The 137,894-nt window shown below is 39.7% G+C and overlaps 1 protein-coding gene, 1 long non-coding RNA gene and 1 other non-coding gene across 10 annotated transcripts; 2 read left to right on the forward strand and 1 right to left on the reverse strand.

Moving 5' to 3' along the window:
* Positions 1–983: 983 nt before the first annotated feature.
* Positions 984–1,056, forward strand: TRNAS-AGA (transfer RNA serine (anticodon AGA)). The gene has a single exon. It is a non-coding gene; the product is annotated as a tRNA-Ser (tRNA).
* Positions 1,057–11,805: 10,749 nt separating this feature from the next.
* Positions 11,806–34,605, reverse strand: LOC129635181 (uncharacterized). The gene is made up of 4 exons (XR_008706140.1): positions 33,938–34,605; positions 32,924–33,095; positions 24,879–24,970; positions 11,806–13,639 (listed from the first exon to the last, which is right to left on the reverse strand). It is a non-coding gene; the product is annotated as an uncharacterized LOC129635181 (long non-coding RNA).
* Positions 24,364–100,114, forward strand: FBXO38 (F-box protein 38). Of its 8 annotated transcripts, none has more exons than XM_055557855.1 (23): positions 24,364–24,380; positions 34,634–34,718; positions 43,065–43,255; positions 47,327–47,460; positions 49,988–50,151; positions 50,354–50,519; positions 53,088–53,225; positions 54,405–54,542; positions 57,416–57,509; positions 58,451–58,581; positions 65,333–65,503; positions 67,161–67,303; positions 68,199–68,409; positions 83,367–83,486; positions 85,014–85,193; positions 86,739–87,509; positions 92,584–92,684; positions 92,904–93,006; positions 94,774–94,940; positions 96,294–96,439; positions 97,557–97,660; positions 98,469–98,582; positions 99,263–100,114. In XM_055557855.1, exons 3-23 carry the CDS (start codon positions 43,128–43,130, stop codon positions 99,439–99,441), a joined length of 3,603 nt encoding a protein of 1,200 aa, XP_055413830.1. In that variant the 5' UTR covers positions 24,364–24,380; positions 34,634–34,718; positions 43,065–43,127; the 3' UTR covers positions 99,442–100,114. The 8 variants fall into 8 exon arrangements, with proteins under 8 accessions (XP_055413830.1, XP_055413845.1, XP_055413867.1 ...); XM_055557870.1 differs by having other exon boundaries at positions 86,739–87,476; XM_055557892.1 differs by having other exon boundaries at positions 86,739–87,251.
* The last annotated feature ends 37,780 nt before the right edge of the window (positions 100,115–137,894 follow it).

Consider the following 137,894-nt stretch of genomic DNA (forward strand, 5'->3'; position numbering starts at 1 on the left):
CCACCTTTCTGAGACAATCATTAATGGGCAACTCTTACTATCAAAACTTCTTATTTTTATCATGCTTAGATTTACTGTATATTATTTACCTTCTCACTTGTCCCTTGGAGCCACAAATAAAAAGTCTAACTGGGAAACTTTCTAGTATTTTAAAGATAGCTCTTTTGTACTTCCTGAGTTTAATATTATTACTTGAAGAAAACCTTCAAATAGGTCTTATGCTAAGACCTGTACATAGTGACCTCCTTTAATTCACAAAACAACTCTGATAATAAATTTATATAAATAAAAGTTTATAATATTTATCATGGTAAGTCTAGCTTCTAATCTAGTTCTGAAGCATGATAGGAGCTAAAAAGAACAATAAGTTAATGAATAAATCTGCTTTTTATTTCACTTAAGAAAAGTAAGGTTTACAGATGACAGATACACTGTCCAACATAAATGGGAAATGGTAGGGTTATGATCGACAAGAGTTCTGCTTGACCCCAGAGCTCAAGCTCTTAAACACTGCTGCACCATGTTCTCTAGTCAACATCATAATCCCCATTCCTATAGCAGCTCGTATCACCAGATTCTGGAATCGTTATTCATTTCTGGGAAGACAAACTTGAGTTCTATTTGGCACAGCCCTTCTAGGCCAAAGAAACCATGTCCATTAATGTTATGGAGAATATCTTCTAGTTCCTGAACTTAAAAGGCAAGAGCAGCTACCAGTCCTTGCCACTTACCAGTGGTCTTGTCATAGAGCCATGCAACAGCTCTTTGAAATCATCATTTTCCACTGTCAAGAGTTTTCTTGTAGCACTTAGCAAACATCATAAACGAAGAATGTTTTGTTGAAATATTGGTCAAGATAAGTAAGTTACTTCCTAATATTTGGCATAGTGAGAAGTGCAAATGCTTCTCTTCCTTTGGAAAATGTCAGTGCAGTTGATGATATTACTAGCTAAGTAAGACTAAGACTAAGTAAGACTAAGACTTCCCTGGTGGCTCAGATGGTAAAAGCGTCTGCCTAGAAAGTGGGAGACCCAGGTTCAATCCCTGGGTTGGGAAGATCCTCTGGAGAAGGAAATGGCAACCCACTCCAGTATTCTTGCCTGGAAAATCCCGTGGACAGAGGAGCCTGGCAGGCTACAGTCCATAGGGTTGCAAAGAGTCGGACATGACTGAGCAACTTCACAACAACAACAAGTTAAGTAAACCCCTTGATACTGGGTGTGAAGAGTTCTTGATACATTAAACTATACTTGATTTCTTCAGGTCAGCCCTATTTGGAGACAAAGTAGTCATGGTCAAAACATGAGGGAGAGCCCAGCTTACGCACCACGGGATTCTTAAAGACATCCACATTGACCCTTATACTGGTGCTTGAAGATGCCAGTGATCTTCTCCTTTAGAAACTTGAATAAATAACTTCCAAAAAAGAGTAACTATATCCCCAATAGTTATTCAGCTAGTTCCATCATTAGCACCACTTCCACCACAAAATATGGGGCTCTCGAGAAAGCCATTTTCTACTGCAGGGCATGCATCACTACTTTAGCCTAATCAACAAAGACAATGACTGAATTTCTTTGCTTTGCGTCCAGTATGGAATAGACCTGCAGGCTTCCAGTTGATGAGGACTCTGTGTAAAGGGCCAAGACGGCTGGTCTCAATAGCTACACTAATCACTTAATCAAGGAACGAAAATGGCACTGTTGCAGAAAATGAGGAACTCAGGAAGCTGTCTTTAAGACTTATTTCAGACATTTACTAGTTCTAATATCTTAAGCCAGTTAACTTATTTAAAACCCAATTTCCTCTTCTATAAAGTGGAGATGACAGTAATAGCCAACTCGGTCTTACACGTGAATCAAATAAAATATATGTGAAAGCACTAAAGAATTGTTTATACACCATCCAATTGCATAAGCCAATTGTTTATGCACCAAATGTAAAGTAGAATCTGGGTCATATTATGTAATCATATTTTACAAGGAAATATTTCCCATGATTCATTAAGTCTTTTGAACCTGTTCTAGGGTCCTGTTCTGGGAAGCAGCTATTTCTTAATAGAGATGACACATCTGGCTAGGATATAATGCAAACCTCAAATGGGCTAGGCTGATAATAGCAGTTCACTCCTCTTGACTCCACCTTACTGCCCTATGGCACTTTCAGCATCGTGAGAGCAACAGTCCCTCTTGGTACTAGAACATTCATTTATTATCAGAATCTCAACTAAGAACCTGTGTCCAGGAAATTCTGAGATTCTTTCATCTCAAAAGAGAGTAAGTTTTTTTTTTTGTTTGTTTGTTTTTTCTTTTCATTTTTCTTTTAAAGCATTTCTCTCTCTCCATCAGGAAATCACTGACTGAATCATATAATCTCAGCTTGGGAGTAGACCATAAAATTCATATAAACCAACTTCCTGACTATATAAGAAATACCAGGAGATTCCTGAGAAGTGAAAATCATCTATCGGGCTTCTGATTTGATAAAAAAAAAATCTCTATTCAAAAGGGGAAAAAAAACAGCCCAAACCAGCCCATTCATGGCCTGAGTCAATATTCTCACCTTATTCAGTAGAATTCAGTTGACTCAGTCATCCATGACTGATATAAAATTTTAAGAATTGAAATATATATCACTTATTTATCTACTTCATATTTATTGAATACCGAATACGACCTGGCATCACTTACTAGAAAAACCACTCGTGAGTCTCTGTTCAGGGTCCTTTTCCTCATACTCCGTTCCTAATCCAAAAGAGCAATCGTAGTATTCAAACCTTTGCTGAGTAATGGAACCTGAGTATTATTCTGATTCAAAGCCTTGATGAGAACTTCATGTCACCTGGCACACACTAAAAACTGAAGTAAAACTCATATTTTTCCAAAAATAATCGATTTTCATTATAGAAAGTGGTCACTTCACAACATGTGCTATAGAACTACTACTTTTATGTTATCTCAAAATTGGGATGAATTTTTCTATCTCAAAATCAAAAGGTCTTCCATGTATCTTGACATGTTTTAGCATAATTTTTCTAGAATCAGAGATAAATCTGACATAATATAGTTTTGCTATGAAGCTGAGTATTTACCCCTTCAAGTGTCAAACCTGATTCTATTAAAAGAACTTTAAATTCAAACCATTATTAAGTGGAGTCACTAGAGAATAGTGGTCAAGTGTACTGGCTTTAGAGTCAGACAGAATTCTGTTGGTTCCCAGCCTTGTCACTATATGACTAGGACAGATCACTTTAATTTTCTGGACCTCAGCTTTCTCATTTATACTGTAAGAAGTGTTATAGTACCTACCTATTTGAATTTCTATGTGCTTAAATGCTATAATTTTTGTAAAGGGCTAAACATAGCCCTTCCTATATAATAAGAATTCTAGGATGTTTAGCAAGTATTATTATAAAATGTCATGTTTCTCTACTTACTCATCAGAGGATGAAGAATGTGATTTAAATTTTCATTTTGAGTGAAATTTCATTCAGAGTGAAAATTATTAATATGTTTTAGAGTATACATGTATGTGGTAATAAAAAGTGTTTTCCTTAACTCTCTTTGAGGTTAAGCCTTATAAGTAAAAGAGAATAATACATTAGGATAGAAGTTCTTTGAAGTCACAAACTTTGGTTCAAGTAATATATTCATCAATTACTAGCTGTATGGTCTTAGAAATTTTATTTAACTTTCTCTGTCTGGGTCTCCCTTTCTGACGGACATATTGATGATTACTTCTCAGCCACAGTCTTCTATAAAACCAGGTGCAAAATTGGTTGTTCTCAGCATACCTCAACTCTTTGAACTTAATGTTATATTTTTCAAGAAATACTGTAATTCTTGTCTCTAGTAGAGTCTGTAGCTCTCCTTGGCCAGCATAATGTCTTACTTAACTCCAGCATCCATCCTAAGACCTAAAAAACTATAGAGACACAACATGTGGCAGCAGAATAAATAAATGCTAGAAGCAGATCAACAGGAAGAAGATGAGTTTAATTTTGGATACGTGATAGGTTGAAGGTACTGCAGAATATTCAGGTAGAGGTGTTCAAAAATTAATTAGAAATTCAGAATGGAAACCCTGGGATAGTAGGAGATACTGATGAATATTTTATGTCATCTGGATATATAACTGAAGTCACAGCTAAACATAATCCCTAAAATTATCCCCAAACTATTTGTAATACATTATGAAAAGGGAAAGTGAAAGTTGGTCAGTCGTGTCCAACTCTTTGCAACCCCATGGACTATACAGTCCATGGAATTCTCCAGGCCAGAATACTGGAGTGGATAGCTGTTCCCTTCTCCAGGGGATCTTCCCAACCCCAGGGATCAAACCCAGGACTCCCACATTGCAGGCAGATTCTTTACCAGCTGAGCCACAAGGGAAGCCCAAGAATACTGGAATGGGTAGCCTATCCCTTCTCGAGCGGATTTTCCCAACCCAGGAATTGAACCAGGGTCTCCTGCATTGCAGATGGATTCTTTACCAACTGAGCTATCAGGGAAAGCCCATAATACAGTATATTATAAACTAAACATGGATGATTGCTTTCATCTTTCATCACTGCAAATGCAGAGTTTGTGTGATTGTCTCCCGTTTACAGGCAAAGAACAGAGCTATGTGCAATTCCATAATTCAGAGATCCATTTCCTTCTTATATTTCACAGAAAGCAGACACGGACCAGGTTTTTGTATTTAGAGTCTATCAGACTTAATTGAAAAAGCCAAAGGCATGAAATCAGGAATAGCTCACAAAAGTTAATATTAATATATTATAATATTAATAACACTAATATATTATTTAAAATATAAAAATATCTTTCTTATAAGAAACAGCCACCAGGAGTAATTATATTTCAAAGTGATGAACCTGTAGGCAAAATCTGTTCCAAAAATTAACATTTTAATTCCAAATTTAAATATATAAACAGCTTTTCTTTATAACTGAAAGGTGTTTCAGGGGATTTAAAGTGTTACACATTTGCTCTAAAGAACAGTATTCTGCTGATGTATAGGATTTTCAGATCTATTATGTTCTTTTTCTCACAGTGTAAGCTGTGTCAGAGAATCATAAAATATCCCATCCACACAGCCACTGCTTAAATTCTCTCACCAGGAAGCCCACCAGCTGACTCTCACCAGGAGGCCCACCAGCTGACCCACCCAGCCATGCTGAATACTTCTGTTGGCAGGAAACTCACTCCCTGTTAGTTTGCACAACACATTCTAGGACAATGCTAACAGCTAAAAAGAGGTTGTGCTTTTTGTTCTATACATTTAAAACCGGCAAATGGCGCAAATGTTTTGCTAAACCTAAAACAGTTCTGTTGTTCTATAAACCTCAAAGGAGATTTGAAGAATAAATTATATGGACTAAAACAGTCTAATAATTTCAAAGTGATCATCTTACAGAACCTATTAGTACTGCTGAAAGAAACATAGAACAGAATTACAATTGACCTTAAGATATACATATGTTTCATTTTAATTATTTCCAAAATGTATTATTTATGAAGGAGAGAAGCATAAAATGTTTCTGGATGTTTATTTAGGTTTCCTCATCCTCTGCCACTTTTTTAAAGTAATAAATCCAGAATGAAATAACATTTACAAGCTATTTGACACTTTTGAAAACAAAAATTAATAATAACTTGAAATGGTGATTTTCTTCACTGCATTACATCAGTCACTAAGGTATCCTTGGACTGCAGCCTTCCCTTTAAAATTGTTGACAAACAGGAATAAGTTTCTTCAATCATAATGGTGAAGTCTGATGCTAAGAAAATACTTAGACGTTTAATATGAATCATTTGTCTTTATAACCTCTCCATGAAGTAAGTAATAATAAATTTGAATTTTTACAGTTGGGAAAGTTCTAAAATAGTTTATAGTGCATTCTAAGCACAGAGGTCATTTATTTGCCAGGAAAAGGATGCCATGCCTTGGGCACCACAATAAATTTAATTGCTTTTAAGTAAAATAGACCTACAGTAAATTCTTTCCAAAACGTCTGGTATAGAATTTAAATCTTAAGGGTTTACTTAAGTCACAATTAATAGCTAATAGATCATTACAGAGTCTCTTTGACTAGAATTTTTTTCCTTGCCAACAATGGAAATTAACAGCTCAAAGAACTTAAGACACATGCTTTTTTCTAACCCACGCCAAGTAAATAAACCCTAGGTTTTGCTTGATTCATGTGGTTTCTTCACTAAAACCTGAAAACATGAAAGAATTCATGGGAAGACTACAGCCTTGACTTCTGATACCTGTAAAGTGTACTTTTACCAGGACCTGTAGGTATCCCCTCAAATATAACATGGAGAACTGCCCTGGATTAGGATTCTCTCTCAGTGTTCCCTTCATCCCTAGTAGACTGGGATGAAGCATCTAGGAAATGAATCCATATAAAGTTATGCATATTCTAGTGGGTCAGCTTCTGTCCTTCCACTACTGTATTTGATCCCTAAGATCCTATCTGAAGTATCTTATACCCTTATTTGATCTTATACCCTTATTTGGTCTTTGGAGATTTTTTTCTGGACAATCTGGATTGTTAATGTTGAAGTGAAATAGTCATCACCAAATGAAAGGCTAACTTTTACTTCTCGTAATTATGACCACGGCCATCAGTGTCCTCTGTGAGCAATGCATTGGTCCAACTGTTTCTGGCTAGCTTAGTAACCACAGGAGGATGCCTTGTTCATCTTTGAAACTCTTTCATCTATCATTAATCAACCAATCAACCACTGAATTCCTAAATGCATGGTATTGTGCTAGGCTCTGGGGCAACAGAGGATAAGATGGTTGGATGGCTTCACCGGCTCAACTGACATGAATTTGAGCAAACTCCAGGAGATAGTGGAGGACAGAGGAGCCTGGCATGCTGCAGTTCACAGGGTTGCAAAGAGTCAGACACGACTTAGTGATTAAACAACAAAAACTGGGAAAATAATCATAAATGGAATTGACTTTGTTATTGACTTTGTCCCTGCTCTTACAGGTGGAACTTATTATTATTATTATTATTTGAAGTTGGGGAGATATGATATACTTAATGCAGTACTTTAAATGTAAGAGCCACTCAATAAATAACTTTTGATTAAACAGTAACTGGGTTTAGGCAGCATCAGCATTTTCATTGTGCTAGTTACCACTTAAAAATTTCCAACGGAATTACATAAGATTTTTATCATTCCATACTATTGGTTATATTAATTGCCAATTAAATAAAAGATTATCAACTTCAAAAAAAATTACCTCCATGAAAAAGAGAAAAAAAAAATTTCTAACGGATACTCTGAGCATTTAAAGAAATGAGAAACGGTTCCTAACTTTATGGAGCTTGCATCTGGACTTGGGAGACAAGTATATAGAGGGTACTTGCTAAAACAAATAGATACTGCAAGAATCCACAGGATAAATACAAAAGAACAGACACTAGGTACCAAAGGTGATCAGAATATGAAATGATTACTAGGCTAGACCACTGTGAGAATGCTTTTGAAGGACCTGGGCCTTATCCTATAAATCTGACTAAAGACTTCCTAGTCAGCTTTCATCTAGAGTCTCTTCTTTGATGATTTCTTGGGTGACTCTCCTCCAGCGATATCTATTGTCTCCATTTTTGATGCTACTGTTTACATATTACATATATTTCTATGTTATTTGCCACATTGAACTCAGCTATGCATTCGATATCTTGATAAAATGATTTCTACCTCTACCCATAATGGGTTCTTAAATGTTGGATTGGGTTAAAGGAATAAGCATTAGTTGCTAAAAATGACTGAGAGTTTGATGTTTTTATTTGATTTCCCCACAGTCAAGAAACTGATACTAGAGTCTGTGATAAGGTAAGGTATCCAGAACTACAGTAGGACTAATAAAAAATAGCTAATATTATTTAATTCTTAACATGTTTTAGGTACTATGCATATAAACACTTCTCACACATTAAATTATTTAATTTGTACAGCAATTCCAGGAGATATTATCCCTATTTTTAGATGAGGAAAATGAGTTTCAGAGAAGAGATTTACCCGTAGTTAAAACACCAGCAAGTGATCCAGTCATGGTTTTACTTAAGGGAGTCAGACTCCAGAACCCACATTCTTAACCAGCTAAGTCTGTGCATAAACTTGAGAATGGGCAATATTTACCATAGCTGCATCTGGTATATAAGGGGGAAACATTTCTGAAGTGTCAAATATATACATTTACCTATAGCAACTGCCAGCTTTCTGGTGGTCTGTTTCCTCCTTCTTCAATACCCTGGAGGGTTTTGGCCCTCCTTTTTAGGAGGGTCCTATATATTGACACACAGGTTCTGTGGTTGTTCTATATTGACAACAGCCAAGATTTCCCCTTAGCAAAAAGCAGTCACCTCAGGCTTACTGAATCATATGGGGTCAAGCAGGAAAGAACACATTCAAATTGCTCACTTTGATTAGGGGACAGTTTACTAAATTATGGGAATAGTGTACAGAAATCACTGGGAGTGCTCCAGTGGCTTGTAGCCAGGGACAGCAGAAGTACACCACTACCATTCCTAGGCCTGCAGGGGAAACAGGAAGAAACCTAGAAAGAAGAAGGCCATGTTCTGTGGAGAAAATGGCCTGAGACACTGAATGAAAAGTAGTCTGTGGAGACCCTACAGGGAGGGCATCTCCTTCCTCCGTCTCCTGCTTGCACTGCTCATTAGATGAATTCACCAGTAGCTACAGGGCAAAGAGCCCTGTGATGAAGTTCACAGCAGTTCGCATCCTAGGGCACAGAGCAGGGTGAGGAAGGGAGAGGTGAACGGAAGATACCAGGTACAAGCCCTCAGGCTTCTTGGATTTTTCCACCTATCCTGGAGGTGGTTTTCAACTGAAGACCATTTGACTATGGAATCAGAGTATTGGAATTTGGAATCTCTAGAAAGGACTTCAGAGAACATCAGAAGCATCCAGATAACGAATACAGAAATCCTACTTACAACATCCCTGACAGCTTCTGCTTAGACACCTCTAGCAATGGAGAGTTCATCAACTTAACATGGACACAACTGAAAGATTCTAATGGTTGCAAAGTTCTTCCTTATGTTGAACCCCTATATTTTCCTTTAGTTTCTATCCATGGGTTTTAGTTCTGTCTCGTAGTGCCCACACAGACCAAGTTTGTTTCTTTTCAGAGACAGACTATCATAGGTTTTAAATGACTTTCATGGATCATGCTCAGTCTTCTCTTTTCCAAGTTAGACATTCTTGGAAAATATTCTCATCATTTAATACTTACCAATGATACTTACCAATTTGAGTCAAAAGATGGGTTAAGGACTGGTTGTATCATGGGACCCTGGATCAGTCATTTTTGCTGAGTCAGAGTCCACATCAGCTGACAAAAATGGAGACAGAAGTAACCCCACTTCATACAGTTAAAGTGAGGACTGTCAGAATATATGTGAGAGGAAACATGGTGGAAATGGCACAGGCATTCATATCAAAGAGTGCTGGTCTCAAATCTAGTCTCACTTCATGATCATAAGCCAGTCACTTGTCTTCTCAGAGTTGTTAACACATTTTTTAAATGGGAGTAATATCTAGGCCCATGCATTACATATGGGAGCTGAAGGCAAAAATTAAAATGGAAGCCCATATACTGTTATGTATATAATGTGACCCCATGGACTGTAACCCCCCAGGCTCCTGTGACCATGGGATTCTCCAGGCAAGAATACTGGAGTGGATTGCCATTTCCTTCAGTGATCTTCCCGACCCAGAGATCAAACCCAGGTCTCCTGTATTGTTGACGGATTCTTTATCATCTGAGCCACTAGGGAAGCCATAATTTACTTAGCCCAGCTATTTAAAACTTATAGCTAAGACACATTTAAATAAAATTATATCCTCCTACCTTGGCAAATAATAGCATTACTGCAATATGAAAACCCAGGTTGAAATGTAAAATTCTCAGACTCCTTAGAATTCTTTCCTGGAATATGGTGGCATGGGACAAATTGGTCATTGGTCCCTCTCCTGACCTGCAGTAGTTCTCTTCTCTCCACTCCCAATCCTGTCATGTCTCATGAAGAGACCTGTGCACACACACTTGCACACCAAAGCCTGTATGTCCAAACTTCACTCAAACCCTGGCAAACAGTCACACCTAGGTGACATTTTAAGGTGAAGGGTTTGTATCCCAAAAACACAAGCTGCCTTGGAGAGTGGTGTTGAAGAAGACATCTACATAGTTCCTGTTAGCAGGATAAAGTCCTCTTGGGATGGGAATTCAGGAGATTACAAGTGTTTCCAGGGCATGCCTTTGATCTACAAGCTCCTATCCCTGTTGGGAGAGGCAAAGAAGTCCTTTTTGCAAAGGTTTGGGGCTTCCCTGGTGGCTCAGATGGGAAAGAATCTGCCTGTCATGCAGGAAACCCAGGTTCCATCCCTGGATGGGGAAGATCCCCTAGAGAAGGGAATGGCTACCCACTCCATCATTCTTGCCTGGAGAATTCCATGGACAGAGGAGTCTGGCAGGCTATAGTCCATGGGGTTGCAAAGAGTCGGACATGACAAGTGACTTTCACACACACTAAGATGGTACCAATGATACTTAATTTTCAAAACTATCATAAGGATTAGCAGTTAATGCACAGAAGGGAAGTACTTAGAACATAAAAGTGCTATCAATGCTAAAACATATAAACATTGTTGTAGCTGTGATTCCTATTGTTATTAGAATATGCTTGAAAAACCATTAGGTGCTACAAGAACACAGGGAACATAATGGTAATGCTGACTCTTTGGACTCTATAAGACCTCATCATTAATTAAAATATCAAGGAGAATCTACACTTGTCATAGTTTGAACTATGAACTATGTTGAACTAACAATCTACACTTGTTATTCTGAAGAAACTCTTCTGCTCTGAAGTACTTTAAAGTCCAGACCAGTAGTACAGGTAGTATCCCTGAGAAGTTTGAGTCTTGTATCCCATTTCTACTTTCTGGCTCTAAGCTTTCTTTTCCTAAGTGAGAAGAAAACTTCTCCCAGCTCAGCAAAAACTTCTAGCATGCTTTTACCATCTCAAATCACTAAGAGATGATTTAATAATCAAGATGAGCTATCCTGCTGAAAATATTACAAGTACAGAAGGCTTGACTGGCACTGCAAGCCCATCTGTCTTGCTGCTCCCTCACTGCCCTTGGTCACCTCAGCAAATGAGAATAGAACTTGTTTCCAGGCCTTTTGCTTTCCATCCGTCTTCAGTGTGTATTTCCCTTTCAGCACCGCCCTATGCGTGACGGAGACGAAAGCAGCCCCATGACTATCTTCTGCCCAAAGAATTCTCAGACACTGTCACCTCACAGCAGAAAACTGTCCGCTTGTAATCTTTTAACTACTCATATCGATGTATCATATCCAGGCACTGGGCTAGGGGCCCAAGATGCAATGGTGAGTAAGATCGTCCTTGTCGTTAATGAACTCTTTTATGTTGAACCAAAACGCTAAATAATACAGTGGTTAAGTTGATGAGCTCTAGAGTCAAATTTCCCAATGGGGTGTCCTAGGGAAATCTGAGAACTGATGGCATTTTTAAAATAAGACTTCTTTCCTTAAGAAATAGGCCTGATTTTTCTCATATGTTTGTTCTGGTTACAGTATGAATTAAGCCCCATTGCGCCTGGCCATAACACAACCTTCAGCACAGAATTACTGCTTCTTCATGAACTCCAGGACGCTGCCTTGTTCCGCAAGCTACATATTATAATAGAAATCACACATAATGGACCTGAGTTTTCATGTGTGCACTCTGGTTATTTATTTAATATGTCTTATGTCAAATACGAGATAGTACATGGTATGAGTAGTGAAGTAGGAATGGGTCTGGTAATAATAAAGGGTAAAGAGATCACTCTAGGAAAGGATCAAGATGGCGGAGGAGGAGGATGTGGAGCTCATCTTCCCCCAACAAACACATCAAAAATAAATCTACATATACAACAACTCTCACAGAAAACTAGAGGCAGAAGATCTCTTATATAACCAAACCTGCAAGGAAGATCCCTATTTAACAGGGTATAATGGAGGGGAAAAGGGCATCAGGATAGGACCAGTGTCTCTGGGAGGAATCTATAAAGGGTGGAAGGTCTTTACAAGTGACCCCTCAGCCTGGGAGGCCCCCTTGCTTGCTGGGAGGTCCACCAAGACAGAAAGAGAGGGTGGAGGGGTCTGGCCTCCACTCATTAGGAGTGTGCATGTTGGCTTGCTAACAATCAAGGTGGGGAGAAAACAGCACTTATGGCTGCCTCCTCACTATACTTCCCTGTCCAAAATATGCACTAGACGAGGCTGCTGGTATGAATTGCACATAGGCCCTGATTCTTTGAGAGATGGGCCCTGGGAGAAAATTCAGTCCAGCTGTGCAAGACTGCCAAGGGGGCACCCAAAAGGGCTGTGACAGGCACAGGGCCAAAAGGACGCCCCACTGAACATCCAGTGCAGCTTTTGGACACCACAACATCATTACACTCCCTGTTAAGGGGGTAACAGACAGCACACTCTGAGGAAAGACATGACTTGCATCCGTTCCAAAAATAGCCCAGGCACCAAAAATATTGGACTTACACAGTCTACGCAGGAACACTCCCATGAAAATCACCCCTTCAAGGGCACAGTAAATAACATTTTCTCATAAACTCCTCGAATCAGAAAAAGCTAAATAAAATAAAAAAGCAGAGAAACTATTCCCAATTAAGAGTATAAGAGAAATCACCTGAAAGAACAAATAATGAAACAGACCTAGGTAATAAAAATTCTAAAGGAATTAAGAAAGATTATCACTGTAACAAAGAACTAGAAACTATGAAGAGGAATCAATCAAAATTGGACAACTCATTTACCAAGCTAAATACAATGAATAGCAGATTAAATAATGCAGAATAATGAATAAGTGACCTAGGAGAGAGAATAATGGAAATCATCCAATCAGAACAGCATATAGACAAAAAAGAAGCAAACTATGAGAGCTATGGGGTAATATAAAGTGTGTTAACCTATGCATAATAGGGGGCCCAGAAGGAAAATAAAAAAGGAATTGAAAATGTATTTGAAGAAATTATGGCTGAAAACTTCATAAATCTAAAAAGAAACAGATATCCATGTACAAGAAGCATAGAGGGTCCCAAACCAGACCCACACAAAGATATAATTAAAAACAACAAGAGTTAAAAACAGAATTTTAAATGCTGCAAGAGAAAAAACAGAGTCAATAGCAAGGGAACCCCCCTATCAGTTTATCTCTCTACATAAACTTTATAGGCCAGAAGGGAAAGATACAATATATCCCAAATCTTGAAAGGAAAAACCTGTAACCTAGAATACTCTATCCAGGCAAGATTATCATTTTACAATGCGTGTGTGTGTGTGTGTGTGTGTATATGTGTGTGCACGCATGCTCTGTTGTGTCCAGCTCTCTGCAACCTCATGGACTATAGCCCACCAGGATCCTCTGTTCATGGGATTTCCCAGGGAATAATATCAGAGTGGGTTGCCATTTCCCACTCCAGGGGATCTTCCTGACCCAGGAATGGAACCCACGTCTTCTGCATCTTCTGCTTGGCAGGTGAATTCTTTACCACTGCACCACCTAGGAAGGCCAGAGAAAAGGGAACCCTCCTACATTATTAGTGAGAATGTAAACTGGCACAGCCACTAAGTAAAACATTAGGGAATTTCCTTAAAAAACTAAAAATAAAGCAACCATATGATGCAGCAATCCCACTTTTGGGCATATACCAGAAAATATGTAATTAATTCAAAAACAAACATGTACCTCAATACTAATAACAGCACCACTTACAGTAAAATAGCCAAGACATGTAACTCAAGTGCCCATCAAATAATAACACATATATATATATATACACACACATATATACACACACACTTTCTTAAACCAACCATCTGTGTATATACGTATCACATGTGTGTGTGTATATATACACAATGGAATATTCCTCAATCATAAAAGAGAATAAAATATTGCCATTTGTAGCAACAAGGATGGATCTAGAGAATATAGGACCTAGACCTAGAGAATATAGTTAGAAAAATATATGTTAGAAAAATATTTCTAACTGAAGTCAGAAAGACATATATGATATCAATTATATATGGAATCTAAAAAAAATAATACAAATGAATGTATCTACAAAAAAGAAACCGATTCACAGACATAGAAAATAAATTTATGGTTACCAAAGGGAAAGTGAGGTGAAGAGGGATAAATTAGGAGTATGGGATTAACAGATACAAACTAGAATACATAAAATAGATAAGCAAAGAGGATTTACTGTATAACACAGGGAAACATATCCAATATTTTGTATTAACCTATAATGGAAAATAATCTGAAATATATATATATATATTCCATTGTGTATATATACACATTGTGAATATTCCATTGTGTACATATACACACACACGTGATACGTATATACACAGATGATTGGTTTAAGAAAGTGTGTGTATATACGTGTGTGTGTGTATATATATATATACATGTTATTATTTGATGTATATATATATAAATATATTTCAGATTATTTTCCATTATAGGTTAATACAAAATATTGGATATGTTTCCCTGTGTTATACAGTAAATCCTCTTTGCTTATCTATTTTCTGTATTATATATATATAAAACTGATTAACTTTGATGCATACCTAAAAATAACAAAATAGTATTATAAGTCAATGATATTTCAATTTTTTTTTTAAAGGAGATTGTTCTAACAAAACAGACAACTGCCTTTAGGAAGTAAGAGAGGAAAGCTCCCCCAAAAATCAACCCTTAGTAGAATATTCTAGTCTCCTAATCCATTGGTTCCTCAAAGAGACTAATCAGATTCTACTATGCAATTCAAATGTATGTGTATTATATGTCTGAGTCACACTCTATACCTACTGAATTAGAATCTTTGAGTTGAGGGGAGCAAGTGTTGAATGTAAATTTTTTAAAAGTTTCTCCAAATTACTCATTCCAAGTTCATCTTTTTTCACATCTGTTTCTTCTTGCTAGTTAAAAAAAGAATATACTTCTATAGAACTGAATAATTTAACAATCACAATAATGTTAAGTCATGCTGTCAGAACCTTAGCTCCACAGACTGTTAGAAGAAACATTTTCCCTGGAAGTCTTGTTCTTTAGTAACCTGATGACTTTATCCTTGATGTCACACGTAAACAGGTTATTTGCAAAGTGACTTCATAATGGGAATCTAAGGTTCTCATAATGGGGCCACTGCTCTCAAATCATCAAGGGAGCTGAGGCTTTGAGGATTTGCTATGAAACTTTCAACAGAAGGAACTCCCGTGGATGAATTACATTGTTCTTTATGGAAAAGATGAAAACTTTCTTTGTGGCTCTCATGGTTATTGGCTATTTCTCATGTAAGGATTTATCAAAGAACCTCAGGGAGGGAGTAAACAATTGATCTTCTAAGGGGAGTAACAAGCCAATGATAATCGTTTTCTAGATGAAGGAATTTCTGAAATTTTGACATTTCTCTTGGAGTTAAAAAATTCACTACCTTGACTAAAATAATTAATGGTGGTTGAATCCATTTTTTAGTATCCCAAGAATTCAGCCATAGACAGGTTTAGACTCAAGATATTTTAAGGGATGATCCTAAGAAGTATAATCAACATTTGACAAGTAATTGGTCTTCGACTTTATAAACAATTTCATCTCTCCTCCCTCTTCTTCCTAATACTTGCACACCAGCCAGAAACCTCCACAAACTTGTACTTTTTGTGTGCACACACACAAATGCCTTCTGCACAAAGCTGTGTCAGTTTCTGATGTGGCTTACTCTTAGAGCACAAGCCAATGATACCAATGTCACCAATAAGGGAAGTCCATGATGGGAAAGTGAATCTGCTGGCAGGATGGCTCAGATAGAGGGGGAGGCAAGGAGGAGCTTCCGTCTCAGCAGCTGAAAGAAGTCAAGGCTGTGAAGTAGACATGAAGGATGAAGGTAACAGGAACCATTAAAAGTTTGGGTAAGCAGTTGCTGACACAGAGGCCAAACAAAGGAAGATGTTTCCTTGGAAGCAGAGTTTGGAAAGAGTATATTCAGAAGGACAGGAAATGATTTTTTTTTAAATGGAGGCAGGTATGTAAGAGTTCTGTCAGCAGGTAGCCAGGATGACTATCAAGAATTAGACTTTTCTCTGAAATGGATCTAGCAATGTGTGAACTGCCCAGTAGTGGAGGATATGCTGAGTGCAGGATTCAAATCTCTCCTGCTTAAGGTCAGCATTAAAGCTAGGTATGGGCTAAGACTGAATTCTCAGGTGGCACATTGTGTCTCAGGCATGAGGAGAGGAAGGGAGCAGTGTTCAGGAATCAGGCCTGACCAGACAAACCTTGCGTGAAGAAGCCACATATTTTTCTGTGAGTTTCATGGCTATGAATTTCCATGGGATTACTTAATGGGTGAATTAGCTGTTTACATCTCAACATTACATTTCTTGATCCATTTTCTGAATATTTTTGTTTCAGATATTTTTGCTAACATCGGAGATAAGGTAAGTTTGCTACTTCCTGCATAAGAATGATTTTTACAATCTTAAGCTTGTAGCATTTCCATTAGATTGAACCATATTAACCCATATGAAACTGCTAATATTTGATCATTGTTTATCTATAGAATTGCAGATCAGTGGTTCAAGCTAAACATCTCTGTCAAAATAAATGCTGAGGAAAACCAGGGCTCATCCCTGTCTCTTACTGCTTCTTCACCTTTTTATCGACCACTAGATATTAAAGCTCCTCATTTTAATTTTTAAAATATCTTTCTTCCTTCTAAGTGCTTCCCTGACAGCTCAGTTGGTAAAGAATCTGCCTGCAATGCAGGAGACCATGGTTCGACTCCTAGGTCGGGAAGATCCTCTGGAGAAGGGATAGGCTACCCACTCCACTATTCTTGGTCTTCCCTTGTGGCTCAGCTGATAAAGAATCTGCCTGCAATGTGGGAGACCTGGATTCGACCCCTGGGTTGGGAAGATCCCCTGGAGAAGGGAAAGGCTACCCACTCCAGTACTGTGGCCTGGAGAATTTCATGGACTGTATAGAGTTGCAAAGTTCCATGGACTGTATATGGGTTGCAAAGAGTCAGACACAACTGAGCGACTTTCACTTTTTCCTTCTAAAGTCATTGCTGATGCTTTCATTCAAGCCCTTCTCACTTTTTGCCCACATTATTGCAAGAGCCGTCTAATGATCTCCTTGCACTTAGTTTGATTCAAGGGTTTTGGAAAATAGAGTTTTATTGGAACACAGGCATACTCATTTGTTTACATCTTGTCTCTAGCTGCTTTCAACAACAAAGCAAGGAAGATGAAGTATGGCTTTTAATAGGAAAATATTTACCACCTCGATCTTAATAGGAAGTTTGCCAATCCGTGCACTAATCTCCACAACCATAAGAATGGGCCTTCTAAAATGCAAATCTGATTAAGATGCCACCTTCCTTAAAGAAAGGCTCCTACTACCCTTAGAGTAAACTTTTTGCATATCCTCCTTATCCTAGCCTTTCTCCCTAAAAGGAGAACTTCCCTTCTCTCACTTTAGATTCTAGCTAACTTTAACTATTTGGGGGTCCTTGCTATTTCAGTGTGTGTTTGTATTATAATTCTCTCTAATTAAATTATCCTTCTTTCTATACTTATATTCAACTTCAGAAATCCCTTTCATTCTTCAGTTCAGTTCAGTTCAGTCACTCAGTTGTGTCCGACTCTTTGCCACCCCATGAATCGCAGCACACCAGGCCTCCCTGTCCATCACCAAATCCCGGAGTTCACCTAGACTCACGTCCATTGAGTCAGTGATGCCATCCAGCCATCTCATCCTCTGTCATCCCCTTCTCCTCCTGCCCCCAATCCCTTCCAGCGTCAGAGTCTTTTCCAATGAGTCAACTCTTCGCATGAGGTGGCCAAAGTACTGGAGTTTCAGCTTTAGCATCATTCCTTCCAAAGAAATCCCAGGGCTGATCTCCTTCAGAATGGACTGGTTGGATCTCCTTGCAGTCCAAGGGACTCTCAAGAGTCTTCTCCAACACCACAGTTCAAAAGCATCAATTCTTCATCGCTCAGCCTTCTTCACAGTCCAACTCTCACATCCATACATGACCACAGGAAAAACCATAGCCTTGACTAGACGAACCTTTGTTGGCAAAGTAATGTCTCTGCTTTTGAATATGCTATCTAGGTTGGTCATAACTTTCCTTCCAAGGAGTAAGCGTCTTTTAATTTCATGGCTGCAGTCACCATCTGCAGTGATTTTGGAGCCCCAAAAAATAAAGTCTGACAGGAACCCACTAAAGAATCAATTCTTTGGTAAATTTTTCCCAAACATACTATATGGGCTTAATCATTAAAAGAAGAGCTAAAAGACATAAACATTGTTTCCCACAGTGATTTGAGTAATAGTGATGATTTTAGTTAATATCTAATGAATATCATGTATTACAATAATTATAGCTTTTTTTATGTGTTAGAATATAATAACAACTTCAAATTCAAGACAGCACGGATATTCAAACTTAGGACAAATCTAAGGTGAATAGTCAAGTTTAAAAAGGCAGCCAATTCAAGGAAACTTAAAAAAATGGCACCTGAATTCGGAAGGAGTCATGAACCAAATGACTGAAATCTGGGAAACATTACTGTAATTAATGGGAGTGACGGAAGTTTTGTACACAGAGCAGTAGCCGGAAAAACTGGATGTATGGATAGACTGTGATCTGAACCTATGGAGTAGGGAATTGGGACAGCTCATTCCTAATCTGCTCATTACAGAATTCTCATGAACTTTACAAGTCTCCCTGTTGCCTGCAGACAAATTGTTCTGTCACTCAAGTTCCTCTATGACTAGCTTACTTCAACTCTGGTAATATTGAAGAAATCAAAATAAAATGGGGGAGATACTGGTAAAATTTGAACCTGGTAACTTCTTCCCTCACTATTCTAGCTTCCAAATCTCCAAAAGATTGAACTATAGCCAGTGCCAGAGTGGGACCACTCAGGGTGTCCCAATCTAGGCACAAGAGTTAATGGAGGGTGGGTTTGGATGAACTAAAATAACTCCGGAGTCACGTGAACAGTGGTTGTAGTCAGTTATTCCCAGACAGTGGGTACAGTCATTATTGCTACTCCTCAGAATAATCTACTTCTCCAAGAAGTTACAGATATAAGACAGTCAAGGACCAGGGCTGCATAGCCTCAACTGCCTTTCAGAGTGAAAATTGCAGACTCTGACTGCTAAATTTAAGATAAGAAAGTTTTCATGTTTGAATTTTAAAAGAAGACATATTTTATCATTATCTCCTCTGTGCACAAAGTTAAACACCCAAGTACTTATAGTAGAAGCCATTAAGAGAACTTGTTGGGTAGAGAGTTTGACCTGTGAGTTTTGTTTTAGGACATTTCGTGCACTTATTATCAAAAGAAGACTGTACAACAGAAACACATATGTTCCATAAGAGTCAGCCCAATATGTGCCTCTAATAATGTTACATATTCTAACTCCTGCGTGTACTGCTTTGCTAAAATGTAAGTGAAAACGCCAACCCCCAAACAGAACCCTCTTTTGAAAATCTATTGTGTAGCTGACTGATAACACTTCTACATATTTTGGAAAATGTGTGTGAACTCCTTAAGATGTGATTCTCTAAACTAAAAACAATGTTACTGGAATTTCTGTTGTACTTATTGAACCCAAGGTGTGTGGGGTAACAGATTAACTGAGATTTTTGAGTCCCACCTCCAACTCTAGCAGAGAAACTTCCCTTTATCAGCGTTGAACATTAGGTTTCAATATGATTTTATGGAGAAAAGGTTTTGTTCCTAAAATGTTTAAAAACCATAGTTGTAAGACAAATCACTCTTTTCAAGATAACAAATCAACAAGTCTGAGGACCTTAGATGGAGTCCTGCCCCTGTGGTTAAGTGATACTGAGAAATCTCATAACTACTCCAAACCTTGAGCTCTTGTTTAAAATCTGAGATTGTATTTATGATATTTACTGCTTCACTTGCTAAATATTGTTTGACTACAGTGACCTTCTTTCCTGATATTTTCAAACGTACAAAGCTCTTTCCTGCTTCAAGACCCTAGGACAAACTATCCTCTCCTATAAGAATGTTTGCCCCTTGATTTTCATAGAACTAGTTCTCCCTCATGATTTAAGCTTCAGCTTAAGTATTTCTTTCTTACAGATGCCTTCCCTGACCATCCTACCTAACATAGATTTATCTCTGACATTTTCCATATTAATATGCTTCTGTCTATAATTCTTGTAACACCCAGATTTTCTATTTATTTCCTAATTTTAAGTTCCATGAAGTCAGAAGGCAGGCTTTTTTATTTCTTCATAATACTTACCACAGTGTCTAGCACCACATAAGCACTGTAAGTATATACTTATTGAATGAATGAGTTCTTGAGGAGAATGAACATAATGGGTATAAAAAGCATTTTTAAACTTAACCCTTTACAGGCTATGTTTTTTTTTTTAAGTTTTATCACTTGTTGTATTGGCTCAATCTTTCAGACTTGAGCATGTGGTTAACAGTAAAGACTGATACTTATAGCCTTGAATTGGAATTTCACCTCTTCTATTTAAACTATGATCTAGGACAGATAATTAACCTCAGTAATTACCTGAGAGGCTGGTCATGAGAATTAAAAGGCATAATGCATAAAGGGAGCCTAGCATAATGCCTGTCATACAGTAGGCCATTAGTGTTCTTGTTATGTCATTTCTAACTAGAGGATCAACCATCTCAGTTTGCCTGAGAATGATGGTTTTCCTGGGATGGAAAACTTTGAGTGCTAAAACAGGACAGTCTTGACCAAAACAGTCGTCTTACCATCAACATGCTTTCATACCAACCCCTCGTTCTCCTTCTACATTTCCCAACTCTTTTCTTCACTCAGACCATAAAAACTATATCACAGTCATCTTCGGCTAGTACAACAATATCTTTCAGACAATCTCAACCCTCATCTTACAGGCCTCCAAGGTATTGGTCACAATAATTCCATGGAACACACTGAGACGCCTTAGAGGGAAGAGAAACTGTATAGATGATTGCTATCTCTTCTCTCAAATTTATTAATAGCTCTTCACTTCCATCTTTTCTTCAAATTTACTATCTACCCACTTTCCTAGGATCTCAAGGTTTCAGGGAATTGAAAAATAACTTCTCAGTGCTAAGAATTTACCCTTAGGGTTTTATTTTAAAAGCAGGGTAAATATTAAATTTACTTTGTTAAAGTATACAATCATCTTTAGTATAGTCACAGAGTTATGAAACCATCATAGCTATCTAAAGGTCAGAATAGTTTTCATCAAATATAAACCTGTATCCATTCTACCATTCCCCTCAGTATCTGGCAATCACTACTTTACTTTCTACCTTGATGTATTTGCCTATTCTAGACTATCAGTAAAAATGGAAGGAATTTACGGACTCATTCAAAATATCACAGCTTGTGAAGGGAGAAGCCAAGAAACAATTCCAGGAATCTAACATCCAGAGCCCTCAAGCTTAACTTTGAATTACTTTGATTAGAATCTTATGTTTGACCAGAGTTTTAGAATATTTAAAAACAATCTTTCACACTTAACTGTTTCATGAATCTTTAATAAATGCTTAGTAAGTTCTACACACTGTGCTAGGTGCAAGGAAAGAGTGGGGAAGAATAAGATACTACTATTCTCAGGCTATTACCATATGTCACACAGATATATAACTAATAGCCTGCTATAGTTTAGAAAGTATTTTCCTAAACAGGGCACCCATGAAAGCCATACCAATACTGGATGGTAGGCAAGGATGAGATTATTCCCTTTTTATACATAATAAAAAAAGACTCCAAAGTTAATTCCTTTGCTCAAGTCAAATTGGAAGGATTTAGGGAAGATGAACAATGTTTTTTTGTTTCCTTTGTGGCTACTGTTACTTTTTTTAAATGGACCACTTTTTCATGAAAAATGCAATAACAAAAGTCCATTGACTATAATTTATTGCAAAATGTAGTAACTGGCTTGCTGTTGTTATTACATTTCTGCTAATGATGACAAATATTTTCACTTGTGTTTTCTGCACTGCTGTATTTATCTTTTTCTTGACAATTATGCTCTTTGCCCCCCACAATAATATGGTCACTGTTTTTCCCTCTCCCTACTTAAAATACAAGTTTATACATCTGTTAAAAGCCCTAATAATTCACCATGATTACAATGTACAGTGGTTTCCAGAGTGAAGGGAGTATTGAGAGGAGAGGCAAATCTTTGTAGCTATGAGTTATTTGTAAGTTAAGAGTTTACAAATCAAGACTTGTCTTAGCTTAAAATCCCTAAAACAGTAAAACTAGAGGAGGATAAATAAAGGTTGTATTTCATATGAATTGTCACTAAATACTTATATCAATTTCTCTTAGAGCTTTGGAATTCACTCTTTCAGTTCGACATTTTGGAAAATGTCAGAAGTTCAAAAAATCTTGACTGTGAAGTGACTTTCCTTTATTCGTCATAAGTGAACCAACCATCATCTTTCCCTCAAAAAGCAAAATTCATTATATTTTCTTATTAAAAAGTCAATAAATCTTATGCTATGGAAAGTTCCTCTTTAACTCAAGATATATTTAATGAGACACACCAGAATTGTGTTTGTTTCTAGAAGTACAGAGCTGAGTAGGAAGTGACCTCTGCCTTTGAGTAACTCAGTCTGATAAGCTAATTGGACAATTCATTTATTCAGTAAATATTCTTTAAGAACTTATGAACTGAGAGACTTGGCTATGTTTGGGTCCTTAATAGTAATCAAAATAAGTCTGTTCCTTGTGCAGTTTACAATCCAGGGAGGGAGCAAGAAAACAAGATTATAAAAGATATAATACAATGTGAAAAGAGAAAAACAACCCATGACATCCAGGAGCTAACCTTGGCATTGCCATAGCACTCATGGGTCCAAATGAAAAATAAAAAACAAGTGGCCTTGATTTTCTACTGTTGAGCAAACAACTTCGCAGAATATTAACATCCAACAAAGTTGGTCTGCAACCGTGATGAATAAGACAAAGACAATACTACTCTATAATTAAGCCTGAACTCAGGCAAAACAAACATCATGCAAACTACCAAACATCCCCTATTTTAGGTTAATATGAGTGACTGTTGCTTCTTTACCAATTACAACTTTAGCCTATTATTTCCTCCTTCTAAATAAGACTTCTCAAGATGCCAATCATAGAATTATCACATCCTGAGGGTATCCAATCCAGGGCAAAGCCATTAAAATTTCCCCAAATCAACCTAATAATCCCAAATCTGGACAATAAATCCTTCCTAATATCCTTTTACTGAGGTACCCTATGGCTTCCATTGTTTTCTCTCTCACAGAGATGAATAATATATCCAACCTGTCCAACTAAGGTGCTCCTCATGTGTGGTCTTGGGCAAATGCAAAACTTGAAAGTGGCAACAATACCATGCCTGTTGTTCAAACCCTCTTTCTTGCCTTTCTCTTCAGGGGCATAAGGAACATGAAAGAGGTACTATTGAACTCTTAAATTAAGGGGTAAGGAATATTTTATTCATCTATTTATTCACTCATTGGCTTATATGCTAACTTGTTCCAAAAAATAATTTAAGGAGGCTGATATTATTCAGTGGATTCAGAGGTATAGAGGGGGGCAGCTCCCTGATTACTGTTATATAAAGACAACACTCTGACCTAACAGGACACCTAGAGACAATGGAACCCTAAGGTGGGATGAAAGTACCCCAATGACCCTGATGTTTAATAGGATACCCCTTCCCCAAAAGCTGAAGCTCCCTCTATCCTTTCCTCAACCATATTAATCACCCGCTGCCAGTTGATAGCTGACTCCCTGTTCTTATAAGCATTTTCTTCCCTTTACTGGACACTCTTAATTCCCATCTCCATTGTCGATTCTTATTCACTACTGGTGGAAAGTTGGTTCTCAGGTTTTATAAGAAAAATCCTCATTCTTTTTTCCTGTTAGTCTTCAAAAACATAAGAAGCTCTAGAGCAATCTTCAAGTAAGTCTACGTCAAGTCACTCTCAGCCAAACATAATGATTTTCAAGTGACTGCTCTCATAAGACGCTTTTAAAAATATGTTGGGATTTTATTTTTGTCACAGTGACTGGAGTGGTACTATTGCTATTCAGTGGATAAATACTCTTCAATGCACTACACAATAAAGAAGTGACCCATCCAAAAAGCCAAGAGTTGACTTCCCTGATGGTCCAGTGGTTAAGAATCCACTTGCCAATGCAGAGTACATGGGTTCAATCCCTGCTCCAGGAGGATTCCACATTCTGCAGGGCAGTGGAGCCCATGCACCACAACTACTGAACCAGTGTGCCCTAGACCCCATATTCCACAACAAGAGAAGCCACTGCAAGAGAAGCCTGTGGACTGCAACTAGAGAGTAGGCACCATTTGCCACAACTGGTGAAAGCAGTGAAGACCCAGCACAGCCATAAATAAATAAATAGAATTTAAAAATTTTAAAAACATCTGCTTTAACAATGAACAAACAAAAAACCCAAAATGCCAATGCTACTCCTACTGAGAAACATCTCACCCACAGAGGCAAAGTATCTATTGCATCCAACCCTGCTGCTTCTTCCCATGCCTACCCCAGGTATTGGTAATCAATGAGAGTACACTCCACTGAGTTTGACATGGTTTCAAAATCTTTCTCAACATAGCAATCAAAACATGTTGTGTCCATCAGATTTGGCATGGAAGCCAAAACCCATTTGCCATTCTGGCCCTTACCTTTTTAAGACAAAGGAAGCCTCACTGTTCTTGAGATGAAGTCTCCATGTGGCACCTGGGTCCTCTTTCATTTCCTTGTCTTGATCATCTATCTGTAACACAGAAGAAAAAACCTGAAACATATGATAAGCCCATTCTCAAGGCTCTACCCCTCAAGTTTGACCTTTAAAGGTAGAACATTTTTCATTCATATAGAAATAAAAATTTGCAGAGTAGAGAGTAACAGCTGGCTTGTTAGAAGTTTACAGGAATGTCATGACCTAGAGCGTCATGACAGCTAGAAGCACAAATGATTCTGGCACCGAGAAGTTTGCAACAACTGATCACACTCCCTCCCCTTTTAATATAAAAGAAGCCTGAATTTTAACTCTGGATACACTAGCTCCACCATCTTCATGATTTGCTGGCTTTTCAAATAAAGTGGTTATTCCTTGTCTAAACACCTCATCTCTTGATTTATTATTCTGTCATGCAGTGAGCAGTATGAGCTTGGACTTGGCAATATGACCATTCTCCCAGGTCTTCTAAGGGCACCATCAGTGATGTGAACTCTGCGGCTGGGACTCTGCACCATCCCAACAGATCTGACTGAAGCATCTCCAGTTTTGCTCCTTATGCAGTGAGTGAGCTACACCCTCTAGTGGGGAAAACACATGTAGTATATTGAACTTCTTTGGAAGAATAACACCCAAAAGAAAACTCATCTCAGATACTGAATTAAAAAAAAAAAAAAATGGGGTGGGGGGAGGTGGGAGCAAAGTAGGGGAGGTGGGGAGGATTTCCATGGCACTTGTACTTGAAAAATCCAGAGGGATCTCTGAATTCAGGCATGGCTCAACCCAGTCTCAAAAATTGTTGCCAGGTGTTTTTTTTGGGTCTCCTTTTTTCGATCCATCCATGTTTTCCTTGACATTGTCTTCATTCTCAGGCTGTGACCACTTCACTCATCCCAGAGGTAAACCCTGGCAGCTCCAGAGTTACAATTTCAGTAGAAGAGAACTTTCCTTTCTTAAAACTTCTAGTAAAAGATTTGAAGCTTATACATTAGTCGGGATAAGATTGCTGAATCAGTCTTTAGGGCTACAAGTGTGCTTTAACTTTTATTGAAATAGACTAAATTACAAGGCACTGCAGGAGCCAGGGGGTGAAGCAGCCCTCCTGAATGGACGAGATGAGGATAAAGAACTGTTCCCCAAAGGAACATTAAAGCACTGCTGCTGCTGCTAAGTCGCTTCAGTCGTGTCCGACTTTATGCGACCCCATAGACGGCAGCCCACCAGGCTCCCCCGTCCCTGGGATTCTCCAGGCAAGAACACTGGAGTGGGTTGCCGTTTCCTTCTCCAATGCATGAAAGTGAAAAATCAAAGTGAAGTCGCTGAGTCGTGTCCGACTCTTCGCGACCCCATGGACTGCAGCCTACCAGGCTCCTCCATCCATGGGATTTTCCAGGCAAGAGTACTGGAGTGGGGTGCCATTGCCTTCTCCACATTAAGGCACTATTGCCAGGAAAATGAAAGAAGTAATTACTTCTGTAAAATTACTTCTGTAAAGAAGTGTACTTCTTTATACTTCTTTACAATTACATGTTGATACTACCCTTTTGGGATTCCACTTTTCCCTCCTCTGAATCAGAGGTTGTCCTCAGGCCTGCCCAAATTTCAATTCCCTGCTATTTTCCTGCCTTTACCACGCTTAACTATCTGTATCATAAGTTATGGTACTGCCAGGACCTGAAACACTTTACTATCTTAGTAGAAGGCAAGGAAATATCACCCAGAGAGCTAAACCTTCTGGAAAATACACTTTCATACCCATACAAAATCATTTGATGTGCTGGCCCACAAACCATGGGCAGTTTGGTGGTCTCTCAACTTCAGAGGACCCCAGGGCACTTCTGTTCTCACGGTTACTTCTTGCTCCATATCCCTAACTTTGCAGAGTTCTCCATCAGCCCCTCATTTGACCTTTTAATATTATCCACCACTTTGGTGCAGCACTTTGGTGCTTCATTCCTCAAGCATGTTCAAGGCTACTCAGAGTAACATGTTTTCTGAAGGTTTAGGATAATAGTCAAGGTTATGGGTTTTCCAGTGGTCATGTATGGATGTGAGAGTTGGAGTATAAAGAAAGCTGAGCACCAAAGAATTGATGCTTTTGAACTGTGGTGTTGGAGAAGATTCTTGAGAGTCCCTTGGACCGCAAGGAGATCCAACCAGTCCCTCCTAAAGGAGATCAGTCCTGGGTGTTCATTGGAAGGACTGACGTTGAAGCTGAAACTCCAGTACTTTGGCCACCTCATGAGAAGAGCTGACTCATTTGAAAAGATCCTGATGCTGGGAAAGGTTGAGGGCAGGAGGAGAAGGGGGCAACTGAGGATGAATTGGTTGGATGGCATCACCGACTCGATGGACATGGGTTTGGGTGAACTCCAGGAGTTGGTGATGGACAGGGAGGCCTGGCGTGCTGCGGTTCATGGGGTCGCAAAGAGTCACACACAACTGAGGAACTGAACTAAATTGAGGATAATAGAGGAGGTTAATGGCTAACACAGCATAGGAAATATTATCAAGAATATTTTTGGTAAAAGTGATGAAATCTAACTGAAACTTATTTTTCTGGGCTCCAAAATCACTGCAGATGGTGACTGCAGCCATGAAATTAAAAGACGCTTACTCCTTGGAAGGAAAGTTACGACCAACCTAGATAGCATATTCAAAAGCAGAGACATTACTTTGCCAACAAAGGTTCGTCTAGTCAAGGCCATGGTTTTTCCTGTGGTCATGTATGGATGTAAGAATTGGACTGTGAAGAAGGCTGAGTGCCGAAGAATTGATGCTTTTGAACTGTGGTGTTGGAGAAGACTCTTGAGAGTCCCTTGGACTGCAAGGAGATTCAACCAGTCCATTCTGAAGGAGATCAGCCCTGGGATTTCTTTGGAAGGAATGATGCTAAAGCTGAAACTCCAGTACTTTGGCCACCTCATGCGAAGAGTTGACTCATTGGAAAAGACTCTGATGCTGGGAGGGATTAGGGGTAGGAGGAGAAGGGGACAACAGAGGATGAGATGGCTGGATGGCATCACTGACTCAATGGACTTGAGTCTGAGTGAACTCCGGGAGTTGGTGATGGACAGGGAGGCCTGGCCTGCTGCGATCATGGGGTCGCAAAGAGTCGGGACACGGCTGAGCGACTGAACTGAACTGAGCCTAAGTCAAACAAGAAATGGGTGGGTTCATGCAATTAAGAGGACCCATGGTCTTAATTCAAGATCAGCATTATCCCCTGACTTAAGTAACGCAAGGAGTCTTACTGTCCACCTCTGACCTCTGCTAGTCTATGAATTGCACAGAATGCTGGTTTTGTCATCTCCCATACAGATTCCATCTACATGATGACTTAATGCTGTTACCACCCTAGTCATGTGTCCTCATAGCTTGAGAGCCAAAACAAAAAGGGTTGGGATGGGAAGAAGGGAAATCATGGGGCTTAGCTACTCCCCATCAATATACAACTACAATCTGCCAATATGGGGAGTTGAAATTTTTAAGTAATTATCTTATAACCACAAAAATATTAAATTTAAGCATAGAAATGAGGAATAAATCACATCTATATTGTAGTTTGGGTTAAGAAATAGTCTACAAATAATTATAATTTAAAATATAGATACTTTAAGAAAATATAACAGTAAAGAATATGATGGATGAATTGTGTGATTCCAATTTGAAATCTTTAACTATTGATTTAAATTTATAATTTTAAGAGAATAAAAATTTTATTAAGTCTGTATTATTTGGTGCTTTGAGAAGTTGTCATTTGCCACATTTATGTTTAACCGAATAGAGCTATAACGTTTGTAAAGAATTTTGTTATAACTGAAGTACTTAAAAGCAAAAATTGAGTACAATTATCCTTTCATTAATTCCTTCATCAACTAAGCTTAACTGTATACCCACCCCCCTATCTGTTTATGTTTGAGAAATTGATTCATCTGGATGTTTGCCTGACTCCCTTGACCAAACTGCAGGTAGAAATATATCCACTTATCATTATTTGTTTCTTTGCGATTAGTCCAGTGCCTCCCCTGAGAGCAAGCACTCAGAAAATATTTGTTGACTGAATTAATGAACAATGTCAGATTCAAAATACAACCAGCGTTCAAAAACTGCACCTGCTTTCTACCTGTTACTTTTGGAATGTAAGGACCATCAGTTTCCATCCCAGTATGAGGCTCATTTGGGTGGGCCCAGTCCTTCAGCACTTTTCATTTCTTTCCTTGTGACAGCTGAATGAGGTTAATTCACCTTCTACTAATCGGGGAGCAACTTGCTCATTTAGTCAAGGTCAGGAGAGTCATAGAGTATGTGAGGGGAAACTGATTCCTGTGTGTCCTATATGCAGCAAAAGGAGACTGAAATGCTAGACTGCAACCAAGGCATACTGGGCCTTGGAATTCCGATCAACAAGAAATAAATGTATGCTTTAAGGTTTAAAGTTTAATAAAAAATGAGTCATTGACACATTCCTTGTGTGCTTTAAGAAAATTAATCAGATTTGGAGGAAAAATTACAAGACTGCACAGGAGGAATATGGATTTTGAAGTAAGATAGCTAAAATGTCACAGTGATTCTCTTTATTTGCTAGCTGTGTGAACTTTAGCAAAATACTTAACCTCTTTGAACCTGAGTTACGTTACCTGTAAGATGGGGTAAGCAACACTTACCTCACAGAATTCATAGGGATTAAACATAATGATGTATTTAAAATGATTGGTAGAGAGACATTGTGATTAAACAATGAAAAAACAAAACATTAAGAATTTGCAAGTGAGATACTAGAGCCAGGATGATGAGACAGAGAGACATAATTAAGAAGTAGTGACACAAGCTCGTGGGGGAAGGAAAAGTGAGCTGAACTGGGTGTTTGTAATTACTATTTCATGCACAGAGCCTGGACTCTGTCCTCTGTACTGCTCGGGTACCCTGACATTCCACTGGGCCAGGGGTTCCCAAACTTCACTTAAGTGTTCTTTGTAAATGTCTCCCAGATTGCTTAGGAGCAGAAACTGCTACCTGTCATCTCTGCAGCCCTAACAGTCTAACATATTCTCAGGCCCCACACAGTCTTTTAGTAAATGCTGGCTAATGGTAAATAGTTACTGGCATTTCAAACATCTCTTTTTACAAAAAATATCTTCTTTACTCTCACATCTCTAGAGAGGTGGCTAAAAGATCAGCACTCAATGCAGTTGACAGGGAAAACACAGTAAGACTTATTACTTTAAGTAAACTTTTTGAGTTCCTGAAGTTTCTAAATCTATTCACTTTCTTGAGATGTAACCTTGAACAGTATGGTCCAAATTAAAAATGAAATAAATGGCCTTATTTATTTATGCTCACTTAGGCCTCATGTTGGGAGAAGGTAATGGCACCCCACTCCAGTTCTGTTGCCCGGAAAATCCCATGGATGGAGGAGCCTGATAGGCTGCAGTCCATGGGGTCGCTAAGAGTCAGACACGACTGAGCGACTTCACTTTCACTTTCCACTTTCATGCATTGGAGAAGGAAATGGCAACCCACTCCAGTGTTCTTGCCTGGAGAATCCCAGGGACGGAGAAGCCTGGTAGGCTGCAGTCCATAGGGTCGCACAGAGTCAGACATGACTGAGCGACTTAGCAGCAGTAGCAGGCCTCATGTTTATAAAAGCTACCCATGAAACATTTTGTTTTCTCCTTTTGTGTGTGTATATGTGTGTGTGCGCATGTGCACACGCCTAATCTACCACCTGGTGTTTGGTTTTGATAGTGCAATTCACTAAGCATATACCTACTTACAACATTCTTTCACAGCATTTCCTTATGTAACTTGGAAAAATTTAAGATGCTTTGAAAGTGAACTTCAGAAAAACCACATGCTAAGAATTCAGTCCTTGAAACTTCAAACACTGCTGAGAAAAAGGGAAAAAAAGAGCCTCTGAACAATCAAATAGTAACAGCTAACCTTTTCATAATATTTGCTATGTGCTTATTTAACTTATATGCAGAGTACATCATGAGAAATGCTGGGCTGGAAGAAGCACAAGCTGGAATCAAGATTGCCGGGAGAAATATCAATAACCTCAGATATGAAGATGACACCACCCTTATGGCAGAAAGTGAAGAGGAACTAAAAAGCCTCTTGATGAAAGTGAAAGAGGAGACTGAAAAAGTTGGCTTAAAGCTCAACATTCAGAAAACAAAGATCATGGCATCTGGTCCCATCACTTCATGGCAAATAGATGGGGAAACAGTGGAAACAGTGTCAGACTTTATCTTTCGGGGCTCCAAAATCACTACAGATGGTGATTGCAGCCATGAAATTAAAAGATGCTTACTCCTTGGAAGAAAAGTTATGACCAACCTACATAATATATTGAAAAGCAGAGACATTACTTTGCCAACAAAGGTCCGTTTAGTCAAGGCTATGGTTTTTCCAGTGGTCATGCATGGATGCGAGAGTTGGACTGTGAAGAAAGCTGAGTGCCAAAGAATTGATGCTTTTGAACTGTGGTGTTGGAGAAGACTCTTGAGAGTCCCTTGGATTGCAAGGAGATCCAACCAGTCCATTCTAAAGGAGATCGGTCCTGGGTGTTCTTTGGAAGGAATGATGCTAAAGCTGAAACTCCAGTACTTTGGCCACCTCATATGAAGAGTTGACTCACTGGAAAAGACTCTAATGCTGGGAGGGACTGGGGGCAGGAGGAAAAGGGGACGACAGAAGATGAGATGGCTGGATGGCATCACTGACTCGATGGACGTGAGTTTGAGTGAACTCCGGGAGATGGTGATGGATAGGGAGGCCTGGCATGCTGCGATTCATGGGGTTGCAAAGAGTTGGACATGACTGAGCGACTGAACTGAACTGAACTGAGGCACTCTTCTTAGTGGATTACGAACATATCTCACAAAAAAAAAAAAAAGAAAGAAAGGCCGTTGAGAAATTGGAACCCTTGTGCACTGTTGCTGAGAATGTAAAATGGTGTAACTACTATGGAAAAATTAAAAATGGAATTTCCATATGATATAACCATCCCACTTTGGGATATATATCAAAATAATGGAAAGAAAGAAAAGATACCTGCACACTAATATTCATTGAAGAATTATTCACAATGTCTATTTACAACAGACATGTGGGAAGCAATCCAAATGTCTAGTGATGGATGAATGAACAAGCAAAATATGATATATGCATACAATGTAATATAACTCAGTCTTAAAAAGGAAGAAAAATCTGACACACGCTGCAGCATAGCTGAACCTTGAAAATATTATGCTGTGAAAAAAAAAAACAAACAAAAAGGACATATTGTACGAGCCTACTTATATGAGTTCAGAGAGAGAGTAGAATGGTTGTTGTCAGGGGCTGGGCTGCAGCAGGTGGGAATTGTTTAGGGCATATGGAAGGGAAGATGAAAAAAATCTGGTGGTGGATGGTGATGTAGTCACATAACAACGTAAATAGTCTTAATGCCAATGAATTAATGCCACTGTACACTCAAAATTGGTTAAAAATACTAAATTTTTTTACATATATTTTGGTGGTGGTGATCTAGTCCCTGAGTCGTGTCTGAATGGACCCATGGACTGAATGGAGCCCACCAGGTTCTGAATGGGCCCATGGACTGAATGGAGCCCACCAGGTTCCTCTGTCCATGGGATTTCCCAGGCAAGAATATTAGAGTGGGTTGCCATTTCCTTCCCCAAGGGATCTTCCCGATCCAGGGGTGGAACCTGTGACTCCCGCATTGGCTGGTGCATTCTTTACCACTGAGCCACCAGGGAAGCCATGTATATTTTACAGATAAAAATAAATCATGTAAAGAATCACTAAGGTACACCCTCAAGACTGTACTGGTGGGGCTACCAGCCTTCCTTTTTGAAGCCTGTGCTAATAAAATCTATGCATCTCCCCCCCTCCACCAAAAAAACAAAAAAAGGAGGTACTGTAGTTAAAGATGGACCCTCAATTTTTTGCTACTCATTAAATTAAGAGGTGGAATCTTACCCTTGTCATTTTGAATCTGCGTGGCTTCCTTGACCAACAGAATGTGACAGAAGTGACTTCTGGGACTCCCAAGGCTGAATCATTTGAAGTCCTGTCCTTGAGTTTCCTCCTGTACTGCTTGGAACAGCTCACTTTCTACTCTGAGTGCTGACTATCATAACCCAGCGCTCTGCTGTGAGAAATCCAAACCAGAAGGATAAATCATGTGTAGGTACTCTGACAGATAGTTTTAGCTGAGGCCCTAGAGGGCTTGAAGACTAAATTGTCCATGATGCAACTTCCATTTGAATTTGCAGTGAAAAGTCTCAGCCGACATTTAACATCAAATGCATGTAACCCCCCAATTTACAACTGCCCAACTGAGCCCAGTCAACTCACAGAATCCTAACAAATTATGGTTAGCCACTAAATTCTGCAGTGGTTTTGTATGTACTTACCATAACGACATCCTTTTTTTCCTAACAAACCCAAAGCTTAGAGTTGACATCTCAAGGTCACAGAATGAGTACTCACTCTGTGGTTGCTTGAACCCACAGATGGGGACTGCAGTAGGGAAGGCCTATTGTAAACTTATACTCAAATTTTTGACCCCTAACCCCAGAGTTGATCAAGGGTCACCCATATTTAGGGGCAAGGCATTTGGAAAGTAAAAAAATTTGGTTTCAGTCTAGCTGTGTGACACTGCGCAATTATCTCTGCAGACATACAATGGTTCGTGTCATTTCGGTTAAAGACTGTTGTGGTCATGGAGCCATCAGTCACTGCAGCTGTGCCTGAAGGTGCATCCTAATGAGATTCAGTTCGGAGAAAAACAGGATTATAGACCCTAGAAACTTAAGGTACATATCAAGAGAATGATTTCATTAAGCCCAGAGTCTCTTATTACCTCATACATAAAAAAGAGCTAAATTCATTAATTTGACATTTTGTTTCTTTAACGAGAAGTAATATTTTCACGTTCAACTACCTGCTTTTCTTCTTTTTCAAACTCTCCTACACATCTGCACGCCTTACCTCTTCAGAACAGTCACTCGCAGACATCTGAGAGGCCATCTCCACAGCTTAAGTCCTCAGCCAGTGCGCTGAATAAAAGGTAATTCCCTATTTCTAGGCTGTGGAGATTTTTTTGTTTGTTTTCTTTTTTTTCAGTCCACACCCTCTCTGAAGATAATTTTTGTAAGGAAAAAAACGGGTCAAATTAACTCCTACCAATACGTCATGGTCGTGGCGAGTGTTATTAGACAATGATGAGGAAATCCTTTGGAAACTATAAAATACTGTCAAGTACGTACATACACAATGTCCCAAATGTAGAGAAAAGCAGACTTAACATTGACGTTTTTACCCCACCTCACCCTCACCAAAAAAAGTTTTTATGTTTTTCAGGTGAGTAAGTTTTGGAAAAAAGTCTCTACCGGAATTTAGCTACTTTGCAACCGAAAAACGCGAAACCCTGAAAAGTGCACCAAAGCCACCCAGAAGCAAACCGCAGAACCTGGACTATTTATCCGGCGGCAGACGCTACACACGCTGGGCGTGGTAACGCTGTCACGTGAATGAAGGACTTGCCGCGAGTTTACCCTAAAGCCACGCTTAACATGGCTGCCAGGCCTGGACGCCCGAGCCTCACACCCAACATGGGCACAGGGAATGGGCCAAGCCCCGGATGCCAACATTCCGGAAGTGCCCGAGGGGCGGCGGAAGCGGAAGTGTCCCGGCGGTGGGGTCCGCGGGAAGTGTTTGTCGCGTTTCTCCCTCCCCCTTCACCAGTACAACAAACGGAGGGCTGGCATAGGTGAGGCGGCGGCCGGGTGGGCGTGGGGCGGGTGGCGAACTACAGAGCCAGGGGTGCGTACAGCGGGTGGAGGCGGCCGGATCGGGCTCTAGGGCCCTCGACCGGTTGGGCTCTCGGTCTCCGGCCCTTTTCGGGCCTAGAGCTCCTCGAAAAGCCGGGATTGGGTTTGTAGTAGATTGGGTTTGTAGTGGTTGGTATTCGAGGCCCTGGTGGCGGCGTTTGCCACCTTGCCTGAACTTTGCCCAAGATCCCGGCATATAGCACTCTCTATGAATCTCGATTTCCTGAACAAAATGGGAGTTTTGGCCTGGCTAACTTCTGGGACACCGTCGTACTCTGGGCGTCACAAATTCCACGATTTTAATGTTAAGTCAGTGTTTTAACCTGTGAATTAAAGCCTGAAGTCAGCTTACTGAGGGGATTATCCGAGCAGGACGCGGTGAATACATCTGTGAGAGGCGGCCAACCGGGGGATAGGGAGCCCGGAGTTGTAGTGTTACCTCGTCCACCGACTCACTCTGACCTTGCCCATGTCCATTACCCTCTCTGTGGCACGGCTTACATATCTGTAAAATGAGGGTGTTGGGTGCGTTTGATGCCCCTCCGAACTCAAAAGTCAGAATCTCAACTCCCTTTTAAGGAGACTTTGCTTAGAAACATGCCTGAAAGCATCTCTGTTTTGCATTTTTGGGTAACCAGGAGATGACTTATCAGAGGCGTCTACCATATTTGTTTCCAGACACCAAGCCAACCAAGGGCACCTGGGCAGTTAGGAAGCTTGCTGTGTTTCCTGTGCTCTGAAAAGCTCTGTCCTGAAGACTGTTTTTTGAACCTATATCAGCAGTGTAAAACACACAAATGTGAAAAACAGACCTTTGTCTTAAAACTGCTCTTAAATTGCTGGTTTACTTACCTTGGGCAAATACCTTCCTTTCTCTGGACTGGAGATTTCTCATCAGACAAATGAATTAGTTAGATTAGGTCATAGGTTCTTAATCCCCTTTCTCATACTCTGCAGGCTGAGCGGTAAAGAACGCTCCTGCCAATGCAGGAAACGCAGGTTGGATCCCTTGGTCAGGAATATCCGTTGGAGAAGGAAATGGCAACCCACTCCAGTATTCTTTCTTGCCTGGGAAATCCCATGGACAGAGGAGCATTGCAGGCTACAGTCCATGGGGTCACAAAGAGTCTGGCAGGACTTAGTGACTAAACAACAAAACAACAACTGCACAAATGAATAAAATAATAACTATAGATCCATGATTTTCTGGGGGTTGGGAAAGGTGAGATATGGAGGGTACATATTATGTAACCATATAGATAGAAAAGTCTGTGTTTCTAATTTTTAAATCTCATTTTTGACAATTACTGGTCTAGGTTGTTATCACTAGGCTCTTTCTCTTTAAAATTTGTCGTGCTGTGATTCGTATGTCCTCTTTGCGTAAACTTTTGTGTGTGTTTGTTTAAATGACTGTGTCCCTGGAGGTATACTCTTTAGTTAAAAAAAAAAGATACTAAGATATAGAAAAGAAGAAAAAGGAAAAGCCAGATTATAGTAAAGTGACATAGGGAAATAAAACTGGACTTGAGTTAAAGATACAGACAGCACCGATACTGATACCTTGTTACAGCACTGATACTTTCTGGCAAGCCAGCTTACCTCTCTGGTTCTCACTTTCCTTATCTGGAAAATGAAAGATTCGACTGGATGATTCCTAGATATTTTCAGCACTGTAATTCTGTTTTTCTTATTTGTTTTTTATCTGAGCAGCTTGGTGGATGTGCTGCAGCATTTCTTTAGGCAGGAGAGGCTGTTCTAGGTGGTAGATGGAAGATCTATGAGAAATGGTGTCAGATTAAGTGACATACAATATTACTTTGATATGAGCAAACTGAAGCAAAACAACAACAACAACTAAAGAAAGGTGTTAGAAACCTAAGGGGCAGAGGAGCCCTTGACGGTGGAGCTTCATGGTAGGAAAGGCTTTGCCATCTATGGGGTCGAATAGAGTCGGACACGACTGAAGTGACTTAGCAGCAGCAACAGCAGCAGCAGCACCTAGTAGGCAATAAAAAAATAATCAAGTGAGGGGATGGTTGGATGGATGGACAGATTGATAATAGCAAGTTTTAAAAAAGGAGTTTCTCCAGAAAATTGTAATTAATTAGATACAGAATGGGAAATTGATTCAGTATTGTGAAAGTCTGATAAAAGCAGAGGTCCCTAAGTTTTCTAGTTAATTTTTAGATAAGTCAGTTTATCTCTTCCTTATAAAGTATGTTAGTAAGAGACAAAAATGTACCTTGGAGGGTCCAGTGTGATCTGAGGAAGAGAGTAATTAGAATAAGAGAGATGGAAGAGGATGTTGACAAGATGGAACAGGTATAAGAAGATTTCTAAGTTGGACATTTAGGGAGTAAAGGAGTGGATTTATGTAGGACTTTTTATAGGTATCAATGATAGAATTGTGTACAATAAGTGTTAAAACTTCTCTAATGGGGATAGAGAATAAAAAGGGAAATGATTTTTGCAAGCAAGGAGATGTTGGTGCTCCTCAGCAAGTGGTAGAAATAGCCTTGAGGGTTAAGGTTTAAAAGAGAGGGATAAATTTGGGAGCAACCAGAATGAATTGAATTAGTAGAGGATAGGTAGTCTAGTTTGGGATAGAGGGAAACTTGAACTGGCAGGTTGCAAGGAACGAAGCAGCCTAAGAAACTGTGTTAGTGAAAAGGACCTTCCTTCCCTTGTTGAGTTTCTCAAATTTAAAGAATACTCAGAAACAACTCAGACTTATCGTTAGTTAGAATGTACTTGGATCACTAGAACAAAAACGATGCTTCTTTGGCTAAAGTCTGCTACACAGCTTTTACAGGATGACTGTAGAGACCCAGGGCTTCTGTAGGCTATTGTGTGGGAATTAAATTAGATGGACCACGGGCTCTAATTTGTGAAGGAGGGTGTGGTCAGCAGTTTTATCACAGCATCAAGAAGTGCGTCTCCAAGCACTGGGGCATAGTTCTGGAATGTGGCAGGCAGCTGAGGTGCAGAGGACTGACTTGATGACAGGTTATACAGTGTAGGCTGAAAAATCTGAATCCCAGCATAAACTCTGACGCTTAATATATGTCCTTGGAAAGTGACTTATACCCTCTGGTTCTGTTTGTCCATCTAAAAATTGAGGAACCAGGTTTGGATAGCATCCTGTTAAAGAGCTTGCGTGTCTCTGTGAAGCCCCTGAAAGTATATGAGTCTTGAAGTGTGTTTTGTTTTTTTCTTTGGGGGATGTACAACTGTTGTCATAGTCCCAAATGGGTTTATGACCCACAAAAAATTAAGAACTGTGTGACTAATCTCTGAGGGACCCTTAACCTTTTAACTTTCCTTGAAAATGAGTTTTGTCATTCAGAATGACATTGCTTAGAGGTTTAGAGTCTTAGCCTCCAGAACTTGTGTGCGTGTGCTCAGTCGTGACTGACTCTTCCACCTAGGGGCTGCATGCGACCCCATGGACTGCAGCCTGCCAGACTCCTCTGTCCATGGGATTTTCCAGGCAAGAATACAAGAGCGGGTTGCCATTTCCTACTCCGGGGATCTTCCCGGCCCACAGATCAAACCTGCATCTCTTGTGTCTCCTGCATTAGCAGGTAGATTCCTTACCACTGTGCCACCTGGGAATCCTCCCCAAATAACACCTGTTGCTGAAAATAATAGTCTCTATATATTTGTACTCGTTATTTATACTCACCTCTTCTTACCCTCCTTAACTCCTCTGCTAAACTTGTTCCTATGTGTCATCTTTATCTACTGCTGATAACTGGAATTTCCCTCTTTTCCCCTTTCAGCCTATTGCTATTTTGGACCACTCCTACCTTGCTGAGTTTCTCAAGTGACAAGTGGTGATATTTTGGAGAGAAGGGTAGGAGGAAACCAAGACACAGAAGGCTAGTCATCGTAGTTTTCTGCTGTCACCTGCTTTTATCCTTCATTCCACTGAAAGGCAAGCAGCAGAGAGAGAGAGTGCACATATAAGAGACTTCATCATCACTAGGTCTCTATGTCTTGCATAGTGTTTTCTTCTCAAACAGGGATACCAGACCTATGTACTCAGTGCTTAGGATTAAATGCTCTCAGCATAGTCTAGTCATGTATTTCACTCAAGTGATGATGAAGCCAGCTTCAGTTGAAACAGTTGTGTGGGGTGTTTTGGTTGTTGTTGTTTGTTTTCAATAGAGTTTGAGTGGTGGTGAGGGAAAAGAATTGAGTCTTTGAAGAAGTCTTTAATGTCCTTAACACTGCCAGGAGCACTACTGGGACTGGAGAGGACTTGGCGATTTCCCCTAGGTATGGGTCCTGAGCTGTTAAAGCCCCTAGGTGGAAGATGGTAGTCTTATCCTTTACCCCAGTGTCCATCTCCACGAGTCCCTTCCCCACTGAAGGTTTGTAGCAGGGGCATCACTACTCCACTTGCTGACACATAAGTAGCTCTGTGACCAAGTTTTCAATTCTAGACTTGATATGGGAACTATATATACAATTTCACCTAAAGTTTTGTTACAGTCCTACTAACTTAGGCTCTTTGGTAGTTAGTGTTAATGCATATTAGGTTAAATGGATCTTTGTGGGCTTGCTGGAGACCTAACCTGACCTTTCTATAATGTTGTATAATGTCATATCTGTGAGTAAATATTTTTCTGAGTTCTAAACGAGGGAAATTATATAAACTCTGTGATATTTAAGGAGCAGTCTATTTGTTTAAAATTTCAAGTGTATGCTGTGCACTGGAGCTACTAAATCTGATTCACACAAAACCTCAGTATTGCAAAATAAGGAGCGATAAAAAGTGGAATCATAAGATGAGAGTAGCAGATCTACACCACTTAGTAAAAGGAGGATGAAGAGCCAAGAAAGATTTTTACTTAAAGGATGAAGTCAAGAACATGCATGATTACAGTTAGCAAAGGTGAAGGTGTAAAGGGTGATCAGATCAGATCAGTCGCTTAGTCGTGTCCGACTCGTGGTGACCCCATGAATCGCAGCATGCCAGGCCTCCCTGTCCATCACCAACTCCCGGAGTTCACTCAGACTCATGTCCATCGAGTCAGTGATGCCATCCAGCCATCTCATCCTCTGTTGTCCCCTTCTCCTCCTACCCCCAATCCCTCCCAGCATCAGAGTCTTTTCCAGTGAGTCAACTCTTTGCATGAGGTGGCCAAAGTACTGGAGTTTCAGCTTTAGCATCATTCCTTCCAAGGAAATCCCAGGGCTAATCTCCTTCAGAATGGACTGGTTGGATCTCCTTGCAGTCCAAGGGGCTCTCAAGAGTCTTCTCCAACACCACAGTTCAAAAGCATCAATTCTTCGGCGCTCAGCCTTCTTCACAGTCCAACTCTCACATCCATACGTGCAGGTGCTAAATAACATAACTGGAGAATTAATCCGTGGTTGGATTGGTCTGTACTGATTAATAGTCTTGTCACCGTGTTTGAATGCCTCAGGGTAGCTATTTTGTGTTCTTATTGGAGTGTGATTATATTTTTGCCAGGGTTACAGGCTTGTTGCTGAGATCATTGAGTGCTGTGGTGGCAAATAGAATGCTCATAGGAGCATGAAATGGTTCTTAGCAGCCTTGCTGCTGAACACATATGGAAGAATGGAAAGATGATGGATAGTTACACATCAGACGTATAATTTACTATGAACGAAGACTTGTCATCACCCAGTTGCAGGAGATTGAGATTCTTTTCCTTTTCCTGGCAGAGACATAATCAGTAAAATACTATCCAAGTTGCTATGGGAGAAGCATATGTTAGTGAAGTATTACAGGGACCTCAGAAGAGAAGTTTTAGTAGGAGACATTTTCTCAGGGAACCTAACGTTTAAACTAGATGTTGAAGGCAGAATAATGCCTTTCTAGCAAAAAGAAAAAGAAAGGGAAAGGAAGGACTTTCTAGCTGGAGTTAGTGCTTATTGGGAATAAAAGATGAATGTTAAATAAATGCATGAACTGAGATTGGTGTGGCTGGAATGAGCAAGTGGTAAAAATTGAAAGATGAGATTGGAAAGGTGCTTGATCGGATTGGAAAGACTTTATACTCTGGAAACTAGGATTTCTTGTAGGCTGATTTGGTTTCTGTTTGATCATGTGTATATATTTCTTTAAAAACAAATTCAGTGAACTGTAGCTCATGTACCTACTCTGTAGAATTCCTTCAAGCCATAGTACTAAGTTCATGTTAATATTAATCCACCCACAATTCTAAAAATTTATTTCTTTGGTTTTCCAGGCCATAGCTGATTAGAAGCAGCAAATTAAGAGGTTTGTGTGTGTGTTTAGGTGGAGTGCAGAGAGAAGCAAGCATGCTGACACCTGCCATAATTCACAGTGCATAGCCATTCAGTGAGAGAAGAAGGGACCAGAGCATACACACACATGCACACACAAAAATATAAGAATTCACTTAGCCTTGTAGCTTTCTCCCACTGCTGAAGCAAAGGAACCCCGGGAACTCCATATAGTTCACTAATCCCTGAGAATATATTGCAGAATATCATGTATATTGATGACTTCGGGTCATCAAGAAAAGGGGATGCTTTTATTGACTCATCTCTGTAAGAAAATGGAAGCCCATGGTCCACTTCAGAAACTTTTGGTAGTACCAATATAATTAAGAAAAAACACTGGTGTATAAAAGGGAGCAAACACTGTAAATGAGAGACTGACAGATTTGCAGCAGCAGTTCTTTGCATCACTGTAACATGATTAAGTTTAAGCTCTGAACTCTAGAGTTCTCTCACTTTGAGTGCAGCTAATTTTTCAGAATTTTACCAGAGATAATTCATAATACTATTTAAATGACACTGTTATTCTTGTCTGGGGGGTTCCATGGACAGAGCAGTCTGGTGGGCTGCAGTCCAGGGGGTCACAAGAGACCACATGGACATGACTGAGCACAGCACAGTCAATATTCAGTAATAGAAGAACAGTTCAGTAAATTTTGCTATATATTCACTTGCTATTCAAATTCAGTTACTAAAAAATAGGATTTTAATAGCACAGGAAATTTTTCTAATGTTGAGTGACTATTTTACATGAACAGGTAAGTGAAGTGAAGTTGCTCAGTCGTGTCTGACTCTTTGCAACTCCATGGACAGTAGCCTGCACCAGGCTCCTCCGTCCACGGGATTTTCTAGGCAAGAGTACTGGAGTGGGTTGCCATTTCCTTCTCCAGGGAATCTTCCAACCCAGGGATCGAACCCAGGTCTCCCGCATTGTAGACAGACGTTTTACCGTCTGAGCCACCAGGGAACAGGTAAAACTATATATATATATATATATGAGCTCAACCAGGTTAAAATATGCACAGAAAAAATGATTAGAAGGAAATACACCGGTTGCCTTGAGTGGTATAACTTTTCTACATCTTTATACTTTTCTGTACTTTACAGACTTTCTATAATGAGCACACAGTAACTTTATAATCAGAAAATAATAAAGATTTTATATAAAAAAAAAAAAGGACACTGTTTTCACATAGTTCCCTCTTAACCTAACCTACAAAATAAAACAAACCTCTAGGCGGAAGTTCGTTCATCTGACTTTTCTCTCTTTTCCCCCACTGAGTTCTTTCTCCTTTGTCCCTCGCATCCCCTCCTCCTTCCTTCAAACAAACCATACATACGTTTAATACAAAAGTGAATTAACTTCTGCTCCTTAATATTTATGGGAGAGAGAGAGAAGGGTAGTTTTATTCTTCTGCTGAAGTTGCATATAAAATGAAGCAGGTTTTTTTTGGTTTTTGTTTTTTGTGGAAAAGGTTATTATTTTTTAATTAAGTTCTTAAAGGGATATGTGACCCACTGGTGGAATCGGATCCCCTCACTTTCATTGGTGGGAGAATTTAAACAGCGGTTCCAAGTTCATAGAAATAATCTGGGGCTGACCCAGGACTAGAATCTAAGAGCCTTCTACTTTCTGCTGTTAAGGGCAATCCTAGAATCATAAGCACCTGTATCTAGTTTAATGGTCTTACCTTACACATGCGGAGAAATTGAGTGAATTAGCTAGGAAGCAACAGTACAAATAGAATTCAAGACTCCCTACTCTTTGGATTTTTGCTCATTCTAAATAATTAGTTTTTAACCTTTACTTCTCTTCAGAAAAAAAGGTGTTCTGTGCCTTTTGTGTAATATTTTTGTTAATTTGAATGTAGCCTGTATCACTGTAATAGTACCACTGTTGTGTGTCTGTATTCTAGAATAGACATTGTTTTACCTGTGTTTTATAAGGATAATTTCTGTCTGGGTTTGGCATGTTTTAGTCTCCTCTAATCACTGGTTGCTTTCAGGTGCTTTGAAATCAAGTAACCAAGAGGGGAGATTTGCTCTTTGATCCTGAAGATAACACAGCAATGGGTCCACGAAAGAAAAGTGTTAAAACGTGTCTCATGAATAATGAAATTCCTGAGGAAGCAGTATCCGATGAAACAAAGGACTATATGAATCAACTTTCACATGAAGTGCTTTGCCATATTTTTAGGTAAGGTTTTTTTTGGTTGATTTTCACCTACCTGGAATTTATAGGTAGAAGCAAATCCTAGAGCTGTCTGTCCAGTATGGTAGTCACTACCTACATGCGGTGTTTAAATTAAAGATCTGGTGTGGCTAGTGGCTACTGTATAGGATGGCACAGACAGTGAAGAACTTTCCTTTGTTGCAGAAAGTTCTGTTGGGCAGACATTATCTAGACGGTTAACATTCCAGGCTTCTTAGAATTCCTATTGACTGATAGACTTGTTGACTTTTATTATTATAGTACCATTTGTGTACAGCATAAGACAGTGTTTCTGACTTTTTGATTATAGTCCACAGTAAGAAACAACATTTTGCTCAGTGTGCACATATATGTAAGTAAATGGAAAAAAAAGTTTTGTGAAATAATAACCACTATATGCAGCGTACACATTAAGATTGTTTTGACAAATTTTTTTCCAAACCTTTTTTAAAAATTATATTTTTATCCAAACTGTACTTAACAACTGTTACAAAAACCAGAAACAAATCCAAAAAGACAACCAAAAAACTCTGTCATTATAATTTCTCCTGCTCTCTTCTTTCATTATTACTCAAATAAACACATCCTAACATACTTTGTCTCTGGGATGAGAGACCAGAGTTTGACTCTGGAGTCTCATTTGCTAGCTGTGGACCAATGATAGATATAAAGATGTTATTATGAGGATTCAGTGAGATATTTTTTTTAATTTGTTTATTTTTTAATTGAAGGATAATTGCTTTACAGAATTTTGTTGTTTTCTGTCAAACATCAACATGAATCAGCCATAGATATATGTATGTCCCCTCTCTCTTGAACCTCCCTCCCATCTGAGATAATTTTTTAAAGCACTTTATACACTGCATGACACAAATACTTGGCAAACGTTAGTGATTATGACTGTGTTATTCCTTTTTTCATATTACTACACGGCCTTTATCATTTCAGTCACTGCTTTCTATTCCACTATGATGTAATTACCTTTATTCTTATATTTCATCTGGATTACTTCTAATTTTTCTCTTAAATAATGCAATTAACTTCTCTAAACATTTGAATTTTCCATTATTTTAGATTATTTACTTAGGGGAAATTTCCACATATGAAATTCCTAGAAAGGTTTTCAACTTATAAAAAATTATTAAATATTTGCAGATTATATAAAATAGTGATAGAGTTACTTTGGGGAACCATTAGGCACTTTATTTTTTTTTTTTTTTCAGTATAAATTTGCCTCCGTCTTTATCTTCTGCAGTTTGTTATTCTGTCAGTATAGTTTTTGTTCAGTTCTGTCTGGTAATAGAAGGCCCAATTAATAGACCTTTAAAAAAAAAAAAAAAGCAAGATGATACTAAAGTTAATCTGGCAGGAAAAATCCTGTAGCCAAAATTTTCCAGAAATAGCCTGACCCTGGCAGATGTTCACATGTATTCTAAATTATAAAATAATTAAAGATTTGGTCTGGGAGAAGATAGCCAGCCAGTTGGGTAAAACAGACTCCATATGTAGGCTCCATATGTGGATTCAAATATATGTGGGGATCCAGTTTATGACAGACTAGGTATTCACATCAGTGAAGAAAAGCTGAGTGGATTATTCAGTGATGATGTCACAGCCTAAAAACTATTTGAAAAAAATAATAAAACATGTTCTTATCTCTCTGACAACTGTATTCTTTTTTTAAAAATTAATTTATTTATTTTAATTGGAAGCTAATTACTTTACAGTATTGTGGTTTTTGCCATACATTGACATGAATCGGCCATGGGTGTACGTGCTGACAACTGTATTCTAAATATTTCAGTGAATTAAACAATGAAACTATTAAAATTCTAGAGGAGAGCATAGGTAAATAGGGATTTGTGTTTGTTGTTTGTTGACTAATGGTAGGACATATTATGAACAAATTTGATCATATTTTAAATTGATAGTGGATTTGATTTTGGAGTTCAAACAGAAAATGGCAGTAGAAGGAGTGGAATCAAGGATGTACCCTAGTTATTTGATCATATTATAAATTGATAGTGGATTCGATTTTGCAGTTCAAACAGAATATGGCAGTTGAAGGAGTGGAATCAAGTAGAAGGATGTACCCTAGTTTTTATGAAAAAAAAAAAACATGCAGCAGATTGGCAGAATGTAGTGATAACTGTGAACTAAGCTGAGTGCTTGAATTTGGTCTGAGATGTTTATTCTAAAAATAAACATTTATTTTTTTAGGCTTCTAAAGTTTTTATTTGAAGATTCTTTTTGTAGCCCTGTACTAACTGTTTAGTATATTTTCGTGAAATAAAAAACTATGGTTTCCTTAAAAGAAACCCAATCTTTGCTGTACCTGCCATGTTAAACACATCTTTTCTAAAACATGTTTGATCTGTCTTTTGAACTCCAGCTTTTTAACCATGTATCTGTGGAGTAAAAATACATTGTTTATCTAATCTTCATAAGATTGCTAATGTTTCTATTTCAAGGGAGTGTAATATTAAATAATATTAACTAAGGCAAATACTTTAGTTAAAAATTAGTGAAATGGGGGAAAATTTTAGTGGCAAAAGTTGATTTAGAAAACAAATTCAATTTTTCATTGTTGATAAAATGCATGGTAATGTAGTTTCTGAAAATTATTTGCATATCTGAGAAATAGAAACTGTAGATTAAGTTGGCAATAATTTTTTTTTGGTAGAAAATTTGACTTTATTTTATTTGCTTTATTTAAATAGTTATAAAGGAGAAAGCAAAGGGGCCAGTATAGGTGGGGGGAAATAGAGCAGAGAAATATTCAGCAGGCATACTTGGATTTTCCTTTAGAATTAGCTTAATTTTTAGGAAATAGATATACCTGTTGACATCCATGCTCTTCCACTCTCTTATCTAACTGTTGACATTTTTTTCTGGTTAGCTTTTTGATGAATTTCACTACTTGTAAAGTGGAATAATGGTAGCACCTACTATATCAATGAGAGTTTTAGCAGAAAGCAAGGTATACTTGGCTGGAATTTGAAGATACTGAAGGAATCATTCAGAGAAGTGTAGGTAGGGTTAAGGGAACACATAAGAGATGTTAAAGGATTCATTCAGCTAGGGGATTAGCAATAGCATTAAGCTTTTGCCCTGCCTTCCACTGGCCAGTCAATTCATAAAGGGATGGGTGGGGGGCTGGGGAACACGGCAGAACAGAGAAGGGAAGAAAAAGGATTGCGGGAGGGCTGTGTTGCAAACAGGAAAAGAACCTAGCTTGCAAAGTTGTGAAATGAAACAGTGACTATAGTACAGTGTCTGTGATGCAACACCAGGTCAATAAAGAGGAGCTTTGCCTTTTTTCTTTTCCTTTAAATTAACCTCGGTCTGTTGAGAAAGAGAGATGAGATTTTTCTGATCTTTCAAAATATATAATATATTCATATTACTGGAAACAGAACAAAAGTAGAGATTAGTTGAAAAGTTTCATGAAGGAACCAGATAACAGGGGAGGTTGGAAAAAGAAAATTGTAATTCAGATGAGTTTATGCTTATGCAGTACTTAAAGAATATGTGATTAAAAGGTAAAAGATCTAGGGAAAAAGGTACACTGTAAACTTAGTATACAGATCTGTTGATGAAGAAGATAGTAGAGATTCCTTGGTGAATGGGAGCAGAAAGGAATATTTTTAGCCACGTTAGGAAATGGATTCTATAAAACTATAAAATAATATAGGTTAGGTTTAAATTAATCATTTCTCTCTAATCTTTTTTATATTCCCATATCACCATACCTTGAAATGTACTGACTTTTTTTTTTTCCTTTTAGATTTTCTTTGTTCTTAAAAGGAGAAAGGCAGGATTTATACAATGCTATATGGAGGGAGCTCAACAGTTTTTTTTTATGCTTAAGTATTTGCTAATTTTTTTTTTTTTTTTTTTTAGTAAAATCCTATGTATTTAATCTTAAAACCTGGTAAATATTCCTAGGGTCGTATTTTACTTGAGGCAGGAGAATGGAGGAAGGAAGAAAATAGCCTGTCAGTTAGATGAAGTAATTACCCACTTGATAAATCCAGATTTCTTTCTCTTACAAAGGTACCTCCCCCTGCAGGATATCATGTGTATGGAGTGTCTTTCCCGGAAGCTAAAGGAAGCAGTCACCCTGTATCTGAGAGTTGTGAGGGTTGTAGATCTCTGTGCAGGGCGATGGTGGGAATACATGCCAAGTGGTAAGTAAATTTAGCCTGTAATGTACAGTGAGTGGAGCCCCACTGGAAACTAATAATAGTGTTCATATCAAAAGTTACTTGTTGCTTTGGGATAGTCTAACACTTTTAGAAGGTCTATACTAGGTCTTGGAATTTTCTCAAATTATGCCTTGGCCTTGCACGTGAAGAACTCAAAAAAGTTAGTAGCCTAACCATAAAAAATGGACCTCGGGTAAAGAGACCACTGGAAAAAGTCAATGACTTTAGTTAAGTGGAGCACACCTAAAAGGGAAGAATTAATATTAAGAGCTAATCAGGCTTCTTTTCAGTTAACAGCGGTCCTGTAAGTACTCCACTTTAATGCTTAGCAATTTTGAATGTCTTTTTAAACTACCTTTGATCAACAATATTCATATCTTGATATTTTGAAAATGTGATGAAGTCATGGTGCTGGGCAAATTGGAGTGGTGGGGAGCTTAATAGAAGTGAAGGGCTGAGGAGATTATTGTCTTGCTCTGTTCTGTTATGAGGAACAGAACAGATGCCTCTGAAATACTGAGATGTTGTTCAGTTTGGGTTGCTACATAGCCTTTTAAGAGTTCATCAGTCAACTGATAATTTTGTCACTTGATCAGAGTTATCACTATATCTTTTTCTGAAGAACACTGCAAAGACTTGAGGCTAGAACCTAGCTTGGTGTGATGTTTATCTTCAGATACTTTAAAGAAACTCTTGTAAGGGAAGAGGATTTATCATATTGCAGAGATAGAGAAAAGAAAAAATTAGGGGCAATGTGAAAAGGGCTGTTATATGTTTTATTATTTTGCTTTAACAGAGGTTAGGCCAGTAGGATGGAGAGGGAAATGGCAACCCACTCCAGTGTTCTTGCCTGGAGAATCCCAGGGACGGGGGAGCCTGGTGGGCTGCCGTCTATGGGGTCGCACAGAGTCGGACACGACTGAAGTGACTTAGCAGCAGCAGCAGCAGGCCAGTAGGAATTGTGGAGATGGGGTTAATGCACTAAAGAGACAGGATAGCAGAGCTCCCGTGTGGTGCAATCTTCCAATGAAAATCTCTGCCCCTTATCAAACTAGAGAAGAATGTGTTTTTACATTGCTGGCTTCTTTTAGACTGTGATAAATACCTGTGAGCCCAAGGCTTCCCATCAGTGTAACAAATGTAAAAAAGTGAAATCAAAAGTCTCTAGCCTAAAATAAGATCTCACTAACCCTGCTTTGCTAGTGCGACTTGGGTCTAGTCTCTGGAGTTTATACCCTGATTCTCTATATAATAATGCCAAATAAGGTTTTTATATAGCATTTTATGGTTTACCTATGTGATATTCTTGGACTCCCACCAAATGTGTAAAGGTGGAACTTTACCCATTCTTGGGTGGGAAGCAATGTGTAATATACAACAAAAGAGGATGGCCATTGGCAAAGGTAATGTTCATTTTTTATATTTTTTAATGGGGTGATAAACTTTTTTATTGGGTTGTGAGAGTAGATATGTGAAATGATTAACACATTGAATGGCTTAATCAGTAGACTTACTATACAGAACAATAATGAGGACTATTGTTATAATTAGAGAGACCAGGTAATCTCTGAGGTCTCTTCTTAATCTTCATTATTTGTGAATTTGGAGTTTACACAGCATCTTGACTAGCCCTGTACAACTAGAACAACTTTTGAAAACTGTAGTAAGACTTAATGGTTTGGAACTTTTATTCTTGAAAATTATTATTTTTATTTATTATTAGTGAATAAACAGTTGCCTTACTGATGGCCTCCATTAAAAGCAAAAATTAAGATACTTATCTCTTTACTTACCAGGCACTAGCAGCTCGTACTATGAAAGTATTTCTCTCTTCCCAATCTGGTGGATTCCCACAATGGCGCACAACTGGCCTTTGAGATAAATAGTTTTCTGTCAGCTCAGCATCCTCATAGTTTGGATTGCTTATGTTCTCTTAGCTAATTTGCATCTGTCTTGTTCAAAAGAATAAATTGTCTAAAATATCCTGGGAATGATGTTAAACACAGGATAGAGCAATTGTCGTGACATGGGTACCTAAGAGAACCCAGTTTGAGAGGGGATTTCGGTTAGAACTGTGAGCTTCCTGAAAATGGGGATCCTGTCTGTCTTATTTTTTGGTTGTGTGCTCTGTAGAGCATAAAGGTTTTATGGACCAGAAAGTGCCTTTGGGGAAGGAGAGTGGTGGTCAGGTATGTTGTCCTTCGTCACCACCAGGTCCAAGTCATCTGTGTTGAAAGTATGGTGTTCCTAGTTGAAGATGTCTGTTCTTTAAAAGCAGCAGCAGCAACAACAAGATAATAAAAAGCCTCACCTGTGAAGTATGAACTCCAAATAGGTGGTGTTTCTAATATATTTTCTGTTCCTAAGGGAAATATTTTCTGTTTAACTGTTTGTTCAGCTGTAATGTTAGCCTTATGAAAATTTAAAAAGGAAATCTTTTTGTTGTTAACATTTGATAAAAATTACCAATGGCGATAAACTTGGCTCTAAATAGTTGTGAACTTCTTAGGCTTCACAGATTCCAGTTTTCTGACACTACTAAAGAAGATGCCAGATGTCGAACAGCTATATGGTCTTCACCCTCGATACCTTGAGAGGCGAAGGGTACGGGGCCATGAGGCTTTTAGCATTCCAGGAGTTCTGGAAGCTTTGCAGGCATGCCCAAACTTAGTGGTGAGTGCACTTGGTTGAACATTTGACATCAACTGATGAATGAAGCACTAAATTAAAAGAATGGTAGAACATATTCATGCAAATTTCATTCATAACGAACTTTTAAGTTCCACTGCATACTTAGGATCTTATGATATAGAAATAGAAGCTTTGGATGCTAAATAAAAGCCTTTCTTATGCTTGCTTTGGCATTTTTTTGTAGGGTGTGGAAACTTCTCACTTGGAATTAGTAGAATCCATTTGGACATACATGCCACATGTTCATATTTTGGGGAAATTTCGTAACCGTAATGGAGCATTTCCAATTCCTCCTGAAAATAAACTGAAAATTCCTATAGGAGCCAAAATTCAAACTTTACATTTAGTTGGTGAGTACATGTTTCTTGGGTTGCTTGTGACTCCTTTAAATGCCATACAGCTGAATATTAGTGGAAAGGGAATAATGGGGATTTTAGAAATAGCTTGGTGATTGCTGATGGCAACTGAGAGGGGTAGGATGGGGTGGGTGGTGGGAGGGAGGTTCAAGAGGGAGGGGACATATGTATACCTATGGCTGATTCATGTTGATGTGTGGCAGAAACAATATTGTAAAGCAGTTATCCTCCAATTAAAAATTTCTTTAATTTTTAATTAAATATTTTTATTTTAAAGTACATATATGAAAAAGAAAAAGAAATGCTTGTGAGACTTGCATAAAAATTTAGATTTCCCACTAAAGAGCCTTTGGGGCCAGAGGCCTGGTGGGTAGGTGAGAAAACTACTATTTCAGAATCAGTCTATTCTCATTTTAATAGACAGTTTGAGTAGTTTGGAAAGTTGTTGGGCTTTTTGTGTTTTTGATTTTTTGAATGAGCTGGAATCTTGCCCCTGTTTTCTGATACCCACCCTTTGCTCCTAGTTCTACCCTTTAGAGGAGAGTTTAGAGAATAGTTCTCTAGTACAACTTACTGTGATGATGGAAATGTCCTGTATTTGTAGTATCACATATGGTACCCACTGCGGCCAGTGAAACAGAAGAACTGAATTTTTAAATTTTATTGTAGTGTATCAGATAGCCACATGTAGCTAGTGGCTACTTTATTATCCTCCTCAGTTCTAGAACATGACAGAATAAAAAATCTTAGGTGAAACTCTTAAATTTACTTGTATCTTCTCTAAGCAGAAAACTCCCCCATTTCTTCAACCCAGAGCTTCTGGAAAACTGCCACTTCTCTTTTTCCCTGAGAAATAAGGAGGGAGTGGTCTTTTTCCAAAGACACCTTATTTGCAGTCATCATGGTTTGCATTCTTCATCTGAATGTTCTCTGTAATTGTATCCCAATAATTTCAAACCTAAGTAAATGATAAGGACAGATATTTTACAAATTTAATTTGTTGTCTTTGGCTTAGATTGCTGAAAGGAATTTCAGGGTGGTTGAGGAGGACTCCTGTTACTATAGTCTGACCTTTAATACTGATTAAGTATTTTATTTAACTTGTACATATTGAGTATCTGCTGTGTTCCAAGCATTCTTCCAGATATTGGGGATGGTCCTGAAGAACTGGATATTTCTGAAACTGGGAAGGGAGAGCAGCAAGAATGATAAAGAGTAGGTCTTAACTACTTAGATGCAGTTATGGGAGACATGCAAAGCTCTCTAGCAGTCCTTCCTTTACAAGATGAAGGAGTGGTTCTGATGAAAGACTTGGATATCTAGTTTGAATTTGGATTTTTAGATAATAAAGGAATTTTATAATATCTGAAGTTTATAATATAAGCTCTCTAAAGTCAGAGACTGTGGTTTTATATCTATATTTTCCATGTTTCCAGTTCATTGCAAATATAAATACTTGGTAAATTTTGTTGAAATGCATTAATTCATTTGATTAATTCAACAGTTTAACACTGTGATGGTGATACAAACGTGTATAGTAAATTAATGAACATGCTGGGGAAGACAGGTAATTGTGTCCTTTGTTTATAGAATGGATTTGGGATAAAATGTGGATTGGGCGTAGAATATAACTGTCTTGTCTGGGTCTGTCTCACCCTTGCTGCCCTTGGGTTTCCTAATCAGAACTACCACCATAATGGTAGATGCTAAATATACCTTTGTGAGTTTTGCATCTTGAGTCTCAGTCTGTACCTTACTTCTGCTTTTCTTCCTTTGGACTAATCACCAGTGAGTCCAGCGTTTACGCATAGTGCAAAGCTAAAGCTAGCTATGCTTTTTTGGGTGGACCAGGTTAAGGAGTAATGCTTACAGTAGAATGTGTAGAATTTAGCTTTCAAAGAACCACCAATTTAAGTACTCCCAATTTTGCTTTCTCTAGTTGCTGTTGCTAGCAGGGCTTCTACTGACTCAAGGTTAAAAATTATATTAAACTGATTTTGCCAGCTGTTGCTTTCTAAATGTCATCACTCTGGATCCTTGAATTTCTTTCTGAGAATTTGTCACTTCTTTGCTGTTCCCTAATCTACAGTGTTTAGACTTTTGGGCAAGTTCCTCAAACTGCGTCCTTCCATAAGAATTTTCAAGTTACCCATATTCTCTCTTCTTCCATATCTCTTGACTTATCCTCCTACAGTACATTCCCTTTTCTTTCAGAAATGGTCCTCTGCAAGTATGATTCTTGGTAACTCTTGAAGAGTTACAGAGTTAAGAGAAAAGCTTGTGTGTATAAAATGTTGAAATACTTTATAAATCCCATCTTGCCATTTGCCTTTTCTAAAGAAATTACGAAGTAGTCTGTTTATTGTTTGTTTAAATTGTTCTTTACAAGCCTGTTTTATATAAGCTTATCTTCATAGGAGCTAACTAGGTAATTTGTTCTGATGAAAATATCCAGGAAGGATATATTGTCAACTTGAAAAATAGACTGTTGGACCTGTACACGGCAAACAGTGTCTTAGTGGTTTTCTTGTTTTTTTTTCTTTTTGTGTGTATATGCTTTAGGGGTGAATGTTCCTGAAATTCCTTGTATCCCAATGCTAAGGCACCTTTACATGAAGTGGGTAAGACTCACTAAACCACAACCGTTCAAAGATTTTCTTTGCATCAGTTTACGAACTTTTGTCATGAGGAACTGTGCAGGTAAGGGTCTATAGTTGTAGTGGAAATATATATATACCATTCTAAAAATATCCTAAAGCAAACTGCATAGATACGATACATTGTAAGTGAAATTATATTATGCTGTTACTATTTATGTTTGTAACTTACCTTATATAAATGTACTTTTTTTTGTTTTAAAGACAGTAGACATATGATTTGCCTTTGACCCTTCACAAAGTGTCAAAAATGTCTCTACCTATTTCTTATGGACACTTTTTATATAGGTTTGTTTTAATAAATTGTTGTATATTTTCTTTGTCTCTGGTCTCTTGATCTTTTTGCATGTAAATGTCGTCTGACTTAATATACCTTAAAGTATAAAACATTGCTTTTACGACACTACATTTTTGTTTCAAAACCTTCAGTATTTCTTCTGTCCTAGTGTGTCAAGTGGGAACTGTTCTGCTTCAGAGTTTATAACAATCAGAGCTGTTCTTGATACCTTATTTCAGAGTCCTTTCCAAAGTACCCCTTTTATTGTCAGGCTTGACTACTCACTGTTCCCAAACAGCCATACCAGCTCTCACCTGAGTGTCTTCTTATTCTTGTTTTCTTGTCCTGAGGTTTAACACTTCTTTCCTCCTCTTTACTTGTACGCATCTTTTATGCAAGTTTTGCCTCATAACTTCCTTCTCTTTTTTATGTAGTACACCAGATTTGATTTTTGTTCTTGATATGTTCTGCCTTTTTATCTTTTTATAATTATTCATGTTTTATGTCCATGTCAGTTACAAACTCTTTGATGGATAGGCTCCTATCTTGTGATCTTCCATAACACCTAATATAATACTGGTCTCATAGAGAGATGTTTAAGTCATTGAGCTATTTATTTTAATGAAGGATCAAATTTTCAACTTGCCTTTTCCCCCCTCAGTTATTTTCAGCTCAAAACTATTGAGACTCCAGGGAATTTAAAAAAATACTAAATCTCCAATGTTACTAAAAAATCCGTATGCTGAATCAGTATGTGGTTGACTTACTAATGGTTTTGTTTCCAATGATAAATTGTAGAGATCCAGCCACTCGGCTATCATTTTCAGACATAGAATTTATAAGTTATTCATTTCTTTTTTTTTTTTTAAGTTATTCATTTCTGTTGCTGATTTGAAAAATCATCTTGGCAATTTACATTGTTCCATTGAAATTGTTTTTCTTCAGGACCCACAAACTCCTTGAAATATGTCCCTTTAGTAACAGGCCTAGCCTCTGCCCGCAACTTGGAACATTTAGAAATGGTTCGAGTTCCTTTTCTTGGAGGTCTTATTCAGCATGTAGTTGAAGACAGTTGGAGATCAGGTATTCATTTTCCTTTAGTTACTAAATATTTTAAAAATCAGTTAAAAAAATTATTAAGCTTTTATTTAGCTTTTCTACAGAGTCTTTATAAAAGAAATGCTTTTACTTTCTATCTGGTATATTTGATGAAGAATAAGTAACTATGAGTGTGGCTAGTATTCATTTCCTTTTTATGCAGTGTTAAACGTTCACAAAATGATAAGTCATGTTTTCTGGCTTGTTAATACTTATCAGTTAGTTAATAATTCATGGTATATTTGAAATCTTTCTGAGAAATGTTAACAGAAATATCCTAGTGTCTATTGCTGAGAAGAGACATTTTTTGACTTCGACAAATTAGGTCTACAAAAGAACTCAGGCATTGGAAATGTTAACCTAATGTTTGTCTGATACTTTATAGTATATAAAATGTTTTAAAGTTTGTCAGTTGGATACTAGATCCACCCATACCCATCAGATGATGGCTTTTAAAAGAAAAAAAGATTTTACTGCCTAGCGCCCATAATTATATTTTAAATGATCATGTGTAAGTAGAATGTGCTCCATGTAAACTATCTTCTCATTGTAAGAAAAAGACCAAGAAGTATAGTTATATAGATAATTAATAGTTGGGAACAGAAAATGTAACCTTGAATGTCCAAAATGTAAATGGAAAATCATAGAGTATCATTGGTAACAAATAGATGTTATCATTAATACTGTTAAAATGAGTAAGCAGTGCATTTTTAACATTTTGTCAGTTAATCAAGTCTGGTGCAAGTGTAGTTTATTACATTGTATGAAGGGAATGGAGACTCCCTCAAAATTAACAGTGCAATTTTTACTCCATGTCTATAGCTAACAAGATTAAAGTCAGAAAGGAAAAGAAGACCACAGTGGAATCGTTCATTAGAAGACCTAGAGAGAGGTGCCAAAAGCTAAGAATTTGCATAAACGGCCTAAAAGAGCAACAGAGACTTTTCTTCCCTAATAAATATTTAAGAACAACTCTGATTTTACTTAAGGAGCCAGAATATCTCACACAGTAGTTAATTTCAGAAAAATCATAGATCCAAATATAAAAAATAAACTTTTTAAAGGAAAAGTTTGGAGAATGTTTTCTTTAACATTGTTGGGCAGAGATTAGTACATCAAAAAGCATTTACCATAAAGAAAAAAATTGGTAAACTGTGCTAAATTAAAGAGTTTTTGTTGTTGTTCATCAAAAGGCATAAGTGAGAGCTTGAGTAAAAAAGTCAAGCTACAGAGTGGGAGAAGCTATTTGCAGTACAGCTATCAGATAAATATTTAGAATACAAAGTAATGCTCAAAATTCTCTAAGCCAGACTTCAACAATACGTGATCTGTGAACTTCCAGATCTTCAATGTAGTTTTAGAAAAGGCAAAGGAACCAGAGATCAAATTGCCAACATCCCCTTGATCATCGAAAAAGCAAGGGAGTTCCAGAAAAACATCTATTTCTGCTTTATTGACTATGCCAAAACCTTTGACTGTGTGGATCACAATAAACTGGAAAATTCTGACAGAGATGGAAATACCAGACTACCTGACCTGCCTCTTGAGAAATCTGTATGCAGGTCAGGAAGCAACAGTTAGAACTGGACATGGAACAATAGACTGGTTCCAAATAGGAAAAGGAGTACGTCAAGGCTGCATATTGTCAGCCTGCTTTATTTAACGTATACGCAGAATACATCATGAGAAATACTGGGCTGACTGAAGCACAAGCTGGAATCAAGATTGCTGGGAGAAATATCAACAACCTCAGATATGCAAATGATACCCCCCTTATGGCAGAAAGTGAAGAAAAACTAAAGAGCCTCTTGATGAAAGTGAAAGAGGAGTGTGAAGAAGTTGCTTTAAAGCTCAACATTCAGAAAACTAAGATCATGGCATCCGGTCCATCACTTCATGGCAAAGAGATGGGGAAACAGTGGCTGACTTTATTTTTTAGGCTCCAAAATCACTGCAGATGGTAACTACAGCCATGAAATTAAAAGACGCTTGCTCCTTGTAAGAAAAGTTATGACCAATCTAGACAACATATTAAAAAGCAGAGACATTACTTTGCCAACAAAGGTCCATCTAGTCAAATCTATGGTTTTTTCCAGTAGTCATGTATGGATGTGAGAGTTAGACTATAAAGAAAGTTGAGCACTGAAGAATTGATGCTTTTGAACTATGGTGTTGGAGAAGACTCTTGAGAGTCCCTTGGACTGCAAGGAGATCCAACCAGTCCATCCTAAAGGAGATCAGTCCTGGGTGTTCACTGGAAGGACTGATGCTAAAGCTGAAACTTCAGTACTTTGGCCACCTCATGCGAAGAGTTGACTCCTTTGAAAAGACCCTGATGCTGAGAAAGATTGAAGGCGGGAGGAGAAGGGGATGACAGAGGATGAGATGGTTGGATGGCATCACCAGCTCAATGGACATGAGTTTGAGTAAACTCTGGGAATTGGTGATGGACAGGGAGGCCTGGTGTGCTACCGTCCAGGGGATCGCAAAGAGTTGCACACGACTGAACAACTGAACTGAACTGAAAGAATTTAAAATGCATAAATTCTAATTTATGTATTTAGAATACAAAAAGAACTAATACTAGTGAGAAAAAGTCAGAAACAAGAGGAAAAATAGGAAAAAATTTTGAGTAGAAAAGATCTTAATGAAAGAGGCTATCTGAACGGCCAGCAAACATGAAAATATGGTAAATTTCACTGATCATAGAGAAATGAAAATTAAAACCACAGTGTTATATACAAGCACTAAAATGATTACACCTAAACAGTTATTACTGAAAGTGTATATAAATGCTTTACTGAAAGTGCTATGGTCAAATGGGATAATTGTTTTTGTTCCTTTTTTCCTTTAACTAGGTGGTTTCCGAAATTTGCACACTATTGTTTTGGGAGCTTGTAAAAATGCACTTGAAGTAGATCTTGGTTACCTCATCATCACTGCTGCCCGTAGGTATGTTTTCTCTTCACATTGGGTCAGAATTATGTTTTTATCTGTTTGATAAAAATTGGCAGAATATGTATATGACGTTTGATCATGCCTTTTTCAGATTTAAAATACAGAGTTGTTGTTTAAATAGCAGTAGGTTATCATTTAGGGGAAGTCTTCTATACAACTGATGACCAACTAAGCTGCAGTCCAGACCCAGCAAGTGTTAAAATGCGCATGATCTCATCAGAAAAAAGCTGTCAGTTATCTGAAAGTGCCTGAGATTCCAACAGAAGTCAGTACTGATACTTGCTCAGGAGCCATTGTTTCATCCTCTGGACAGTTTTCTGAATTGTTTTAGTTGGTGATACTTGCTATTTAGAAATCACTGTTTTAAGTCAGCTTTTTCAGCATCCTGACGTTTAACACTTAAATTTTTAACCTATCTTCACATCACATTATGCCACATTTACTATTTCCTACATATCAAAAGTCTACCTCTGCTTTTACTTTTATAATATTTAAATTGAATTCTAAAAAAGGAAACTTCCTTTCCATCACAGAATATGAAGAGTATAAATAAAACTGTATTTAAGTGAATAGATATTGTTACCTACTATATAGGACTATACTCTGTTAAAAACAGGACTTAATATTAACCTCTAAAAGGTATTGAAGAAATACCCGATTCTTGCCTTGACTTAATCAGGTTTAGGAAAGTACCAAAAAGGATATAAGATTATTATAATTTGTTCTTACTGTGACTTTAGTGTACACATTAGATGTGCCCACACTTTTATAAAATGCTCTTTTAAAGGAAGCATCTCTGATATTTTTTTGTGGAGGAGGCAGTGTTTTTGCATTTGACACTTCAGTACGATAAACTTTTTCAGAGCGTTACATTAGGAAGAACCTTTTATTCTGATGGCTTTCATTTTATTCCTTTATGTGTCTCTCATTCATAGGTTACATGAAGTTCGGATCCAGCCTTCCCTAACCAAAGATGGCGTCTTTTCCGCCCTAAAGATGGCAGAGTTGGAATTCCCCCAGTTTGAAACCCTTCATCTGGGATATGTAGATGAGTTTTTGCTGCAGAGTAAGAATTAGCTCATTTACTGCCCTAAAATTATTGTTGGAAACTTACTTGACAAAGTGAACCCTAAATTTGGATGTGCCATTATTTTCTTAGACATAAAAATACTTCAAATCTCAGGTACTCTCACTTCTTGAAAAATTTGAACTTGAAGTGCCAGTGATTTTTTGTTTTCTATATTGCCTCTGATTTTAGCATATTACAGAAAATGAAGTGATTGTCTACCCAAAAAAAGATCCTTACCTACATTTGATCTTGTCTCCACTTTGCTCCCCAAGTTTCTCTCCCATTCTGCCTCATTGTTTTCACAGGATGTCATCCTTGCTTCTGTTTGCTGAATTTGACCTACCACACTTCTTGAAGCTTTTGCTGGTCCTCTCAGATGAGGTCCCAGCCCCTACCCCTGCTCTTCATTTCTGTAATAAGCCTGCTGGGGGTTCTGGATTTTCTGATAGTGTTAGCATATTTTGGTCAGTATTCATTTAATGATAACTGCGTTGGAAGGCTTGTTCACACCATTTTCTGGAATGTATTTAAAATTGGGAACTCAATCCTTTGGGTTTGAATGCATGTCAGTTCACTATTCAAACTTTTTCCCACATGACAGTAGTCAGACATGCAAGAACATTTACACCATCAACATGTTTTTATTTTTGCAAGAATTAGTTTCTTACTCATGTAATTTATAACAAGTCTTTCTTAAACTCTGGGTGTCATACCAGGTGGCGTTTTTTTTTTCCTTTGGATCTAATTTGCATTGTAAAAGAACGTAAGAAGGCTTTGTTGTTTATGTTGTTCAGTCGCTCAGTCATGGCCAACTCTTTGCAACCCCATGGAGTGCAGCATGCCAGGCTCCTCTGTCCTCCACTGTCTCCTGGAGTTTGGCCAAATTCATGTCTGGAGTTTTGCTGAAATTCATTGATGCTGTCTAACCATCTGATCCTCTGCTGCCCCCTTCTTTTGCCTTCAGTTTTTCCCAGCATCAGGGTCTTTTCCAATGAGTCGACTCTTTGCATCAGGTGGCCAAAATTATTAGAGCTTTAGCATCAGTCCTTTCAGTTACTATTCAGAGTTGATTTTCTTTGGGATTGACTGGTTTGACCTCTTTGTAGTCCAAGGGACTCTCAAGAGTCTTCTCCTGCACCACAGTTCAAAAGCATCAGTTCTTCAGTGCTTAGCCTTCTTTATGGTCCACCTCTCATGTACATGACCACTGGGAAAACCATAGTTCTGACTATATGGACCTTTGTTGGCAAAGTGATGTCTCTGCTTTTGAATACACTCTCTAGGTTTGTCATTGCTTTTCTTCCACGGAGCAAAGATATTTTAATTTCGGGGCTGCAGTCAACATCCACAGTGACTTTGGAGCCCAAGAAAATAAAATCTGTCACTGCTTCCACTTTTTCCCCTTCTATTTGCCATGAAATGATGAGACTAGATGCCATGATCTTAGTTTTTTTAACGTTTGAGTTTGAAGTCAGCTTTTTCACTCTTTAACCCTCATTAAGAGGCTCTTTAGTTCCTCTTCACCTTTTTACTATTAGAGTGGTATCATCTGCATATCTGAGGTTATTTCTCCCAGCAACCTTGATTTCTTAAGACAGTCCAGATCAAATAATATGACTGTTGTTTTTCCTTTTTCAGTGAAATTGCTAACATTCTCTGTTTCTACAGTATCTATATAGTAACTTAAAATTATTAGCTTTGGCTTAATTTTATTAAGCTAATAATTTTAAGTTTACTGTATAGTAACTGAAAATATGTTATATATATTACTATATAGTAACTTAAAATTTTAAGTTAATAGTAATAGTTAAAATTATTATTGGTAATTTGGTGTTTTTTCTGCAGTCTTATTTTTTGTTCTTCCTAAGAGCTAAAAACTTGATGGATTTGTATATTCATGATGACTATATTTTAGGTCCACTGAGAATTGTCTTTATAACCAACTATTTCTCAATAGTGTTTGTTTCCCCTCAACACACATTTTCATTTGAAAACACTTTACCTTTTGACTACCATTATCTTATGTTTGCAACATAGCTTATTTCATAGTCTTCTTTATACTTAATAATCTATTAGTTATCTTTTTATAAGTCATTCTTCATATTTGCTACAGTTCACCCATTTCTCTTATGTATGTACTTTCCTCCGTTACTCCAAAGATAAGTCTGGGATTCTCTGTATGGGAATAGGTGCCAGGTGCCTCTAACAAACATGGAGAGATTACAGGTCACTGTTTATACTCTGTCACTAATCTCTTGCCTCTTAGCCATTTAGATTTTGAAATATCTTTCCAGGAGGTTGGGGTGGCTCCTGGTAAAACTCGCATCAGTTCTTTGTTCCAGAGATTCTGGCAAAATATAGAAATATCACCTTTGTCCCCATACATTTATGGTAAAAGTGGCAGTGCCAGGTTGGGGAAATGGATGTGCTGAAAAGTAGATGCTGTGTACTAGGAATGTAAGAAAAGTGATCCAAGGATGAACACTCAGAGAGGGGTTCTTTGTTTACGTGGATTCATGATTTCAGATCTTTGTGGGAAAGTGCTAGGGGTGTAAAACTCATTCAGATTCAGGAGAAGTATAGAGTAGTCTTTAGTGTTGGGACTTTGGAAAGAAGGAGTGAGATGGAATTTTATTAATCATGGGACCTGGGGCAAATCATTTCTTGGTTTCAAATCACCCAATAAAAAAGTAGAAAATGGTCTTATATCCATTTGACAAGTGAGAAAACATGGACTTTTATAATCTCTTACACTTAGAAAGCATTCAGTAGGGCTTTCCTGGTGGCTCAGTGGTAAAGAGCCAACGCAGGGGATGCAGGTTCAGTCCCTGGTCCGGGAAGATCCCACATGCCTCTAAGCAACTAAGTCTGTGTGCCACAACTACTGAGCCAGCATTCTGGAGCCCTCGAGCCACAAGTGCCGGAGCCCAAGTGCCCTAGAGCCTGTGCTCTACGGGAAGCTACCGCGATGAGAAGCCCGTGCACCACAACAGAGAGGAGCCCCCACTCAGAGTAGCTCAAAACACTATAACAGAGTAGCTCACCACAATTAGAGAAAGCCTGTGTGCAGCAAGAAGACCCAGTGCAGCCATAAGTAAAATAAATCTAAAAAAAAAAAAAAATCAGTAAATGGTAGCTTTTACTTCTAGCTGACCTCTGGGCTGAAGGAAAAAGAAACAATCTAAGTCCTAGGTGATGTAATCAGGGTTCTGAAGAAGTGTGACAATCAGGAGACCTTAAAAATAGGAACAGATATCAAAGGAATGAATGTAAGACATGGATTTATCATGCTAGGCTGTAGCAGTAATGCTGGAAACACCCACTCAGGTTCAAGATGATCATAAGGGAGAAGGCAAATTATACTTCACAGAGCAAAAACAAAGTTTTTGCCAGGAGATTAAAGAGTATTTCTCAGCAAAATTATGAAGAATTGGTTAAGGTAAAATGTCCAAGAATGCCAGTAAATACAAAAAAACAGGGACCCTAGGAGCGAGACCATGAATTGTATGGAAAGAAATTTAAAGAGGTGGGAGTAAATCCCAGTAATGGGCAGGACAGCTTCACCAGAGCAACAGTGTTTTCTTTGTAGTTTGTGTCAGTTTTGATTGCTGGGATTGTGAGAGACATTTATTGGGTTCCTATGTCCCAGTATTATGCTGGACATTGAAAATGTAACTGTAAACTAGGCAGAGTCTAGTTTTCCTTCAAATTGCTCATAGTAAAGTAGACCATCCTATAGAGTAAAGGTCAGGCAGGTGGCAGGAATAATAATAGGAAGCAAGAGACACAGTGTGATATCCAGTGGCATAATCTAGACTGGCGGATCACTAAACCCAGCCCCTACTTTCTGACAAGACAGTAGACCCTAAAGCCCGAGGACGGAGAGAACGGATGTGTCTGAGTTAAAAGTCCACTCTCTAAGGTATAAATATTTACTAACCAATACCATAGTTCTAAAAATGGATCCAGTTTCTCAGAGTTCACTCTTCTCTACACATGGCCACACCTGACTTGAAAAACATTATCCTTATAGAGCAAACGACTTACATTTTAAATAAATAATTAATTAATTTGGCTGTATCGGGTCTAAATTGTTGTTCATCGTGTCATGCAAGATCTTTTAGTGCATCACACAGACTTTGCAGTTGTGGTGTGTGGGTTTAGTTGCTCCATGGCCTATAGGATCTTATTTCCCCAAGCAGGGATCAAACCCACATCCCTTGCATTGCAGGGTAGATTCTTTACCACTGGGCCACCAGGCAAGTCCCAGAGAGTTACATTTTTAAGATTTTATTTTTCTTTTTAAAAGCTAATAAAACTTTACCATAAATGTAAACCAGTACAATGTGTCCATCAGTTTTGCTTTAAGACTTCACATTCTTTTTTCCTTTTCTAGACAATTGAAAATAATCTGCTGGCTGTCTCTTAACTTTTAACATAAATTTTTATTTTGCAAAATAAAGGCTACCATTTGTACAGAATACCTAACCTAAGATTGTATCTGAACCTGACAATGGACAGATGAAGCAGGACGGTCATAGAGACTAATCATCAAATCAGATCAGATCAGATCAGTTGCTCAGTCGTGTCCGACTCTTTGCGACCCCATGAATTGCAGCACGCCAGGCCTCCCTGTCCATTACCAACTCCCAGAGTTCGCTGAGACTCACGTCCATCGAGTCAGTGATGCCATCCAGCCATCTCATCCTCTGTTGTCCCCTTCTCCTCTTGCCCCCAATCCCTCCCAGCATCAGAGTCTTTTCCAATGAGTCAACTCTTCGCATGAGGTGGCCAAAGTACTGGAGTTTCCGCTTTAGCATCATTCCTTCCAAAGAAATCCCAGAGCTAATCTCCTTCAGAATGGACTGGTTGGATCTCCTTGCAGTCCAAGGGACTCTCAAGAGTCTTCTCCAGCACCACAGTTCAAAAGCACCAATTCTTCGGCGCTCAGCCTTCTTCACAGTCCAACTCGCACATCCATACATGACCACTGGAAAAACCATAGCCTTGACTAGACGAACCTTTGTTGGCAAAGTAATGTCTCTACTTTTGAATATGGTATCTAGGTTGGTAATAACTTTCCTTCCAAGGAGTAAGCGTCTTTTAATTTCATGGCTGCAGTCACCATCTGCAGTGATTTTGGAGCCCAAAAAAATCAAGTCTGACACTGTTTCCACTGTTTCCTCATCTATTTCCCATGAAGTGATGGGACCAGATGCCATGATTTTCGTTTTCTGAATGTTGAGCTTTAAGCCAACTTTTTCACTCTCCACTTTCACTTTCATCAAGAGACTTTTGAGTTCCTCTTCACTTTCTGCCATAAGGGTAGTGTCATCTGCATATCTGAGGATATTGATATTTCTCCCGGCAATCTTGATTCCAGCTTGTGTTTCTTCCAGTCCAGCGTTTCTCATGATGTACTCTGCATATAAGTTAAACAAACAGGGTGACAATATACAGCCTTGACGAACTCCTTTTCCTATTTGGAACCAGTCTGTTGTTCCATGTCCATTTCTAACTGTTGCTTCCTGACCTGCATACAAATTTCTCAAGAGGTAGGTTAGGAGGTCTGGTATTCCCATCTCTTTCAGAATCTTCCACAGTTTATTGTGATCCACACAGTCAAAGGCTTTGGCATAGTCAATAAAGCAGAAATAGATGTTTTTCTGGAACTCCCTTGCTTTTTCCATGATTCAGCAGATGTTGGCAATTTGATCTCTGGTTCCTCTGCCTTTTCTAAAACCAGCTTGAACATCAGGAAGTTCACGGTTCACGTATTGCTGAAGTCTGGCCTGGAGAATTTTGAGCATTACTTTACTAGCGTGTGAGATGAGTGCAATTGTGCGGTATTTTGAGCATTCTTTGGCATTGCCTTTCTTTGGAATTGGAATGAAAACTGACCTTTTCCAGTCCTGTGGCCACTGCTGAGTTTTCCAAATTTGCTGGCATATTGAGTGCAGCACTTTCACAGCATCATCTTTTAGGATTTGAAATAGCTCAACTGGAATTCCATCACCTCCACTAGCTTTGTTCGTAGTGATGCTTTCTAAGGCCCACTTGACTTCACATTCCACGATGTCTGGCTCTAGGTCAGTGATCACACCATCGTGATTATCTGGGTCCTGAAGATCTTTTTTGTACAGTTCTTCTGTGTATTCTTGCCACCTCTTCTTAATATCTTCTGCTTCTGTTAGGTCCATACCATTTCTTTCCTTTATCAAGCCCATCTTCGCATGAAATGTTCCTTTGGTATCTCTGATTTTCTTGAAGAGATCTCTAGTCTTTCCCATTCTGTTGTGTTCCTTTATTTCTTTGCATTGATCACTGAGGAAGGTTTTCTTATCTCTTCTTGCTATTCTTTGGAACTCTGCATTCAGATGCTTATATCTGTCCTTTTCTCCTTTGCTTTTTGCTTCTCTTCTTTTCACAGCTATTTTAAGGCCTCCCCAGACAGCCATTTTGCTTTTTTGTGTTTCTTTTCCATGGGGATGGTCTTGATCCCTGTCTCCTGTACAATGTCACGAACCTCATTCCATAGTTCATCAGCCACTGTATCTATCAGATCTAGGCCCTTAAATCTGTTTCTCACTTCCACTGTATAATCATAAGGGATTTGATTTAGGTCATACCTGAATGGTCTAGTGGTTTTCCCTACTTTCTTCAATACTGGATGTTAAAGAGTTGACAACTTAAGTTGTCAAGATTCCATGACACTAAAGAATCTTTTGTTTTTTAAATCTTTTTCTAGGCAGAATGGCTAATGCAGATCTGGTGAAATATGGTTTGGCTGATGTGGTGGAAAATCCTGGTATTATCACTGATATAGGGATGAAGGCAGTCAATGAAGTTTTCTCCTGTATCAAATATCTGGCAATTTATAATTGCCCCCATCTACATAACCCATACAATTGGATCTCAGGTATACTATATCTTAAGTACAGGTATATTTTATTGATGTCAAAATAATACATATCTTTGTTTTCTGTATGGCATTAATTAACATTCCTCATGTAAAATGTAGATTTTTATATAGATTGTTCATAGATGCTCTGGGAGCCTTTGATAACTGAGTTGGAAATACTTTCAGTGCTTCTTTGAACTCCTGAGATTCTCTGCCTAGAAATTTGTTCTTGTCGAGATTATAGATTTAGTCGCACTAATTGTTACATGTTTTTCTTTGGGCCGGGCATGTAAAATTAAGCTTAGGAATTGTTGCCTGAGATATTATGGTGGTTTTCTCTGTGTTACCTTAAAATGGCATATCATCTGAACAGACAAAGTAGGTATGTATGTATTTTAAAAACTTCAATTCAATGACATACTAAACATGTAGTGAAATTTTCTATTACCTTAAAATTTTAGGCTACTTCAGATGATATCTCCCTGCCTGATACCTTGGGTACAGAAGTGTGACTTTTGCATTTGGTATTTTTCCTTATGAGAGAAGTTTTATTCCACTCCCCACCACCCCCCCACCCCAAGAGAGTAATGCTATTTATTTTTTTTAAGGCACTTCTTAGATACCTAAATTCACAAGCCTTTAATAAAGTCAGAGCTAGAGACTTTTCATTTTGACATCCTCGTACCAAACAGGCCCTCTCACTGACAGCTGCAAACCAACACTGACAGCTATCTGAGCCACCACACAGGGGTACTACAGCTCCACACAAAACCCACCTCCAGGCCTATTGCAGGGCTCCTGAGCCTCTGCTAAGATCAGTTGTTAGAATGGCCATGTCTCACCCTTGGGAAGAGAAGTTCTACCCCTTGCCCAGCTGCACCAGGAAGCTATTGGAAAATACAAGCTTTAGGTTGTAGCCGGCATAGATCACTTTTAAAAAATAACATTTATTGGGTTTTTGGTTTGTTTGTTTTCTTAAATACAGAAGAGTATAAAGAAGAAAATAAAAAATGGCCTATAATCCCATCACTCAGAACTCCTGTTAACACTTAAAAACTAAAAGTAATACATGCACTTGATAAACAGTATCAAACAGTACAGAAAGGTACAAAATGAAAGGCCTCCTCTTCTCAAAGGTAACCACCATCAATGGTTTCTTGTATATTCTTCTGGACAGGTTATTTTGTGCATTTGCAGCCTATACATGTATAGCATTTAAAAATGATTTATGTATACAGAAGGACCTTACTATGTATATACATTGTCCTGTAACTTGTATTTTGCATTGAGAATATTTTGGAGATCTCTCCATATTAGCAGGCTTATTCGGTTCTTCATTCTTTTAGTAGCTGCATAATGTTTTATTAAAGGAATACACCAACATTTCTTTTAACTAGTGTCCTGTTGTTAAATAGGCATGTAGGTTTTAATTGAATCACATTTAAACAAAGATAGACTTATTTTCAAGTTAACGATTTCCAGTCCATCTGGTTCTCATGAAATTGGGTAAGGAGACATCATAGTTTAGAGTCATTAAGTGTTAGAGATCATGAAATAAGATAAAATTTACACAAAGAAAATGGGTTTGAAAGTCTTTGTGACCTATAGCAAAATTCATGAGTAATGGAGAAAGTGTTAGTTAATATTTTCTCTGGCCATGTCATTTCTTCAACAGACCACTCAAGGTGGACTCGATTGGTTGATATCAACTTAGTGCGTTGCCATGCTTTGAAGCTGGACTCCTTCGGCCAGTTTATTGAATTGTTGCCCAGCCTGGAGTTTATTTCACTGGACCAAATGTTTCGTGAACCACCCAAAGTAAGTCACATTTGAGAGAGTTTTGTACTCAAGAAAACAACCTAAGTAACTTTTTTCCCTAATGATATGCCTTTACAAATGATATAATATGACTTTTTACTGCCAGCCTCAGTGAAGGAAGGCATAAAGGTTATAATAATGGATGGCCATTTGTTCTTGTGAGTGAATACTAAGGGGTTTCCAGATAAAGAAAAAAGTAAGTGGAAAGCTGTCGCCATCAGGTTTATAAAGTTAAGGTAAGAGCAAAGGTGGAAATTTGAGCTAAAGCAAAAATTATTACTTAGAGTAGTTAGTTGAAAGATTAGATCTCTAATTAGCAACCCAAAATATAAGTAAGGATTAGGAACTTATTTTGGATGTTTTCTTTTGCTGCTACTTTTTCTACCCAGTTGCGTATCTGGGGAAATCTGAAGTTGCCCAGTTGTACAAAATGTTATTTTAAAACTTCTTAATGTATACAGAAACTTAACTTATTGAAATAAAAACTTAATGTTTCAATGAATTAGGTTCTCTCTTGTCAATTCTTAATGGTTATACCCTCACTGTTGAAGCAGTGCCATATAATATGGAAAGCTCAGCGGTGCTGCATAGTAGGGAAAGCTCAGGGTTTGAGGACAAATTATTTGGTTTCAAGTCTCAGGTGTAACACATACTGGTCATGCACTGTTGGGCAGATCCCTTCCCATTGTGCATGTCATCATCTGTAAATAAAGACTAATAACTTTGTCTTGCTTGAGGTGTTATGGGCCTTAAATGAGGTTCTTTATGAATAGGTGAAAGTATTTCTTAAAGTGCTATATAAGTATTCTATATAAAGATGAAATGAAGGAATATTCAAACTGCAGCGTTTTATTCTAACCCAAATTAATAAACATGTGGTTTTGTCTTGCTTCAGGGCTGTGCTCGGGTTGGTCTGAGTGCAGGCACGGGAATTGGGGTTTCCTCGGCCCTTGTTAGCAATCAGAACTCTAACAATGACAATGATAATAATGCCCAGAATAATGCCAACATCCACGACAACAATCACCATCACCCAGATGACTCAGATGAGGAGAATGACTTCCGGCAAGACTTGCAGCCAGGAGAGCAGCAGTTTGCAGCCGACGGTAACCCAGATCTTTTGTGAGCTCCAGACAGAGATGATTTTTACTTTGGGTCATGTTTCTCTGACTTTTCTGTTTCCTTCTCCTCCATTTCAGTTTGTCACTTTATACATTGGGGAACCTTGCTAACAAAGCAGCTGATGGGTGGATGGAGTTTGCCTGTCTGCTTGCTTGTTTTAAAGTTGTCTTTGCAACATCTCTTGTCCATAGAATCTATTGGAGGTACTTACAGAAAGGGAAGGACTCAGATGCCATGAGAATTAGGGTGCAGTGAGCCTTAGAAGCCTGGCTTAATGGAGATTTAGCTGTCAGGATTTGGGTGAAGATCTTTCGGTATCTTGCTAAACAGTAGATATTCTCTCTCACCATTGAACTTGAGTGTGGAGATCATTTTTGGATGTACCAAGAATTGGAAAAATGAATACCAGATATGTGCTAGAGATTGTGTTGGAAACCCTTCACACACCTCTCGCCATTAAGTCTTCAAAGCCACTGAGAAAATTAAGCACATAAGCTAATAAGGACCTATGGGATTTCACTTATGTAACTATCCATCCAGTTCTTTGATACTGACTGAACTCCTGCTCTCTGCCACCCCAGGTGTTATTAGGCTTCATCTGCCCATATTGATGAGTGAGAATGGAGTGAAATTGTTTCCTTACAGATGTTCCAGTTTCTCAGTTGACACTTAAAAACTGGAAAAGGAATCTCTTCTAGCCACTTTTTTGGTTGTTGCCCCTTCACTTATTCTCTTGGGCAGAGTAATTAATGAAAATAGGGTGCCCTGGTGTATTCATTACTTTCATAATGAAAGTATTCTGTGTATAATCTCCTTTAAGATCACTCTGTATATGCAGGTCCTGACCTAAGAATCATTTGTAGGCATTGTCTTCACTTCCCTACCCTACATGTTCTCTCTATAGAGAACTCTCCATTTTGGCTCTTGGCAAAGTCACCAGTGGCTCTTTTATAAAGGTTAGTGATATTTTCTCCACTTGTATCTTCTCTGACATCTCATCTTAGCTGCATTTGTCACTGTTTTCCACTTCTATCTTCCTGAGGTATTTGCTTCTCTTGGCCTTTCTGAAACCATTTTCCTGATTTTTCCTCCTATCTCACTGGACACACCTCCTCAGGTTCCTTCACTTGTACCACCTCCTGTCCTCCACTCTTGTCCTTGCTCTCCCTTTTTCTTTCTATAAGCTTATCCAGTCTCATGGCTTCAGTGCCAACTATATACAATTGAATTCTAAACCTTTATTTTCAGCTTTGATATTTCTGTTTTTTAAAGTAATTACAGTTATATCCAACTTCATACTTCTGATTTCCACAGGAGTACTTTTAGGCATTTCAAACTTCTGGCTAAATCTCTCCTCCTAAAACACAAAAACAAAAGTGCAGAGCCAGCAAGTGCTAGGGGTTAAGGAGTGGAGTGTGGAGTCCGCTGTTTCTTTGCCTTCTTGTCCTTGTGTGCCATCACAAAGATCTGGACTTCAGAGAACACTGACCATCTGTAGGAAACTGGTGCAGCACTTGAAGTGCAGCACTCCCCACATCCTCCAAACTCAGTTGTGTTTGGAGTTGATGTACTAGACAGAGTATAGACTCCACTAGAAAGTTACATGGCCATTGGCTTCTCGGTATAGAAGGGGGTTGCCCTTCATTGTTAAGTCATATATTGATGCAGCATGAACAAAACATATGCAAGAATACTATATTCGATTTAAGAGAGAACAATGAAACTTACATCCACTAACATTTGAAATTAAGGTTCAGTAGATGTGAGATATAATTACAAAACAAATAACTTGAGGTACCGAATTTGTCAGATGTGTTATCTTCAAATGCTGAGAAGTAAAGGAGGTAAAATGCCAAGATTGAGGAACTAAACAGCCTCAAGAGGAAACCTAAGAATACCAAAGATGGTGGCAGCATTTTAGAGAAGTGAATATTGGCATGAAACATTAGGCTCCATGGGTCTTTCCAACTTCATGCTATATTTTTGTGTATTCATTATTACATACATGTCAGGTTAATTCTTTTAAATAAAAAATAAGGACGTGGGGAATTCCCTGGCGCTCTAGTGGTTAGGACTCGGCACTTTCACTGCCATGGCCCAGGTTCCATCCCTTGATGGCACCCACAAGCCACAAGGCACAGCCAAAAAAAAAAGACCTGGAGAAAGGGCATGTGACTGTTGATCAAAATTAGAAGTACAAAGAATTCAAGTAAAAGAAACAACAGAAAAAAACACAAAAAACATAAAGAGTGGTATAGGGATTAAAAATAAAAGGGATCATGAAGAATGAATGTTAGTTGAAATGACTAATATTAATGCTTGTACTCCTTAAGTACCAACATAATAATATTTTAAACAGTTTGAAATTGATATTCACATGTCTGCTTTACTTACTGTAGAATTTTAGAACTTTTCATGAATGTACTTTTGGATTAGTGCTAGAATGAAGTAGATTTCACTCTGTTGCCCTGTTTAACTTAATCAGCTTGCATGAAGTAATTGCCTGTCAAAGAAGGGCATTGTAAAATTTTAAAGACATTTAATTTATATAAGTTAAGTGTCTTTGCTAATAAACCACTGAAATAAAATTTGGTGTTTTTTTAGTGAACATTATCATGAAAGTAATAGATGACTCTAACAAAAATATGTTTTCATTGTTATACAGAGTACTATTTAATTTACCAAGATTCAATAATTTGGTTACAGATATTATCTTAGATTTGCACTTCCAAAACTGTTAAGATTTAGAATGCTTTATTGTGAACTACTTATGTTAACTGAAAATCTCAGTTCATTACCTTCATTTTGCAGCACTGTAAAACAGGAGGAGATATCCATATTTTTTAACAATTCTCATTGTCTAACAATATTACCATCTGTCAAAATCATGCTTCTGTAATTGCTAAAGCATTTTTCCAAGTTATTTAGATATGATTACTTTTGAAGTAATTATAACTGTAAAGCATAGTTTTATTTATATATCATTAACTATTTTTCTATCTGAATTTAAAATAAATCCCATGTACTTACTGCTTTCAAAAGTGGGGTGCCACTCCATTCCCTCACCACCACCCCTGCAAATTAACCACTAAGTGAAACTGCTCTGCAGCATTTATTTTAGACAGTGGTTCTCAAATTTATATATAAAAGAGACCAGTTAATGTATATGTAAAAATCGCTCAGCTCCATCAAGGTTTATGATTATATTAGGTAACAGGATTTTTTTTATAACTGAAACAACATTTCACCTGAACAGAATGTTTGGTAAGCATTGATATTTGATTAAAAGATAGCTTACATAGTTTCTGTAAGTTAAAATTGTTCTGAAAAATATGTACTTCCTAATGATAAAATACTTTGAAACAAAAAAATCAAAACCAAGAATCACTTAGAACTTCCCTAGCCCCAAAGTACCATCATCTCATTTAATTACCAAAGACATCTATTGAGATATTATCCTTTCTTTTCTTTTTTTTTAATTATTTATTTTAATTGGAAGCTAATTACTTTACAGTATTGTAGTGGTTTTTGCCATACATTGATTGACATGACTCAGTCACGGGTGTACATGTGTCCCCCATCCAGAAACCTTCTCCCACCTCCCTCCCTCCCCATCCCATCCCTCAGGGTTGTCCCAGTGCACCGGCATTGAGTGCCCTGTTTCATGCATCGAACTTGGACTGGTGATCTGTTTCACATATGGTAATAGACATGTTTCAGTACTATTCTCTCAAATCATCCCACCCTCACCCTCTCCCACAGAGTCCAAAAGACTGTTCAGTACATTTGTATCTCTTTTGCTGTCTCACATACAGGGTTATTGTTATCATCTTTCTAAATTCCATATATATGCGTTAGTATACTGTATTGGTGTTTTTCTTTCGGGCTTACTTCACTCTGTATAAAAGGCTCCAGTTTCATCCACCTCATTAGAACTGATTCAAATGTATTCTTTTTAATGGCTGAGTAATACTCCATTGTGTATATGTACCACATCATTCTTATCCATTCTCTGCCAATGGACATCTAGATTGCTTCCATGTCCTGGCTATTATAAACAGTGCTGCGATGAACATTGGGGTACATGTGTCTCTTTAAGTTCTGGTTTCTTCAGTGTGTATGCCCAGCAATGGGATTGTTGGGTTGTATGGCAGTTCTGTTTCCAGTTTTTTAAGGAATCTCCATACTGTTCTCCATAGTGGCTGTACTAGTTTGCATTCCCAGCAACAGTGTGAGAGAGTTCCCTTTTCTCCACACCTTCTCTGGCATTTATTGTTTGTAGACTTTGATGGCAACCATTCTCACTGGTGTGAGATGATACCTCTTGTGGTTTTGATTTGCATTTTTCTGATAATGAGTGATGTTGAGCATCTTTTCATGTGTTGGCTAGCCATCTATATGTCTTCTTTGGAGAAATGTCTGTTTGGTTCTTTGGCCCATTTTTTGTTTGGGTCGTTTATTTTTCTGGTATTGAGCTGCATGAGCTCTTGTATATTTTTTGAGATTAAATCTTTGTTAGTTGCTTGGTTTACTGTTATTTTCTCCCATTCTGAAGGCTGTCTTTTCATCTTGCTTATAGTTTCCTTTGTTGTGCAGAAGCTTTTAAGTTTAATTAGGTCCCATTTGTTTATTTTTGCTTAAAAGGTGGGTCATAGAGGATCCTGCTGTGATTTATGTCAGAGAGTGTTTTTCCTATGCTTTCCTCTAGGAGTTTTATAGTTTCTCGTCTTATATTTAGATCTTTAATCCATTTTGAGTTTATTTTTGTGTATGGTGTTAGAAAGTGTTCTAGTTTCATTCTTTTACAAGTGGTTGACCAGTTTTCCCAACACCACTTGTTAAAGAAATTGTTTTTACTCCACTGTATATTCTTGCCTCCTTTGTCAAAGATAAGGTGTCCATAGGTGCATGGATTTATCTCTGGGCTTTCTATTTTGTTCCATTGATCTATATTTCTGTCTTTGTGCCAGTACCATACTGTCTTGATGCCTGTAGCTTTGTAGTATAGTCTGAAGTCAGGCAGGTTGATTCCTCCAGTTCCATTCTTCTTTCTCAAGATTGCTTTGGCTGTTTGAAGTTTTTTGTATTTCCATACAAATTGTGAAATTGCTTTTTCTAGTTCTGTGAAAAATACTGTTGGTAGCTCGATAGGGATTGCATTGAATCTATAGATTGCTTTTGGTTTATACTTATTTTCACTACATTGATTCTTCTGACCCATCAACATGGTATATTTCTTCAACTATTTGTGTCATCTTTGATTTCTTTCATCAGTGTTTTATAGTTTTCTATATATAGGTCTTTTTTGTTTCTTTAGGTAGATTGATTCCTAAGTATTTTATTATTTTCTTTGCAATGGTGAATGGAATTGTTTCCTTAATTTCTGTTTCTGTTTTCTCTGTTAGTGTATAGGAATGCAAGGGATTTCTGTGTATTAATTTTATATCCTACAACTTTACTATATTCATTGATTAGCTCTAGTAATTTTCTGGTGGTGTATTTAGGGTTTTCTATATAGAGGATAATGTCATCTGCAAACAGTGAGAGTTTTATTTCTTCTTTTCCAATCTGGATTCCTCTTATTTCTTTTTCTTCTCTGATAGCTGTGGCTAAAACTTCCAAAACCATGTTGAATAATAGTGGTGAGAGTGGGCACCCTTGTCTTGTTCCTGACTTTAGGGGGAATGCTTTCAGTTTTTCTCCATTGAGGATAATGTTTGCTGTGGTTTTATCATATATGGCTTTTATTATGTTGAGGTATTTTCCTTCTGTGCCTGCTTTCTGGAGGGTTTTTATCTGCATCTATTGAAATAATCATATGGTTTTTATCTTTCAATTTGTTGATGTGGTGTATCACATTGATTGATTTGTGAATATTGAAGAATCCTTGCATCCCTGGGATAAAGCCCACTTGGTCATAACGTATGAACTTTTTAATATGTTGTTGGATTCTGTTTGCTAGAAGTTTTTGAGGATTTTTGCATCTATGTTCATCTGTGATATTGGCCTGTAGTTTTCTTTTTTTGTGGCATCTTTGTCTGGTTTTGGTATTAGGGTGATGTTGGCCTCATAGAATGAGTTTGGCAGTTTTGCTTTCCTCTGCAGTTTTCTTGACGAGTTTGAGTAGGATAGGTGTTAGCTCTTCTCTGAATTTTTGGTAGACTTCACCTGTGAAGCCATCTGGCCCTGGGCTTTTGTTTGTTGGAAGATTTTTGATTACAGTTTCGATTTCCATGCTTGTGATTGGTCTGTTAAGATTTTCTGTTTCTTCCTGGTTCAGTTTTGGAAGGTTATACTTTTCTAAGAATTCATCCATTTCTTCCAAGTTGTCCTTTTAATTGTCATGTAGTTGCTGATAGTAATCTCTTATGATCCTTTGTATTTGTGTTGTCTGTTGTGATTTCTCCATTTTCATTTCTAAGTTTGTTGATTTGATTCTTCTCCTTTTTTTCTTGATGAGTTTGGCTAATGGTTTGTCTATTTTATTTATTTTCTCAGAGAACCAGCTTTTAGTTCTGTTGATTTTTGCTATAGCCTCTTTTGTTTCTTTTTCATTTATTTCTGCCCTAATTTTTATTATTTCTTTCCTTCTGCTAACCCTGGGGTTCCTCATTTCTTCTTTTTCTAGTTGCTGTAGGTGTAAAGTTAGGTTATTTATTTGATTTTTCTCTTGTTTCTTGAGGTAAGCTTGTATTGCTATGAACCTTCCCCTTAGCACTGCTTTTACTGAATCCCACAGGTTTTGGGTTGTCGTGTTTTCATTTTCATTCGTTTCTATGCATAGTTTGATTTCTTTTATTATTTCTTCTATGATTTGTTGATTATTCAGAAGCGTGTTGTTTAGCCTCCATATGTTTGTATTTTTAATAGTTTTTTTCCTGTAGTTGACATCTAATCTTACTGCATTGTGATCAGAAAAGATGCTTGAAATTATTTCAATGTTTTTGAATTTACCAAGGCTAGATTTATGCCCCAGGATGTGATCTGTCCTGGAGAATGTTCTGTGTGTACTTGAGAAGAAGGTAAAATTCATTGTTTGGGGGTGAAATGTCTTACAGATATCAATTAGGTCTAACTGGTCCACTGTATCATTTAAAGTTTGTGTTTCCTTCCTAATTTTCTGTTTAGTTGATCTATCCATAGGTGTGAGTGGGGTATTAAAGTCTCCCACTATTAACATGTTACTGTTAATTTCCCCTTTCATACTTGTTAGCATTTGCCTTACATGTTGCGGTACACCTGTGTTGGGTGCATATATATTTATAATTGTTATATCTTCTTCTCAGATTGATCCTTTGATCATTATGTAGTGTCCTTCTTTGTCTCTTTTCATGGCCTTTATTTCAAAGTTTATTTTATCTGATACGAGTATTACTACTCCTGCTTTCTTTTGGTCTCCATTTGCATGAAATATCTTTTTCCAGCCCTTCACTTTCAGTCTGTATGTGTCCCTTGTTTTGAGGTGGGTCTCTTGTAGACAGAATATATAGGGGTCTTGTTTTTGTATCTCTTCAGCCAGTACCTTGTCTTTTGGTTGGGGCATTCAGCCCATTTACATTTAAAGTTATTATTTGTATGATCCCATTGCCATTTACTTTGTTGTTTTGGGTTTGAGTTTATAATAAACCTTTTCTGTGTTTCCTTTCTAGAGAAGATCCTTTAGCATTTGTTGAAGAGCTGGTTTGGTGGTGTTGAATTCTCTCAGCTTTTGCTTGTCTGTAAAGCTTTTGGTTTCTCCTTCATATTTGAATCAGATCCTTGCTGAGTATAGTAATCTGGGTTGTAGATTTTTCTCTTTCATGACTTTAAGTATGTCCTGCCATTCCCTTCTGGCCTGAAGAGTTTCTGTTGAAAGATCAGCTGTTATCCTTATGGGGATCCTCTTGTGTGTTATTTGTTGCTTTTCCCTTACTGCTTTTAATATTGGCTCTTTGTGTTTGATCTTCATTAATTTGATTAATATGTGTCTTGGGGTGTTTCACCTTAGGTTTATCCTGTTTGGGACTCCCTGGGTTTCTTGGGCTTGGGTGGCTATTTCCTTCCCCATTTTAGGGAAGTTTTCAACTATTATCTCCTCAAGTTTTTTTCTCATGCCCTTTCTTTTTGTCTTCTTCTTGGACACCTGATTTGAATGTTAGGGTGTTTAACATTGTCCCAGAGGTCTCTGAGGTTGTCCTCATTTCTTTTAAGTCTTTTTTTCTTTTTTCCTCTCTGCTTCATTTATTTCCATCAATCTATCTTCCACCTCACTTATCCTGTCTTCTGCCTCAGTTATTCTACTGTTGGTTCCCTCCAGAGTGCTTTTGATCTCAGTTATTGTATTATTCATTAATGATTGACTCTTTTTTATTTCTTCTAGGTCCTTGTTAAACATTTCTTGTATCTTCTCAATCCTTGTCTCTAGTCTATTTATCTGTAACTCCATTTTGTTTTCAAGATGTTGGATCATCTTTACTATCATTATTCTGAATTCTTTTTCAGGTAGACTCCCTATTTCCTCCTCTTTTGTTTAGTTTGGTGGGCATTTATTATGTTCCTTTACCTGTTGAATATTTCTCTGCCTTTTCATTTTGCTTAGATTGCTGTGTTTAGGGTGGCCTTTCCGTAGGCTGGAAGTTTATGATTCCTCTTTATTGTGGATCTTGCTCCCTGTGGGTGGGATTGGACTAGTGGCTTGTCAAGCTTTCCTGGTTAGGGGAGCTTGCGTCTGTGTTCTGGTGGGTAGAGCTGGATCTCTTTTTTCTAGAGTGCAGTGAAGTGTCCAGTAGTGAATTTTGAAGTGTCTGGATTTGGCAAGGCTTTGGGCAGTCTATATTTTAATGTTCAGGGCTATGTTCCTGTGTTGCTAGAGAATTAGTGTGGCATGTCTTACTCTGGATCTTGTTGGCTCTTGGGTGGAGCTTGGTTTTTAGTGTAGGTATGGAGGCTTTTGGATGAGCTTTTGTCTATTAATGTTCCCTGGAATCAGGAGTTCTCTAATGTTCTCAAGTTTTGGATTTAAGCCTCCTACCTCTGGCTTTCAGTCTTGTTCTTACAGTAGCCTCAAGACTTCTCCATCCATACAGCACAGATGATAAAACATCTAAGTTAATGGTGAAATAATTTTCCACAGTGAGGGACACCCAAGAGGTTCAGAGTTACATGGAGAAGAAAAGAGGGAGGAAGGAGGTAGATGTGACCAGGAGGAGAAGACAGGGAGTCAAAAGGGGAGAGAGCAGTCTAGCCAGTAATCAGTTCCCTAAGTGTTCCAGCCTGGAGCACCCAGAGAGATTCACAGAGTTAAGTAGAGAAGAGAAGGGGGAGGGAGGAGATAGAGGTGACCTAGACGAGAAAAGGGAGCGTCAAAGGGGAGAGAGCAATCAAGCCAGTAATCACACCCCCAAGTGGAAATGGATACTGAAGATTAGATTCTTAAAAGTACAAAATTGATAACAAATACCAAAAAGCAAAGATTAAGAATCTAGATAGAGGTTAAACTCTCAAAAATACAATATTTTAAAAAAAAAATCAGTCACAGAAATTATATATATATATGAAATTTGCTTTAAAAATAAGGTCCTTTTTTTTTTGCAAGGTAATAGTAGGTTATAAAAATGAAAATTAAAGGAATAGTAAAGAACTTTAAAAAAAATTTTTTTGATGATAACAATAAAAATATTTATAGGAATTTCTCTGGAGCTGTTGTGGGCAGTGTGGAGTCAGTTCAGTTTCATATAGTTCCTTGTTCCACCTTGTACTTCTCAAGGTCTCTATAAGCCCCTTCCAATGCTTTGTTGATGTTTACTACAGGGTTTTAATCTTTTGCATCTGTCACTTCCAGAGTCACTTCCACCTCTTTCTTTATTTTGGCTTCCTGTTTGTAAGTCTCTTCAGTGTCTAATTTCTGTCCTGACACAAGGGGGCCAAGGTGTTCACTTATTTAGGCTCACTTGTTCGGAGGAGGAACACTGCAAACAAGTATCACTGGCATGTGTGGGGAGTGCTCACAGTGTATGGACCACACTGGGTTTTCCCCAGCTCACTGTGGCCTGTGCTTTCCGGGTCTACACTGCTCAGACTCTAGGTTGCTCTGCAGGAATACTGTCCAAAGCTGGCTCTGAGTTTTATGCACTTCCCAGGTCTGAGCTGCTCAGGTTCGGGTTCTCGGGTACTCTGCAAAGGCACAGACTCACTTGGGCATGCGTTTTATGCCCTTCCCAGGTCCCAACAGCTCAGGTGACCAGGTGCTTGGTGAGCGCACTGTCCCAGGTGGACTATGCATCTTAATCACCTCCCTGGTCCCCCCCACTCAGTTTCCCAGGGGTGCCGCAAGAGCACTGTCTCAGATGTGCTTTGTATCTCCTCTGGGGAGCTGATCTCAGGCTGTGACCCTACTGGCAGATGTCAGGCCTCCAGGATCCTAGGAAGACGTGGTTAGCAACTGGGAGCCTGCTCACAGTTTGGTGGAAGATGCAGTATCTGGGGTCAAGATTGCCCCTTGCCTTCTGGCTCTGGCTGTTGCATACCTGCCTCTCTGCCTCTGGCAGGGGGGCAGGTCTGTATGCAGCCAGCTAGCTCTCCTTTGGTATTCATTCAATCCTTTGTTCTGTGAGAGGGCCAGGTTAGAGATGTTCACGGGGAAGTTCTCTTTTTTTTTCTCTCTCTCTCTTGCTATCCCACAGTTTGGATTGCTATCTCACATTAGCTCCCTCAGATTGTCCTCAGGGCATTCAGGCCTGGTCCTTACACTAAGCATGCAGCCCAAGCCTCCCTGTGTAGCCCCCCCTCCCCCCCTCACTGGTAGCAGACACAAGCATCTGGGCTACTTCTCCACTGGGAGTTGCGTTTAGGCGCATATTCTGTGGGTTCTTTTTTTTTTCCTCCTGGTTATATTGCCCTGTGAGATTCCAAAACTGCCCACAGACCCTCCGGTGAGAGGGATTCCTGCTGTTTGGAAACTTCTCCTTCACTACAACTCCCTCCCCAGGATGGGTTTCCATCCCTAACTCTTTTGACTCTCTTTTGTCTTTTATATTTTGTCCTATCTCCTTTCAAAGAGAATGGGCAGCCTCTCTGGGTGCCTGGTGTCCTCCACCAGCGTTCAGAAGTTGTTTTGTGGAAGTTGCTCAGCATTCAAATGATCTTTTGATGATTTTGTTGGGGAGAAAGTGGTTTCCCCATCCTGTTCCTCTGCCATCTTGCCTGTCTTTCCCAAGATATTATCCTTTCTTTGCTTTATACCACCACCTACCTACTCTCTCCAACATGGAATCTTCAGTAAGTTCTGTTGACTGTCTCTAAAACATCTCCCCAGTCTATCTACATTCTTCTTCCTCATTGTACCAGACCTTTTTTTACCTAAATGTTTTAATAGCTTTTACAGCAAAATTAGTTCTTAAAGTAGGCAGGGCAATTTTTAAAAAACAAATACAGGCAATGTTACTTCCTTTTGTAAAACTTTCTGACAGCTCCCCTCTGCCTTAGAATAAATCTAGTTTCTTAATTTGGGCCATAAAGTGCTACATAATCTGGCTTGTTCTCACCTTGTACTACTCCCCACTTCACACACTGTGCTTGAATGTGCCAAACTGGCATCATCTGTTGTACTAACTGCTGCCTCTTCATAGAATGTCCTCCCCTCCATCTTTGCATGGCTGGCTGCTGCTTGATATGTAGGTCTTAGCTTAAATATTAATTTCAGAGCTGTCTTTCCTTACCACCTTAATCTTCTTTTTTTTTCACTTGAGGTATAATTGACACTATTTGTACATATTGCAAAATGATCACAATAAGTTTAGTAAACATCAGTCACCATACATAGTTAGTTTTTTACTATGATGAGAAATTTTAATCTCTTCTCTCAGCAATTTTCAAATATGCAATAAGGTATTAATAAATATAGTCTGCATGCTGTGTGTTACATTTCCATGACTTATTGAACCTTTTGATCACCTTACCACTTTCAGTTCAGTTCAGTTCAGTCACTCAGTCATGTCCGACTCTTTGCGACCCCATGAATCTCAGCACATCAGGCCTCCCTGTCCATCACCAACTCCCAGAGTTCACTCAGACGCACGTCCATTGAGTCAGTGATGCCATCCAGCCATCTCATCCTCTGTCATCCCCTTCTCCTCCTGCCCCCAATCCCTCCCAGCATCAGAGTCTTTTCCAATGAGTCAGTTCTTTGCAGGGTGGCCAAAGTACTGAAGTTTCAGCTTTAGCATCATTCCTTCCAAAGAAATCCCAGGACTGATCTCCTTCAGAATGGACTGGTTGGATCTCCTTGCAGTCCAAGGGACTCTCAAGAGTCTTCTCCAACACCACAGTTCAAAGGCATCAATTCTTCAGCACTCAGCTTTCTTCATAGTCCAACTCTCACATCCATACATGACCACTGGAAAAACCATAGCCTTGACTAGACGGACCTTTGTTGGCAAAGTAATGTCTCTGCTTTTGAATATGCTATCTAGGTTGGTCATAACTTTGCTTCCAAGGAGTAAGCGTCTTTTAATTTCCCACTTTAAGTGCCACTAATTCGTTCTCTTTTATATCACCCTCTTTTAATTTTATTTTCTGATATTTTTATTGTTGGCTAAAAAATAATTTTACTAAAAATTTTTTTCTTCCCCAACTAAACTCCATGAGATTAAAGATACTGACTATAACTACTGTCTTTTAGCACCTAGGAACAGTAACACATTGTAGTAAAGCTCTAGATAAATATTCAGTGAATGAGTGCAATTAAAGAAGTTTAAAATAACTTTGGGGTATTTATAGTATTTCCACAGGTTATTGTGGCAACCTAAAAAGCAATTGCTAAACAGCTTTGGAAATCTTACCACATAGATAGAAGAATGTAGTTCTGTCCTAGTGGTTTTCTTCGGCCCATAAGAGGCAGTTTTAAGCTTTTCACAGTCTGGGACCCAGGCTACCTTTTTAACTTCCTTTCCTCTTTCACACCCTTACTGCAGCTCAAACTCTTGTTCTTTTTATCACTGACCTACTTACTCTTCTGGAAAATGTTACGTGCTTCCTAGTATATATGAAATATCACTCCATCTCAGTGAAACCTTCTCTGTCCAACAGGAGACTTAACAACTGCTTTTTTGTCCATGTTCCCTTTACTTGGACTGTTCTAGCACTTAATGAGTATGTATTGTGCTGTGCTTAGTCGCTCTGTCATGTCCAACTCTTTGCAACTCCATGGACTGTGGCCCACCAACCTCCATGGGATTCTCCAGGCAAGAATACTGGAGTAGGTTGCCTTGCCTTGACCTTATTTTATACGTCTTGACATTTCTGCTAGAAGGTGTGCATTCTCTGAGAGCAGGGACTATAAATTTTCTACCTACTCATCGTCCATGTTTTTTATCAGGCTTTGGAAATGGACCTCATTTCAAATCCCCTTAAATTGCTAACCCTTCTAAGCCTCAGTTTCCTCAACTGCAAAAATGAGACTAGTAATAATACCCTCATAAGATTGCTAGAAGAAATAACTAATGTATTTGAGGGCATTTAACACAGAGCCAGACATAGTATATGTACGCAGTAATTACTAGCTGCTATTTATAACTGCTCTTGAGAATTGAATGAAAGAAGCAAATTGATTGACATTTATCATGTAATATTTCTTGACAAGGTCAGTCCTTTTTTTTTTGGCCCTAAATGAAGTGTAGAAGCTAGAGTTGGGCAAGAGTTTGGGATGGGAGGCTAAACATGAGGGGAAATGAGGAAAAACCAAAGCAAACCCCAGTGTCCCTCTGAAATCTCAGACCTCTCTGCTGTATATTCCAGTAGCATTTATCTGAATAGTATGTTTCTGGCATACTCATATTTTACCTTGTTTCTTTGTTGACTGTATGAATTTTTCTTGTCTCCTTAAATAGATTCTTTAGTTCTTTCAGGAACAGTATCTTGTTTTCTTCTGTGTTGGTGTCTTCATTTCATTCAAATGGTTGTTTGATTGGATAGCAGTAGTGTTGCACACCCATAGGTGTTGAGTGGTTCACAGAGTAGACACAGCCTGCCGCCATCTGGGTCCTGGCCATGCTGTAAAAGTAAAGGACACTACTGGTATTGTCCTAATTCAGACTGAGAGCAGGCACCCTAGCTTAGGGGTCGGGAATAAGAGGGTACTGGGGTGAGTGCTTTGAATACAGACTTGAGGGATTTGAATTTAATCTTTTAAAATCTTGAAGCTTATCAGTCTGAAATTATTCAATGTGCTTATCATCTGGAAAAATATAAACATTCCCATTTACTGATAGGCACTAATAGCCTTAGAAGACTTAGATGCAGATTAAACATTTGAATGATGCTAAAATGTTAAAAATTAAACATTTGAATGATGCTAAAAATGTTAAAAAATAGCCTTAGAAGACTTAGATGCAGATTAAACATTTGAATGATGCTAAAAATGTTAAAACTTCCTGTGTTTAATAATCCGTGCTACACATGAGCTGAAAATATGACCATATTCTCTAGACAGCAGAAAAAGAAACAATTTGAGCTTGCCTGCTCAGTGCATCCTGGTTCAGGTGGCAGATACAAGACTAACTTCTTACAAGATGATCATGAGATCTTGCAGTAGCTGGCTGTCACTGCCATCAGACAAATAGCTTAGAGGGAGACAAACAGTTGCTTCGTATAGCCATCCCTAGTAACATCTTCAGGAATGAATAAGTGCTTTCTTCTTTCCGCTATTCCTTTCTCCATCCTTTCACCTTAAAATGGTGGACTTTCTCTACCAAGTAATCCTTTTCCCATCTGTGGTCTCCCCTCCTATAGAATAGGACACTTGTTGATGTCAATAGAATGAAGCACATTCACATGACATTCTTTTAGAATGGGCCTAGTGATCATGAGACTGCTCATTTCTTAATGGTGCCACAGTTTTGCCTGCCATTGTGGTTTTCTTAGACATCTCCTGGTTTTGCTTTGACTGTGGTTATTTTTGTTTAAGCACTGAATGAGATGGAAGACATGGTGCAAGAAGATGGAGAGGTGATGGCCGAGAGTGGACACGAGACTCCAGCTCACAGTCAGGCAGTTGTTCCTGTGGATGTTGACGAGGAGCAAGCAGGTAATCTTGTGACTTCCCACATTCAGGGTTCTAAAAACTAGGGCCTGACGTTAATGAAGAAAGGAAAACACTGAGAATGATGGTTTTTTTTGACATGACAGCTAATGATGTGTTACATGCTATTTATTTTTGACTAGGCTTGTGTTATTTCTTTCTCTGTGTATGTGTGTGTATCTTATTAGTTTGTTTTTTATTTTTTTGTAACTGTGGCAGCAGTTCCTTTTTATTGGTATACACACACGTGTGTGTGTGTGGAGAGAAAAACACTGAAGTTATAAGTAAGAAAATAACCTGATTAAATGTTCTGCTTATTCTCCCTTCATTTTGGTGGGGAGAAGAAGCAGTGGAGAGGTTGATTTGGTATAATAAACAGAACAAGATCTAGCCTCAGTTTGGCACGGGGTCATTTATAGCAGTCATATAATCCAAAAGATTACCTGATATAATCTTTCATCTTTACAGATAGGGAAACTAATATTCTTTCAAAAGTTTGAATGGTTTACTCAAGACCACTCAGCCATTGATCAAGGAACAGAATTGCGATGAGAACTAAAATTTTCTCACTCCTGGTCTGTTCAAATGCTACCTTGCCTTTGAATTGAAAAAATCTTTAACTACCCTTGTTTTAAGTGTCTTACAGAAGCAGTCGCTCACTCAACAAATACTTGAGTGCCTACCCTGTGCCAGGCATTATACAGTATGACAGGAAAAAGACAGGAAAGTTCCCTCACTTGTCAGAGAAAAGTGGGTTGTGAGAGCTGAAGGTCTGCAATGTGTAATGCCAAGCAGACAAAAAATTTTTTGTTGTTGTTTAGTCACCAAGTCGTGTCTGACTATTTGTGACCTTATGGACTGCCAAGCTCCACTGTCCCTGGGATTTCCCGGGCAAGAATACTGCACTGGGTGCCATTTTTTACTCCAGGGGATCTTCCCAACCCAGGGATCGAATCCACGTCTCCTGCATTGGCAGGCGAATTCTTTACCACTGAGCCACCAGGGAAGCCCAAAACATTTTTTACATAAATAATCAAAGAACCAAATTGTAGCATGCATCCAGCCTTTCAAGAACATATCTGTGACATCCAGTGCATTAGACCTGTACTTAGTTAAAGAATGCAGAATTCTCACCAGTCTATAGGTGTCAGAGGCTTGCTTTCATTCAGACATTTGCAAAATTAGGAAAATATCTAGCCTATTTTTCAAATTATTATGAGTATTATTTTTAGGATAATTATGTGACTCTTTCCAACAGTGAAGATCTTAAAGGGAGATGCCATATGCTCTCCTACTTTAATTTTCCTTTATAATGTTGGGTGGTATATTAGTCATACTTAATGTTTACATAATGCTTTAGAGTTAAAGTGTTTTCACAGTGTCTCATCCAAGTATACGTGCATGAAAATGAGTGATCAGGGAGGTTTCATAGAGCCAAAGCATCTCTCTGATCCCAAAATACTGGAACAATATTTTGAGTGAAAGCCTTTCTTGGGCAAAAATTAACTGTTAAGCCTTTGCTGTTTGTTTTAGGACCCAGTGGTCTTCAGCGTGTAGTGAAACCAACCCCAATTACTGTTCATGACTCAGAGAGTGATGATGAAGAAGACAGTCTAGAACTCCAAGAAGTCTGGATTCCTAAGAATGGTGCCCGGCGTTTCTCTGAGCGTGAAGAAAAAACCGGAGAGTCTTTGCAGTCCAGGGAATTATCAGGTGAGAGACTGTGTCTTACTCTGACCTGTTAGGGAGTCACCATGAGAACAGACACACTGGTCTTTACATACTGTGTCCCTACCACAGCTTGTGGTACAGTTGACATATCCTTACGAAATGTGACAGGGGGCAAGAAAGGCAGCAGAGCAAGCAAGAGAGGAAAATCTGGGTGGCACTTCCAGGGGTGAGTGCAGCATAAGAATATTGTGGAATTGGGGCTCAGGGAAGAGAAGATGTGAGGATTGTCAGTCCCATAGTGGAGGCTTTAGGAAGGTGTGGCATCAGAGTATCAGGGATTAGTGAGGGGCCTATGCCTCACGTAAAAGATGACAACCGAGTCATCTAGAACAGTGAAGAACAACCATTCCCCAGGTGGTCATCTGTCCACTTGTGCTTATTTAGCAAATGTTGGTGGTTAGTTTGGTGCTTGAGGAACTCCTGAAGTATGTTCTTATAATCCCTTGTTTCCCTTTAAATCCAGTCTACAACCTTCTGCCATTTGCCTCACCAAGAAACTTTAATTCTGTTAACTTTTAGGTTTATACTTCTTTCCTTGGTCTTCCCTTCTATTTCTTAAAACCATATGCTTACCATTTTCTGCAAAGAATGAGGTTTTTTTAAATTGTCCACTTATTTTTCCTTGAAGACCCTATTCCTTAATGTATCTGAATGTTTAGTATATATGTGTATACATTTAACACCGAATCTGAAATATACACACATTTCTGTGTATGGTAAGCTCAGTTCTTTAGACTTGGAATAACTTACTAACCACTAACTGATTACTCACTTTTTACTTTATTCCTTTTAAGAAATTCAGATTTATCTTTACACTTATTTAAAGGAGCTTTTATGGACACTGACATTTAGGAAAAGTCATGTGACCAGCTGACTAATGTTTCCTAGAAAGTTTAATTTCTGAATTTAGAAACCAGATTTTGTGTCAGCCAGACAAAACCTAATATAAGTATGCTTTTGTATATTCATTCAGCCTTACTGTGCCCACAGGTACTGTGTTAGGTGTTGTGAGGGGTGAGATGAATGAATCTTGACCTCTCTCTATTTCCCTCCCACTGTCGGGAACCTCTAGTCTGGTTGAAGAGTCAGGTCAGAAACAGATTCTATTTTAGGGCATGTACTGTGGTGGCTCTGGGGTGGGAGTGCTGAAGAGATTGAGCAGATGTCCAAACCCCCCCCCCCCCCCAAAAAAAAACTGGTGAGAATAAAGGCTCCTAGGTAATAAGACAGGGGTATATTCAAAGAAAAGTTTGGGTGGGGGTATAGAATGTTTATAGAGGGGACAAGAATGGAAGGTTAGTTTGCAATTAGGTCATGACAAGCCTTGACAGCTGATCTCAAGAGTGTTAATCAGGTAGGCACTAGAGAGCCATAAAGAACTCTTGAGCAGCTGAGTGATGTGGTCACCATTATGCCTTAGGAAAATTAGTGTACATTGTTCCCTGTTCCAGATTTACTCTTACCTTTTGTCCAGAATTTGTACTGAAATCTTTTCTTTTCCTCGGGCCATTCTTCTTTTTCTGTAAGCAGTAAGTGGAAAAGGCAAGACTCCACTTCGAAAGAGGTACAACTCCCATCAGATGGGCCAGTCGAAGCAGTTTCCTCTCGAGGAAAGCAGCTGTGAGAAAGGCTGTCAGGTCACCAGTGAGCAGATCAAAGCCGATATGAAAGCAGCTAGGGATATACCTGAAAAGAAAAAAAACAAGGATGTTTATCCCAGCTGCAGCAGCACCACCGCCAGCACAGTGGGAAACTCCAGCTCACACAGCACTGCTTCTCAAAGCCCCGACTTTGTAAGGACGGTGAACAGCAGCGGCTCTTCCGAGCCTAGCCCTACAGAAGTGGATGTGTCCAGGCAGTGTGTCTGCTCCCCCGGTGGGTCAGAGGACTCTGAGGCCATGGAGGAGGGAGATGCAGAGAGTTCTGTCTGCCCCAGATGCTGCTGTCACAGGCCCCAGGAATCCCAAAGGAGAACTAGCAGGTGTTCTGATGAGGAACGTCCTTCAACCAGCCGAGCCTGTGTTGTGAATGGCCCGGATGGTACGAGATCCGCCTTTTCCTTTAGGACTCTGCCACAAGGGGGGTCTTCAGGCCCAGCACATGATGAGAGGACTAATGGGAGTGGCTCTGGGGCTACAGGTGAGGACAGGAGGGGGAGCTCCCAGCCTGAGCGCTGTGACGTGCAGTCTAATGAAGACTACCCTCGGAGGCCCCTAACAAGGGCCAGGAGCAGACTCTCCCATGTACCGCTGGTATCTGAGTCAGGTATGACAATGCTGCCAGGAGTAGCTACTGCAGGTTAGCACCAGAGAAGAGCATCTGCTCGTCCTAAAAGTTTTCTTACATAAAGCCAGTTTGGCAAGTTGATTTCTGTGTTTGGGTTCTATGATCATATAGATCTTGAGCTAATTTTCAGCAGTGGGATGGGAGTGGGGAGTGGGGCTGGCATGTAAAACAACCTGTAAGATATCCAGGCAAGAAAAGCTTAGATAGTTATGCTTCTAAAAAAAGTATAATTGTGTATATGTATTGACCTTAAATACTGTACTGATTCTGATGTCTTATTCCCAATATATAAACTCTGCTCCCATTCCACATTCAGAAGTCTTAACTTTTAAGACTTAACTAGTTAAGTTTTAAAACCTTAGCCAAAAGGTAAGGACTGTAAGTTGTTGGGGCTGGGGGAGCACAGCATATGGGTATACCCCTATATCTGCTTCTGCAGTATTTAGTAATTTTTTTCCAAAGTCTAGTTTTGTTTCCAGTCAGGTTTGCCAGGAGATAAGCAGGTAAGTAAGTGGTTTAGCTGAGAATTATTTTGATGAAGAAATATTCAAGATGTACATATGTATACAGTTTCATTAATATTTATTTGTATGCCAAGGCATTGAATTTGGTAGGGGTAAAGCACATTTCTTAATTATAATTCTGTTTATATTTCTGATCTCATTTTTAAATACTCTCTGCTGCCTTTATTAAGTTGTATATAGCTGTCAATGAATAATAATACATTTTATTTTCTCTAAGTCTCACTCAATTTTAAAATCTTTACATCAACACCCAGCACAAAGTACCTTTTTATATACTAAGTAGAGTTGATTAAATCATGTGGAGTTAAACTAACAAAAGCAAGCTTTCGTAAGATAAATATGAGACCTTACTTATGTACTGTTATCAGTCATAAACTCAAAGTATATGAGTTTTATTTGAAGATTTTATTATGCTTTGCAAACATTAGTTCTGCCATGATGAAAATACTTTTCCCAGCTTGAATTTTAAATGCTTTTTATCTTTTTTAATACATAACATGGATTTACCATTTTAATCATTTTGTAGTATATAGCTTATTAGCATTAGGTATATTCACATTGTTACGCATCCATCACCACCATCCAGCTCAACTTTTTCATCGTCCCACATTGAAAGTCTGTGCCTGTTAAACAGAAGCACCTCATTAAGACACCCTTTGTTGTATGGTTTTTCATATTTGTAAAGTCAGATCTACATGTTTAGTTTTGTGATATCTTTATTTTTATGCTGTGGAAAGCCTTCCGTACACCTGGCTCAGATAATTGTTCACATCTTATCATTCTTTTATTCGTGTATTTGTTTATTTTAGTTTAAATCTTTATTATAATCTTTGGGAACTGTTTTTTAATTACAAATTGTCACCTAACTGTCTCAACACTACTTATTGATATCCATCCTCATCATTTTTTTGAAATACTCTTTTATCATGTACTTTGCCTCTGTTGCAGTTTACCTCTTGGCATGAGGTCCTATTCCAGTGTTCTGTCCTCTTTCATTACTCTTTGCAAAATTTCTTTGGTTAGTCATGCATTTATCACTTATTTTTATAGTTTTATAATTTGTCAAGTTGCAGAAACAAACATTCCTATGTTTTGCGTGTAATTCCTTTACATTGATGGACAAAAGATAATGATCAGTTTTTGAGTCTTCCTATTTAGGGACTATTTTTGTCTCCTGTGCCTTGGTAAAGTTTTAAGAGTTGTTATTGTTTTTGGTGGGGGTGGCGGGGGGGGGGAGTTGCCTGTGTTTTTAATATGGGTCCTTCACATTAACCATCTTAGGGGAGGGGGTTTGACTTCTTTGCCTTATGTTCTGTTATTCCCTTTGCCACTTTCTTCTGACTTGTTTCGTGACTAGAACTTTTTCTTAGGTTAAATAATTTACTAGAATTAAATTATATAGTGCTTTTTACTTTTTAGGTAAATTATATCTGTTTTCTTATTGATTTTTTTAAATTCCAATTTGGGAAGACTTATAATGTCTATATTTAATGTGTATAATGTATATGGTAGGTAAATTACTTTTTAATATTTTTAAACACAATACAAATGTTCATTTTCTTTCAATAACAGCTTTTCTTGGGAAATTTCAAACTGCTGAGTTTTAAATTATCCATATCTCTTTTGGGAAGAACAAGTTATGTGGGTGACTTTCAGTTTGCTATTTTTAATCTAGCATGTTTTTTTTTTATCTGTTGGCCATTCTGCTTTAAAAGTTTTAAGGAGAAAAGTCCAAACCAATAAAGGAACAAACATGACTGAGTGTTACAGATATTTTTAAAATCACTTCAAAGAAAATATTTGAGTTTTTAATTTGGTTTTTTATTTACGGCCCTATGTAGTGTTAAAACCATGTTAGAAGTAGTTATTTGTCTTGTGATTTCCTATATTGGGAATAAATGCCTGTAAGTTGTTCTTTTTCTCCTCATTGTATAATGCTTTATAAAATAAATATAAAAATAACTAACTGGATTGTCAAAGAATGGCATTTAGGATGAGTATGATACGGTTCTCATGAATACTAACCTCTTCCTTAACACCCATAACTGCATTGGTCTACTTTTCTGTGTTTCTGTAGCATCTCCACTAATGTCAATTACACTGTGTATTGTAATTCCGTGTTTTACTGTCTATTTTTCCAATAGACTATGAGCTCCAAGAGGGCAGGGACAGTGTCTGCTTGCTCACCATAATATTCCCAGCTTCTAGCACATGTCTTACATGGTATGGGTCTTGAGTGAATAATTATGAACTTAATAAGTGGTAGGAGCCATCATCTGAGGTATGTTGATGCTGGTGGATGTATAAAATCACTAAAGATTGTCCCTAAACAAAGAAGGAGGCATAAGAAAAAAGCACAATGAACTCTGTTTTCTTTTTACATTGGGAAGCATTTGTTTTTCAAGATTATCTACATATAAAATGTGACTTAATTTTATAATTTTTCTTAGAAAACAAACTGCCAATTTGGGTACTCAGGAGAATAGGAAATTTAACTTTGAGCACCATATTCTGATCAGTTGAAGAGTAGGGGAGGGAAACAATCCATGACGGTGAGAGGTTGAAGACTGGAGCATGAAAGGAGAGTACTGATAGAAGAGCCTTATTTGGACACTGTGATGAAGGAGTGAAAGCAACCCTGTTGTTGCTTTTGTGGTGCTGGGAGAGGGAACCAGGACTTCCTATTGGTTAAAACAGGTGTGTGAAACTTGGCTGTTGTATGAAATGGTGCTGCTGTTAGATTCCCTGTCAGTGAAGATGATTAGGTTATTCATGAAGCTCCTTCAGGAGTACTGTGTAAGCCGGCCTTCAGTGTATCAGTAGTTTTCTTTTCCAGAAACCCAGGGTTTTTGCTTGGGTTCAAAGTCCTTGGAGGAAGTTTGATAGGTAAAAACTCTTGGACTCCCTTCTAGGCTTCAACCAAAGTAGCCGTCTTCAGTTGTTTTGCATAATATTTCACGAAGATTTTGAGTGGTAGAGGAAAGAGTTCTGGTATATTGAAAAGAGAAAAAACCACTTGAACTGGTTGTATAGAGTTCCTGTATAACCCCAGGCCTTTGGGAATTTTCAGTATTTGTACTCTGTTTCCCTTTCTTTGTGGTCTTTCAAGTTAGAAGTGAGAGAGTTACCAAGTGGAATGTTTATAATCTAGTAGTAGTGTGCAATATGGTGGGATTTAATTAATAAATATCAGCCTTACTTCATTCAGTATGTGCTCTGCCACAGAATGACTGTAAATGAAGACAGTGATTTAGTGTCTTGTCTTGGAAAATATATGTGCTTGTTAAGTTTTTGAGATGAATTTTGAACTTGTACTTAAATAATATCAACATGATATTTGATGATTATATAACGAAACTATAATGTTTTAGAACAATTCTAGTAAATGAATTAGAGCCTTACTAGGCAGGGTTTGAAAGTGAAAGTGAAGCATTGGAGAAGGAAATGGCAACCCACTCCAGTGTTCTTGCCTGGAGAATCCCAGGGATGGGGGAGCCTGGTGGGCTGCCATCTATGGGGTTGCACAGAGTCGGACACGACTGAAGTGACGTAGCAGCAGCAGCAGGCAGGCTTTGGCAGATAAGTAATTGCAGGTTTTCTAGCACAGTCGTAAATACCTTGGTAAACTGTTTTCTTTTTCCATGTCTGAGTTTACTTATTTCTACAGCAAGGAGAATAATCTATCTCAGAGGGCTGTTAACAGGAATAAATTAGTTAATATAAGTAAAACCCTGAGAAAAGTGCCTGACACACAGTAAGCGCTCAGTAAATATTTGCTATTATTGTTACTCCATTGATGTATCTGTGATGCTGTCAATCATTCAGTGAATGCTGAGTGCCATTTCATTCAATAAATGTTCATTTTAGCTCATCGTTAGCAGCTGACGTTGATACGAAGATGAAATAAGACAATGTTGTTGTCTTCAAGGAGCTTTTAGTTTAAATGGAGAAATAAAACATATACAGGGAATTATAGAACCAGATGTTTGGGGATCCAGGTGACTTATTAGAGCAGGTAGCATTTAAGTTGGACCTTTCAGGGATGGATAGTATTTCATAAATTGAAGTCAGGAAAGGTGGGCAGGAAAAGCTAAAATGATCAATGACTTCAGAGCCATTGGCAATAGGAGATGACTAGGGTATGGCATACCCATAGGGTAAAATTGAGAAAGGTTGGGGCTAAAGTATAGCTCCAAATGTCAGGCATCAATATGTATTCCCTAAGCGGCAGTCAATGATTTAAAGTTGTTTAGCAGGAAATCTGTGAGTTTAATCTTACCAGTAGTATTTAGGATGGGTTGAGTGTCTAGAGATGAGAATGTTGATTAGACTGTTGGAATGGCCCAGGTGTGAAGAGCACAGTGTATATTTGATGTTGGTACGTTTGAGACAATCTTATTTTGGAAGTCATTTGGAAATGGCAGTCTGTTTGTATTCCTTTGAGAATCAAGTAGTAGAATTGAGAGTTGCCTTAATGGAGTTTATACCTATGCATTTGAATGTGTTCTCTTTGAAGGAAAGACAACAAAGCTAAAATTTTAATTTCCTCTCGCCTTTTTTAGAAGTTGCCAAAACAAAGCCACGTCATGCCATGAAGCGGAAGCGGACAGCAGATAAGTCCACCAGTACCAGTGATCCTGTGATTGAGGATGACCATGTGCAGGTGAAGGGGAAAACCTTCACTTACCTTTCAGTCCTGCCAAGTTCCTGAATAACGTAAAGGAACTAAAGTTTCCGTCTTTACATATTTTCTTTGCCCTAAAGAGAAGAGATTGATAGTAGTTGCTTCTCAACTGTGCCAGTGAAAACATTCAAGTTTTGTTTTTTTAAAGAAAAAGTACATACTCTAGAAGGTACATCTTTTAAATTTTTTTCCTTGTAGGTCCTTGTATTAAAATCCAAAAATCTTGTTGGAGTCACTATGACCAACTGTGGAATCACAGATCTAGTGCTGAAAGACTGTCCCAAGATGATGTTCATCCATGGTATGTACTTAGGCCCATGTCATACTACAGCATCTGACTGAGCTTAAAGGATTAAAGTCTTATAAATACTATAATAACATTACTGTATTGCTTTTTCAAAAGAATCAGTTAGATTTTTCTAATTCTGTCCTCATTCTGTAGTTCTCAACTCTGTAGTATTTGCAAGGGGTCATGTGTGGAGACTTAGTTTATCTTTTAATATAGACTCTCCTCCAGTTTCCTCCTCAAGATAATTGCAACTTGATCCAACAGAGGTTAAGTCAACAGCATTTTTGGGCTTTGGAGTCAAGTAGGCCTCACCTTGAATCCTTCTTTGCTATTTTCTAGCTGTGGTGTTGGACATGTCTTTACGTGTGTGTTTACAGAGGGAGTGGTGACTGGGCCTTAAGTGCTTGACTGCTCTGGATGTGATACCATCAATCATAACCTCAGTTCGTGGCACATCACCCTTAGTCCAGGCCCTACTTTTCTTTCCAGTCCCATCTGTCCCTCACTGCCAGTCCCATTGGCTCCCATTACCTCTGGTTGTGTATTTAATATAGATCCTTCCAGTACATTTCTCATGTCTTTTTAATATACATATTTATCTCTGAGCAAATAAGTGAGTTATTAAAAGTTTAAAATTTTTAAATTGAAAATGTATGAGTTAAAAGCTTCAGATACATAGTATGCCTCATGCATTATCTGTTTATTTTTCCATTATACTCAAAATTGTTTTTGATACTATCCATGTAAAATCATTAAGAACTGACTTGTTTCTTGCTTTGTGCAGCTTATGTGTTCTGCATTGATTTTTTTCTGTCTGTAAAATGTACATAATTATACTCACTTTATAAAGCATTTGCTAAGGTTTAATGGAGTGATTGATACATGCTTACATATATGTATATGATATGTGAGATTAAAAAAAAGGAAGGGGGTATTTTTTTCTGAAATTGGTATCTTACTGTAGTTAAATGTGTCACATTTACTTTTCTCTATAACCTCACATTTGTATGTTAAATGGGAAGAATATTTAATTATGTTTCAGAGCAGCACTTTAAGTAGTACTTTCTGCAGTGATGGAATATTCTGTATCTCTGTTGTTTTATATGTAACGACTGGCTACTTGTGACTTTTGAACATTTGAACTGTGACTAGTGTCTGAAGAACTAAATTGTTTTATTACATTTTAGTTAATTTAAATTTAAATAGCTCCAGGTATCTAGTGACTACCATACTGGACTGTACAACTTTAGACCAAAGTATCCAAATATTTCTGAGTTTTTGTTTTTTTTTTTTTTTAAAGGTTCTGGTTTTATACTGTGATAAGAAGTGAAATCAACACTGCTTATTCCCTATGGGCAAATGAAAGATAACATGTGAACCATTACCCATAAAGTTGTATAGGTCAATAGTTGCTATCATTCATCCTCTTCAATAAACATTTTCTAAACAGTTCCTGTATTTAGGCAAGTCATTCTCTGAGACTTGAATTTCTTATCAGTAACATCTTAGATAGGAAAAGGTACCTTCACCTCCCTTCTAGCATGAGGGTGACAGTCCTCCTTTGAATGGGACAGAATCGTATTTTCAAGTCATTTTGATGACAGTCACTTGTCCTGTATAATAATACTTGGCCTGTGTTAAATATGTTTTTATCTGCAGTATTTTATGCTAATGAAAGATGTGCCAGTCCTCCAAAGAGGATTCCAAATAGGCTATATTCGTTGCTCTGTTATTTTGTATAAATTATTTGTAGATCTTACCTTTGTTTTCATTTTGTAGCTACAAGATGCAGGGTACTGAAACATTTAAAAGTAGAAAATGCACCAATCGTAAACCGATTTGATTATGCACAGTGCAAGAAACTGAATATGGATCAGGTACTAGACCAGATACTAAGGATGCCTCCTGAGAGAAACCGTATCATATACCTACGCCCCATGCAGCAGGTAACGAGGTCTGCTTCTTTTTGGTGATGACATATTGCACTCATCCTTTTTTTAGTCTTCAGCCTTTTTAAAATTGGCTTTTATTCATTTGCTGAATCCACAGTAATGTTTCTTTGGATTCTCCAATTTTTTAACCAACCTAGACTATCTTGCAGTTTTCTGCATCAATGCTTCTCTAATAGATCATTGTGAGACTTTTAGCAAGTTATATGATGAAGAGAGTTGTTTTTCAACAAGTTTTTATACTTACTAAAAGTTGCCTGTGATAAACAGCAGACTCTGGTTTCAGACTTCCTGGTTCCAGTTCTGGTTCACTGATCTGTAGCAGATTGCTTGACTTCTGTGTTTTAGTTTCTTCATCTCTAAAATTAGAATAATAAAAACCTGCAGTTACTGTAATGGTTAAATTAATACATGTTAAGTGCTAGCACAGTTTCTGGCATATACCAAGCAATCAAATGATAGTTGCTGTTATTACCATTATCATTATTAAGAGTAAACATTTTATAGTATCCATATGAGATGATGGCTGTTAGCTGAACCTTTTGTGGTAAAATTTCACAATGTATATATTACTAAATCATCGTGCTATATACCTTAAGTGTATACAGTGATGTGTGTCAATTATTTCTCAGTAAAACTGAGGGAAAAAGAGTAGCATTGCATGTAAAACTGCTTGATGTCAAAAGAACATTTAAAGGAAATAGTAACCTTTAAACAATCAGTGTTTTCAGTCAGTGTTTGAACCTGGCCTGAAAAGAGTCATTTCAGTACACAGATTACTTGTGGAGTGTTTATAATTTGCTGGGGCTGAAAAATACCCAGGTCATCATCCTTCCCTTGAGAAATTTGCCTTTCCACGAAGGAGGTAGACATGGATGTCATTAAGATGGCAAAGTGGGATTTCATAAGTATACTAGGGATGCAGTGTGAACAAAAGCTACAAGGAAGCAAGGAAATGTGTTCTGTCTTTAGGAATGGACAGTAGTCCAGTTAGAATGAGGTGTATGGTTCTACACTCACAGTTCTATAATATATTGTCTTTAAACCTCTAAAGGACATACTCAGAAGTGAATTGCTGGGATCAGTTACCTAAATCCAGATTCTCTGGTTTACAATGTGCGTTTATACAACAGTGAGATGTAAATTGTTGAGCTTGCTAGACAGATGAATTTGCTTAGCCTTATTCCTAGCATGGCAAGTTGTGTTCAGGGCAGAATGTGACTATTTGATTTTCAAATCAGCCAAAGATTCAAAAACTGAGGTCCCAAGGAAAGATTGTTCAAGCCGAGGAGATAGATTGCTAAGGCATTCTCTTCCTTGGTTCCAAATCCTCTCTGGTATTTTCCACAGGTGGACACACTAACATTGGAGCAGAAGCTGTTTAGTGGTCCCTACCCTTATCATATCTGTATTATCCATGAATTCAGTAACCCTCCCAATGTCCGGAACAAGGTGCGCATTCGCAGCTGGATGGACACGATAGCAAACATTAACCAGTAAGTAATCTGCAGCCCTGACAGCCTTCTGTATCATTCCGAGGAGCAAGGACACCCAGAAACAAATCCTAATTGTTTTTTATTTTAAATGATTTCATCCAGGCTTTTCAGGCACTGACACACGTGAAATATGTGAAAAAAATGAGGGAAATAAGACTTAAAACTGAAATGCATACATGTGTTTGTAACTTTTTATTTTCAAACTTAAAAACCACAAGAACAGGCTGTGCATGTACCTTTAGTTTCACGCCTTTAGCCTACAGCATGTTTGGTTGGTTGTGGTGGTTTAGTCGCTAAGTAGTGTCCGACTCTTGAGACCCCGTGGACTGTAGCCTGCCAGGCTCCTCTGTCCATGGGATTCTCCAGGCAAGACTACTGGAGTGGGTTGCCATTTCCTTCTCCAGGGGATCTTCCTGACCCAGGTGTCAAACCCAGGTCTCCTGCATTGTAGGCAGACTCTTTAACAACTGAGCTATAAGGGAAGCCCCACATGTTTAAAAGAGGTCAAATTAAAGATCTTAAAAAACTTGCGTTTAAAAACAAAAAAAATTATTTATTTTCGGCTCCACTAGGTCTTTGTTGCTGTGCATGGGCTTTCTCTAGTTGCAGTGAGCAGGGGCTACTCTTCACTGTGGTGCACAGCCTTCTTATTAGGGTGGCTTCTTTCGCTCTGGAGCACGGGCTCCAGAGCACGTTGGCTCCAGTAGTTGGGGCCCACCGGCTTAGTTGCCTTATGGTATGTGGAATCTTCTTGGAACAGGGATTGAACCCATGTCTTCTGCATTAGCAGATGGATTCTTAACCACTGGACTGCCAACCCACTCCAGTATTCTTGCCTGGAAAATCCTACAGACAGAGGAGCCTGATGGGTTACTGTCCATGGGGTAGCAAACAGACACAACTTAGCAGCTTAGCGTGGACCACCAGGGAAGTCCAAAACTGTGATGTTTATATCATCAGAATATATCCATCGGTCTTTATGCATTTGTTATTTTAATATTTTGTTTGAGATCTTCATTAGAATCGAGGCAAGACACATTTTGACATTTTCTTTCTAACTTATATCCCAACTTTTTTTTCAGTTTTATAATTTTTTAATTTTTCTTGTTGCCTCCAGAGAGCTCATTAAGTATGAATTCTTCCCTGAAGCCACACGAAGTGAAGATGACTTAAAGAAGTACCCTAAGTATCCCTGGGGTAGAGAAATCTATACTTTAGAAGGTGAGCACTTGTTTATAAATGGTTGGAAAGCTAAATAGCTGTTAACTAACTAGATGGAGAGACATGTCTTAGGGAAGATAGGAGTAGGAGCCTTACAGTTTGTCAAAGTAATGGGAATATTAAATATCTGCAGGTAGCAGGGATGAGATAAATATTGCTCTCCCTGTATGAGTCTGCCATCTCTAAAATAATCAACAGTATTGAAACAAAAAGTAAAAGAAATTGAAACTTGATACAGCTTGAGTTGCAGTGACTTGAGGGAACCTGTGTTAGCCTCTTTATTTGTGTATAAACACGTATGCTGCTGCTACTGCTGCTAAGTCGCTTCAGTCGTGTCCGACTCTCTGCGACCCCAGAGACGGCAGCCAACCAGGCTCCCCCGTCCCTGGGATTCTCCAGGCAAGAACACTGGAGTGGGTTGCCATTTCCTTCTCCAAGGCAGGAAAGTGAAAGTGAAGTCGCTCAGTCGTGTCCGACCCTCAGCGACCCCATGGACTGTAGCCTTCCAGGCTCCTCCGTCCGTCGGATTTTCCAGGCAAGAGTACTGGAGTGGGGTGCCATTGCCTTCTCCAATAAACATGTATACACACACAAGCCTCAGTTTCTCTCCCTTTATAAACACGTATACACACACATAAAGGGAGAGAACTGAGGCTTAATGAAAGCCAAGGATGATCAAAATCACATGACCAAGTAGTAGCAGAGCTAGAATTGGAATCCATAGCTCTGGTGCTGCTTTTGAAATGCATAGCATTTGGCCCTATCCTTACTTCCCCACCAGTAGCACTGTTGATCTGTCTTCTTCTAGGTGTTGTGGACGGAGCACCGTATTCCATGATTTCAGACTTCCCTTGGTTGAGATCACTACGGGCAGCAGAACCTAACAGCTTTGCCAGATACGATTTTGAGGATGATGAAGAAAGTAATTATGACCTGACTTGATTTTTATTCTCTAGTTTGAGAGTTAGATCCTGAGTATTTTGTTTGCGTTACAAGCAGTGCAGCTTTTAATCACTTCCCACATAAACGTTTTTGCTTTTTATTATTATTTGGTTCTCCCCTTGCTCAAAAAACAGAATAGCTCTAAATGCATACAGTAGGGAATCATTGACTTAATTAGGGATATGTAGGAAGGAGTCCTTCAGACAGATTTTCCTGCCTAGTTTTGTTTTGTTTTTTTTTTAACCTAAATGTTGATGATCTTGTTACTCTATTAAAGAATTGGTCAATTATATTGTTTCAAAATTGTTCCACTTATACTAATTATTCTGTTAATTATGAGCTGCTGCTTGTTGGGTAGCTTGTGGGAACTTAACAGTTTAGGTGTAGATTTTAAGAGGAAGTAGATTTCATAAACTAAATGTACATATATATGACTTACATCTCTGGTGCATTTTCTCCTTGGGCCTTTAATCATATGCACTCTTTTTGGCATCAAAAATAGTATTATAACCACACTGATGGGAACCTGTTCAATGAGCTAAACATACATCAGTACACTGCATGAGAGTATACAGGCATATCTCATGGACCAGCTTAATCAGAGTAGCTTCCCAAATGATTTTGATAATCTTGTTTCCCCTTTGCTTTCTACTTTCCAAGGCACCATCTATGCTCCTCGAAGGAAAGGGCAGCTGTCTGCAGACATCTGTATGGAAACAATAGGAGAGGAAATTTCAGAGATGCGTCAGATGAAGAAGGGTGTGTTTCAGCGAGTAGTGGCGATCTTTATCCACTATTGTGACGTCAATGGAGAGCCTGTTGAAGATGACTACATTTAACTGGCCCTCTTCTCTCTAGCTGTCCTGGGAGTGCTGCTGGGGCCGTCCAGCTGCCAACAAGCCCCACAGAGACTTGGGGGTGTTCAGTTGGGAGGCCCGGGCTCATTTTGGTGTATAGAAAATGTATCAGGAACATTGAAGTTGTATACAAAGATTTGTACATAGAGGAGATATACAAAGATACTTCCTAAGTACCAGCTTTATATCATATGTTTATACAATTTAATTTAAAAGTTCATTTTAATGAAGGCAGGTAATTGGAAAGAGTTCATTTTGTTCATTTTTCCAGACTTAGTTCATAAAGTATCAATTTTTGGCTGAGCCCCCATTTACTATATTCTTAATAATCACTGTCATCCCCTTAAATCTGTGCCTTTTTCTTCTCGAGCAAAGCTGTTTGAGTAAATCTGTTGAAGAGTCTTTTTGTCTTGTGCTCTTTTGTGTTTATTAAAACTCCAGCTAAACCTTATAGTCATATGTTTCTGTACAAAGTTGTGGTTCTTTTTTCTCTTGGTATTATAGTTGCCGTATTTCTTAAAATGAAGTTAAAAAAAGACTTATGAGTTTGAGGGGGAAATGGAAAAGTTTCCAAAGCATTTCTAGTTATTTATTTCCATATTCAGTTGTGTATATGCTTTATCTTGAATATAAAAATAAAAGTTTATTAAAAATGTTTTTCTTGCCTTGGAACTGAATCGCTAATTTTAAAGAAGAGGAGCAAATACTACACAGCAAAGAAATATGTAGAGTTGTGTCTAAGTAACATTTTAGTGTAATCCAATTTCTGATCACTTTTTTAAAAGTTCTGTGGCTGCAAAATGTTGAACTCACAGACCTCTTTTTGATAGAACACTGAGAGCAGCAGAATTTCCCCAGATGCCTTGTCTTCGGGAAATATCCTTTCTCGAGAGAAATTTACCTGATACACAGCAGTGATAAATGCAGTATCACAGTGTCCAGGATGAAGGCAAAAAAAGCTTTAGAGCAACACCTGCATTTGGGTGCTGGCTTTGCCAGTTTCTAGCTGAGTAACCGCAACAAACTACACAAACTGAAGGTCTGTGGGAATATTTTATAATCTCTTTCCAAATAGAATATGTAATTACAGTCTGTATGAGGTGTTAAGTGTCCAACCCCTTCATTTACAGGGGATTAATTGAAGCCTAGAGGGAAAATGGCTTCCCATGGTCAGGGGCGGATTAAGGTCAAGCTGGACAAGAATTCTAGTGTCTGATTCCTACCAGGCTGCCTCTGTCTTCATCATTAATACTTAAAGAAAGACAAGGTGTTGGCAAGTATTTACTAACACTGTTAAATCAGTTTCTTAAGACTGTAATTAAATTTGCCTATTTATATTACAAGAATGGTGCCGCATTCAGTCATCTCTTCATTACCTTGTTTTTAACTCATCTACCTCTCTTCTAAGAGTGTATTCCACTCTCCAGGTGAGACCTGTGACCACTAAAAGGTGGGAAACAAATTACAGGACGTTCTAGAGATTTCAGAGTAATACAGAGCCCCCAACTCAGCCAAGACTCATCTAAACCTGTTTTTTCACTGTGACCATAACATGTGTATGTGTATGTTAGTTTCTCAGGCATTTCCAACTCTGCAACCATCTTGACTGTAGCCTGCCAGGCTCCTCTGTCCATGGAATTTCTCCAGGCAACAATACCGGAGTGGGTAGCATTCTCTTCTCTAGGGGATCTTCCTGACCCAGGGATCGAACCCAGGTCTCCTACATTGTAGGCGAATTCTTTTACTATCTGAGCCACCAGTGAAAGTTGCTCAGTCGTGTCTTGACTCTTTGCAACCCCATGGTCTATACAGTCCATTGAATTCTCCAGGCCAGAATACTGAATGGGTAGCCTTTCCCTTCTCCAGGGGATCTTCCAAACCCAGGAATCAAACCCAGGTCTCCCGCATTGTGGGTGGATTCTTGACCAGCTGAGCCACAAGGGAAGCCCCAAGAGCCACCAGGGAAGCATAAACAACCAAATCTAAGTAATGCTTTTGGCTTAAAACTTAACATTCAGAAAACTTAAGATCATGGCATCTGGTCCCATCACTTCATGGCAAATAGATGGGGAAACAATGGAAACAGTGACAGACTTTATTTTGGGGGGCTCCAAAATCACAGCAGATGGTGACTGAAACCATGAAATTAAAAGACACTTGCTCCTTGGAAGAAAAGTTACGACCAACCTAGACAGCATATTAAAACGCAGAGACATTACTTTGCCAACAAATGTTCATCTAGTCAAAGCTTTGGTTTTTCCAGTAGTCATGTATGGATGTGAGATTTGGAGTATAAAGAATAGCTGAGTGCTGAAGAATTAATGCTTTTGAATTGTGGCGTTGGAGAAGACTCTTGAGAGTGCCTTGGACTGCAAGATCCAACCAGTCCTTCCTAAAGGAAATCAGTCCTGAATATTCATTAGAAGGATTGATGCTGAAGCTGAAACTCCAATATTCTGGCCACCTGATGGAATGAACTGACTCATTTGCGAAGACCCTGATGCTAGGAAAGACTGAAGGCGGGAGGAGAAGGGTTCGACAGAAGATGAGACAGTTGGATGGCATCACCGACTCAGTGGACATGAGTTTGAGTAAGCTCCGGAGGCTGGTGATGGACAGGGAAGCCTGGCGTGCTGCAATCCATGGGGTCACAAGGAATTGGACACGACTGAGGGACTGAACTGAAGTAAAATGCTTAGATTTAAAGCCACTAGAGGCCGCTGCTCTCTAACTTTTGTTGGTTTACTGTGTCTCAATGTCTCACCTGATCCACTCAGAACAAGCAGATGGACAGCAGGGAGCACTTAAATCATTAAAGATCCCCAGACTGGAACAACTGAAAAACAAAACTTGGAAGATGCCTACCATTGAAGGCAAATTGTCCGTAGAATGAAAGGCTGGACAGTGATTGCCCTAAAGCAGCTGTCAGCACACTTTTTCTGTTCAGGGCAGAGAGTACATATTTTAGGTTCAACTATGACAGCCACTCTGGTGGCTCAGTGGTAAAGAGCTAGCCTGCTAATGCAGGATACCTGGGTTCAATCCCTGGGTTGGGAAGATCCCCTGGAGAAGGAAATGGCAACCCACTCCAGTGTTCTAGCCTGGAGATCCCATGGACAGGATCCTGGCAGGCTACAATCCATGGGGTTGCAAAGAGTCAGACACGACTTAGCAACTGAACGACAAACAAAAATGACAACCACTCAGTTTTGCTGTTGTGTGAAAACAGCCATAGAGGAAACCTCAAGGAATGGGCATGGCTGTGTTACAATACAACTTTATTTTTGGAAACAAATCTGAATTTCACATAATTTTCACAAAAGTGCCACAAAATATCTTGTTTTCCAATCACTTTAAAAAGTAAAAACCAGTCTTGGTTTGCAGACTGGAGGATTTGGTCCCTAAGTTCTTTGCCCGTACCTACCTGCAATAGCGGAGTTGCCTGTTGGTCCATTCAGTTGTGTGTAACCAGTTCTTGGTGCAGTGTCTGGCAGCTATTTTAAAGACCTTAAGAAATGTTTCATGGATGGATTACTGAATTAATGTCACTTTTAGAGAATCAGGCCAGGTGTGTGAGTCCTAACAATCTCCAAATAATAGCTGATGCCACAATTCTAAGGAACTTCATATTGGAATCAAAAAACTCAGGCTCATATTCTGACTCCATCAGATGACTGCTGGGTGCTGTGGCTGGTCAAAACCCTTAGATTGGAGCCTCAGTTTCCTCGTGTAGAAAGGACTAACACCCATGCCACACGGCAGTTGTGAAGGTCCAATGAGAGCTTTCAGTAAACTGGACAATGTGATGCAAGTGGAAGTAATGCTTCCACCATTATCCCCTTTATTGTGAAAGGATTATCTTTTTTTTTTTTTAACCTAATCATACTACAACCTTCTGTTCCTGAGGCCGGATCCCAGGATGATAAGAAGCAGAGATAGAACTGGTGAGGCCATTATGAGGAAGCAATGATACCAAGAGGGTATCCCTAGTGACTCAGTGTCTCCACCTGCCAATGCAGGAGACACAGGTTTGACCCCTGGGTCGGAAAGATCCCCTGGAGGAGGAAGTGGTAACCCACTCCAGTATTCTTGTCTGCGAAAATCCCACAGGCAGAGGAGCCTGGCAGGCTACAGTCCATGGGGTCATAAAAGAGTTTGATGCGACTTAGTGACTAAACAATAACAATGATACGATGAAAACATTTTTAAAATGTTTTACCAAGTGCTGACCATATATATCCTTATACCAACACTTTAAAATATGTATGATCATTAGTTCCCTACTTACTGCTGGGGAAACTAGTGTTTAATAGGTTTAATATCTTGCTTACAAACAGACTGCTAAGAAGTGATGGAAGCAATCTGACTCTAAAGCCCATGCAACTTAGCAAAGTGGCTTAGTTCCTCAGAGGGAAGGAGACCACGCGAGGCCCATCTGAGACAGCCCCATCCCCACCCTCCACCCCCGCCCAGGGAAGCTGCCTATCAGAGTTCCTGCTGCCACTTAAACCTGAAGCAATTTCTTGACCTTCATATGTTAGCACAGCCCCAGAAGAATAGAGGCTGCTGATTTTCTGATGCAGGCCTCAAACGCCCCACTCAGATGTGAGATGCAGTAAGAACATAAACAACACTGCAAACTAGACAATGTCTATCGTATGAGATACACACCGCAACTCAAAGAATGAGGAATCACGTATTGCTGTGACATGAAGCTATACCTTAGCAAAGGTAAGTTGCAGTTATACACTGCATCATCTTATTTATATATAACAACAAACCAAAACCATGCATTTGTATATGTACATTTTGACACATATAAATACACACAATATGTTCTTAAATTATATAAGCCAGATGAGGAGGGCAGTAACTTCTTGGGAGGGGAGTGGAACTGAGTTGGTATCAAATGGTATTTTGTGGTATCTTTATTATTTGATTATTTTTACTTATTAGATTTTATTATTTTATTATTATTAGATGGGGATGGCATGCATAAATACGTTATCTGTACAACCCATCATTTATGTAGTCTTAAACATAATTTGCATATTTAGAAATAAATGTTAAGAAGAGGAGGAAGAAAGCACTCAGCTAGGATGGAGTGACCTGGCATATTTTCAGCCCCCATTTCTGCCCCATTTATATGCTTATGCTGTGTTCTTGGGCAAATCAATTTCCGTGACAAAGTCTGCTTCCTTTTCTAGAAAATGAATCCCTTTCCCCAAGCTACTAGGAGAGGCTCAGAGATCCCGCTGTGAAAGTGCGGAGAAGCTGTAAAGGGCCTGCAGTGCTGAGCTTACGGGACAAATGGGAACCTGTCTGCGTGGTGTTTCAGGTTCCAGCTAGAAATGGGAGGAAGTCAAACTGCCTGCCACTGGGGCCACTCCCGCTGTGGGGCCACCCCTGCTGATGGTCAGGAACAAAAGACTAATCTCTTTGGCTCACACACCTGATCCCCAAGGTCCGTTGCTGGTTATTCAGTGACTCCCGGCTGTTGAATACTGAGAAGACTGAGACATCAGTAGGGAAAGGCCTTTCCTTCTGATTAATCTTCAGTCTGAATCCCTGCAATGTTTAAAGATGGAAATTGAGGCTCAGAAAGTGAACGGGAGCAGAAGATACAGCAAGTGCATGGCAGAGTTTCACTCTGGAGTAGACATGTCCCTAGCTGCTCTCCAGGCCCCAGGCCTACAGGGAGGGACACTCTCAGGCATCATAGGACAGGGGCCAGCCTTGGCTTGCTCATGGCTCTGTCCTGGAACAGGGCTCAACATGGGGACGTGGAGTCAGTCAGTCCCAATAAGGGACTGTGTCGCACACATGTAGGGCCATGGGGTTTAGAGTCAGACTGACTGCCAGCATTCCCACTCCAAATCCACAGTTCCCAGGTCTGTCACCGTGGACTAGTCACCAGACCTCCCAGTGGAGGTGTGCTCATCTGGAAAGCAGGGCAAAATCTGGTACTTAACTTGTAAGGACTTTATGAGGGTTATAGATGATCCATGTAAAGCACTCACCACAATGCCTAGCAGAAAGGAGCTCATTAGATATTCCTTCTCTTATTATTGATACATTATATTATTATTATTATTATTATTATTTTATTATTACCTAAGACATGTTCTGGGGTGAGCTGAAAAAGAAATGGAAAGAAGAAACCTAATCTGAACCTAGTATAACAGTTAAGCAGAAAGTATAAGCAGTTTCACTTCCCTTCTATGTTGCCAAACTGTAGGAATGCAGCTTGATAGAACACCAAAGAGAAAACCGGATAGACAACAAGGCACCAAGAAGACATTATTTTGCTTCTTACTTGAAGACAATAACGAAGGAATTTAGTTATAGCCACTCCCCAGGAGCCCACCCCCTTTCCCTCCCTCATCCACCCCATGCCTACGCCCCAACCCCCAGCTAGACAGCAATTTGCTACAGCACAGAGCAAGTTAGCAGCATGAAGAGGAAACGGTGAGATGAAAGGTGAAGTCTCAGAAAGGATTTTTTTGCAGACACATACTTGAGTGTTAACTGAAGTTGGCGTTTTATCATTTTTGCTTCCTAGCTGCTGATCATAAGCTGGATGGGGAGTGTCAGGGCCTCTACCTGGACAGCCCTGTGGGCTGGAGAGTCAAGGTGCAGAGCAGCACAGGTGAACCCCCTTTATCCCAAGCATGGGGCAGTCTGGCTGTCAAGGCTAATCTGGCAGATGTGGCTGGGGTCGTGTGCCCTCCTCCCTGGGAGCATCCCTTAATGATGTTGCAGGCTTTCTGGAAAAGGATGACCTCAGAGAAGACAGCAAAATACCTCTTCCTTGAAAACTCCAGTTCTTCTCCTTCTGACTCTTCCACACACACACCATATTACCTAGATTCCCAGAAGCCAGAGATTTAAGTAATACCATGCCAGCAGCTGTCCAGATAGAGCAAGTCTGCTTCTGTTTTGTGAGGCTTCAATGTGAGCATTTGGTGTATCACCCACATCTTCCCAGCCCTCCTCCAAAGAGACAGCAAAAGATGCTTGTGAGACTCTCTCTGCAAAAGGGACCATCTTCCTGACAATGGCAAGGGCTCCTGTTCCTGCAGTTGCTGTTCTTTCCCTGACCCGGGGTGCATGTGACCTCTACAGACCCCACTCATGGGCTGGCCCACATAAGCATATCCAGAGAGTCCAGAAGATACGGACCCGTGACATGGTAGGGTCTCATTTTCCCATCTATGTTGTAATCTTTGGATCCCTGATGAGTTCAAGTTGCCACTTAATATGGGAGACCATCACTGAGAAATAATATTTTGCATAAGCAGATATGCTTGCTATGCTCCTGGGAAAAGGAACATTTCATAGGGAAGAAATCCTACTGTATTTGTGTATGCATGTATCACATATGTATTATATAGTAGAAATTATTTACCTTGGGAGGCATTAAAGTGTACCAGCTGCCTCAAAGCTAGGATTGTCTTAGTCTTTCCCTAAGAAGTCCTTTATCCTTTGAGGAGAACAAAGACCACATTTAGATAGCATGTGGAAAAGTCTGGACTCCCAAATTCACTTATTTCTGCCTTTTCCATGAAAAAGTGAAAATAAAGGACGTGCAGTTCTGAGAAGGCATATTAACCCTCAGCACAGGGAGGTTCCCATCAACGGGGTGACTGTTCAGCCTAGTTTATGTGAGATTGAAAAGTTTCCTAGAATGTGGGGCTTTGGGTGCTAAAACCAGGGTGTAGTTCACCCAGGTCTTACGTTGCATCTGACCACCCTCCCCCAATCTGATGGGTCCTTCCCTTGTGGATGAAACGGCTGATAAGGAGGCAACTGTGTCTTCTGGGATCACTCAGGAAGGAAAGTGGGGACAACAGACAGTTAAAAGGGCAAGGGGAACTGGTGAGGTTAAAAACTTCTGGCGCTTCTTTATCTTTAGTTCACATTCTATACACTCCCAACTACCCGCCACGTTGCCCCTTCCCTAGGCGTCCCCATAAGGACCAGCAGTGAACACTCTCAGTAGGGTTTTTATCAGCAACCAAAAGAGAAGCAACTGAAAAACCACAGAGTCTCCAGCTGAGGGGATAATTCAGCCCAACGTAAAGTCATTTGGTGTTGGCTTTGACATCAGGGAAGCATCTCCTTAGGAGCTTGGAGGAAATGGGATACCTAAAAAGATGTAGAAAATGGTAGCCCAGGAACTTCACGGGAAGGAGGCCAATGAAGTGTCCCAAGAAAGTAAGCCCCTAAGAGGGGCTTATAGGAGCAACTGAGTTTCCCTCCCAAAATCTGAATTGTAGGACAATTCTCAGTCAACATTCTTGGTAAAGGTGTAAGTCCTTTTCCCACTGTCATGGAAGGGGAGTGAATCAAGATTTATTTCCAATGACTTCACAGTAAGTCTGCCAATGAGAAAATATCTTTAAACACACACACATATACATACACACATCAGACCAGCTGTAAAGAGGCCTTTTGACAATGGATCCAAACCAAAACCTAAGCACAGTTTCCAAAGTGTATCCCCAAGGGAAAAAAAAAAAAGAAAGAAAAATGTTCATGTCTATGAACCAATAAACACTGATGCTTCACTTAAGAAAATTCAGTGCTTCTGGACAGACATCTTGGCACTGACATCAACCTACTTTCTTTGTGAGAGCCTTGATTAATTCACCCACCAATGCACATCCAGAAGAAGATGGCCAGAATGGAATTGTTGAGTTCAGAGAGAAGACTTTAAAAGGTGGATAGGTGGCAGATCATGGTCTTCCAATATTTAAGAGCTCTCAGTGGAAGAAGGGGGCCAATTGCTTGGTCCCAGATGCAAACTACAACAGAGACAAATCTGTGTCCCAACAAAGGGAAGAGCTTCCTTATAACTAAATCTTCTCTGCAATAGAAGGAGCTGTGTTAGGAGGGAGTGAGCTCCTGTCCCTGGAGGTTTACAAGCAGAGACTGACCAGCCTCCAGGATGCAATGGAGGACACCGCTTCTGTGTTGGCTGGGAGCCTGCATCTGATGGCACCTGAAGCCTCTTCTCAGCTCTGAGGTCCTCCATGCTCTGCCCTTGGGTCCCGTCCAACCCGGTCACCCACATGCCTTCCCTGGGCCCTCGGCCCCATGGCCCCATGCCTCACAGGTGGTGATGAGGGTCAGGAGAAATGCCAGGGTGTCCTGTTCATGCAGACATGAATGGGAATGAATGGCTTAGTTGTGAGCCATGTCCTCAATCAGAAGCATGATTCCAGGGATTCTGGGTCATTGTGTATGGGCAATTTCTCGAGTTCCTGGTGTCCACTGTGCAGAACTGTGTACCTAAGGAGGAAAAAAAGAAGGCTTGAGAATCTGACAGGCATTCTTCAAGTGTACCAAAGAGAGCATTCCCGTCACTCTTGACGTCCTTTCCCTGCACGCTTCTGAGAGCTTGGCGAGGTGGGGCTGGGCAAGGGCTGGCACTTCAGCAAGAGGGAAGAGCATCTGAAGTGCTCCTTTTAACTGAAGTCCAGGAGGAAAGGACAGGTCCAGGGTTATATAGAGTGAGGGTAGAACTGGCATTGGTACTCAGATTTCTTTCCCTGCAACAAAACCTGGAGTTCTCGTGTTATTCATCAAAATGGACCCTATGTACCACTTCAAGCAGTGTCTATTATAAATATCTTAGCAGGGGTGGTTCTGGGTTCAGCAATACCCTAGTTCTGAACCGAGATTCATAAACCACTCAGAGCCTGAAAGACAATGTAGCTATACTTTTTAGTTGGATTTCTTCTGGTGACATTGGGGACAGTAACTCAATTAGATAGATCCAACAGCAAGTTGACTCTAAGCATCAGAGTGAACTTTACTATTTGACAACTGTTTATTATTTTTCTGCAGTATCACACACTTGCACTCAATATGTTAATTGCATTTAAATCAGTCTCAGTCACAAGTGGGTCTTATCATCAGTAATCCAGTTTACAGCATCTGGTAGTGATTCTTTTGACATTTCTACAGTTTAGAAGGGCTATTACCTCTCATTCTCACAGCCAGTGTCAAGTCCATTCAGTAAAATAAACACACACAAGTTACTTGGCATCATATGTTGACAGCCAACTTGGTGGTGGTTTCTCAAGATTTATACTGATGCTTTCCTTTGAATTATATTAATTTATTGTTGACTTGTGTTGACTGGTTGGTATATAGCAGGTACCGTACTAAACTCTCTCCACTCTATATAATCTGCACAACAACCCCATGAAATAAGATTATGTCTATTTTTCATTTAAGCCAAATTACACATAGCCTCAGTGACTTGCCCAAAGGAGTACAAGTAATATGTGAAGATATAACCTATCAGACCTGGTCTATTTGAAGCCAGCACACACATGCTTAACTGGTTCACACACAAGTCATGGACCAGCTATAAATTTAGAATATTGAGTCTCAACAGAAACAATCTGGAGGCACTTTTGCTTGTCATGGCAGGGGTGATGCTAATGGTATCTAGTGGGTAGAGATCAAAAATGCTGCTAAATATTGTTCAGTACACAGCATCTACTCCCACAACAAAGAATTAACTGGCCCAAAATGTCCATGGCGCCCTGATCTAGAATAAAATGTCCTCCTAGCTGGACAGAAGCAGGTGTTAGCTGAGGAACACAAGATGAAGGGCATGAGTCTGCTCGGTGACAGAACTGCCACTGCAGATGGCGCTAACGGAGAGGCGAGCAGCAGAGCTATGACCTGAAGAGCCACAAGCGCCTGCTAGGTGAGTGCTGAGGAGAAACACGAAGTGGAAAGAGTTATAGAGAGGGTTGGACCACACAGTCTTCATGAGGGTGGCCAGGACAGGTCCCAGTGAGATATGTGAGTAAAGGCTTTAGGGTGGTCAGCATTCCAGCTATAGAGTCCTAATCTCTCTGCCTCAACACCACTCTTCTAAGCTTGGCTTTGTGGTTCTGCAAATCAAATGCTGGCTTGCGAGCTGGCTCCTCCCAGGCTCCTCCAGCAGAGGGCTGGAGGCCTGGATGGAAGAGAAGAGCCTCACTCCTCCTGTGAGCTTCCCACCTACTCCTGCTTCTCGTGAGCATCACCCACCCATGCTTCCTCAGCAGCAGCGCTGCCTTGCAGCAGCAGCAGAAAGTCTTGTTTAGTCTTTTCAACTTTTACATAACCAGCTTCATAACAGCCCCTCAGAGATAGCGCCTCCTTTTCCTCAGAGGTCCAAGTTTCTGCTCTGTGGGATCTAAGTTTCTACGTTTTTTTTTTTTTTTTGGGGGGGGGTGGTGGGTGGGGAGGTGGTTACTCCTTTTGTTCTCTCAGCCCTAGAGGGAGCAGTTGCTTCTTACACTTGCTACCTATTAAAATATTGTTTAAATAGCTGGTGTGGTTTCTGTCTTCTGACTAAATTCTATGAAATATAATGAAGAATGGAGACAGGTGCATATCAGGGGAAAAACATTCCAGGTAGAGAGAACAGCAGGTTCAAAGGTCCTGAGGTTAGATTCTGTCTGGAAGGTCTGAAGAAAAGCAAAGATGCTGGGCACCAAGGCAGAAAGAGTGAGGGGAAGAGTGGAAGGAGTTGAGAGTTGAGGTCAGTGAGGTATCTGGGGCCAGAGTGGAGGTGGGAGGGCCAGGGCTTGCAGATTCCTGTAAAGCTTTGACTTTTACTACATGTGAGAGGTTTGAGCAGCGCCCTGACATAATCTGAATGACTTCTTAGCTGGCTCTCTCTGGTTGCTTTATGGAGAGTATAGATGGAATGGAGTTGACATGAGCACAGGGATTCAGGGGGTTACAGCAATAATCTGAGTGAGAGAGTAGTTTGCTATAATACTTAATTCTACCAGAAGATCCAGCCTCTACAACTGTTCTCAGACTCTGTCATGTGCGCTGGTGTTTCCCTGGCCTTGTCTCACCAACTAGAGGCTGTGTTATGCAGCACAGTGATAAAAACTGTGACTTAGTTAACAGACCTTTTCCCAAACCAGGCTCTACCACTTACCAGCTTTGTGATATTTAGCAAGTTATTCAATGTCACTATGCCTCATTTTCCTCCAGAGTGACAGAGACACCTCACAGTCCTGGTGTATGGATCAAATTACATCATGCATGAAAAACAGGAGCACAGAGTCTCACACAAAACAAAATCTCAAAATATTGAAGCTAAATTATTCTATTTACTTCTTTCCCTCAATACCTCATTTAGATGTGAGTATATAATAATGACAATAATTATATATGCACAGCAGATATAATTTAGGCTTAAAAATATTTTCCTCCTTTATTTCCTTTACAGGCAAAACTTAAAAGAACTCAAGATACTGAAGGCTCCCAGATCTTGTTCTTTCTCCCTTATCAGAAACACGAGCTCTCATTTGGAAAGCATGGGCACCAAAGCAGCACTAATTGATTTTCCCACCCATGACTTCATAAGCAGCTTTTCAGGCCAGGCAAGGTAGGCAATAAGACCAACATTATATGGAGAAAAAAGTGAAACTTTGTGCATCCGAGTGAGTAATGAGCATTGTGGTAAGTGAGTGGCAGAGCCTGACCAGGACCACAGTCAGATGCCCACCTTTTCGCTCAAATTCACATCCATTGAGTCGGTGATGCTATCTAACCATCTCATCCTTTGTCGTCCCCTTCTCCTCCTGCCTTCAATCTTTCCCAGCATCAGGATCTTTTTCAATGAGTTGTCTCCTCGCATCAGGTGGCCAAAGTATTCGAGCTTCAGCATCAGTCCTTCCAATGAATATTCAGGGTTGATTTCCTTTAGGACTGACAGGTTTGATCTCCCTGCTGTCCAAGGGACCCTCAAGAATCTTCTCCAGCACTGCAGTTTGAAAGCCTCAATTCTTTGGCGCTCAGCCTTCATTATCGTCTAACTCTCACATGTATACATGACAACTGGAAAAATCATAGCTTTGACTATTCAGACCTTTGCTGGCAAAGTGATGTCTCTGCTTTATAAAACACTGTCTAGGTTTGTCATAGCTTTCCTTCCAAGGAGCAAGCGTCTCTTAATTTTGTGGCTGCAGTCATCATCCACAGTGGCTTTGGAACCCAAGTAGAAACTATACTAGGACATATTTTACAGATGAGAAAACTAAGACTCAGAGAAGTCAAGCAATTTATTTAAGGCCACAGTGTCCATGACACCCACACTCGTAACCTCAAAACACATTCCCAAACCTTTGTCCTTTTCATGGCCAATAAGCCTTGCTCACTGGCAATCAATCAAGTCCACATGAAGAGGGTGTCCTGGTTGAGGCATCTTTTCGTATTTATATAAAAAGATATGCTGCCATGGAATCAGGCACACCTCCACAGCAGCCTTTAACATGTCTCTCCTGAGTATCTGTTTCTCGTGTGCTAATGAGTGAGTTGTTTAGGAATAACAAGTGAAGGCTCCAGAGTTCCGTGGAAAGGCAAAAGCTCCTATTATACATGGGCATGTTTCCTGTTACAACATTTGGATGGTCCTGTCACCATCGTGGGTGATACACCCAGAAAGGAGAGGCCAGTCTGAGATATCCTCAGTAGGACTCTAGCAGAGGGCGGTGTGTCTTACATGGTTGTCTGACGTGCAGAGGTTTCTCCAAATCTCATGAGACCTCTTTTTAATTTGGTATTTTCACTTTGATAATAAATAAGTAACCTGAGCAGATTTGGGATGATATGGTAAGTTATCTTATGAATTCATACTGCTTTGTGAGCTCAGGGCCGCCTGATGTAGTGACAGAGACTGGCTTTGGGCAGCATTTCTCTAACGAGGGCGCATGAAGGCACACGATACTGCAAAACAGCATTCAGACCCTGACTCTCCCATTTACTAGATGTGTTACCCGATCAAGTAGCTTAGATCTATCTACCTCACAGCTTTGTTGTGATAAAATCAACAACTGCAAAGACCTTCGCAAAAGGCTGGACATGCAGTGGGTGCAGAAATCTTCACTGGTAAGGAAACCAAGGTGCAAAAAGTATGACACTCCCAGGGTCAGAGAAGTAGTTATGTATGAGGCAGTTAGGAACACAGGCTTTTGAGTCAGAGTGCCTAAGTTTAATCCTACCGCTAGCACTGACTAGCTCTGTGATTTACTCAAAATGTTCTGAGTCACTGTGGGCATTCAGTGAAATAACACACATAAAATGCTTATTAGAACAGTGCCAGTCAGCTGGTAAGGACTCCATAAGTGTTTATGAGAACTGTTGCTATTTGATGATAGAAGTAAGACCTGAACCCAGTACTTGATGGCTGATTTGCAGAAATCCATTCTTTAATAATAAATCAAATATTTGTTCACTTAGTCACTGATCATAGGGCTGAAGGAAACCTTCAAGATGGATTTACAGATAAAGAAACAGCCCCAGAGAGAGGTTGTTCTGAGTGACAAAAGTCTCCGGCTCAGTTTGGTGTAAGATTTGTTTGATGTAAGAGCTGCAATCTTGCAGCTGAGTTGTGGAGAGCAGACCCCAGATGTGTGAGTGTACCTGGACAGCTCTGAGTCCAGATGAAAAAACCCAACTGCTGTCTCCCAAGCAACAGGAAGGCAGGAGGCAGCTCCCTTCAAGCTGGATTGCTTTCCCTCTCTGCATTAATTTACTCAAACATGACTGAAGCTACATTAGTTTTGGTAATTACCTGAGTCTACAATTTATTCACTGAGCAATTAGCATCACACTTAGAGCAGCCTGGATGCAATAATTAGTCGCATGATAATAGCCCCCTCTGCCTGCCCAACTTAGCATTATAAGGAAATGATTAGACTTTATTACACATGCGGCCCTCCCCCTCATGGCAGTGCTCACCTGGGGGCACTTGCGAGAAGATGATTTAATTAAAAATGCAAGGTGCATGAGTTTAAAGAGATTCAACCCTAAGGCAAAGTTTCATGGAAGCCAGAGCACCATCACCTGGAAACAAAGATCTCATATTGGGTGCTTGTTTGACGTTCAGGGGAATATGAGATTTTAAAGTTCTTAGGTATTTATTCATTCGGCCACTTATTTGTTTAAAAACATATTGTGAGTGCTTACCACTGTGTTATGCCCGGAAGGTAACAGGGCAGTGAGGGAAAGCTACAGTCCCTGTCCTCAAGGAGCTCGCAGGGCAGTGTGGGAGACCCACAGCGAGACAGAAAATGGCCAGCCGGAGAAGAGTTACGGATGAGAGTACTTGGCGGTGCTGTGAGAACATGTCATAGGGGATATGGCCGAGGTGAGTGTGTCAGGGTAGCATGACTGAGGAGGTGAGGGAGATGAGAGCTGAAAGATGGGTAAGGGTAAAGAGGAGGAAGATGTTGGCTAAGGGCCAGCAAGAGTAGAGGACCACAGTCCTGAGGCAGGTGTGACCACAGAACAGAGTGCTCAGCAGTCTAGCAGGAGGGTGAAGGCCCAAGGCTCACCTTGCCAAAGGCCGTTTTGCTCATCCTCCGAGCAGTGGGAAGCTGGCCAAGGGACCGAGAATGGGCTCATGAGGACTTTATGATTTGGAAGACTATTCTAGCTGTGATGTGTAGAGTGGGAAGAGGTGGGCTTGCAGAGGGGGCCAGAGGCAAATCAGGAGTTATCTCAGCTTCCCATTGATTGTATAATAAATTACTATAAACTTACTGGCTCAAAAGAATGCAAATTTATTATCTTCCAGTTCTGGAAGTCAGAAGTTCAAAATGGGTGTCCGTGGGCTAAAGTCAAGGTTCTGGGTAGAGGTGCACTCTTTCTGGAGACCCCAGGACAGAACACCATTCCTCACCTTTTCCAGCATCTAGAGGCTGCCCTCATCCCCTGGTCCGTGGCCTCACTGCTCTGAACTCTGCTTCCACCATCACATCTCTTCCTCCGACCCTGATCCTTATAAGGATGCTTATGATTACAGACGGCCCATCCAGATAATCCAGGAAAATCTCCTCCCTGTCTCACTACCATAGCTTAATCACATCCACAAAGTCCCTTAGCCATCTAAGGTAATAGATTCATCGGTTTTGAGGATTAGGATGTGAACCTCTTCGGACACTATTTTGCCTGTTCCAGGTGATTTTCTTTCTTTTCTTTTTTGGAAGATGGTATACACTGAAGCAACTTTGCACATGTGCACATGCTGATTTTAGGGGCTTCCCGGGTGATAAAGAATCCACCTGCCAATGCAGGAGACACAGGTTTTATCCTGGGGTCAGGAAGATCCCCTGGAGTACAAAATGGCAGCTCACTCCAGTTTTTTTTTGCCTGGAAAATTCCATGGACAGAGGCGCCTGGCATGATACAGCCCATGGGGCCACAGAGTCTGACACGACTGAACAACTGAGCACAACAACATGCTGACTTCAGTTTAACATCGTTGTTATGCTTATGTTGGGGGAGTAGGCAGTGTGGACTGGCACTCTTTATTTTTAGTCTATTTCTTAATTTTTATTGTGGTATAGTTCATTTAAAATGTTGTGCTAGTTCCAGGTGTCAGTAAAGTGAGTCTTTATACATATATATCACAGGTGATTTTTAAGGTGTCTAGAGATGTCAGACATCTGGTCCCATCACTTCATGGCAAATAGATGGGGAAACAATGGAAATAGTGAGAAACTTTATTTTGGGGGGCTCCAAAATCACTGCCATGAAATTAAAAGACTCTTGCTCCTTGGAAGAAAAGTTATGACCAACCTAGATAGCATATTAAAAAGCAGAGACATTACTTTGCCAACAAAGGTCTGTCAAGACAAAGCTATGGCTTTTCTAGTAGTCATGTATAGATGTGAGAGCTGGACTATAAAGAAAGCTGCTGCTGCTGCTAAGTCACTTCAGTCATGTCCAACTCTGTGCGACCCTATAGACGGCAGCCCACCAGGCTCTGCCGTCCCTGGGATTCTCCAGGCAAGAACACTGGAGTGGGTTGCCATTTCCTTCTCCAATGCATGAAAGTGAAAAGTGAAAGTTAAGTCGCTCAGTCATGTCTGACTCTTAGCGACCCCATGGACTGCAGCCTTCCAGGCTCCTCTGCCCGTGGGATTTTCCAGGCAAGAGTACTGGAGTGGGTTGCCATTGCCTTCTCCATAAAGAAAGCTAAGCGCCTATAAAGAATTGATGCTTTTGAACTGTGGTGTTGGAGAAGACTTTTAGGAGTCCCTTGGACTGAAAGGAGATCCAACCAGTCAATCCTAAAGGAAATCAGTCCTGAATATTCATTGGAAAGACTGATCCTGAAGCTGAAACTCCAATACTTTGGCTACTTGATGGGAAGAACTGACTCATTTGAAAAGACTCTAATGCAGGGAAAGACTAAAGGCAGGAGGAGAAGGGGACAACAGAGGATGAGATGGTTGGATGAGATATCAGTGACTCGGAGATTTGGGATGGTAGCAGTGGAGGTGTTGGGAAGTAGTCAGATTCAGGTTCTACCTTGAAGGTAGGGCTCACAGGACTGGTGGTGCACCGGACATGGGCACGATGAGGGCTTTCAAGGTTTGGCATGGGCTAGGTGAAGGGTGGAGGCAGGAAAGAGCTTAGAGTGGCATCCTTAGTTTGTGGAATGCTGATTGTTCTAAAAGCATCCTACATGGTAGGGATGAGGTTGCTGGGAGATGAGGCTTAGAGGAAGTTGAGGCTCCATGACTGGGGGTAAGGAAGTTGGGCTGAATCTTGCTGTAAAGGAGAATGAAATGAATACAGGCTGCACTGTGGGAAATACCTGGGACAATGGGGACACTGAGACCAGTGTGCAGGCTCATTCCTCAGGAAGAGACAAGACAGGTCATAAGAACACGTAGGAGCAGTAAGTGGGAGGAGAGAGAAGGACCTTGTAGAGAGCGGGGAGCAGGACACCCTCACTGGTCCCACTGATTGAGAAGAGTGGTCTGAATTTAGCCTGCAAACCTAATGGGATGCCAATGTCATTAATGATGGAGCTCTCAATCACCTGTGCTGAGACTTTTCTCCTCCAGGAGAAACACCTCCAAGTCCTTCAGGATTCCTCATAGACCAGGGTTCCTATTCTCCCTTGGCTCCCTGGTTGTTCCCCTCTGCACTAGCTTATTTCTGTAATTAGAAAACAGATATTCTTGCTAAGGAACCCTGGCCTCAGGTCCTCTCTTTGATTATCAGTGGAGCTGGGATTAAAGTCCACACCTATAATTCAGCTGTTTGTTTTTACACAGGAATTTATAACTACTCCAAAACAGGAAATGTTTCCTTTAACTGTGTTCCTCTCTTGGTCTCCCCACCCCATGCTATCACAGGCTCATGGTTTCTTACACGTGCTTCTTTACCACAGCACAGAGCTGTGGCCGTGGTCTCCAGCCATTTCTTCCATAATCTAAGGACCAGTCCCCACCCCTGCAGGAGGCTCTACCTCCTGGCCATGTGTTAGTCAGGAGGCTCTACCTCTTGGTCATGTGTTAGTCTTGCCATTTCCTTTTCAGGGGACCTTCCTGACCCAGGGATCGAACCTAGGTCTCCTGCATTGCAGGCAGATTCTTTACCATCTGAGCTATAGGGAAGTCCACCTCCAGGTCATAGCAGAATCCAAAGTTAACTCTGCTTCTATCTCCAGGAAATATGTGACTGGGGAACGTGGAGATATTATCATGGTCTTAGTGCTTGAACTGAGAATGGGAAGGGCTGCCTAGGGGAGCCAGGTTTGACTCATGTGTTCATAGAAGCAAAGAAAGGTGATCTAGAAAGAGAAAAGAATAAAGCTGACATTCAGTGAAAAATAGAAATAGATTATGGTCTCAGAGAGATGAAAAGAGGAACTTAATCCTTAAAAGCACCCATGTTCCTTATTTGTCACCAGGAAGGCCAGTGAGTTTGCTATTCTGGGGACCCATGAGACATCTCTTTTCAATAAATCTCCCTGTGTTTTTCTTCAGGAAGGGTAAATGGGTTTACAGTCTGTAGTAAACATTGTGAGCTATTTAAAGCAAAGTCTCACACATTCTTTTTTCTTTCTAACACAGCCTGTCTCTGAGCATAGGCAAAAATACCAGGTGCATTACAGCTAAAGGCTTGGCCTGTGATCATCTTCCGATTAACAAGACTTGAAGGTCTGCTGCTGCCGCTGCCAAGTCGCTTCAGTCGTGTCTGACTCTGTGCGACCCCATAGACAGCAGCCCACCAGGCTCCACCATCCCTGGGATTCTCCAGGCAAGAACACTGGAGTGGGTTGCCATTTCCTTCTCCAAAGCAGGAAAGTGAAAAGTGAAAGGGAAGTCGCTCAGTCGTGTCCGACTCTTTTCGACCCCATGGACTGCAGCCTAACAGGCTCCTCCATCCATGGGATTTTCTAGGCAAGAGTACTGGAGTGGGGTGCCATTGCCTGGGGGATGGAAAATGTCTCCTCCTGAATAAAAGACAAGAAAAATAAGAGTCTACCTTATCGTCTAGCACTTGGTTATGATTATGTGAGGAAGATGCAGTGTTTGGAACTGTTGCAGCTAGTTTGTGACCACAAAAGTATCATTTAGAATGAAAACTAACAGGCTGAAAAGAGCAGAGGAAAAGCATCTGGGTCCTTCACAGTGCTGTTCAATCACTGAAATAACCAATCCTAAAATACCAAACTCTACCAAACCAAGCTTTTTATCATGTAAATGGATAATCTTATTTTTTAAGTTAATTTTAGTTAGGAATTCTAGCACTTACAGGCCAAAGTATTCTGAATGACACAATGCCCACAGTCCCTGTATCCCATGTCTACAGTGACTTCCACATTCTACCACATCCAAATTCTACCCAGTCTTTAAGATCCATTCAATACCACCTACTTCCAGAAGCCTTCTACACCACCCATGAGCATTTATTATCTGTAGGAACACAAATTATCTGCTAATGTGAAGTGTCTGATTGGAAATACGTCTGGCCTCCTGACACTCCTGGAAGGCAGAGCCGGCATCTTTTTAAAAGAAGAATCATTCTTTCAGCCCTCTGTACCAGACCCTGCACTGAGTACTTTAAAATGTTATTGCATTTAATACTAACAATGAGTCTATGATGTTAGCACTATTATTTTATATATTTCCATTTCACAGATGAGAACACTGAAACTCAGAGAGGTTAAGATTTGCCAGAGGTTACTCAACTAGCAATGGCAAAGCCAGGATTCAAACCCAGGCATGCTAGAATCCCAAGCCCTTTTTGCTATTAGTACTTGCAGGCTTATTTTTTTTTTAATACTTGCTACATAGCTCACAATATATAGGGCAAAATATCATATAATATACAGAAATGTTTACTGACTGGATTACAGAATGGGACAATCCTCCTCCACATTGCCTGGAATGTATACTGATTACAAAGTATGCTGGCAACTGTTCTGCCACTGATCTTCACAGTCGCCCTGTGTGTTCACCACTCAGATTGCCTCTGCAACAGTGATGGCCCTTTCCATTCTCCCACGTACTACGCCAGGTCTTCCAGAGGATGGCGTGGGGAGACGTAGTCCCCTCCACACATTCCTCTTTTGGAAAAAAACAGGCTGAGCGTATTTCTGGCTGTGGGTATTTCATGTCAGGAGGCCAGACATATGTCCAATCAGACACCTTACATTAGCAGATAATTTATGTTCCTACAGATTATAAATGCTCATGGGTGGTGTAGAAGGCTCTGGAAGGAGTTGGCATTGAATGGATCTTAAAGGGTGCGTAGGATTTGTATGTGGTATAATGTGGGAAGTCATTGTAGACATGGAATACAGGGATTGTGGGCACTGTGTCATTCAATCCTTCCATGAGGAGGATACTGAGAAAGACAAAACTCACATCTTGGGTTGGGTCACCTCCATGGAAACCCCCTGGCAAAGAAGCTAGGAGTCTGAAGATTGAAAAAGGAATACCTCTCAGCTGGTACAGGATGGAAACATATTATAAACCAAATGTTTTTATTTTTTCAAAAATTAATATGTTAAAGGTCTAAACCCAAATATGATGGTATTTGGAGGTGGAACCTCTGGGAGGTAATTAGGTTTAGAAGAGATCATGAGGGTAGGGCATCCATGATGGGGTTAGTACCCTTATAAGAAAAGGAAGAAAGAGTTGAGTCCTCTCTCTCTATCCCTCACCTCCACACCATCTGTCTCTCTCTCTCTGCCATGTGAGGAGAGTCACAAGACATCTGTCTTTAAGATAGGGAGAGGATTCTCACTGGGAACCAAAGTGGCCTTCACCTGAGTCTTGGACTCCCCAGCTTCCAAAATTGTGAGAAATAAATGTCTGGTGTTTAAGTTACCTGGTCTATGATATTTTGTTATGGCAGACTGAGCAGGCTAATACAGGAGGTCTCAAGGAGTCAAAGAAAGAATGTGGATGGAGAGAAAAGAAAACAACAGTATATGTTGTGGAGACAGGACTTTTCGCTGCTAGGCATTAATTCAGGAAAACCTAAGGCATCAAGAGAAAATGAACCATCAGGGGGACATCTGTATGTATGTGTTCCTGTGAATCTTTTACTGCTGCTGCTGCTGCTAAGTCGCTTCAGTCGTGTCTGATTCTGTGGAACCCATAGACGGCAGCCCACCAGGCTTCCCCATCTCTGGGATTCTCCAGGCAAGAACACTGGAGTGGGTTGCCATTTCCTTCTCCAATGCATAAAAGTGAAAAGTGAAAATGAAGTCACTCAGTCGTGTCCTACCCTCAGCGACCCCATGGACTGCAGCCTTCCAGGCTCCTCCGTCCATGGGATTTTCCAGGCAAGAGTACTAGAGTAGGGTGCCATTGCCTTCACTTCATTTATCCAAAGGTCAGTATCCAGTGACCTTAATTATCCAAAAACCTACACCTTTGGTTTGTTTGTTCTTTCCAAAGGTCTCTGAGTAATCAGAGTAGTTGTCCCAAAGGTGTGGACTTTCCTTGCAGTCTTCCTCATTTTTCACTCAGAGAATATGTAAACTTACTTTGCATACAACTCTAGAAAGCTCCACCCTTCTACACACAGTCTTTCCAAGACTGGAAACCAGGATGAGAAGGGAAATATGTGATGCTACTGTAGATAAACTGATTACAGGAAACAAGGATAGGCGACATGTGCAGAGAGAACAGAAACACAAGAATGTCTACAAAAATCAACACAGCAGAACCAACTGGGACCATATGGGGCAGAAGAAAACATTTCAAACATCCCTCAAGACCATTACAGTAGTGTAAAATAACTTAATAATGGAAATTCACAATAATGACTTTGAACAAAGTTACTCAAAATCTGATTTGATACTAGGGGAATCCAAATAAAGTCTGTGTTTCACTTAATAGTATTGGATAAATGCTAATTTTCTAGCTTTTGATGAATGTCTCAAGGTTATATAAACTGTTAGCATGAGGGGAAGCTGCGTGCAAGGTGTATATGCACACTATGTACTATCACTGTACTATTCGTTTTAAGTAACTTATTTCTATGACTACTTTGGGTCTTAGTTGTGCCACGCGGGATCTTGGTTGCGTCATGCAGGATCTTTCACTGTGGCACACAAACTCTCTAGATGTGGTTCATGACTTTAGTTGCTCTGCAGCATGTGGGACCTCAGTTCTGTGGCCAGGGATCAAACCCGCATCTCCTACACTCCAGTATTCCTGCCTGAAAAATCCCATGGACAGAGGAGCCTGGCAGGCTACAGTTCATGAGGTTGCAAAGAGTCGGACATGACTGAGCATGCACGCATGCGTGCTACTGCATTGCAATGCAGTTTCTTAACCACTGGACCACCAGGGATGACCCTCTACTATTCTTCTACAGATACAAAAGTATTTCAAAACAAAAGGATTTTTTAAAAACTGAAAGAAAAAAAATTTAATCACAATCCTTTGTTTGAGAAAGATGGAGTTCACCACTTACAGCCAAGGAGACAGACACAGGATGAACTGGGGCCTGGGAAAAGCCTCCGAGGACTACGGTTGACACTGGTGGAATTCAGCTCGGTCAAGTGCTCATCTCCTAGAGGGCTTGAGAAGACTGTGCGCCCAGAACAGGGAAGAAGCCCAAAACAATATTTAAAAGTAAGTGATAGAAAATAAAATAAAGCTCTCAAACCATATGAATATTTGGCCTTCAGGTCAACAGCAATCAAGGTCCAGAAGGACCTCTGCACAGGCTTCAGCCAACAACTGTGACGTTTCCATGATATGTGATGTGTCCACTGGACTCAACGTGGCCCAGTGAGGGCCGAAGAATAAGAAAAACTAAGGACCTTTTGTGGGAAGAAGTGAATGAACAGATGCAGGCATACTCACAACACAGACAGTGACAGACTTACAGAGTACGTTCAGAGCTATACAGGAACAGATCTATTGCAGAAGAGCAGGAAAAAGCTGCAGACAGAGGAGCAGCCACTTTTAGTTGAAACAGAAAACAGCCACAGAAGTTGGGGGAAAAAAGAAATGCAGAGGTTAGTGTACAGGTGATCTTAGCCCAACTGAACATTCTACTAGAATCAAAGTGCCTTTAGGTGAGGGTAAGGAAGGGAGCATAATTATTGCACAACACAGTTATACCACACTGTATCTCTGAAAAGCACTTTAATAGCTAGAATCTCATTTGAGTCACAGAAATGCTTGGGAGATTTACACTGTAGGTTGCTATCTTAATTAACCAAGTCAGAAAACAGGCGCCGGGAGGAAAGTTACCTGTCCAAGGGCACCCGGTAGTTAGCATCTGAGGCAGAACCAAGGCCCAGTACCCTAAATTACCTGTTATGGTATTATGGCCAAGCTATGTACAGAAAGCCACCCTCTTTCCTTCCCCTTCCTCTTCCTCATCACTAGCCAGGCCTCGTCTTGTATTCCATACATGAATCATCCCATGTAGTATTCCCATATACAACATCCCCATATATAATGTTGCACATAATACTCAAGCCAACCTTGTGAAGTAGACACTATTAACTCTCATTTCCTAATGTGGAACCTGAGGCTTGGAAGCAGGATTGAATGTGACCAAAATAATCTGGTTAGTAAGAGAGATGGGGGGTTCAGTTCTATGATCTTTGAAAACGGTTCAAGGAGAAAGACTTAACCAAGAGAAGACTGAGAAAACACTGGAAGTCATGTTGATTGTTGTGTAATGTTGAGTAAAGTTAAAATGGTTTTGTGGGGGAAAAAAAAGAGGGAAAACCCTCATCTGACTTCAAGGCCCTCTGACAGAACCACACACATTTAAAGCGAGCGTCTTGATCACAGAGCCTCCCTTCTAAAGGCTAGAGCAACCTATTCCTCATTCCCATCTGGCTAGCCCCCAGTAGATTCTGGATCAGGCAAGGAATGAAGCTCCTCTTGAGCTCTGGGTCCCATTCCAAGAAAGAAAAGCCATGCATGGCTTTCTTATATTTCCCAGAGCTACCCCAATCCCCACATTAGGAAACCCCATCCAAATACTCCTTCATACCTTCAGGGCCCCAGGTTCTAAAAGGCTCTCCTAGCTTTGCCCACTTCTTCCCTCAACAAGACATCAAATTTCACTTTTTCATGAGGCAAGAGACCAGGTGGAAAGCCAGGATCCTGGAGTCAGAATTGTTAAGGGCAAGCTGATTAAAACAATTCCCTTTCCCTTCTCCAGGGGATCTTCCCAACCTAGGGATCAAACCCACGTCTCTTGCATTGCAGGGAAATTCTTTACCAGCTGAGCCACAAGGGGAGCCCAAGAATATTGGAGTGGGTAGCCTAACCCTTCTCCAGTGGATTTCCTGACCCAGGAATTGCACCAGGGTCTCCTGCATTACAAGCAGATTCTTTACCAACTGAGCTATCAGGGAAGCCCAAAATAATTCATCATAAGGATGAAAAAGCACAGACCATACCCTCTTTGCCCTTCTTCCCTCTTCTTTAGCTAACTTCCTATGGTATGTCCGTGCTGAGGAATCTTTGAAAACGTTGTTGGGTAGGGCCACTTCCTCCTTTCAGCCATCTCTGGCCAATTTCAACATGATATTCCCTTTCCCTCTTTTAAACAAACATAGCCCTTTCTGCCTCTATAATTTACTTAACAATATAAACTACCTGTGTGATAGCCCTTACTGTGTCTTGTTAAATACAGCTGTACATATACTTAGCGTGTTTCCTGAGGAAGTTCCTTCCTCTTGTGGGAAGGAACTATGACTCATTCATCTAGTGGTTTTTACTTTATTGACCATTAGCCAAACAATGGTGGTTGAGAGTCAGATGTTCAGAATTCTAATCACAACTTCATTACTTAGAAGCCTCACAACCTCAGACCTCCCTATACCATGGTTTCCTCATCTGCCACAGAGATAAAAACAGTATCTCCCTCAGCTAGCTATGGTGAGACATGATCATATTGCTCATCATGCCTGGCATGGTGCTCATGAACTATTAGCCAGTATTGTGCTGCTGCTGCTGCTAAGTCACTTCAGTCATGTCCAACTCTCTGTGACCCCAGAGATGGCAGCCCACCAGGCTCCTCTGTCCCTGGGATTCTCCTCTGTCCCTGGGATTCTCCAGGCAAGAATACTGGAGTGGGTTGCCATTTCCTTCTCCAATGCATGAAAATGAAAAGTGAAAGTGAAGTCGTTCAGTTGTGTCCGGCTCTTTGCGACCCCATGGAATGTAGCCTACCAGGCTCCTCCATCCATGGAATTTTCCAGGCAAGAGTACTGGAGTGGGGTGCCATTGCCTTCTCCAGTATTGCACTAGTCAAACTTAACTACAAGATTTCACAGTGACATGGACCCACATCTTTTTCCTTCCTTCAATTGGTTCTCTCTGGCCCTTCATTAGCCTGATGACATGCTTTTAATATCCTTCACAATCAAGGCTCTCCTAAGGGTTACCATAACAAATACTATGTCTATTCTATGAAAAGTTTCAATTTCAATAACTCATATATGGTATGAAAATTTAAGAAAGAAACTCAGAAACTTTCAGTGAGCTATAAACCATCAGCTGAAGATTTAAATATCTGAGTGTTTGTATGATATGCTTTCCTGGAAATCAGACAATTAGTTCTTGGCTACTCAAACAGTAGGAGCCAGGATGTTTCTGAGTGCAAGAGTAACTGAGACACTCCATGGCTCTGAGCTTCCACAGTTCAATAGTTTCCAGTATTTGTGTGGGGCTGAGATTACACATAGGATAATACAAACTACTATAAATAACTAATACTACAATATATGTAAGGCCTTAATAATTACTTAATTAAAAATTTAATTACTCTTACATTACTCTTACTCCTTTTAATTACTATAATTACTCTTGCATCCTTTTAAATGTGAGTAACAATATTGTTTTTCTTGGATATAACCCTTAACAAGTTTAATGAGCAAATTTTGGGAGTGCAATGTATAGGTAAGTTATAGACATGTCTGAAATAGTGAGCAATTCTAGGGGAAAAAACATTCCTTATAAAAATCTCAGAAAAAGATATAACCTTACAAACACTTTTTTTGTGCTGCACTATACTTAAACATGTGGAGAAGGCAATGGCACCCCACTCCAGTACTGTTGCCTGGAAAATCCCATGGACGGAGGAGCCTGGTGGCCTGCAGTCCATGGGGTCGCTAGGAGTCGGACATGACTGAGCGACTTCACTTTCACTTTTCACTTGCATGCATTGGAGAAGGAAATGGCAACCCACTCCAGTGTTCTTGCCTGGAGAATCCCAGGGACGGGGGAGCCTGGTGGGCTGCCATCTATGGGGTCACACAGAGTCGGACACAACTGAAGCGACTTAGCAGCAGCAGCAGCATACTTAAACATGGGGGATGAGATTAAAATTACACATTGCAGAAATGTTAAGATGAAATTTAAAATATTTGTATAAAATAAAAATTTAGATTTTCATAAATTTTATAAAATGTTTTAAAGACCTTATTCCCTGTCACTTGTCCATGTCAGCCTTGCTGAATAGTTTTCCTGTGACCTCTGGCTGTTTGAATTTTTACTGGCTGGACTGTTAATGTAAGATTTTGCCCAGCTGAATCTATGTTTTTATATACAGTGATTTTCCCTTACATTTGTACTGTAGACCATGATCCTACAAAGCCTTTGACATCCATCATTTTACTTTTTACCCACCACGAACCCAAGAGGTTGGTATTGTGAAAGTATGAGCAGAAAAGAAATCACACATCCCTTTCCTTGCCCAGACAAGACATGTAGAAGACCATGCTAACTGATCAGCCTTACCTTTCTTAAATTCAAACATGTTTGGTCCAGGCAGAGCCTTGGCCTGGCAGCTTGGGACAGAGCTGGGGCAGGTCACAAAGCCAGGAAACAGCACTGTGCAGGCTGCCTTGGCTACTGTTTGGGTACGGATGTGACAGGCTGGGGATTGGTTGGTGGTTAGCCAAAGGCCTGACAGCAGGTGTTAGATAAACTCATACCCAAAAAGACAATGTTTGGTGGCAGATAGAGGGAAGAGGTCAGACAGAGAGCTGGCATCCTAGATAATGGCTGGGAGTGCTTCAAACACCTGGATAGCTCCTGCCACCTGCTGTGACTAAGAACCTTGGCTTTCCCGATTAGCTCAATCCCTCTTATGCTTGGAGGAATTCTTTGCTACTAGACAGGGTCTTATCCACAAATACTGAGTTAATACCTTAAAATCATTTGCCATAAGCTCAGAGGAGAAGCCTGTATCTGGCCCGAGGTAGGGACCCACAGCAGTATCCTCCCTGGGAAGGGAGGTCATATCATCCTCTTCCTCAGACTGAGGGCTTTGTGTCTCCTGGACAACAGTTGAGGACCAAGTCTCAAGGCTGTTTTTAAGCAAAGCTTAATGCCATAACCAAAGACAGCTTCCCCTAGCGTGGCAAATCCCTACAAAGTGTACTTTCATATATTCTGCCCTATACATCAGGGAAAACGATGAAATTTCTTAAGGGTAATTTTCATTATTTTTGCAGTAACAATATCAGGAAACACAACTTTACATACTGCCCAACAACAGTGTGTGTTTTTAATCTACTGCCTTAAAAACATCTGATCTGAAGTTGTTCTAAGCTAAAGCTGATTGGAAATGACTGGGACCCCTTTCATGAACTAACTTTGAAATATCACCTATTTTTATAGTCATTAACTCACTCTGAGGCTGCACTACTAACGATCTTAACAACTTGCTGCAACATCACTCTGAGGGCACACTTTGCTCTCAGAGTTTAGCCAAAGCCAAATAAAAATATAGTTCTGATCTGACTACATCAGCCCTGCTGTCAAAAATGTCCTGGCTCCTTACCTCACTCTTCCCTGTGCTAGGGACCTCTGCTTGTCCCTAGTGGGAGGCTAAGTTCTGGCACATTCTGAAGCCACCTCTGCCCTGGATAGGAACTATTAGATGGGATCTGGTTGCTGTTGATGAATTTCACTCTCTGTAGCATTAACAATGAGGTCCTGCAGGGGGGTTGTGTTTGTTTGGTCAGGGCTTTTTCCATTAGGTTTGGTCATCAGCAGTTGGCTGGTTACAAATGCAGCCCTAAGATTGAAAGGCTGGAATCCAATTATCCCAGCTTCCTGTCTGCTGAGCCCTGCCAGGGAAGAACACAGTCATGTTTGCCTGCCTTGTCAGGCTCCCAAGACTCAAAGTGTATCATTTGCAGAAAACTAATAAACAACAGATCCTCAGATGTTTTGATGGAAAGGCAACATGGTGAGGAAAGAGGATGCACTGGTCCAGAACACAAAATCTAACGCAATTCCATATTTTGCCTCTTTCTGGCTCAGTGTCTCTCCTTTCATTTCTTTGCGCTTTCATTTCTCATTTATTAGAGGAAGATCACAGCACCAACCACTGGGCTGTTGGGAGATTTTAATGAGATGTTGTATGTGAAAGAGCTTTGAAAACTATAATACTGCTGCTGCTGCTGATGATGATAATAACAAAGTTAGCTGACATTTACTGAGAGCCTATCATGAAAGGGCACCCTCAGTTCAGTTCAGTTCAGTCGCTCAGTCGTGTCCGACTCTTTGCAATTCCATGGACTGCAGCACACCAGGCCTCCTTGTCCATCACCAACTCCCAGAGTTTACTCAAACTCATGCCTATTGAGTTGGTGATGCCATCCAACCATCTCATCCTCTGTTGTCCCCTTCTTCTCTCACCTTCAATCTTTCCCAGCATCAGGGTCTTTTCAAATGAGTCAGCTCTTCACATCAGGTTGCCAAAGTATTGGAGTTTCAGCTTTAACATCAGTCCTACCAATGAATATTCAGGACTGATTTCCTTTAGGATCAGTCTATCAATTCAGTTCAGTTCAGTCACTCAGTCGTGTCCAACTCTTTGCGACCCCATGAATTGCAGCACGCCAGGCCTCCCTGTCCATCACCAACTCCCGGCGTTCACTCAAACTCAGGTCCATCAAGTCGGTGATGCCACGAGTATGGATTTTCCAGTAGTCATGTATGGATGTGAGAGTTGGACTGTGAAGAAGGCTGAGCGCCGAAGAATTGATGCTTTTGAACTGTGGTATTGGAGAAGACTCTTGAGAGTCCCTTGGACTGCAAGGAGATCCAACCAGTCCATTCTAAAGGAGATCAGTCCTGGGTGTTCTTTGGAAGGAATGATGCTAAAGCTGAAACTCCAGTAATTTGGCCACCTCATGCGAAGTGTTGACTTATTGGAAAGGGCACCCTAGTGGGTATTTAATAGACACCATTTCATTTAATACCTACAAAAATCTTTTGAAAAATTGATGATGGTGGTAATAATGATATTAATAATAATAGCTAACATTTCTTAAGTGTTTACCATATACTGGCCTCCAGTGTCAGCATTTTATACATGTTACATCATGTGAAATAGGTACTTATTATCATCTCTAATTGACACATGTATAGTCAAAGTTACAGTTTTTCTAGTAGTCATGTATGAATGTGTGAGTTGGGCCATAAAGAAGGCTGAGTACCAAAGAATTGATGCTTTTGAACTGTGGTGTTGGAGGATTCTTGAGAGTTCCTTGGACTACAAGATCAAACCAGTCCATCCTAAAGGAAATCAGTCCTGAATATTCATTGGAAAGCCTAATGTGAAAGCTAAAACTCCAATACTTTGGCCACCTGATGCAAAGAGCCAACTCATTAGAAAAGACTCTGAAGCTGGGAAAGATTGAGGGCAGGAGGAGAAGGGGATGACAGAGGATGAGATGGTTGGATGGCATCACCAACTCGATGGACACGAGTTTGATATAGCTCTGGGAGATGGTGAAGGACAGGGGAGCCTGGCACGCTGCAGTCCATGGGGCCGCAAAGAGTTGGACATGGCTGAGCGACTGAACCACAACAAACTGACACATATGAGAAAAACTGGATACGTCAGTTGGGTGATCTGCTCAAGATTAAGCTGGTGGAAAGAGGCCACAGGATCCAAACATAGGCATTCTGATTCAGCAGGAGTTGGCAAACTTTTTCTATAAAAGGCTTGATGTAAGAATTTTAGGTTTGGGGACCACATGCCATTTCTGTTGCATATTCTTCCTTTTTGTTTTTTTCTGAGAGGGAAGTCTGTTTAGTTCTTGTTATTGTTGAGTTTTCACACCCCTTAAGGGTTACACAGAAATAGGCCTATGGCTGGACGTGGCCCACCATAACTTGATGACCTTTGCTCTAGAGATAACTTCAGTTTTACAGATAAGGAAACTAATGCTCAAATACTCAAGTACTTAAGTCATTGAAATCAGGATTCTAATTCAGTTTTATTGGCTTTCATAAAGTGTGTTAACCCACACTCTATTGCTTTCACTGCTAAGTCACTTCAGTCGTGTCCGACTCTGTGCGACTCCATAGACGGCAGCCCACCAGGCTCCCCCGTCCCTAGGATTCTCCAGGCAAGAACACTGGAGTGGGTTGCCATTTCCTTCTCCAATGCATGAAAGTGAAAAGTGAAAGTCAAGTCACTCAGTCGTGTCCAACTCTTTGCGACCCCATGGACTGCAGCCTAACAGGCTCCTCCGCCCATGGGATTTTCCAGGCAAGAGTACTGGAGTGGGGTGCCATTGCCTTCTCCAATTGCTTTCACATATGCTGTTATCACTGAGTTAGGGACACTATACTCATCCCAGTCAATTTCCAAAGAGAACAGGCTTTTCCCTATTTGAACAAATTCCCTGTATCTTGTCTTGGGGACAAGATAACAGTCTGAGGTTTAGCAGACCCAATGCTGTGTACAATGCCTAACACAGAGTAGGCATGCCATAAATCTCTACTGAGTGAAAGATTTCTGATTAGATTCAGCAATTAACCAAGATCTCAACCATTTGCTCAAATTCTCTAGACCTTATGTTTGAGTCTGTAAATGAAGGCAATGACATATTCTTTGGTCTAGCTCATAGGAAATCTATAACAATTTATGGGATCATTTCCATAGAACTATTTGGCAGAAAGATAGTATGTAAAGAAATATGATCTTCACAATGAATTGTTCTATTGACAACAATGGCACTTGGAGACTCTATTTATGACTTTGAGATACTTACATCAATAGCTAGAAATAGGACAATAAGGATGAGTCTGTGACTTCATCAAGTGAATACTGTCATATCCACCAATACAGTCTTATAACAAAGCGGGGATTTTTATTTTAACCTTGGCTTCTCACTTCAAGGAACAAGTGAAATTCTTGGAAATGTATTCAAAATTCTTTCCAGATTTCTAAGGGAAAGCCTATAGATTTTATCAGACTCTCAAAAGAGTTTTATTATATCCTGTTAGAACCACAATAAAATTGATGCAGTGTAGTTTCCACCTGATGAGGAAAAGGGAAAGATAAAACCTGCCAGTGCATAGTGATCAGTGCTAGGTTTTCCAGATGTCCCTGACAGTATGATGCTTTGTTATACTCTCAAGATACCCACTTAGGGTCCTACAGCAGCTCCCCAGTTCCCCACTAGCACAGGTGTCTGGGTCTGGAATCCATCCAGAAGATTAATCAACCATCCATGCTGGGTGAGTGACCAACACTCAGGGAAACCAGCAGGGTAAAAACAGCTACAAAATGCAGCAACGGGGTCTCTTCCGTTTTTACCTTTGCCCCTGAGATCAGGGCCACAGAGGGTGTCATAACAAGCCTGAAGCTCTTTTTCTCCCCCCATTGCTAGAAGTTAGCTAGCACTTAGTACTGGATTAGTAATAATAATACTACTTTGCATTCGTTGTCCATTCCTATATATTTTAGATAGAATATTGTGTCTTAATTAACCTCACCAAACATCACTTTTTGCCTGGCTTTCTAGTTTTTGTAACTGTGTCTTTCCCTGACTACTAATATTATAGCCATTAAAGGCCCATGCCCCCCCCCCAAAAAAAAATAGATTTATTTCTCTCTCCTCCAGCAACACGAAAACCTTTGCCCAGTGAATAAATAAAGTTTGGTTTCTGTGAGGTGGGCTACAGAATCTGTTTCATGAGAAATTTGGGACCTAGAAGGGAAGTGGCTTGCCAGAAGTCACCCAGCTGGTGACTCACAGTGGGATCAGAATTCATGCTTTTTTTTTTTTCATATAGGCTATCACAAGTGAAACCATCAGTTACAAAGGAAGGTTTAAATAGAAAATAAACGCCAGGAAATTAGAAAATAAACAGAGACTGCTCCCCACTGAGAGGGCTTCTATTAGATGAGACAGAATTCTGGAATGACTTTGGCATTTTACTTTTATAACTCAATGTTTCCGGAAGGCTCTGCATTGAGATGAGGAGATGCACTAATAAGAGTAACCCTGATAAAACCACTCTTTCCTGGTTCCTTCCATTGACTCACATCCGCTTGACCAACTGCCCACTCTCTGGCCAGCTGGTACAAAAGGTTCACTAGAAATGGTGCCTTGGTTCAGTCATCCAGGGGCTTTTCACTGGAAATTATGAATCCCTGGCTTGACTTCCCTTTCACAAAGCCTTAGTAATGGATGACTCACAGTCTTCTCCATGGCAAGTTCCTGAGGATGATAAAGAGAGATTGCTATAAGGCTTCAGAGAATGAATATGGGGTGTAGGGGGGTTCTGTGTTCTGGCCAAGAATTTCATCATCAAGCAATGGCGTATGGGCCCCCATTTGGACCCGGTTGACAAGAAGACCATATCCTAATGATTACCATGCTAATTCAGGGGACCAAGGCTGGAATGAAATAATATAATCCTTCAATGACATTCAGTACTGAGAAAGACTCAATTGAAATTGAATTATGTGATCTCAACCAAGTATTTTAAAAACACGGATAATGTCTGAGCTTTTATCAAAGGCTCTAGACCAATTTAAAAGACTATCCATCCAGGCTGCCAAGATATCCAGACATATTATAAAACATCTTCTAATTTTGGAAAGAGTGCCTCTTTAAAGTTTGATGACATTGTTTCTACATAGGCAAAAAAAACAGAGTATGAACTCTGAACTCTTAGGATAGACAACTCTACACTTATATCCTGGCTTTGCTCATTATTACTTGTGTAACCCAGGTTCAGAAACTTAGTCACCCTCAACCTCATTTCACTTATCCATAAAATGGGTTATTATATAAAATGACAATGAAAATAATAATAAATACCAATTATCTGCCTGATGGTATTATAATTGCTATCATATACAAATTTAATTTAAATTATATAACCTCATAAGTCAGGTAGCATTAACACTTCTGTTTTACTCATGAAGAAACTGAGACTCAGAGAAGTTAATTAACTTGCCTGAGGCAACTTAGCTGGCCACTTGAGAAAGAGTCAATATAGTCAATACTATTTTTGAGAATTAAATGATATAATACATGTAAAGCCTCAAAGTAGTATTGACATATCTTAGGTGCTCAATTAAGTTGTGTCCCTTTACCATCTTAAAAGGAAAAGTGCAGCTACTGCTTAGGAAACTCATGAACTGGAGAAAATGAAGAGACATTTTAGGCTTTCCATAATAAGACACTGAATCAACTAAACTCTGTTTCTTGCCTACGCACATCATATAAATCTTCTCTGATTCTGTAACCAAATATCTTACCATCTCCAGCTTCTCCTGAATAGTGTTCACAGCCTGCCCTTTCCTGGATTAGACACCTGGCATAGAAATAACCACTGCTTGCCACTTTCACCACTTCCCCACCCCTGGTTTCTCAATTTCCTTTCCATATGTCTCTACACGCAGCTTCAGAATTTCAAATGTCATGGAATCAGAGTACTAATAGTAACAGGTACACTTCAGTGAGTGTGTATGCCAGGGACTATGCTCCACTGTTTATGAGCTTTAACCCACTGAATCTCACAACACTCTACAGGATGGGCTATGGTTATCTCTCCCCTAAGAAGAAACAGTGATGTCAAAGTGACGCACACTCAGTAACTGGAGAAGTCTGAATCTAAACCCATGTCTATCTAATGACAAAGCCCAAGCTCTTAACCACAAAATGCTTCTCAATTTGTATATGCAAAACTGAAGGCAGAGAGAGGCAGGGACATGTCGCGAGTCATACAGTAAGTTAGGATGCTGGGGGAAAAGGACACATTTCCTGACATCTCTTGAGCATGCTGTATCATACCCTAGCCTGGGCAACTCCTACATCCTTGGCCTGGACCATCCAACATTCACTGCATTCTCTGTCCTGTGTCAATAAACGCCATTACAGGTGAAACAATAGCCAATACTCTCTAGGATTACACAATGTCAAGTAACTCACACATCAGTCTGATTCACCACCATGTTCTATAAATACAAACTTTATTTAAGCTTAAGTTCTTTTTGGACAGGCAGACATGAACCAAAAAAAGGGGGGAAAGCTTGGCATAAACCATGGAAATAATGGTATTTTAAAACTCTAATCTTTTGCTACTTGCAAGAAATATGATAAAATCTTGATTTTATTCAAAATGGTCACAGGAAAATTTTCTTCTTATCAGAAAGCTGCAGCCACTGCAGTGGATGGAGAATTAAACAGCAGAGGAGCAGTGAGGTTTGAGGGTTGAAAGAGCTAAGCAGGATGTGCAGTGCAGATGCTATAAACAAAAACAAGTTCTTTCAAATAAGTAAATTCAATGAATTTATTGAAAAGCTTCAGTGCATAAAAACCTGTGTTGGGCACAAGAAAAAGGCGGAAAAATGATGATTGATAAGAATTGGCTCTTGTCCTCAAGGAGCTCAAAATCTGGGCTCTGGAAGGGAAGCTCAGAATAGGAATCATTAATGAACCATGAAGGCTTCCCTGGTGGCTCAGATGGTAAAGGGTCTGCCTGCAATGCGGGAGACCCAGGTTTGATCCCTGGGTTTGGAAGATCCCCTGGAGAAGGAAATGGCAACCCACTCCAGTATTCTTGCCTGGGAAATCCCATGGACAGAGGAGCTTGGTGGGCTACTGTCCATGGATTCAGAAAGAGTAGGACACAACCGAGCACTAACAATACAAACCACACTGAAAAGCACAGGAAAAAGTTTTAGGAGAACAAATAAACTGCTTCAGGGACTGAAATAGATTAAAAAACCTCACACTGTCTTGGAGGCTGGAAGAGACTTCAAGTAGAAGGTGGTATTTGAGATAGACCATATAAGAGATGCTAGGAGATGTATGCCCAAGGGAAAGAATGGAAGAATCAATAAACTGAGGATGAAAATGTGAAGAGCATGTTAGGGGAACACAGAGCAGATGGCTTGCTTTGTAGGAATATAACTATGTATAAACAGAAATAACTGGAGGCAAAACTCTGGTATACTTAGAAAATGATGGGCAGCCCAGATTTGGTTAACAATGAGGAGCCCTTTGGGCTTCCCTTGTGGCTTAGCTGGTAAAGAATCTGCCCGCAATGCGGGAGACCTGGCTTCGATCCCTGGGTCAGGAAGATCCCCTGGAGAAGGGAAAGGCTACCCACTCCAGTATTTTGCCCTAGAGAATTCCATGGACAGTCCATTGGAGGAGTCCTTTGGAGGTTTTGATCTGAGAAACAGCATGCTCAAAGTTGTGTTTATAGCCTAACTCCCCAGTCCAGAAGGTGACAGCATCAGCTGTAGAAGGGTGATGTTAAGTAGGATGGAGATTTTAAAAAATGCATGAGAAAAAGTTTACTGATTATATAACCATATTCAATTTCCTTTTATTTCTGATGAAATGAATAGTTTTATAGGAAATCACTTTCTGGCTAGATAATAATTGGCTTTTTTACTTCCAAGAGATCTAAGAGAAGAAGATATTAAGAAGAGGTGGCAAGAATACACAGAAGAACTGTACAAAAAAGAGCTTCATGACCCAGATAATCATGATGGTGTGACCACTCACCTAGAGCCAGACATTCTGGAATGTGAAGTCAAGTGGGCTTTAGAAAGCATCACTACAAACAAAGCTAATGGAGGTGATGGAATTCCAGTTGAGCTATTTCAAATCCTGAAAGATGATGCTGTGAAAATGCTACACTCAATATGCCAGCAAATTTGGAAAACTCAGCAGTGGCCACAGGACTGGAAAAGGTCAGTTTTCATTCCAATCCCAAAGAAAGGCAATGCCAAAGAATGCTCAAACTACCGTACAATTGCACTCATCTCACACACTAGTAAAGTACTGCTCAAAATTCTCCAAGCCAGGCTTCAGCATACATGAACCGTGAACTTCCAGATATTCAAGCTGGTTTTAGAAAAGGCAGAGGAACCAGAGATCAAATTGCCAACATCCTCTGGATCATCGAAAAAGCAAGAGAGTTCCAGAAAAACATCTATTTCTGCTTTATTGACTATGCCAAAGCCTTTGACTGTGTGGGTCACAATAAACTGTGGAAAATTCTTCAAGAGATGGGAATACCAGACCACCTGACCCGCCTCTTGAGAAACCTATATGCAGGTCAGGAAGCAACAGTTAGAACTGGACATGGAACAACAGACTAGTTCCAAATAGGGAAAGGAGTACATCAGGGCTGTATATTGTCATCCTGCTTATTTAACTTCTATGCAGAGTACATCATGAGAAACGCTGGGCTGGAAGAAGCACAAGCTGGAATCAAGATTTCTGGGAGAAATATCAATAACCTCAGATATGCAGATGACACCACCCTTATGGCAGAAAATGAAAAGGAACTAAAGAGCTTCTTGATGAAAGTTAAAGAGGAAAGTCAAAAAGTTGGCCTAAAGCTCAACATTTGGAAAACTAAGATCATGGCATCTGGTCCCATCACTTCATGGCAAATAGATGGGGAAACAGTTGAAATAGTGTCAGACTTTATTTTTGGGGGCTCCAAAATCACTGCAGATGGTGATTACAGCCATGAAATCAAAAGACACTTACTCCTTGGAAGGAAAGTTATGATCAACCTAGACAGCATATTCAAAAGCAGAGACATTACTTTGCCAACAAAAGTCCATCTAGTCGAGGCTATGGTTTTTCCAGTGGTCATGTATGAATGTGAGAGTTGGACTGTGAAGAAAGCTGAGTGCCAAAGAATTGATGCTTTTGAACTGTGGTGTTGGAGAAGACTCTTGAGAGTCCCTTGGACTGCAAGGAGATCCAACCAGTCCATTCTAAAGGAGATCAGTCCTGAGTGTTCATTGGAAGGACTGATGCTGAAGCTGAAACTCCAATTCTTTGGCCACCTCATGTGAAGAGTTGTTTCATTGGAAAGGACCCTGATGCTGGGAGGGATCGGGGGCAGGAGGAGAAGGGGACGACAGAGGATGAGATGGCTGGATGGCATCACCAACTCGATGGACATGAGTTTGAGTAAACTCCGGAAGTTGGTGATGGACAGGGAGGCCTGGTGTGCTGTGATTCATGGGGTCGCAAAGAATTGGACACAACTGAGTGACTGAACTGAACTGAACTGAACTTCCAATTATGTGCTATTTGGGATTAACATGGCTTCCCTGGTGGTTCAGATGGTAAAGAATCTTCCTGCAATGTGGGAGACCCAGGTTCAATCCCTGGGTCAGGAAGATTCCCTAAAGAAGAGATTCTTGCCTGGAGAATCCCATGGCTAGAGAAGCCTGGCAGGCTACAGTCCATGGGGTTACAAAGAGTCAGTCACACAGAAAGTGACTAACACTTTCACTTTCACTGGAATTAGCATACGTAAAATAAATGAAGAACCATTACAAATGTAAGCAACACTTCATGGAGAAATAAGGGGGACAAAAGGAAAAAGACAAGAAGAGAATTATCTGTGTTAAGGATGGTTCTTGTTGCTAAAGAGAACAGGTATCAGGTGGATCAAGTCCCCTCAGCTAGTAACACTGGGGAGAAAGGCTACACTTGGCAGGGTCTGGGTTCCATTTCCCCATTTCTGGCTCCAAATAATCTCTTTATTCTTGGGGAAATTCCAGGTTAACTTCTATGTGATGGAAAAATGATACCTATCTTGTAGAGTTTCAGTTAAAATACTTCCCATAAAGCCTGGCCCATAGTAACTAACTGATGAATGGTAACTAAAATGTCCTTGTTATTGTCAATTTTTACTTACTTCTGTGATCCCATCTCCAACTACTTTCCCCACATTTACTCAGTGCCATGTACACTTACCAGGCTCATTATTGCTTCAGATTCTTTGCAGTTGCGGTTTCCTTTGCCTGACATAATATTCCCCCAGATTAACACACACAGACTCCTCTTCAATATTCCT

The sequence above is a fragment of the Bubalus kerabau genome, chromosome 1 (assembly GCF_029407905.1).
Source record: "Bubalus kerabau isolate K-KA32 ecotype Philippines breed swamp buffalo chromosome 1, PCC_UOA_SB_1v2, whole genome shotgun sequence".
Taxonomy (NCBI): Eukaryota; Metazoa; Chordata; class Mammalia; order Artiodactyla; family Bovidae; genus Bubalus; species Bubalus kerabau.

Coding starts and splice junctions, on each gene's coding strand:
- FBXO38 (XM_055557855.1), top strand. CDS start 43,128: ATGGGTCCACGAAAGAAAAGTGTTAAAACGTGTCTCATGAATAATGAA. Junction 68,410..83,366: donor GCAGCAGTTTGCAGCCGACG/GTAACCCAGATC, acceptor TTTTTGTTTAAG/CACTGAATGAGATGGAAGAC. Junction 94,941..96,293: donor ACCTACGCCCCATGCAGCAG/GTAACGAGGTCT, acceptor TATTTTCCACAG/GTGGACACACTAACATTGGA.